Genomic DNA, 128,547 nt, shown 5'->3' with positions numbered 1-128,547 from the left:
TGGTAAATATAATAACAGATTCTAAAACCTATGCAACTCTGGATTAAGTGTCAGATTAAGTGTTCGGGCTCCAGCACCGCCCATGTGCACCTTTGAGGTTCAGTGAGGTCTATAATCCTGGAAATGTTTTTTACCTCTCTTTTTAAATTTCTGTAAATAAAAACATCTGAACATAGAATAAATGTAGCAGTAGTCAATTACTGATGAAGTGGCACGGCTTGGCCATGTAACAGCCAGCAGTCAATTTTTCAATTGATTAATCCACCTCACTAATGCCAAGCGGCTAAAATGGATTCGGTGGAGGTACAGCTTAGTCGTTCTGGAGCTCTCCTCTACCCTTCCTCTTGCTTTTTGTTTATTTTACAAGGATTTAGGGATGAGAGATGAGTGAAGGCCAAATGTGTTCCTATAGAAACTGAGTCAGCGATGGTCATTTATAATGTATTGTTTCTGAAGCACAGCTGCACAAGCTGCTTTTAGAGACCTCAGACCTCCAGACCTCAGTTTTTTTCCCAGTCTATGTGTAACATTTTTTCCCCCAAAATTTTCTCCCTAATTTAGTCATGTCCAATCTAGGGGGGTCACTAGGGGGCACCCACATTAAGGCTACTACCATTTAGATGGAAAGGCCGAAGACTAACACGTTTCCTCCGAACCATGTGACGCCAGCCGACTGCTTCTTTTCGAACTGCTCGCTCACGCACCGTATGGGCGGCATAACACACTCGAAGCACTGCTTGTGTGAGCATATTATGTGGGAGCACTGGGGTACCTCTCATCCCTCCCCTCTGAGAGAGCTCGGCCAATCGGCTCTCTCTAGACCTCCGGCTGCTAGAGGTTACAGCAACACCCGGGAATCGAACTTGCGATCTCCGGATGATGGGGCGAGCATTTTGCCACTGCGGCCCTATGTGTTATATTTTAAACATTAGCACATTATGCTGCATTATGAAATGCCCTGACATTCCACTGCAGGGGGGGAATGAAAAAGTAATAAAGCTACGGCACGGTGTTTTAAGGGTTACAGGATCACGTGCACCATGATCGATGTTTTGTATTTCCGTAATAATTTGGTTTAATATTTATTAATTTACAATACAAAACTAAACATGGCATGACATGAGCACTTGAAGCGCTTGAAGGTAAAGAGCCTGACTTGAAAGGTTCCACTGTATTCTGTAAGGAACTGAATTCAAAAGATTCTAATAATAATAATAATGATAAAAAAATATTCAAATGACAATCCACAGAACCCACTAAGCAAACCCGCACATCTTTCAACATATCTAATGCACAGACTCAGACTCCCACAGCTCAGTAATTGCTCTGCCCACTGTTCGATGCATAATGTATGATCGTGTCTAGACTCCTTTTCTTATTTTTAGATGTTGAGTATATCGCTACAGAAGTGAAATACTGTAAACCCAACACTTCCTCAATCTTCTCACCAAAGTGCTGATATTTCTCTATATTAACATCATGTCATTATTTTGCTCCGTATCAGATGTATTATATATATCTATATTTGTTATTATTCACTGTAATAAACACCTTATCTGATCCCGCAGTGTATTTTCGGACCGTACGTTTCATTATGATCCATGGTGCAATGTAAGCATATCGCCCACGCCTACATGCATGGCTAGTTTGGTTACAGTCAGTGAGAATACAAAATCACAGCTTCAAACAGAATGCGTTTAGCCTTAGGGAAGAGAACAGTGGCACTGACTAAGTATAGTCCCTATGGTGTAAAGGTACCTCAAGGGAAATGGACTAAATAAAAGCAACAAAAAAATTGCATTTCCAAGGGATGGTAAAGGTGGTCCTGCATCCTTTGAGTTCCATCTAGCATCATTCCACAGTCTCAGATTTGTCCTTGAAGTAAAGTTCTTAATAGATCTGTGTAGAAGCATGAAAGCAATGCATTCTACTTTGAATTTTTCATGAAGGAGTCTAAACGGAAGGCTTTTAGAAAAATGTTCTCCAAAGAACTATTTTTGAGTGCGTACAAAATTTGTTATATAACTAAAATTAAAAGACCTGGCAACATAAAACACTTTCTAGCATGTCCTTTCAAAGAAAACCTATTCATGCTAATGATTATGGTTGTAAACCCAAGGCTTGCACATGACACAATATAATTGTGAGTTTTAAAGCAACAATTTGATGTTTGATATTACAAAAAAATATGCTTTGATACAATGAAATATGATATATAATTATATAACACAATAGACCATATTTATTACACAATCTGCTCTGATATTATACCGTTCAGTAGGATTTGGATTCATAAGGCAACTACTTGGTATTAAATGATACCACTGCATCTGCTATGATATATATAACTTATTTATTCTTTGGTAAGATATTAAACCTGGTCAGGGTCATAGGATCAGATACACATTCACACTATTAACACTTTCCTACCTGGGATGCTTCTGGGAGGTTAGAGGAAACCAAGAGACGCCAACGCAAATAGGCTAAGGAGCTCCAATATCTACTCATATAGTAAATTGAGCTCAGGATTAAATCGGGGTCAACGGAAATGGTGTGATGGCAACCTTGTAGCTACGGAAGTTAGTTGAATGTCAAAAATTTAGATAAAGGATGTAAAAAAAAAGTGTAACTTTTCTCCTTACTTTGCGATTTTGTGAAAAATGACTGTTGTAGGTTTTATAGTATTCTACCATAGCATTTCCACAGTACATGCTGTAGAAGCTTTAAAGATTCCCCAAAGGGACAAACATGGAGGAGGATATGGTTTAACTGTTCTGTAAAAACAAAGAATTTGAGAAAGCACAAAGGAAGATCCTTTGTCTTTATCTTTTAACACTCATCACCCACAGTAGCAAAGCTAATTTCTTAGGTACAAATTAACAGCATCAATGTGAGATTATCTACTGAAGCCAAGACAAAAATGAAATACAGTACTAACCAAGTTATTACGTTAAAAAGAGTTATTTATATTGGTAAATTTGGAACTTGGATGGAACCTTCCTGGTTGTAGGTTTATCTTTAACCAAGGCCAATATCGTCATTACAATCCTTCTGGAATCACATCACATCAGGAACTCTGAAAGAGAGGTCAGCAAGCAGCTCGTAAATTCATCTGTAAATGCCGCTTTGTGTTTCATCAGGGAGTTCTACATTCCTGAAAGATTCACAGGAGCTGAATGTGCAAGTGGCTTTTCATTAAACTGTCGCAAATCTGTGCAGCTGTGGTGCTCCAGCAATCGGTGCTTAAACAAAACCTGGGAAGGAAGGCTTCCACTGGAGCTGGCTGTGAAACGTACACCGGTGTTTCAGGCTTGATTTCCCTTAAGATGTGCTCTGAGACGTTTTGGCAAGCTATTTAGAAAGGATGCAGAGTAGAGCATGCCAGAATGTTCTTCTAGGACACCCACTGTGTTTTGGGGAATATATAAATGTCTGATGCATGCCTCTGTTTTCCTGACCTTGTGATGACCTTGCTAAAGCTGCTTCTGTGGATAGCACTGCTGCTGGATATCATCCAGATGCAAATTCGCCTCTGTCTTTTCCCTGGCAGCAAAGGTAGCATAACACAGACAAATTAGACGCCATAGACCTAAAGCATATCACGGTTACACAAAGCGCAACAATGAGGCTTATTACCTTTTCTTATTTATTGAGCATGGAGAAGAAGAAAGAGAACATGTACCATAGCGTTTCAGGACTTGCTCAGGCTTCCTACGGGAGGTCATGTAGCGTGGGATGTCAGTACAGCAGCAGTAGCACTGATGCTCTCATCTTCTTTTTTTTTGGCATTGTGCTAACATTTGTACAGCCTACAGGAAGCTGGGGGAATTCAGACCAGGCTCCGAGGAGAGGAAACGGCTATGTCCTAAATGCTTCAGTGTGAGACAGAGATGACAGTTTGGTCCTGAAGGGGACGTTCGCAATTGCTTTTTCGGAGCAGCGTTTAGGGCTCTGTGATTGGAAACGTGTGAGTTCAAATCGCACAACGGTTCCGTGGCGCCACTGATGGACCCTCGAGCTAGGTCCATAACTTCTACAGCTCGGCTTGGATTGCGTCCCACCGAGTCTGCCAAATGCATAAACGTGAATAAGTAAGTGCAACCGTGGGCATGGTTATGTCCCAGTAGTGGATTTTGTGTATAAATGTTAAAGTTTATTGCACAATACTTTATAAAAAGCTATAGTGACTTCTATACCGCTTATCAAGGACAGGGTTATGGAGGGCCTTGAGGCTATCCTGGGAGACATCGAGTGTGAGGCGGGGTACACCCTGGGCAGGGTGCCAAACACACACACACACCAAAAAAAACAAAAACAGGGAATTTAGGAAAGCCAGTTACCCTAATCTACTTTGTCTTTGGTCTCTTACCCTAACCTGCATGTCTCTTTTTACAATCTGAGCCCTGAAACATGGCTGTGTCTTTGCATCATGCAAAGAAAAACTCTACAGTTGTGATAACCTGGTTATTCAGAACACTCAGGTCGTCAGCTGACTTTGCCACACAACGTTGCTGAGTCTAGACCTGAGCAACTGAATCAACCCCAGATCATAACACTCCGTCCAGAGGCTTGTACAGTGGACACTATGCATCATGGTGCATCACTTCCATGACCACATGATCTTTTCCCATTGCTGCGAAGTCCAATCTTATACTTGTTAGCAAACTGAAAGCTTCTTTCTGATGACTCTTACTAATAAGTTTTTTTTTTTTTATGGCCACACATCTGTTTAGTCTCGAGCCATGTGAATTCTCATAGCATTATGTGTGGAAATGTTTTTACAGTACTTTCACTATAAAACAAAGCTCTGGTTTATACTGTCTTTTTTGATGATATACATTCACCAAGTGCCAATCATGGCTATTCATATTTCTTCTTTGAAGGTGATGGATCAGCACTATCCTTCCAGGTTTTAATAATATTAAATGTTAAAAAATAATATTGTCAGATGGTTATTAAGCCAATCCCATAAACTATCGTTCCCTCATAGACTCTCCCTCCTAAATACTTTCCTATGTTAAAAAACAAAAAACCCAGTACAGTACATTTACTCTTTTTGGAGATGCTTTAATCCAAAGCAATTTACAGTACTGAGAAATGTCCTGAGAAAATGATTACTTGTCACGTCTAAGGTTTGCACTCGGAACCTTTTAATCATTAGTCCAAAGCCCTCGCCACAAGCCACCACCACATAGTCTGCATTAGTTTCTTCAAGCTATTTTTTTTTACAGAAAAAAATTCTCACAATCTCATGTACTGTATTTGCACTACATGTAATCCTGTTTACTGAAATGATATTTCTCTCCAGTGTATACAAGAAAAATGTAGAATTGGCAACAAAAACTTGACCTTGACCTTTGCTTCTGACTGTTAAGGAAGCACTGGAGACTCCAAAATCTCCTTATAGACAACCTTACCATATCAATGAAGAAAAAAAATGTATTTTATTTGTACTGTTTTTATGTACTGTAGACTGTTCACCATAGAAATGTAATACATTTTTATTAATGTTTGCATTTGAAACCATTCTCAGAGCTATTGTTATAGAAAACAGATGAACAAGACCGATGACCAACCGAACTCAATAATTAATAAGGTTTCTTTGCAGGCTGTACGATGTTAGACTTTGTCATTCACATTTCCATATGATTAACAGAAGCACCTCAGTGTAATTAGGGTCATTTAAGAGTAAGCCATACTAATGATTTTCAGGTCAAATCTGTTGTTCTATTTGCATTATGCTTTCATCAATAGCCATTGTACCGAAGCAGCTTCACAGAAGTCTAGATGCAAATTAAGTCCTACGAGTCTAACGAGCAATGCAGAGAGGACCACGTCAAGGCAGAACTCTCTGAGTTGACCTGAGGAAGAAAACTTTCTGTTTGAAACACGGTGCATAATAAAACTGCGGTAGTCTTGCATATGCAATAAAAACGGGTTGCCCTAAAGCTCCATTGTAAAACCGAGTTTCAGATTTGTAGCTACAGGACAGGAAGGGCTGACAGTTGCCTGGGGCCCCAACACTGTGGGGCTCGGTGAAGGTTTTGGAAGCTTATCATTAATAATTTAGCTGTAATTCGCGGTTGAATTCATTACGTTGCTAGCAGCTGACCAGACTGTCTTGTTAGCTTGAATTTTAGATTATATACAGAAAAAAAACCTAGCCAAAAACCTAGCCTCGAAAACAACAACGTTATGTAATGACAGTTTAACAAGGGATAGTATAAATAGTTTATAGCCTAAGAAGTGTTTTTTTTCCAGCAAGATCATAAAATATGCTGTCGGATTGTGCTGTTAAATTATTATAAAAATTATATTAAAGGGTAGATTTTAAATATAATTCTTTAAAATTAATATTGCTATTATTCATGTATTCATCTTCTATACTGCTTATTCTGTACAGGGTCGCGGGAGCCTAGATCCTATCCCAGAGGAGTTTGAACACGAGGCTGGGTACATCCTGGACATGGTGCCAGTCTATTGCAGGGCAAACACACGCTCATTCGCACATTACAGACAATTTAGGAATGCCAATTAACCTAATATAGACAGTGGGAGGAAACCGGAGTAGCTCTAGGAAACCCACCAAACTCTGGGAAAACATGCACACAGACCCAAAATGGGAATCAAACCCTCAACTCTGGAGGTGTGAGACCACAATGCTAACCACTAAGCCGCCGTGCCACATATTACATTTATAGATTCACTAATCGATTTTTTATTACGCTTATTCTTTGGTGCCCTGGAGTTTAGTCCAGAAACCTCATGATACAAGAACAGGACAGTGCACAGACACACACTCATACACATACATAAGCACCCTACAGCCAATTTAAAAACACAAATCAGCCTACAAAGCATGTCTTTGGGCTGTTGGAGGGAACCAGAGCACCTGGAGAACAACCACTTACCCCTGGGGGGAGAACATGCACACAGGCCGGAGGTAAGATTTGAAACCTCAACGCTGCAGATGTCAGTTAATAGAGACAGGCAACCAGTGAGACACCATGCTCCCGTTATTCTTATTATCATTATTATTTTGGAGACGTCTGGGGAAAATATTGGTAATAAAAGTGGGTTATAATGACAATAATGAAAAAAAGGTGGTCTTTCTTTCTTTCCTTGAGAATCCCAGCTGTCGTTGGAGTCACATCTTTTTAGTATTTACATTAACTAAGTTTTGTAGACGTTTTTGGACTGTGGGAGGAAACTGGAGGAAAGCAGAGGAAACAAGACAAGCATGAGGAGAACGTGCAAGCTCCATGCACAAAGTCCAGAGGCGAAAACCGAACCAGGACCCTGGAGGTGCATGATTATTTATCTTGATTATTTGTTGGGAAAAGTGAAATATAAATGCTCAATAACTTTCAATGCAATCTGAAAACAGAAGCACATGCTTCACCCATGATAAAAGGCAATTAATCTTGTGTAAGGAAATATACTCTTTTCCTTCTAACTCTTCATACTACATTTCTAATCAAATCCATCCTCAAATCTTCACTCAGTTCCCTATAATACTACAAATCAAATTCACACTATTGTTACTGTCACATGTTCTCTCTCTGATGTGAAATATTAAAAGCTTCGCTGCTGTGTCTTATCCGGCCTTTTCCCCAACTGCCTGCTCCAGCCAATCAGCGACGGCGCTTGGGCATCACGCTCGAGGCTCGCCAATCAGAACGCTCGCTGGTGTAGCGCTCCTGCGAGCGAAACTCGAGGGCGCTCTCGCGCGTCAGTGTGCTTGTTTTGATCTTTCGAAGTTGCCAGATTGTGAGGATTCGTTCTTTCATTTTTTTTTAATCATATTAAAATAAAATTTTTGTGCTTTCCTGTTTTTGGGGCTGTACACATATTTTTACATGAAAATAATATCAGCTTCTTATCGGAATGGGTTATAATTAATTGAACATGTAAACTCAGTTTTTAAAACATTATCTTATTTTTACTCTGGCCTATGGGTAGCTAACTCTACCTTATATAATACTGTTTATCCTATCTTCTTGCTTTCATACAGTATATGTTATTTTATATTTTACCTTTAGGGTCCGGGTTCAATTCCCGCCTCGGGTCTGTGTGCATAGAGTTTGCATGTTCTCCCTGCGCTTGTTGGGTTTCCTTCGGGGTTCCTCCCACAGTCCAAAGACATGCAGATTAGGCTAATTGGCATTGCCAATAGTGTGTGAATGAGAATGTGAGTGTGTGTGTATATGTGTGCCCTGCAATAGACTGGCACCCCATCCAGGGTGAACCCCACCTCGTGCCCTACAGTAAGTCTCCTGTGATAAGCTCCAGGCGTCTCCTGACCCTGTATACAGAATAATGTGGTATAGACAACTCAGTGAGTGAGTGGGTGAGTTTCCTCTTTTCCTTTTTGTTTTGGTTCTCATTGTTTATCCTATTGACATATTAAATGGATTTCTTGTCCAGTTCCTTTGAACATTGAACAGTTTTCATGCTTTACGTCTCAGGATCTATCTGACTCACTAAGGTGCCCTGCTTCTGGTTGGAAATCTCATTGCGTGGAGGTCCTGGTACTGTATGGTCTGCTTGGGATGCGTGTGGTGATTAGGGACAGTTCTATTTTACCATGAAGTCGATCTTTGACTCGGCTGATGTAGACAGCTGTTCTCTGATGACTTGTGACTACTGTTGCTTAATTATTCAGGACTGAAATTCTTACAAACAGTTTTTTACCTCAGCCTCCAATAATATAAATTGACAGTAGATTAACTTAAACACTTTTCCTTTTATACTGAATTTCCATTCTTTTAATCCACAGTATGACTGCAATATCAATCACTGCTACCTGATATCACCCGAATAAGGATAGGTTCCCTGTTAAGTGTGGTTTCTACTTATTGTTGTCTCAGGGAGTTTTTCTTTGCCACTGTTGCCCTGGGCCGGCTCAACTGGGACGATCTGATCATTTTGATTTATACATACAGTATTTCCTCACATTTTTCGAACTCATTTCGCATATTTTCTATTAGTCCATGGTAGAAGCATTATATAAATAAAACTGAATTGATTTGAACTGCATGTTTTTTTTGTAATATTTTGTTTCAGTATAAAAAAACTTTTTGATTTGGTTGTTTATGTGTAAAGAGTGTTACAAGAGCACACATTTCTTCTTTTTCTTCTTCTTTGTTTTTATGCAGAAATTATCTGATGGCATAGTGGTTAGCCTTGTCATCTTGCACCTCCAGGGTCTAGGTTCGATTCCTGCCTTGGGTCTGTGTGCATGATGGGTTTCTGCGGGTACTCCGGTTTCCTCCCACAGTCATAAAGTCACAAAGACATGCAGATTAGACATGTATGTGTGTGTGTGTGTGTTCCCCCTAGTGTGTAATAGAGCGTTTGTGTGTCCGCTGTGATGGATTGGCACCCCATCCAGGGTGTACCCCACCTTGTGCCCTAAGTCTCCTGTATGCAGGATAAAGCGGTGTGGACGGTGAGTGAGTAAGTGAGTTTCCTCTTTTCTTTTTTGCTACGGTTTATATAGTGTATTAGCATATTCAATGGACTACTTGCTTGTAAATAAAATACAGTTCTTTTAGCTGTAATGACCGAGAGATCAAGGGATTGGACCAGGAATCCAACAGGGTTTCCCTGTAAAAATAAAATAAATAAAGTTTGGAGTTAAATCTCAGTGGGTTAAACTGAATAACTGATCGTAAGGTTCGAGCTCCACCAGGTTGCCATTGTTGGGCCCTTACGCAAGGCCCTTGACCCTGTCTGCCCCCAGGGGCACCGTATCGTGGCTGACCCTGCCCTCTTACTCCAGCTCCCATGCTGGGATAGGCGAAGAAAAAAAAAAAATATTATTTTTAATATGAAGTACTTTTTTTGGTTTAGGTTATGTGTAAAGAGTGCTATAAGGAAACATTATTATTATTATTATTATACATAAAATTATCTCCAGCATAACAACAACATCAGACTCATGGGCGTGCAGAAGTGAAGTGCGCACGCGCAAGACGTCCGGATTCTGAAGTGCGAGACAAACACACACAATCTGGCAACCCGTCGAGCTCAAGGCTGTTCGCCTCTGCAAACGAGCGCCGTCGCGAGAGCTCTAACGCACTGCTGCTGACCGCGCGCGCACACATTCTCTCTCTCTCTCTTTCTGTCTCGCGCTCTCTGTCCGGATCTGCATTAAAGCTGAAGCCCCGTCACTCCGCGGCGTGAATTCCTGATTCTGTGTTTAGTGTTGAACATGTCGCTGATGGAGGAGTACGCGGAGGAGGAGTACGAGCGCGCCCCGAAGCGCCTAAAAACGTCGGAGGTGGAGGAAGGAGAGGAGCTGGAAGAAGGCGAGGACTCGGACTCAGCATCCGCCGGGCTGCTAGGAGACGAGGAGGAGGACACGCGCCGCTCCGGGGGGCAGGACCGGGCCCGGTGGAGCAGCGCGAGCTACACCAGCAAACCGGTCCGGAAGGTGAGACAAAGCGGATGAGAAAGACAGCGTTTTTTTTTCTTTTCAATTTTTATTTTTTTTTGAGGATATGTGCATGCGTGTGTCTATACGTGCGTGTGCGTATGCGTGTGTATATGTGTGTTTAAAACTGCAGGTGATCACTCATAATCAACAGGGATCATAATTAAGGCTGGTGGAGGTGAATAGCGCGCGCCATCCATCCATCCATCCATCCGTCCATCCTTCTCACCTCTAATAACCATCACTGTCAGTGTCACGAGCAGCAATAATAAGCTCTCATTAGGCACTACAGTCATGCATTATGGTCAAGATTTAATGACATAAAGAAGAAGAAGAAAAGGAAGGAGAAGCTCACGAACCAGCACTCACCGCAACCGTGCAACCAGTACGCATGCTTTTCCTTCCATGGGTCACGATCACATCACATCGCATCACGGGCCCTGTTTTTTTGAGTCGAAATCCCACCGTGCATCATGCACACAGTGTCTGCTCCTGACTACACACACACACCCACACACACACACACTCGCATATAGAGAGGTAGATGCACGGTGATGCACGCATGGGGATGCGGATGTGGTGCGACTTTTTTGCATGATACTTGTTTTTGCATGGGCTGTGGGTCCGTTTCATCTTACTACACGTGAAGATCAAAAGTAGGGATGCACGTGCAAAATGCACGTGCGCTTCAAATCACTGCGAATGTTTTTGATGATAAGAAGCTTCATCAGCTTGAAGACAAGTTTTCAGGGACGTCACTCTTACTCCGTCACTCACCCTGGACGGGGTGCCAATTTATTTCATTGCAGGGCACACACACACACACAGGTTTATACACACGCTATAGGCAATTTGGGAATGCCAGTCTGCATATCCTTGGACAGTGGGAGGAAACCGGAGTCCCCAGAGAAAACCCCGAGGCGGGACTCGAACCCGAACCCTGGCGAATTAATCCAGTTTAGCTTTTTAAACCCCAGTCAGACATCAACACTTTAACTCTGGCACTGATTAGGATCTCTGGCACTGATGTGTCTCGGATTAGGTTCATACTACAATGTTTATTGCAGTTTTGTTCTTTTTTTTTTTTTTTGCTCAGATGAGATCTGTCTATCTTGACACCTCACATCTGTTACATCTGCAAAGGAAACCACGTCTTTTATGCATGCTCCATTATAAAAGAAAAGTCTAATCCGTCATATTCAAAGGAACATATTAACGTGCTGAGTATATATATTCATCACGCTAGCCAGAGTAACAGTATTTGTTAGTATCTTGCTTTCTTGCACTTATGCTTACTCCTTTAAAAAAAAAAAAAAAAATACTGGTGAAGTAATATTTGTTTGCAGACACACAGAGCCAGGCCACTCCTTGAGCAATTGTTTCGCACGTTACTCAGTCTGATCGTTTTTGTTTTTTTTTAGTTTTGCCTGAATACGTAAATGCAGAATTACTACAAATATTTAAAGTAAATCATTAAAAAAATCATTAAAAAAACACAGATGAATTCTGACATGGCTGCTCTCGTTTATATAACGCATGGCCTTGGTCTTTCATGGACCGAAGAACAGAATTATTTAGATGCATAAGTTAATAATAGCAAATTTAAGTTAAAGCCAGAAAAAAATTATTTAAGAATTTAATTTATTGCAGTAACATGAACGAAATTCTCTGGATTATATTAATATCATAAATATATAAAAGCCACACGCGGCGTTCAAGTCAAACCGGGATTTGTGATGAAATTTCGCCCCTGAATGAAGGCATAAAACCGAATGAAAGTGGGGTCATGAGACTCTTATTTGAACGGTGCAAACGGTTTAAAGATCGTTGTAATGTGTGAACTGTACACACAATCATTCACGAATGCAACTCGCATGTTACAGGAACTCTGGGAGTTATTGCCACATTCAGTCCTGACCTCGCACCAAGCCGTTTCAACATGCTTAGGCCATTGCTTTAGAGAAAACTTGATGGTATCCAAGCAGTAGGGAAACACTGGGATGAATGCATTAATGCAGCAGGGGTTTATATAAAGAAATAAAGGGAGTTTTGACTCTCATAACAGTGTTCTGTTATTCTGTGCAATCAAAAGTCCCGGTTTGACTTGAACATCCCTTAAATAACAGCAGCTATGGCAGGAGTGCATTTGCAAATCGCATGTTTAGATTAATGCACTATTCGGCACAATCAAAAGTCCCGGTTTGACTTGAACGTCAAGGAAATAGTTGCTTTTTTGACATTAAGCTTAGCACGTCATCATTTTTAAGCTTGCAGGAGCTTTGAACTAGACAGCGATGGTTGGTGAGAGTTTATTACATAGCCCACATTTTAGTATCACAAAGCGTTCTTTTTTTCCCTTTTTTCCGTGTGTATTTCTGAACAGGGTAGAGTTTATTTGAGTAAGGATCATGTAGGTTTCAGTATACAATAGTTTCTTCTGAGCTATGTTTATTTTCTTGCATGAGATGTTTCTTAGCCGCTTATATAATACGCCTTGTTTTTCAAAGAATATACACATGCAGGCCTAATACTCTCAACTAAAGGCTCAGAATTATGCCTACTTGTAACTAAATCGAGCAAGTCGGTCTCTCACGTTTACATTTCCTCATCCCGAGTTGTGCAGAACCTAATCCACATGCCGATCTAGCAATTGAGCCGTAACGGACTTGCTCAAGGCCCACAGTATCACGCTGCTCTCTCTCCGAGCTAACGTTCCCTCTTCATTTCCTCCTTCGCTATCACTCACTCTGTTTCTCTCTCTCTCTCTTTCTCTCTCTCTCCATCAGCCGTCTGCGCTCTAGCTCTTTATCCTTGTTTATGTCTCTTTTATTGACGTGCGGAAAAAAAAAATCCAGAGTTACAACAAAGAAATGCGTCTTCTCTCATACTCGTGCTCTCTGTGTCTTCCCAGAGAATGGAAAACATGTTTTCGGGTCAGTGATGAGACAAATGTCACTTTTATTATTTAATTTTTTTAACAGATTTTACAGATCAGACCGAAAGCAGGGCAGGGGTTGCAGGCAGACCGGTTATCTGCATTTTTGCTGGGAAAACAATCATGCTTAGAGAAATGAATCACGAATCGGAGATGTCAAGGTGGTTGTCGATTCAGTTTGCGTCTTTGATCCGCCCACTTTTTGTGCGAGTGCAAATGGGAGTGGGACGAGAGTGCAGTGAGCAAGATGCTGCATCGTGCTCCTCTCTCTCTCTCTTTCTCTCTCTCGTTTTTTCTCCTTCTCTCCCTCATGGCCGTGTCTCTTGAGGCTCTCTCGGCATCTGGGTCTCTCTTTGTTGGATGGCACTCGGATGGCACGGATGACTAATGAGCAACCGAACGAGCTTTTTTCCATCCGTGCTCGTGTGTGCGACTCTGAGCGAATGTCGATCGCTTATGAAAATAAAACAAATGGTGCGACAGTCCCGATACCAGACTAAAAACTGCAATAATTATCATGACACAAGGTGACCTGGATTTACAAGAAATATTTACTATATAATAATAATAATAATTATTATTATTATTATTATAATATGAGAGTTGCAAAGGCACTGAATCATAATAACATGAGGTTTTAGTCTCAGAACCGATTCCACAATAATAAAAATAGAAATATTTCAAGTCTCAGTTTGGTTATAATGTAGTAAAGGATTTCCTAAATCTTCATTTATTTAGTGTAAAGGAAAATATTCAGTGCAGCAGCGTAGCCGCTTTCACAAAATATTGTACGTTATGTATCGTAGTGTAGATGACAAGATTTAGTCTCTAAATTTTTGATAAGGGTTTTGCTTGTTGTACATTATGCATGATCTTGTAATATCTTTGTGTTTTACAATAATAGGGTTTATAATTAAGTTATTTCCTAGTTGTAGTTTGTACTAATTATATTTCTGTTATATTGGAGTTTTACTACTGTTTATATATATATATATGCTATATTGTTCTCATATATAATATACTATTATAATATATATATATATATATATATATATATATATATATATTTTTTTTTTTTAAATGATTATTATTCTTTAAATAAGCTGTTAAAAATATTGTTAATAACATTTTTGATAATGGTCATAAAATTAAATATACAGTATTTCACTTTAATATATAACATTAGGCATTATAATTATTATTCTAAGCATTTATGGCTAGCCATTATTTATTTTGAGTATATTTCTAATGAATTAATTTATTAACTGTTATCTGTATGCATCACGCATTAAGTGCTTCTAGAGAAGTCCAATAAAAAACATTGTAATAGTAGCTTTTTTATTTATAAAGTAAAAAAAAAACAAAAACGTGGAGCTTTTGTTTCTTTTGTGTTTGCGTGTTAATTAATAAAGTGTTATCCACAGGACTTATAACGGTGACTATTCATAAAACCTAATACCTAATAATAACAATGCAGTAATGCAGCTTCATAAATAATTTTAGCAATATAAAATGTTAACAATGATGAAGGCCTTATAATATATACCATAAATATTATATGTTTTTACAAAATATGACTGTGATGGAATATTTTTTGCAAGCAGTGCAAACGTGCATTACATCACTAATAAACTTGTGTATTAAAAGTGGCATAAATACAATATAAACGACAGCTCCATTTTCAGCAACGCTGCAATTATGATCCAGAGGCGTCATGACGACTTGTCTTGATTTGTCACAGCGAAAACCGCCATCGTGAAAAGAAGTTATCTTCGCGGACACATTGTAAATCCAAGCTTTATCTGTTTTCTTTTTCTTTTAAACTTGAAAGAGTTTTCTTTTGAGGCATCGTTCCATTTTTAGCAGTTTATCAGAAACAACAGAGATACTGTATAATCGTGTTTATAAAAGTAGACGGTTTGTATTTCTACTTTTACTTTGCAATCATGGCAGAATGTTTTTGTCATGTAAGCACTATTCACATGGCAAAAAAAATATTAGGATAAGCAAATTTCTAGCGATTTTCTTTGCGTATGACACGGTGCTGATGTCTCTTTATCAAATCATGAATTTCTGAACCGAAATCTGCACTCTTAATATCGTAGCGTATGCAAAGCTTTATTGACAACCTGTAGCTGTACTTAGGCTTTAATGGCTGGCTTTGTTCAGCTTTCTTTATTTTCCTTTTCATTAATGAGCTCCTAGTAAACACAGTGCAGACACGCGGAAACGCGGTAACACGACACACAGCTACTGAGAGTTTGAGAGTGTGTTAAAAAGCACCGCTGATCGTGTGGTTGCTGGAGGGATAAAACATGTTATTTTTAGATGTACAGCGGGTTTAGAAGTGTCTAACAGGGATGTGTGCGACAGGGTTTAAAAAAAAAGTGCGAGAAAATCAAGAAGAATTTGAATGGGAAAAAATGCGCAATCTAGTTTTAAGTTCATGCAGTTTTGTCACTGGTAGTTTTATAATTCATGTATTTTAATATTAATTATAATAATAATAATATTATTAATAATAAAAAACATTCTTTGTGTTTATCACAGGAAAAAAAAGACTTTGCAAAAAGAGCTTGTGCATGGTGAAAGGTGTGTATTTGGGATGAAATGAGAGACTTAATAAGGTGGGATTAAAGCCTGGGAGGATTGACAGTAATATCATGACTCGCTGTAAGAGTCTGACTTTCACAGCGTCTGTCACGTCGGATGAATTATGCGATCCCTGCAGCTTTAAGCTCGTCGTAAATAAAGTCTCGTACAGCGGTGGCCAAAAGTATTAAGACGACATATGCCATTTATTATAGTTCTCCCTGATGATGTCACTTCGTAGTTCTCGCCTATCTGGCTGCAGAGTCGTGTTAACTGCAATCAGCTGCAACTATGTGGCAGGACTTTTCATTTCTGAAACGTTTGAAACGCTCAAGGGAATTTCCGAGTGAACTGCAAACTTCAAGCGGTTTAGATTTACGGTATTTAGCAGACACCCTCATCCAGAGTGACTTACATTTTTATTTCATTATACATCTGGGGGTTAAGGGCCTTAATCAAGCACTCTACAGTGGTAAGTTGGTGGTGCTGAGGTTTGAACCTGGGACCTTCCGATCAGTGGGACAACACCTTAAGAACTGAGCTGCCTTTACATCAGGGTAGTGCAGATGTCTTTTTGACTCATAATTTCACCAAAAATATTTATTATTATTATTATTTTTTATTTAAGTGCATAAAACCTAAAGAAAAACCCCGTTCACAGACATTTATTTATAGCTCTGATCGTGACTCTGGTTCGCCCTAGTTTAAAGGTCCCCTATGTTACTATTTCTTTAGCAAGTATTCACAGGTCTCAAAGCTTCCCCCAGAGTAAGCGTGTGTGTATGTGTGTGTGTGTGTGTGTGTGTGTGTGTGTGTGTGTGTTAAAAAATAAATAATGCATTTTTTTCATACCGTAAACTCTCTCTGTTTCTATCCTCCAACTCACACGCTGTTTCTGTGTCTATGTAAATGAGCGACTCCCCTGAGCCACGCCCCTTCAGAGGACAGCAGAAGCAGGACAACAAGCCTGGGGTGGGGATCCTCTTATATGATGTCACATTAGGGGAAATTCTAATTGGCATTCAAGCAGGCTTGAAATGTACTTGTCTTAAGGTTTATGACTTTTTATTATAAAATTATACAAATTTTATACTCCTTAAATTTTAATACAAAAAAAAAAATTTCACATTTCGTGAAGTCAATGAAACACAAAAAAGCGGATGATTTGCATGTGTTAACCCCGTCCTCTCACTGTTTTTTTTTACTCTGCTGTGTTCTATAGCCGAAGGCAGTTATGCCACGGGTTATCAATAATATCCGTATAAAAAGGTTAACGTTAATCCAGCACTGTGTCAGTTTGTTTTTAAAACATTCGAACACACCAGCCTGAGTGGCGTGTGGGTTAAAACCCCAGCAGCACTGAAGCACTTAATGAGTCTGCAGGAAGCAGGGTCGACCAGGTCGCGAAATTAACTATTGATTCCGAGCCGGTGTTGTGTGCATGCTTTAGATGCGCAGATATGATGGGCTGCAGCAGGGCTTAGACGGCACGCCTGCCTCGTTTTTCTGAGGAGCTTGTTATGACGCTGATGGGAGAAAATGGAGGAATGATTTTGTTTCGGCTTACAGCCGCACTGGGACCGACATCAAATATGTATCAGGCGAATATACTTTCATTCTGTAGACGTGTCACATCTCCGTGTCACTGTTGAGCTGGTCGATTGGGGGAGTGGACGTGCATCATGGATTTGTGTTTAAAACGTCTGAATTGGGTTCTCTTCCATTTTTATTGGCATTCCATCTAGATAGACGAGTCCCGTAATCAGAAATATGACCTTTTTATGTGAAACGTGTACGATTTGTAAATCCACAAAAAGGTAATGTGTGAACATAATTGCAGGGAAATTTAGGTTTATTTAATGCAAATCATTTCAGCAGTAACTTTTAAAGCAGTTACAGCAATGCAAATATTAGGAGAAAACATCACAGAAGACAGTAATAACACGTGAACATTCGAAGTTCTTTATACCCCTTTTTACATTATTGATCGTGATCGGTCACATGTGGTTCATTAACTTTCCGATTTCTTGCTGGCTACAAATCAAAGGTTTATATCAACACGCTTGTTTAAGTAAGTTACTGCTCAGTTTCCATAGCAACAACTAATTCACTGGGACTTTAGCTTAATCTAGGCCTAATTATAAGCAGAGTTTTTTTATGTTTCTTTTTGAACTCCAGCTAAGAAACATCACTTTTCGAACTATTTATAAAAAAAAAAAAAGTCATCATTAAGCGCAAGAGAAGTTAAGAGTTATGGTGTACTTAATGTAACTCGAGAATTCCTGGAGAAATTAAGGGAACACGGGAGGGTATACCAAGCTTTCACTTTACACTCTCGTGTATTAACCTGTATTTTGTGAGCTGTAGGTGTAACACATTTGGTTTCTGGAATGAGTGGAGAGTTTAAACTTGTGGGTTCTCAGGTTTTATTTGTGTGTTTTCTTGAAATGGCAGTTTTTCCAAAGTCGTCCAAAAGTGTTTTTTTTTTTTTTTTCCCATCCATATCCGTTCATTTTTTTTGTTGGCAGGTCCCGAACAACGCTTCATAGCTCCCAAACGGTTTGACCAATCCTCTATATTTAAAGATTAAACAAGGGAAGAGTCCTGGCGTCTGTTTTCTCATACGTTTTGTTAAGGTTTGTGCAAAAGTGCATCAGGGAGAGAGAGAAGTTTGTTGTTTTTGCTGAATCAGTGAGATGTAAACTGAGGTAGTTTGTTGCAGAATCAGTGTGTGACCACTGTGAGAACCCAATTACAGTCTATGGAGTGCTTTTTAGTGGTTTCAGGCCGGTTTTTGAAGGGGTTAAGTATTAGGCACCCCTGCTGACAATAGGAACCATTTTCTCTAACACTTCTTTAAAGGGAGCCTAATACGCAAAATTCACTTTTTAGACATTTTTAAACATTCAGATGGGTCTTCATGTACCAGAAAAAAAATAAAATAAATCTTGCTTTTTCCATTGACCAAACTCTACCAAATTAGAGTTTCCCCCAATGTGACATCATATAAGGGGATCCCCTTCCTTGGCTTGTTGCTCAGCTCTACGGTTCTTTTTCTTGTTCTTTAAACACTGAAACTGCATATCTGGAAGAGGGGTGAAATAAAGAGAGTTTAACGTATAAATGATGCATTATCTGAGAGGTGTTTCAGCTGAACATTACCACACACGCACACAATTTAGGGGGAACTCTGATACCTGCGTTAATTTAATAAAAAGAAACAGTAAAATATGGGATTTTGGATTAAAAACCTTGTAGTCATTGGCAGATTGTTGCGTTTTAAGAGGAACGAAACACTTCAGGATGTGCTGCTCTTAGAAAAACAATTCAGTTCGTAACTTAGGCTGCATCTTAACCTCACGCTGTAGTTTATTTTCCTATTGCAACACCTTGTATTAGTACTACATAATCATGGTATGAGGAGCAACGTGTGGTGATAGGTGTGGTTTAACTCTTTAGGTCAGGGTTTGTCCTTTGCTTTCGCAATGTTGCAAAACCTCCTTCTGATGAAATCTGTAGTAATGTGATGTAAAGGTCAAATGTGCAGAAAGATCAATTTACCAAGCAAACAGCTTAATAAACAACAGCTCGCTCGATTCCCTTGATTCAGCGCGGCTTTCGCTTCGAAGTGCGCGTCTGGTTTAATGGAACGCGACTTTAAAGAAATACGTTTAAAGAAATATCGGAGACGTGTCGTTCCACGAGACATCGCTGGTCCAGGGTTAGGTGTCTTCTAAAATGGGAACTGCTCTCATGTTTTGTGTGCGTATCTTGCAAGAACCTTTCCTTTTTATCTGCGCAGTGCTTACGTGTGCTCTTTTTTTTACTATGGTTTGTGTATGTGTGTGCAGTTTTGTGAGCTTGCTCAGTCTTGATCTTTATCACAGGAAAACCTACCAAACCCTACCTTATGACACAGGCAGCAAAATGGCTCTCGTTCATCGTAAAATATAACTGAAGTGGCTAAAGATAATCATAACTTCAGCATCAATTACAGTCAGAATCTGGAAGCGTTTTGGTTTAAAGCACCAAGATTTAATGTATTATTTATACTTTTTTTAACGGTTGCATGTTGCAGAGATACTAACAAACTTAACTGATAAAAAAAAAAAAAAAGTTACACATTTTTCAAGGACGTTATAATGAAACAACTGTGTCCGAATGAATCAGATTCAAATGGAGGTATGACATACTGTTTCAGCGCATTTAAGCGTAATGCATTGTTAGCTTAACCGGCTGTCCTGCTGGGCCTTATTCAGATCTCTTTTCTCAGCCAGTTTTATATGCTGTCAAACGCTTATTTACTGAGATGTGCTATCTGAAGCTGCCAGCCAGAGTGAGCTCATCAGCAAGAAGATTAGACCACAGATAGATCTACTACTCTTTTTTTTTTCTAACACGAACAAAGCCAAGGCTTCTGACCAATACACTGAAATTTCACGCAATCATTTTGAAGGAAATTCGTCAAGTAACTTTAGACAAATGAAAAATAAAAATACCGTAGGATGACCTGTTTTCAGGGTAATCCAGATGTTTAAAGCAGCAACCACGTGCTTGTTTGAAAGACGCAAACAGGAAATTTCAGTACGAGAAAGTGTTAGTGTGAAACTAGAGGAAGATAATTGAGGGAACTTTGTGTCCCTAGAAACAAGATAACAAACATGCCCAGAAACCATATATAGATAGTGTTAAGTTTAAAAAAGGCTGAAGTTGGCAATGCTCTTTGTTTATAGTGTGATACAGTGTTTCCCACGGTTGGCGGTTGTAGCTAGCGAACCTGTCTGTAAAACAAGTGGTCTACTACAAGTACATTATTATTATTATTATCTTAAACACAATATTTCGATTTATTTGCTATTTCTATTCATTTCCTATTTAAAAGATCCAACCGACAATCCTGTGAAGAGTAAGACAAAGCAAAAAAGAAAATGCAATGTTCTAATGAGAGCCAGTGTCATCATGGTGCTTAATGGGTTTTGCAAATGCACTTGACACAATACTGTTCTTGTAAGAACTATCCCAGAAAGCCTGACCTCCGTGTCTTAAAATAACAACTGACTATTGTTGTTGTTACATAATTACTGTAGGACGTAGAAAATGAATCACTAAACGAAAAGAAAGAAATTTGCAAGTGATAACAAACTTTTAAGCGGTAATGTGACCCTTAAACCCTTTACATTAATATGTTTTAATAAATATATATGGAGTCATGATTGTGCAATATAAAGTTCTCCTTAGTTAGTTTTTCAGCACAACCCAGGCAATATGATGCAATATATACAACCATGACTGAGCAAAAAAATAAAAAAGTAACAGCACAGATTCATAGGATCACTTTTTAGGTGTAAAGTTACCAAAGTTGAGAAGAACTCGTAGTCTCCAGCAAGCTCAGTAAAACCTAACAGCGGTTTTACTTATAGTTCTGTTCAAACGTCTTGGGTACGTACAAAAATATGGCATAAGCGAAAGATGCTTGTGAAAACATTTCTCCATAAAAGAAACTTCTATAAAGAGCAATAAAATAAACAGTCAAAATTTGGAGTGAAAACTCATTGCTTAAAATTAGGAGTTTTCGTCACAGATTTGTTCAGTTTTATAAGGAAACATCTGTTAGGTTTTACTGAGCTTGCTGGAGAATATGAGTTCTTCTGGTTCTTCCTTTCTATTTTTATGCAAATCCCAGGTGCGTACATTAGGTTTTGGCAGGGTCAGCCAGGATTCAGCATACCTGAAGCAGATAGGGTTAAGAGCCTTATTTGAGGGGCACAGTGGAAACTTGGTAGCTTGAACTGCCCATCTTTCGATTAGTAACCCAGTGACCCACAACAAGCCTTAACCAACTGAGACACCACTGCCTTTACACGGCATTTCATTGTTTATTAATGATCAAATGTATTAATTTTAAATGAAAAATTTAAGTCGGTTATTTACACAGAAACGTACTTGGTTGGCCACAAGTTTTTTGTGAACTTTCGATTGTTTTCAAACCTTAATTATATACTGACGATCTTAACAAATCCCGTAATAAGTCCCACACCTACTGTACAACCCAGTCTCATCTGAATTTAGCAGCACATACTGTACTGTAGTACGTTCACATAATGTTAGAATGACAGCAGTTACTAATATCAAAAATTCCTCCCATGCCCTTCTGCTTTGTACTTCATGTACTATTTTTTATGCTTAGCTTATGCTGTGCGGTTGTTTTGGTTTTAACCCTTCTCTGTGCATGTTCAGATCATTTGGCCAGTTTATACCCTGCTGAAATCCTACGGAGCTTTTTGCAGTTTTATCTTCTTAATGTTTTTTATTTTTTCTTTTAATTTAATTTCTTTTATTTTTTTGCATGTGTCTTGATGTTGGATTCTAACCAATACTATTTTGACATAGACACCCATCATGGATATGATTATGACTCATGCATTTATTCTTGTGACCTGTTCCTCCCCCTTTGTACTTGTAAATAAGGTGGTTTTCATGGTAATGCAGATAATTTGGTAATGTGTTCAATATAGTAGGTAGTCATGTGGACTGTGCTATTATTGGTACAGTCTTAAAACGTTAAGAGAATTATTTAATTGCCACAGATGGTGTTCTAAGTACTATGCAAAAGTCTTTCCCCCTTGTTTTTTCATGTTTTGTTTTCAAAGAGCCAGACTTTCTAGTATTTTAATGAAGTCTTGAGGAATAGTTCTTCAGGCTTAGTTATTGGCTACTCAATCAAACATAAAAATGATATCCAACTTAAGGCATGAACCAGTGATCAGACAGATGATCAGGCCGATGGTTAGCGTATCGGTGATGCTGAATGCTGAGCGGTTGGAACAGAGGAGAAGGGAAATGAGGTTGTAACCACCAATTATAACCACTTTTTAAAGTGTATCTTTAGGCACTTTGCAGCCAGTCGCATTAAAACATTTGTTCACATTTCTCTAATTGAATCTACATCATTTGATTTAATTCAATTTAAAATGAAGAAATGAGGGATGGCGCATGACTTTTGCACTGTACTGTTCGTGATTTGCTTTTTAATATGATGTCACACATTCTGAAGCTTTAGCTTTTTCAAAAGTCTAACTTAACAGCGGAAACTCATATTCACCGTAATTCTCGCCATATCTGCTTACAGGATTATAACTTTAAAAGAAGGCATATTAAATTAACATATTAAGAAGAAAATGTCTGAAATTTCATTATAATCGCATCACATTTTCCCTTTAAAACGTTCTCTCAGACAGTCTTAAGAGAAGAAAGAGGAAAATGAAATTAGTGCCAGAACTGAAGTGATACTTCTCAAACCGGTCGTAACTTCAAACAGTTCAAATGACCAAATCTTTCGGGAAACCTTTAAGGTTAAGTTTATTAAGAGTTAGCTTGTTGGGAGAGGTAGAATTTGTATCTTTTCTTAAAGCGGCAGTTGTACGAAACCCTCCACGTCGCGTTTGTTCAATTAATTTCTTATACATTTCTGAGGAAATCAGTATTGCCTGCCACGAATTTCACATTTAGGGAACAAGGGTGATACAGTTATCATAACAGGAACATCGTAACAAATACATATTTCTTCTTTGTCCAGATCTTTGTGAAACAAAGTGCATGAATGCTTATGAAGCATGCAAAGCCATTCGCGTATATACGATGGTGTTAGAGATAAGTGACTATTGGTTGATCGTATTAGAGATAGCAAGGCAGTTAAATTTGTAATTAAGAAGTGGTATATTCACGCAACACTAACAAGTTCATTTGGGTTTTCTTATTCTTTCTTCATTCAGATCTAAAGTTCTGTAGCATAGGAACACAGTATGTTCTCACTACTTACTGTTTAACATTGCTGTTTAAGATTTCTGCATAGTATTTCTTAGCGCTTGTATGTTTATTCTGAGTCCTTTTTTTAAATTACAAACTGTTTGCACTTTAGATACTTTTAGCTCTGTAAAGTATAAAGTCATACGCTATTAATCAATTGTTAATAATTAGCTACTTGTTGTCATTGTAGGCGTGGAAGACGCTTCTTAATCCTATATATAGAATCCAAGTTACATTTCTCTGAAATGTCTTGTATATCGGGCATCTATACAGACGCAATTACATGTTCCCCCAGTTTAGCGCGTGTAATATAGCACAGTCTTAAAACACGTTATTTCTTTACAAATAAATACTATGAACTTTCACTTTTCTCATTTACAAGTTTTTTTTCAGAAATAACATGTTAGCTTAGGCAATGTCACCTAGTTTTCGTGGTCAGGGTCATGTTGCTAATTAGCTTTATTCGAGAATGCTACCATAAACATTCACGATTAGGATTTAAAATTTCTCCGAGAAATCCTCTCAGATTTGCTGATGGTGTAAATATTTACAAATTGGACTTATTATTTTCTCTTATTGTATTATTTGTATTTCTCTTAGTTTATTTGCTTTACCAATGAACATTCATAAGTTTGATGTAAATATTGACTTAGCGAACATTAGCTAGCTTATTAGCTTTGAACAGTTGTGATTGTGATTTAAATTACTGTATCTCTGGACTTTCGATCAGATTGGATCACACGGTTAGTTTATTAGCTTTACTCATGAAATGTATAAAGCTTTATGGGAACAGTGTAATGTCTATTTTAGAAATTTTGTCAGGTTATGTATAAATATTCATGAATTTTATTTCAAACATTCATTTATTTATTTATTTTTCAATCATCCGGTGCTTTATGAAGATCATACGCATTGCACGTACTGTATACATGTAAAACTCGGTACACATTTAGGTCTCATTAAGCTGGACAGTGTCCGCTGTACATGTTATGGACTCGACTTAACAGAAAGTCAGTTATTTGGGGTTGTTCGCCCCAAATGGAATTTGTTATACTTCTCCAAGGTGATTTATATGATTGCCACCAAACCAGGGAAAATGTGATCTTAAGACATTGAGGATGCAAAATTGTGAACGGATTTTTGATATCTCAAATGGTTCAGCCATAATAAGGCCTTAAACTTATGCCTAATAACATCGTTTTTTCTATATAGTTATATAATTATATGATATATTATGTATTATATTATATTATAATATACATTATAAGTTATGTCATAATGGTATAGGTATTTCCCCATTATATGCATGTGCCCACTGAGCACCATTGTCTTTCTGGTGCACCTGGGCCCAGGTGCTTGGGCCCGATCATCGTTGCTTTGCAGCTATATTTTAAAATAACTCTCTGAAATATCAGGTCAGCTCATGTTAGTGGAGCTAGTTAATTTGATAAAATTGTTTGGTACTAGAACTATTACTGTAACTGTGAGCAAGAAAATCTATTCATGTCTGTTTTTACTTCATTTCTCATTTCTTTCTTAGCATCTGACATACAGTACACTCTCATAAGCGCTCAATAAACAGTTGCTAAAGCAGTCCGTAAACTAACATGTCTGGTAAAATTTTTAGCATTTATTGACCATCTAAAGGCTCTGCAGTCTATGCAGCTTGTGTCTGTTTTTTTTTTTTTTTCTAATGCACACTTCTGTCTGCAGTCATTCCCGAGCCGTAAAAATATTGCAGACGAATGTAATCGAGTTTAGTGCGCCCGAATGAAGTGGTTGCTGTGTTCAGACAAAAAGGGTTATCATGCATGCTGAAGCATTTGCTTGCAGGAAACGTGCAGCGCGTTTGCAGAACGGTACTTTTCCAGTTATCCAGGGTACAAGAAGCCGCTTGAATCAGAATGTAAGAAAGAAAGGAAAAAACAGTAAATCAGAGGGCTTTTTGCTTTTGTTTAGTTCATGTGTTTTAGTAAATTTGTACAAAACCTTATCATTAAAACATCTTTCATCTGCCATAAAAAGAAAACTATTTTGGGGTTTCCAGTGTTTTCATACTGACATATATGAGGGACGTTCAAGTCAAACCAAGACTTTTAAACGTGCGTAATAGCAGAACACAGTCATGAGAGTAAAAACTCCCCTTTTCTCTATATAATCCCCTGCTGCACTAATGTATTTATCCCAGCGTTTCACTAATGCTTGGATGCCATTAAGGTAGAAGTTTTCTCAGTATGCCGGAGCCTGCGTCATGACTAAAAACGCCAGCCTCCCAGGAACTCCTTTAATTGTGGAAGTGGCTTGGAGCGTCAGGGTCAGGGCTGTATGGCAGGTGTAACAATAATTCTCAGTAACGTGAAGGTGGTGTTGGTGAATAAAAGAAGGGAAAGTTCCCATAGAAATGTATCAGTTTGCCGATAAATTATCCATAGACATTCCTAGACATACTGTACGGCCTTCTTTAAAATGTCTGCATCATTCGAACGTTTTACTGCGGCTGAGATTCTCATCACCGTACTGTGTTTAAAGTGTTTCTTTAAATGTCAATCGGTTTTATGACTTCATTTCTGGTTTGATTTGGAAACCCATTGTAGGGAAAATATGTTATATTACCATATATAGTATTATCTGTGAATAGTTAATATGTTAATATAGATTTATTTAGTTAGCAGATTCACAAGGGTCATATAAATATATATATGCACTGACGCCCTGCACCTCAAGGTCCTGGGTTCGATTCGCACGTCAGGTCTGTGTGCAGGTAGTTTGCATGTTCCCGCTGTGATTGGTGGGTTTCCCCCCATATATATTTCCTAACCATAGCATATTGAAGCTTGACCACTTTATAGAATCTGATTTTCTAACTTGTGAAGTTATCTCACCTTGCAACGGGCAATGATTAAGATGATAAGAACACAACTATGACCAAATATAGGTGAATGTGTTTTACACATATTACAACAGTCTGTTTTCAGGAACTTGAGCATGTGTGCATTTGAAGCTGGTTTAGTGGTGTGTGGGTTGGAGTGCAGAGTTGACCAATATAGTAACAGTGGGTAATAGTGCAGTGTGTGTGGGAAAAATTCCCACTACACAATTAAGTTGGTGTGGATTTTATTCTTCGTTTAGGTGTGTGAGGTCCGTACCCTACACACTTCTATAGATGCATGCCCTCCGGATGGCACCCAGGACAGGGTGATGTTAGCCCAGTTGCGTCAAGTGACTCGATGAGTCCCGACGTGTAACACAGGGACACATCAGGCTCGATGCACGCTCTGATCTTGATTCCTGCCTTCACCTGCCTTCACAGAGAAATCTTGAAAGCGCAGACGGTTCTCTGAAGTTCTGAAGGCTCGCTACCTGCCGGCTGGCTGTCCTACTTAGCTGCGATTTCTCTGATGCCATCCTGACGCGCAAATTGTGTATGACATCAGAGGCACTTTATATACTTCAGCTTCTTCGTGATCATCACATATGCTAGTCCGCGCAGGACTTTTAGGCACCTTAATTACTCTATTCACTTAAATTGCTTTATTATGAGGTCAGTAAAAACAAGTAGTCCTTGCTTTACAGCATTTCTGTACATGTCAATGACCTGCATGATACTAAACTGTATATAATCTGAGCCGCCAATTTATTATGTGCCTGGTAAATACAGTATATACTGTATATATTGGTCTTGCTTTCATGGGAAGGTCTTCACGAGAGCCAGTTTCATCATGGTGCTTGATGGGTTTTGCAAATGCACTTGACATAATACTGTTCTTACAAGAACTATTTCATAAGAGGAAAAACATCCCGTATTGTTCTAGAATGCAGAAAATAAATCCAAACTCGTGTGCAAACTTTTGAGTGGTTCTGTATAAACAATTACCTTCCACCAAATTAATATTCTATCTCTGTCTTTATAGTTATTTTGGTGTTTTTGAAAACTGTTGGACACACACCCTTGGGACTACATGATGTCATTGTAATTGCAATAAGACGTGTGTTAGATTTCACAAATGCTCCTTGATCTCACAAGTAACATAAATATATGTCTAAATATAGATCGAATATAGATAAATATAGTGAATCTACATATATTATAATACTTTTTTTAACCATTAGCCAGATAATTTTTATTCTTATAGTGGCATCTTTTTTCGATTATTGCATAAAGTATTTAAAATAATTCTTGACGGCCTACACACATCTGTATGTCTAGCGATGACTCTAGCGTAGCGTAGTGCACTCTTTTAATTGTAGCTTCTGTGTCTTGTAATACTTTTTATAGCAAGCAGACTTTTTTCCGTCTCCGATAAAAACGAGACGAGCTCGCGGCACTTTTTTCTCCACTCACGTGTGCAGTGGATGGGTGTTGAGGTTAACTCTTCTCACGGTCTGCTATGCCTTTTTTTTGCTTAGCGATAGCTCAGCGCTGGTGTACTTTTTTTTGCTTGCGCGGCCCTCGGTGGTTTTCCTCTTTTGATGTGCATGGGCCAGAGGAGCGCTGCTTGAAATGTGCCAATCTCCATAATTAATTTCAGCAATTTTCCTAATCAAATTGGGTCCTGGTAGAAATTCGTTGAAATACGGTCAGAGAACAGCAGAGCCGTTTTAGTGCTTGAGGGAGGAACAAGGGCTCGTGCAGTTTTTGTGCCATTTTTGGTCACGTCTATAACGTGTGTGTTTCCTATTTACCAGACCTATTTTTAGGCCTCGTCATATGACCAAGACGCAGCGGTTGATAAAGGAGGTTTGTTTGTCTGGTATAAGCTTGATTAGGCTGTTTATGCATTTGCGTAATTAAAATCAGATGCATAATACATAATCAGTTGAGTGTGAGCATTGCGGGGCCATCTGTTGCACATTTCTTCCCCGTCTCTCTGGTTATTTATGAATTTGCAAAACAAGCTCATTTTCGGTTGTGTTTATGTGTGATTCATTTTTTATTTTTTTTATATTTAACTGATGCTTGGCAGGGATTCAACATGATAGATTAATGTTCAGTCCATGATTGTGGAATCAATCCAACAGCAGAAAGCCATTCCTATATTTTCCAATTCTTAGTCTCACACACTTGGAGTTTTCTTGATTTGTCGGGATGCTGGATTTGTTCGCTGTTTTATACAAAAGTGCTGTTAAATTATTGATTTTGATTGGCCTGGAGGTTTTGATTCATTTTCTATAGTGTATGAACACACATGTTCTAATGTGCTACTGTTTCCATGGTAACGAAGGTTCTAAAAAAAATTTTTAAACACTTATACAAAATGATCGAACTTGTTACTTGTTTGATGTTCCATAGCAATAAATGTAAAGAAGAAAAATCTTAAATAACTTGTAGCTTGACAAATGTATCTGACACAAAAATAAAAAAAAAGAAAACATTTTGGTAAAAGTTGTTATGGAAAAATAATACGTTTCAATTTATTACATTTTATATACAGTATACCATCATATATATTTATCATGGGCTGATCATCGTTAGCAACACCTGGTTGCAACTTAACCTCTAAGATTTTGCAGTAAGGGGGTACTTAATATTGCTTGCATTTTTTTCCTTTTTGGTATTTTTGGAAAAAACAAAAAAATATATTTTTGGTAAAAAATAATGACACGGTGAAAAAAAAATCAATATTTTACGTTTTTACATAGAATTAAAAGGGGGGCACTAACTTTTACACAGGAACGTATATCATATATCACGTTCAGTATATACAGTATGTAAATATAAATAATGTAATATAGTGTTACGGATGTCTATATTACAGTATATACATATATGAGAGAAAGTTATAAGACATCCCACAGTGGCATATCATATCATTTATTACTTTGTGTATTTATTAGTCTGTCATGTTCGCCTCAGAGCATTTCCTGACTTTAAAAAAAAAAAGAAATGCTCTGTAAAATTTTTTTGAGATATTACAGATAGGTTTTCCTCCGTCACACATTCATTCCTTTACATTAAAGCAGAAAGCCGTGTATGTCAGCATGATAAGGAGAGGAATAGCAGGAGGCTTAATGGGTTTTGAACAGAAATGAAAGATGGAGAGCGCAGATGAACGAGGCTGTGTCTCTATGTTTGTGTGCTCACAGAGCGCGGAGTGTGTTATTATCCTCGGACGGTTAAAGCAGTTTCATTGTTCCTCCGAAAACGTGCCATCATGCTCCGAGTTCAAGGAGCGCTGAAGTGCCGCTGAAATTAAGCTTGACTTTGATGGGAAAACAAGCTTTGGGTATGTGTTACTGCTCAGAGACTGAATACATGAGAAAGGAAGAAAAAAAAATGTAAGAGAAAAGGTCTGAAGATCTGCAAAGTGAGCTGGAGAATCATTTCATCCTCAACGTAATATGGAATAATTATAAAAGTAGGGCAAAGATTTGCAATCTGTGACGAGCCAATGTGACAATCTCTTTCTCTTTCTCTCTTTCTCTCTCGCTCGCTTTTATACACAGTGCATGCTTCTGTGTGAAAGACGGTGCACTTGCATGAACTCGTGAGCTGAATTTAAAAAATCATCTCCATGTTGATCAGGGGTTTGTGAAATTAAATTCTGGACCAGCTGTTGGTTTGTAAAAGATGGAACAAGGATGGACGGGAGGATAAAGTGGTTCAGATGGGCGGACTGATTGGTTTGGATGAGGAGATGATTGTGTTGGATGGAAGGACCGTAGGATGGATGAATAGATTGCAGGATGGATGAGCTGGATAGCAGGATGGAATGGTTTGAATGGGGAGATGAGTGTGAGGATGAGATGATGGAGGGCGGGGGGGTTGGATGGGATGTTGGATTTGATCAGAAATGGGGATTGATGTGTTGAATGAAAGGGTGGATGAGTTGGACGGGAGGCTGAGTTGCTTCGAATTGGGAGATGGATATGTTGGCAAGGAGGATAGATGAGTTCAGATGGGTGGGCGGGTGGATCGGATAGGTGCAGGGACGAGTTAGATGAGAGGTTAAACTACTCTCAAGTTGATTTGAAATCAGATTTAAATCGGAGTTCTAAAGACGTGTCTCAGTCTTGACAATCTACCCACTTAAATCAGATTTCAAACTGTCCACCCCCGTGGACCGACGAGTTCAGGTCCACACAATCACATGGTGTGGACACGAGCAGGAGGAAATGGAAATGGAAACGGAGAACAGTAGTCCTTAGACAGAGGATGAAGTGAAAGGTGATATTTCCATTCTCAACTGTCTTGTTGTTATCCGTCTGTTATAAGTTGCCAGCGTTTGACATCACACAACACACAATGCTACATTGTTATCACCCCTGCCTCTGGCGTTGTTACCATAGCAACCAACGCAGTCAGATTTGGGCTGTCGGTCTGAACAGAGCCAAGTCTGATCTGATAACTTTCAAATAACTGATAGGCGAGTGATTCTTGTTGCTTGACTGGTTTAAGAGAGCAGTGCGTCGACTGTTCATGCAAGGCCGCGTGTTAGGTCGAGGATAAAGAATTAAGTTAGTGCAAATGCCTGTGTGTTTCAGGCGTCCTTGAAAAGGCTCTTAGGGCAAATATGTGCATTTTCCACCATCAGGTTATCTTGAACGCTCATGCGATTTTTAATAATAATTTAAAAAAAATTTCATTAAGAAGAAATATTGCTTCCTTTGGTTTAAAAAAAAAAAAAGAAGGTAAATCAATGGGATGTATAAATCTTTGTGGTTGATTAGAATTGTTTTCTAAAAATTTGATTAATACGGTTCAGTAATCATTTTAATTTTTATTAGTGCTGTCAATCGATTTATAATTTTAATCTAGTTATTCACAGTCATAATCTGTGATTAATCACGAATCACAATTTGAAAATACTCAAATTTACTTGAATTATAAATGTGCAATGTTGGAATAAACAAATGCACGACAAACTTATAAGAGGAAACTAATTATCTAGTTTTATAATATCTCAAACATTAACATTTAACAAATGTTAAATTAAAATCTCTTGAATTGGACCGGCACCAACAAACTGGCGACAGGGCTCAAACCTGGATCCTCAGACCGGAAAATCAGCAACCTGGAGCATTAGCCGGCTGCGCCACCGTTCCCCCGAGCTTACATTTAATGCAGTCTCGTAAAAACAGTTCCCCTTGAAAATGGTTCGAGCACACAACTTGTGATGTTTTCTCAATCATCTTATTATCTGGGCTAAACGTGCCATTATCACACACAGCCCGGTAACCACGCTGCGATTATGGGAAGCCACTAGGATCAAACTTGGTCATTTAGTTAATTTGTGTAAAAAAAAAAAAAAAAGTAATGCGTTAAAATTTCCAGATTAATCACATGCGTTAACACGGTAATATTGACAGCTCTAATAATTATCTTATATAATTCTCAGTGTTGTTATAAAGCTCAGTAACCACAGAGACATGTTTGTGACTTGACACTCATGCTCTTTTTATCAAAGGTGCCAATAAATAAGGAGCAGTCTGTAAATATGATCTTCCTGTAGCACCATTTTAAATAGTGTTTATTTTGTATAACGAAATCAGTTACATTTATTGTTCTTTTCTTATTCGCCTTTTTTTCTCCCCATTTCTCACATTTTCAATCTGTGCCACTCTCAACGGCATTACTGCCTCGATGGTTTAATGTGGTACAATAAAAAAAAAAAAAAAAAAGGAAAGTGTCATATTGTTGGCGCCCTTGGCTGTCACACCTCCTAACACATTTATTAGCCTTGTATATCATTATATCCTGACACGTGTGAACTTTAAAGGTAACAGATTTGGTATTATGAGCTTGAAAGTGGCCTTTGGGAGAACTCCAGTTGTTCAGCGGTCTGTACCTGGCTGATGTCAGATTCTGTTCGGTTTGATTTGAAGCGACGGAACATTTTCGGGTCATTTTCCCAGAACGGAGGCAGAATCTGATCTCATTGACCAGGTGATGAGTTTTCCAGTCCTCAGTCTTACTGCTTAGTTTGGCTAATTGATTGCTCAGTGTGCCGTCAGATTCCTGTCCTTGGTTGGCTGGAGCGGAACCGGACATGGTCTTCTATTGTTCTAGAGTATTGTTCACCACAAGGTTCAACTTGATGCGCCTTCTGCGATGCTTTTTCTGCTCTCGGGTTCCTGTCAGCTCGCGCCTGTCTGGTCATTGTCCTCTGACGTCTTTGTGTTTTTAGCCACAGAACTGCAGCTTGCTGATATATTGTGGTTTTCACATCGTTCTGTGTAAATTCTAGACTATTCAGTGCGAACCACAAGGTCCTATAGTCAAGGTGGCACTTCTTGCAGCAGCAAACACACCATAATCTCTGAGATCACGTTGTTTTTTCAGGTTCTGATATTTACGGGAATGTTAACTGAAACTCTTGAATTTTCTATACCGATACCTTGACTTCAAAGACTGGTTCAGATCTTTTATAGTTTTGTTTTTCAGCTTCATAGCAGGTCTACACGCTCAATGCATAAAATATTCGAACCCTGTTTATTACACTATAGAGCGGATTCACTTTTTTTTTGTTTCAAATCGTTGCATTTTTTGTTTCAGCATCTCTGTATTTGTGCAACTAACATGAAGTTCAGTTCACGTTCTTAGTTCACAAAAATAAACTAGTTCACATTCATTTCTTCCGTTTTTTTTATTTTTAAACAAGGTATTCTGAGCAGTAGAAAGCACTGGTTTCAGCAGAACCTTGTGTTTCATTACTGTTATCTTGTTGTCGTCTCGACAGCGGTGTCCTTTGTCTATGTACAGTACTAGTTCTAATTCATTCTTTTTTGTTTTTCTACATCGTAGAACGCGACTGGAGATTTCACAACTCTGAAGTAAGACGTACATAATTATGTAATTAAGTAATAACAACAACAATCATTGTTATTTTAAGACACGAGGAGGTCAGCTGTTCTGTTCTGAATAGTTCTTGCAAGAAGAGTGTTGTCAAGTCCACTTGCAAAACCCATCAAGCACCATGATGAAACTCATCATGTACAAGTAAGGGGTACATACTTTTAATGACATATTAGTAATTCATGAACTTATGTACTGTTTCTATGGTAACTACTAGCTCGTACCTAATGTATGTACCTGTATGTAATGTACCTAAAGTATAACTTCAATAGATCAGCGCAAGAAGGTATATAACGCCTAACCAAGCAAAAATATAAATATATACAGACTATCAAAAATTGCATACTCTGATTATAGTGTATCGTGTATAGTGTTATTTTATTATTATCTTATAACAGCATGTGCCCTAGTGTTTTATTCCTTACTTGTACATGACCTTTAAAGTGATGCGGATCAGGTCCCATGGATCCAAAGAAAAAAGTAAAAAAAACAACTATAATCGGTCTTTCGTGTTAACTTCGGGTTAAGATGCAAACAATGATTTCATTAAACCAGAACCCAGTCGGATCATCGTAATCACTTCCACACACACTTTTGTTTCAAGCTCTAATTCCTGAGCATGATGTTGTTGTGGAATGAAATATCACTTTAATAACCCTTAAGCCAGAAACAACACTCGTGCGTGTTAGGATGCGCGGCGTTTATTCCGGGTGCGTATATATATATATATCACAGGTGTTGTGCAGGCTTTTCACAGCCGCCTTTAATCTGTTTTATAGCACTTCCGCCGCCCAGTGCGGTTTTCACTTTTTAAAGACTTAAGTGGGATTCTGCCTCCTTTCACCTTAAGCTGAAATTGCTGTCTGCGATTGAGATTGATGAAGGAGTGAGCCTCCTCTGTATCCCTCCTAGCTAGTGAAAATGTCAGGATCTCTGCTGCGCCTCTGTTTAGTAAAGACGAATCGCTCGGATTCAGCACAAGCTAGGAGTTTGTACGCCAGCAGCGCGCGAGCCTTTGATGTTGATGTGGTCTGAGACGTGTTAGCGTTGATTACCACGGCCACATTATCGCTCGCTTTGAACGCGCCTCTGATCTGGCCAGGGTTTGTCAGCTCCAAGCTGCATTAGTGCACTATTCCAGTGGGCACTCAGCCTTGCCATGATGTATCGGGGGAGTTATTGCAGTGGCCAGTCTGCTCACCGTGTGCACAGAGTTGAAGACTCAAGAAGGATTTAGCCTCATTTTTTTAAGCACATAGGAGCATGTCTTTCCTTCTATTCACTGCGGTAAAACTGCCCTCTCTGTACTGTACCTCTCTCCTTCTCCTTCTCTCTCTCCTCCTCTCTTTCTCTCTCTCTTGCCCGCTTTCTGCATTCCTCTTGTCTTTAATGAGTACCTCAGGGAGTGCGATGTGAGGATGACCTGACGAGTTTTCTTTCTGTTGCGGAAAGTGCTTTGAAATCGAGAATGTGAAAGACGACTTCAGAAGTGAACCAAGACTTTTTTTTTTTTTTTTTGTTGCATTATTTCCTATTAGATAACAGAGAATTAGCAGAACGTTAGACAGCATTAATAGCATTATAAGCAGAGATGGGAATATATGATGTGTGTGTGGTAGGAGAGGTTAGAGTGCTGTAGGCGTTTTTTTGAACCCTGAGTGGTAATCCATGCCAGAGTGTGACTATTCTTATAAAATATAAATAAAATATATTGGGAGGAAAAAAAAAGTAATAAGTAAAAAAAAAAAAGACTAATTATATATATACTATATATATATATATATATATATATATATATATATATATATATATATATATATATTACAAACATATTCTATAAAATATATATTTACATTTTAACGGCTGTGCTTGTTAACTTTTGTTATTGCAACGTAAGCAATTTTTCACAAACGCTAATAAAAACCTAATAAACCTCCCATAATAATGCTGTGGCATGTCGGACCTGCTGCTGTTGGTTATAACTGTGTTTTTATTTTTTATTTTTTGAAAATGAAGTGCAGTAAGCAAATCTGTGTTTAATTTAATGACAATTAAAATTGACAATTGTGTTTCAAGCTTTTTTTTAATAGGAGATTAAAAGCATTTTAGTGCACAATTATTTAAAAACAATAAAATAATAATACGAAACCTTTCTCTAAGTAAAAGTAACATCAAAGGCAAAAGGACTAGTACAGAAACCTGCAGTAGAAGGAATTAATTATTCATAGCATTTGGCAGCGGCACTCATCCAGAACAACTTATGTTTTTAGCTCATTATGCATCTGAGCAGTTGAGGTTTAAGGGCCTTGCTCAAGCGCCCAGCAGTGGTAACTTGGTGGTCCTGGGGTTTGATCCAGTGACCTTGCGATCCATTGGCCCATACCTTAACCACTGAGCTACCCCCATTATTAACATCGTTGATTAATATTTTTAACACTTTATAATGTATACTTAAGCAGTGGGCTGTAGTGCTAATACATGTTAAATATATATTGCTTTTATGCAAAACTTTAACAAACACTTTCTAATCATCAGATTGTGATTTGTTTGTTTATTTAACCATTTTATCCCCATGGCAACACATATCCTTCCATGACTAGTGGAACTGGCGACCAACAGATAGCGTAATAAACAGAGGTGTAAGTAGTTGTAAATTCTTACCAGTTTTATGCAACCTAGAAGTGATCAATCCCAAATAGTGTTAAATGGAAAGCTAGTGTGCTATGTAGTGTCCTGAGAAAGATAGAGTTACAAGCTACAATCTCTTGTTCCACACACCAAGTAGTCCCCGTGATCACAGGTTAGGGAAGGATTCGGAATCCAGCCTTGTGTTAGAAACTAGTTATCTTTGTAGCCGTAAATAAAACAACGTGGACGGTTCAGAGACAGTTAGAAACAGTTTCTAAGGAGACAAAGTGTTGTTTAAGATGACGTTATCAGAAAGTGCTGAAAGTGCTTCTGTGACTGGTTTTGAATGTGGGTTTTGGCAGGCAGCTGCTCTCCCCTCTTCCCAGTACTGAGGATCGTATAAACCTACTTAAAGTTATACATATAGTTAAATGTCTGGTGCTGTTATGCTCTATTATCGCCTCTTGTGGACCTCAAAATAGGTTCGAAACTAACATTAGAAGTTTTGTTCTTACAGGATTCTTCACATAGAGAAGCTGCATTCGCTTGTTTGCTGATGGAATCCAGACTTCCAGCCCACCCGGTTTATTGATTTTTCTTGAAATGTTTAGTCTTTTTTTTTTATTAATATTTCTTATGACCTTGGCTACCGTGCCAAGAAAGTCTTGTTTTTCCCCCCACATCAGTATAACTATATCGGAAAAATGCACTAGTTTTTACGCTCCAGTCGTTTTTCTCTTTCCGTCTCTTTGTCTTTAATTGACTCCCTTCATCTGGTAATTGATTAAAGGGGATTAATTTAGCGCTTGTGCTGCTCGGGCGACACGGACAGGACGGCCCGTTAATCTTTATTTGCCTTTTTGTTCAGTTTTATGCGCTTCCTCGAAAGCTTTATGTTTTAAATTCAAGAAACACATGACTCGTGATGCAGATCCAGGAGGCTGTTCCAGGTTCAGCGTGGTTCTGCAGACGGCTAAATTTGAATGTCGGGGTCTGTTCTGTTTCACCACACTGAGACTGATTGGCGAGTCACAGCACGTCATTATCAGAGAGGCCTCCTCTGTGCTGAACCGTCTACAGTCTACAGCGTAAAAAAAAAAAACCTCCCACCTGCAGCACACTCTTCTCTTCTCCTTTTCCCTTGAGTGATACACAGAAACAACATCAACACAATCATTTTCACTTCTGTATATATTTAGAGACACAACATCAGACAAGACCAGGGCTGCGTAATCTCAGGCTCATATACCCCTCCCAGGGGATACACGCTTCTGATATACACAACTGTGCAAAAGTCTTCAGCCAACCCTGATTTCTTCATATTTTGCTTCCAGACTTTCTTGTATTTTAATGTAGTCTTGAGGAATAGTTCTCCAGGCTTCCTGAAGGACGTTTTTGGTTCTCATTTTCAGTCTAGGTTCAGTTTCAGAGGGGTTTTCTTGTGTTCGGTAAACTAAACACTGACCCTTGAATCATTCAAGCATAAAACCATCTGCATAAACCAGTTAGAAAGAGGTGCACAATGATGGGGACAAATGATCATGATGTGATTAGTATACTGGTGATGCTGAATGCCGAGTGCTTGGAAGAGATGAGAGGGGAAATGAGGTCGCTGTAGAAACATGGTAGATTAGTGGGAGGAGTTTACCTTTTCTTCCGAAGGGGTTTGTGACTCCGGACGCAAAAAATCCGCAAAAAAATTATTTTTGTCACTGAAATACAAAAAGATGGAATTGAACATATTTTAAAATGATACCTTTAATCATCAGCGAAATCTGCATTATCGGTACTAAAAAAAGTTCTTGGCTGTGTTTCTTGGCTTCGTTTATTAATGAAACACTGCGGAATAGCAATGATGCAACGTTAAGCTGAGAAACTTTCTTATAACTTGTAGAAACTTCAGTCTGTTGGATGTTAAAGTGTAGTTTACTTACCGAAATGTTTCTACATTATTTTCTCGCCTTTTCATTTTTTTAAAAATCTTTTGTACTGTAGCTACTTACGTCACTTAAAACAAGCCTTGTGCAGTTTTTCGCAGTTTGCATCATGCACCTAATTATAGCATACTATAATTGCATACTCTTTAGACACGACTATTATTAAGCATTTATGAAGAATATCAGGTCATGGTCGAGCTGTAACACTGCATTATGTCTTGCTTATTTATTCATGATTAGGCAACGCTCAGAACATTACCAAGCAAAGTTTGCATCTTTAATAGGGGCAGAATTATCAAATGTGCATAAAGAGTGTCAGGTCGCAGTCTTTCATTGTCAGAAATACTTATACACCCCAGTACACGCTGGTACATGGGGTATTTGCTCTGTTCTGATGAAACAGGAACAACAGGTCAACATCTACAACGTGGTTGTAATTATATTCATCCATATTTGATAGAGGAAACCCCGACGTCCAGCGTTTAAGACAGAAAACACGACGACCTGGTTATCTCGTTTTCTCATTAACCCGTGTCTAGTGAGCAGGCCGCCTGACCTTTGGCCTGCCTCTCGTTTTGAATATTCCCGAGCCATTTTATTATTCTCTTCGCACGAGTGGATCTGATTAAAACCATAAACGTGCACCTGTGTCCGTCCATTCACCTCTGTGTTCTCACCATCAGCATCCTTAAACTATAAAACGCGGATGAGTGGAGATGGAAAATGGGGGTAATTGCTCAATCTCAGACACACACACACACACACACACACACACACATAGACACACAATCACCGCATTTCAAGTGTCATCTCACCAGCACTTCACCCTCCATACTCAATCACCTGTTTCCATAGTGACTGTGAAAGGGATGAGAGTGGATGGTGGAGCGAGGGAGGGGGGGCGGCCAGAGTAAAGGGTTCGGGGGTGTACATGGGGCGATGCTGCCCTGGTGTTCGGATAAAGTCTGCCTGTCAGTTCCTCTGTGCTCCACACGGCATCTGAAGCCCCCTAGAGCTCCCCAACCTTGGACAAGGAGATATTTTTGGTTTGGGACAGGTCACGACTTTCCCCGAGGCTGTTTGAGGACTAAACTCTTCATCCTTCTGTTAGTTTTTCTTTTTTCTCAACAAACCAACACAAGTATGTAACCCTTATTGTGCGATCAGTGTAAGGAATAAATACAAATAATTCAATTGAAGCTTGCACATTTCACACATTGTTTTTCCTAACCAGTAGTCCAATAGGTTATCATCAATAATCATTAATCATTGAATGAATGATATCCAGACACACATTTCACCCTCAGTTTAGGTTTTACTAAAACAGTTACAGCGACACAATCCAGGGTTTCTAGATGCAAAGGACTGAAGCAACCTGTTTGGGAAAAATTTCACCTTTAAAGAGACTCTACTGTTAAATAATAAATCAATAGTGTTACAGTTATGTAGTACATATTGTGAAGCCTTGAGCAGAGCAAACCGAACACCGACGCCGGGAGATGGAGGTTGAGGTGAAAAGATGATTCTCTTTTATTAAAAACATTGTCAGGTTTTTTGGCTTGTGAGGGTGGCAGCGGTCGACCCGAACCGGCGGAGTTTGAAGATAAGGAGGCCGCGAAGATGCTGTCGAACCCTGGCGTAGGCCACTTAGTGGCGTGTCTCCTGGAGGAGATTTTCCCCTACGGTCAGACTTCGGAAATGTAGAAAGACAATACAGACGAGAGTTCAGCATCCAAGATCTGCTCCTATCCTGACCGATGCTCGGCTGGCCTTTTATAGGCAGCCGATGACAGCGGGACGCTGGAAGGTTATTCGCTGCCAGCGCTGGCGAGTTGAGGTGCCCCGCCCCTCTTGGACGGGCAGTGGAGCTGGTTGTGGTGCTGAAGTGATTTCTTGGCCTCGTTTTCCCAGTCGAGCGTGAACACGGTAAGAGGCGCTGGCTGTAGGCCCGCCTTCACAATATGTAATATTGGCCTCGGTCACCTGGACTGCCATACTTGTTTTGCGTGTATTTAAAGCCCGAAACATAAAATCCAGTGACAAATTTGGGTTATGTCAACCTCTAAAGACAGCAGTGCTGAGTGTAATACTGTCCTTTGTTCAAGTGGATTCTTTGCAACAAAGATGTGCCTAATTTCAAAGCCAGACCATGAATAGGTTTGCCATGACAAGTCGACGTAATCGATTACATCCGCTGAACGCATTGAGGAATCACAACGTTTCCCTTTGTCCCCCATTTTGTAGACGCGTGCTAGAATGTGACTTTATCTCCAAAAATCTGAACCTGATTATCTGAGTGCTGTGCCGAAGCAAAACACACACATGCTTGCACACACTCGCACACTCACACACAGCACGAGCATCTTAAAAGAAAACACCCCGGTTCTCTCCGACATCAAAACAACAATCAGAATTTATTTATTTAAAATCAGGTTTATTGGCCAAGTATTTAGACACGTACGCGTAGACAAGGAATTTGAGTTTGTTGGTGACTCGAAAGTCACCAACAGAATCTTTTGTTTATAGAATCTTTTGATCTTTTTGTTTATAGAATCTTTTGTTTATAGAATCTTTTGATCTTTTTGTTTACAGAATCTTTTGTTTATAGACAGGACACTGTCCATACAGTAGGAAGCAAACACCTGTCAAGAACTATACAGATTAAATAAAGACTGCAACATACAGACAACAGTGGAAGTGTGTATTATAGTGAGTTGAGTCTGAGTGTTGGTGGGTGTCAGTGCCTGGGAGTCGAGATCCTCCGGAGCAGATGCTAACGGCTACTCTGGCACTGCCGCGTTCCAGCACATTGGCTAGATGTAGCAGTTTTTTTTTTTTTAACCACGTACAGACTTTTATTACTAAGCCTTGTAGAGTTAAAAGTGTGAAACGGCTGCTTCCTGCACACATTTCATATTTAAATAAGTGATAAGTGCATGAGACTTTCTCAGAGGATTGCAGCTGATATTATTCAATGATTTATACGGTAAAGTATAGCAGTTTTTTTCTTTTTTTTTCTTTTATATAAATTCTCTCACTGAAGAACTGGAACTTTTTTTTATGTGCGAAATTACTTTTTAAATGCTTATTATTTTTTTAAACATTTTTTTATAGTTATTTACTGGTAAGTTGACAAAAGGATTAATCACCCAACCAGAAAATACGTTATGCGCCAAAATAAACAGTACTGAAACCCGCGCACCTTGGATGTGCACTTGCGTTTGCCGACGGGGCCGAGCCCCAGACACACGTGTTCTCGGTAGTGAAAAGGAAGTTGTGTTGTGCAGTCGCTGTTGAAAATGGGTCTCTCGACGGAGGAAAAAGTATTCATGGGAGACTATTTGTTTCCACTTATATGGGAGCGCTCGTTTAACGGGGACCGAGTTTAAAAACGTTGGCAAAACAATCCCTTCCCGTACACGCCCCGTCTCCCCGATCTTACACCACCTGATGGTTTCTTGTGGGAAACGTACAGTATCACACGAGCAAATCGTCTCCTTTTGCAGGTGTCTGCAGCAGCAACCTTTCTTCCGGGAATCCACGTTGAGAATCTGCATGAACGACATAAACACTGACTACAGCCAGGCCGCACACACACACACACACACACACACACGTCGAAAAAACACTTTCATTACGCATACCGTGTTAAATCAACACGCTAATAGTGTGTACTGTATGTATAATCGCAAATCCAATCCAGTTGAATACTACTACTACTGAATATCCGAACGCCTGTACGTTTTCAGTCTTACATCCTCACTACCACACACACACACACACACACACACGTCTAACCCCACTCTGCACATGGCCCCTAGATGATATCATGGTTTGATCTTTGTATCTTTGTGGTATTTGGATTCTGGTGCAGTGTTCATGCCGTATGTTTCTTGCAAGCTCTTCAGTTCTTACCGAGTGACGACGCCCGAGACGACGCGCTACTATTTTATTGCACTGCAGCCTGGCGTACTGTAGAACCGAGTGTGTAAGACATAATAACGATGAGCTGAATGAAGGTCAACCCCCACTCTTCTCACCCAGACGACATCCTGTTAGTCATTCATCAGTACTGCTTAAGCATGTGTAGATACTGTACACACACACACTCACACACACACTTTTAGATGACTATCATTCCGAAGAAGTATTAATGCAGCTCATTAACGCCAGTGCTGGGTGTACACCTAACAGTAACCATGGTAACCAAGAGGAAACCTTTAGTTTGAAAAATGTCAATAAAATCCACAGGTTTTGGTTAAAAGTGTTCGATAGTCATGTCCTTAAAGGGACATTTGGTCGCAACCAAGATATAAAACCTTATATGCTCTCTCGCTTTTTTTCCCCCTCTCTCTCTCGCTCTCTCTCTTACACACACATACGCAAGCATATCTTCATTCGATTGATCTCAGTGTCTGAAGTTTTCACTACCCTAATCATGTGATATCAAAATCAGGCTTAATCATGAATTTTTAATGACAGGGTTTAGTATCTCTTTTTTTTTTTTTTTTTAATGCAGTTTCATCCATCTCTTTCTCTCCGTCACTCTTCCTCTCTCTTTCACACACACCCTGAAAATCTTTTTATCCTCTGATCATGTCACAGCAGACTAGCTCACGGCGTACAAATTCGAGATACCCTGGGTGGTCTCACATTCTTTTGTTTAGGTGTATATGTGTGTATGTGTTTGTGTGTGTGTGTGTGTGTGTGTGTGTGTCTTCCCTCAGCAAGATAGGATTTCTAACACATCCGGAAATAAAGGTTGTTGCATGTCGGCTTCTGCAGAAGCTTCAGGTGCCAGTCAGCTTGACGTTGATGCTTTAGAGCGACATGGTTGATTTTTTTTTTTTTTTTCCGACCACAAAGCGATGGCGTGTATCAGAACGTGCTACTGGGAGCGTGTAAACAATAGGCCAGGCAGTGAATAGTTAGCACGAGCTAATTTTTTAAGGAAGCGTGTGACGTAAATGAGAGTTTGGTAGTTCAGTATTATTTTAAGTGCGTACTATTTATGATTTTTTTTCCCTCTCCGGCACGACGTAACATCGTCAGGTTCGTTTAAACGATAATCCAGTAAACCTTGACTTGTGTAACCTGAGGCAGTTGAGAAATTTCAGCCGCGATGATTAGTTGGTCTTGGGAAAAACAGACGCGTGTATGCAAACCAAACTTCTGCAGTTTGCAATGCGTGACTCTGACACATCGCAACGACACAGAGGAAGTGAATCAGAAAGGAGTCCACTTCTCTCTTCCACATCCGTGCTAACTTTATGATTGTTTACAATCTCAGTCTTAATCAACCTGTACGTTGGGTGGGAACTCCTTTTCAGTTTAGATTCTTACTGTAGAGGTAAAAACCTCACGCTTGAGATTCACTAAACGGACAAAAGGGGCTCCTTGATGGCAAATAAACCGAGTGTCCAATTAAAGGGTTTAAGAGACAAAAGCAAACCGATGAAGCCTCCAGGGAGGCAACAAAATGAGCAACCAGATGAAATTTCCAGCCATGATGTTGAAATACATTTAAGATTGGAACAAAATATGAACAAAAAGCATGCACTTTGGAGAAGTTTAACTTCTTTAACTTAAGTGTTTAAAAAAAAATCATACTGTGGTAACTTTAAACAGGAGTCTTAAAACAAAAGATGCAATAAAGGAAGTTTTTTTTTTCCCCCCCAGAAGCTGGAGGTCAGAATTACAACATACGGTTAAAAAGTACTTAGTGGACTTAGTGCAAAATTCCTTTCCTTCCGCATTAGTGAGAAGGAAGTGTGGGCACAGGCTTTTAGTACCTGAAATACAAGCGGCGTTCAAGTCAAACCAGGATGAACTTTGTGGTAAATGAAGACATAAAACCGTTTGACATTTGCAGGAGACTGCAAGCACAGTACACTGATGAGACCCTTAGCTGCGATAAAACATTCGAATGCTTGCAAAGGTTTTTAAAGAAAGCCGTACTTCCGTGAATGACGATCCCGGCCGAGGCGGCTCGGAGCCCGCGGCAGTCGTTATCGTGAACGTTCAGCGAGTTCAGCGGGTGATAGTTGAAAATGTCCTCGGAGAACTTGCACACGAGACGCATCTGTGTGTAGGAGCTATGTTAAAAATCACCATTTTGGGGGAATCTCTCCAAAATGACTGCAGTTAGCAACTTGAAATTTTTAGGAAGGCAAATTTAGTCACTTCCATGTTGCATAAATCTTGTTGGCACACACATCTTTTGTATTATACAGTACGTATGACATAAGAAATATGAAATAAAATCAGCACAAATACCGTGCTTTGGCTGAAAGGGAGTTATTCTGCACAATCGAAAGTTCAGGTTTGATTTCATAAATGTGCTGGATGACAAAAAAAATGGGTTTTTATGTTTCTGTGCCACTTTCGTGTACCACCTGTGCTACTTTCTTTACCGCTTTTTCCAAACCTGGAACTGTAGCGCTTTTCTGACCTAAAGGCACGGATTCTTTCATAGTTGTAGTTACTGTATATGCATCAGTATTATTTTACTCTTCTTATTACAACGTGGCTGTCAGTGACAGATACCACCATCCACAAAGCGAAACTGTGGCCTGGAACTGGGCCACATTTGGTTTAAAATTGAAATGTTGTTGATGCATTTTGCAGGTTGTAAATGCTGTAAATAAACACTAAAATCTAACAAAACACCTAAACACATACAAAACCATGCTTTTAATGAACATTAAGGCTACTAAAAACACGCCGTGCTGAGACGCTGCTGTGTGCGTTGACTGTTTGTTCTCAGGAAAATGTAAAAAAAAACAACAACAGCAACCAAGAGCGTACTACACAAGATGCATACGTGCATATGTGTTTGCACATGCACTTTCATCACAGAATGCTTACTGTCATATATCGTTCTATATACACATATCTGTAATTATTTAAGCACGTCTCCGAATTTAAGCACGCAAACCGAAGTCATTTGTGTGATGAGTGCAAATAGCAGCCAAAGGTGTGTCAATTTCCTGTCCTGTTCTGCGCTGCTGTTTGTGCTGTGGTTTGAAGTATAGCATCAGAAGTTTCACATGGCCTTTCTTTTACATCCTGTTGGACTGGAAGGGGGAGGGGTTATTTAAAGTGACATTGTTATGTCTGGTATATACAGTACATCAATCAGACATAACATTAACACCACATCACATTAATACATTCGCATACTGTACAGTAGATTAGAAGGAACCCGGTGAGAGGATCACGAGCACCCAAGGCTCATCTACTGTATGCCTGCGGGGACCAAAGGCAAGCCTGCCAGGTCTGATCCCACGGAAACCATAGAACGGCACCAGAACACCCAGTGCACCAGAATACCCAGATCGCAATCTCATCTCAAAATATATGCAGGGTCTAAGCACTTGAGTCGCTAGTCATGCAATATTTTATGTTTTGAAAGTTAATTTGAATTCGGTTACACACCAGACACAGCTGAATAGACCTGTATGCTTGTCAAATAATATGTTTTGCATGGCAGTTTCTCTAATAGACTAACCAATAGATGATACGATATTATCACGATATCTAGGAGCCGATTCTATTCGTCTTGCAATTCCGTTTAACAACAATTTGATAAATATCAATATTAAATTTTTTTTTTCCAGGTTTTATTAGAATTCGAAATAAAATTGGCGAATAATTTCAAGCACACAGGATGCTGTGTTTTGTAAATAGAAATAGTTTAGAGGACATCACTTATGGGGTTATAGAGGAACGGCAACACCTCAAATTTAAATATATATAAAGAAAAGAGATAATTTAATATAGTCATTGTGTCAGTACATAAATTACAACTCAAAAGAATCCCGATACATAACTACTAAACAGTCAGTTTCTCTTGGCTCAGCGTTATAAAGATAACTAGCGATTTCATAAAGATCGGTGGACTTTTTATAACCTTTAGCACAAAAGTTGTGTTAAATGCGCTGGTTTTCTCTTTTAGATGTTAAGAAATTCATGTCCTCTACCTATTTCTGATATCGGTTATATGAATTGCCAGGGTTGCCAGATCTTCAAGACAAAATCCCCCAACTGAGATTTTCCTTTTCTTTTTTAATGACACTTGACATCATAGGTGGTGCTAATTTTGGTGTAAAACTGGCTAGCCAGATTAATTACCCAACGGTATTTTAACATTGATTAGAATATACAGTATGAGTCAGTTATACTGTTCAGTTCTGTTCAATTCAGTTCAGCGAGAGTTGTTCAGGTATTGTTTAAATATCCCATAAATTTCTCCATACAATTATGAATAATGATTCCTCAGTTGTTTTGATAAAAACGAAATAAATCCATTTTGATCACTTAAAAAAAAAAAAATCAAGTTTTGCAAAAGTGGCAAAAGGTGTAACAAACTGATATATTTGTATAACAAAGAGGATATTTTGTGCATGTTTTATTTCTATCAGGAATGTATTAAAAAGCACAAATGGAAAAATATAAGGTGGAAATCAGTTATATTTCAGTTATATCAATATTTATAGCAAACTGCTATAAATCCACCGTCCAAAGTTTCGATAAACCAGCCTGTACTTGTGTTTGTGGCAGTGTAAACATGGCATTTAGGGTAAATAGTTAATTCTTTTGTTGGGAATTTCAATAAACAGTTTTATCCATTTTGATTTGGTTTTCCATTTTAGTTCATGTACTGCAGCCACTTATCCTGACACTCGGAAATCTCTTTAATATTCATTTCTGTAGTATTAATTTTGTGTCAGTGCCGTAAAGTTAGTCCGGCTCACTACTGTGTTAAATAGTGATTTTTTAAAGGTCATTAGAGAGAATGCGGTCCTAATGCATTGTGCTCAGCATAAATAAAGTTATTTTAGTGCTCTGGAGCTGTGATTGCAGTGGTCCAAACTAATCAACTTTCACTTAATGGCCTCCAAGCTCAATCCTGATTAACTGCAACACATTTTACAGCACCCTTTACTTTTTGTCCTGCGAAGTGAAACATATCTACACATCTCTTTATCGTTCTCTCTCTCTCTCAATGCAATTCGCTCGTGTGGGCTGATGCCGCTGCCTTGGCCTTTCATCCTCTAATATTTATCGTCCTATTTATTCGCTTCCATTCAACCGTCTTGTGACACAGTCTGTCCCTCTCCCTTCAACCATCCCTCTTTCATGCTTTCATTTGTGTGTGTGTGTGTGTGTGTGTGTTTGGGTGAGGGTAAAATGATGAGGGGGAGTCTGTTAACCTCGTCTGACATTGCTTCTTATCGGCCGAGCGAGCTGCAGTGGATTATACGGCGGATTAATGTGAAGAAGAGCCGGGCTCGCTGCGAGACGCTGCTGCTCGCCGTCATAACTTCATTCCACTGCCGAGACAAGAAAGAGAAGGGAGAAAGGAGGGATTAATAAAAGTGTCGGTGGTGAAATTATGTTTGTGAACAGTTGAGTTACCCGAGAGAATGTGTTAACATAGCGAGGTTCAGGCTGGTGCAGATGCACAAGGATGCAAGCGTGCTTTTGCAAGCAAATGAGCAAAGTGCACGTTTAGACAAATAAGCACTGTGTGTTCTTTAGGATGCTCCACATTTGACGTCTTTCTTCTGCGTTTCAGAAAAAAAAGATTTCTGTTTTCATAATCAGCTTACAGATTCTTTTTTTTTTTTTTTTTTTTAGATTTTCCGTCATTAACTTCACATCCGTCCAAATTATGTTCCATTTAAGTTCAGTGTTCACAAATAACCAAAAAATTATAGAAATACTTAATTTGTATGTTTATTCTAGTCATATTACATCATTTTGCACATCAGAAATATATTTTTTTTATTAACAGTGATGTATTTTTAGAATATCACTGTTAATCCTAAAAAAATATTAATTTTATTAACAAAACTATGTGAAATGTGCATAATGCAGGTGCATACTGATTCTGTGAACATAAATAAACAAACAAGAAAATAGTTTTTGAATGTTTAAGTATGTCATCACAAAAAAACTCCAAGAAAATTCCATTTTTTTTGTTAATCAATCCTTTTAGGCTATATATATTTTTTGTGTAAATAAAAAAAAAAAAAAAGTGTTTTTGGGTATTAAAATGACCAGTGTCAAGTACCATATCATTTTGTTTGGCATTTGAAAACTACAGTACAGACTGAAGGCTTGCAGAGAGAATGACAGGAAGAACGACAGGGAGAGAGTGCAACATGGAGCTGATGACAGAAAGACGGAGAAGCGAGGGAATATTCAGAGCTGGGTTTGTTGCGACACCTCACCGAGCCTCTGGTGCGCTGTAAGCATGAACGAGATGTGGATCCTGTCCTTATTGTGAACCAGAGCCCGAGCTGAGATTTGATAAGAGGGAAGCGGTGAGGATGGAGGAGAGCTCGCGACAACAAACAAGAGCAGGTTCTCTCCTCTCCATAGCAAAAATTGCACCGCATTTCAGGCCCGAGAGCACAGCGATGAATTTCAAGAGACTCCTCTCCTCCTCTTCTGGCAGCAGAAAAAGCCCTGCAGGCATGATCTGACTCAAAATCCTCAAACTAAAAACTAACGGGGGAAAAAAAAAAACAAATCTTAACAGAAAACTGCCTGTACCTAGGACTTAAGGGTAGTCCCCTTAATAAGTCCCCTTAATAAGGGGCCTACCCTTATTAATTGGTGTAATTAGTGATTAATATTTAGTGTTTGCTTAGGACAAGTTTCTTGCTTTATTTTGAAATTTACCCAGCTTTTGCACAACATTTTGTCTATTTTTTTCTTTCTGCAGACTGGCTGTGCTTTTACTGTCATGTTTTTAATCAATGTCTATGGTGGTTGGTCACAGAAACATACAGTAAAGTGGTGAGAAATAGGGGTGCTCTTGTTCAGTGCTTAAGTTGCTGCATTGCTGCTACACAAATATAATCAATGTTTAGTATATTTGTTGGAGGTCCTAGATGTTTTGTTCGATTTCATATGAATTAAGTTGTAAAATAGGCAAAACCACTATTTTCACACGAATGAATTGAATAGTTAACTGTATACTTCCAAATGAACCGATATACAGTATCGTAACCCCCTAAATATTTAATTTTAAATTTACTATGGTTTAATATTGTTTTAAACAAAGAGCTTCAAAAATATCGAAAAAATACATAGCTACTGTACCAACCTGAATGGCACAAAAGCGCAAAAAATTGCGCAAAAGCTAAGACATAGAAGTGACTTACTGTACATTGCAAATATAAATATTATAAAAGTCTTAAAAACATTTACTCAACATTTTAGATGAGTTCACTTTTTATATTTTAAATACACATTTTTAACTTTGATCCAACTATGTTTTTATTTTTTTTTAATTAGTTTCACTTTTATTTACAATTTTAAAATAACACACCATCTAGGGAATATCCTATCTTTCATTATTCTCATGTTCTCATATTTTGCTTTTACAAGTCAAAGTCAGGCCACAGTGTATCTGTTAACACTCCTGCTGAAAAACATTTCAGATGCATTTTTTCACATCATACTTTTTATTCATATAATCTTTATTACTTTATTTCACTCCCTTTCCTAACATGCCGTTTCAGTGTCTATGAGCATCAAATTGGGGGAGGAGCTTTTCTTATATGAGGTCATATTAGAGGGGAAAATCGAACTAGCTTGTTTAAACCCTGGTCTGTACAAAAAGAACAAAATGCATGTTTTTTTTGTTTATACATTCACAGTTCATCCTTTTGTTTTATTCAATATGTCCCCTTTAAGAAAATATTTGTATTTTTGTAATTTGTACCTTTTGTTTCATGTCACCTCTTAAACATGTGCTTGTGAAAATTTAGGTCATATAAATTCAGGTTATAAAAATCAAGGTCATGGTTTATTCGATTAAAACCATCTGGAGTTTTTAGAACGAGCACTCCATCCTGAGTCTGCACATGATGAAAACAGTGCGTCTCATTTCTCGTTTTCATAATTCTGTTTTATTTCAACCAAGCATGGAATTTATGATCAGAGGATCTCTCTGCCATGGTGGATGTCTCTATGGAGACAGAATGTGTGAGCTGTCATTGACGGAGACAGTAATGACGATGGAGTGCAGGATAGTCGTCGTTTTACTGTCACTACTTAAAACAGTAGATGTAGATTTAAAATATATCATGGTGTGAGATGAAGTTGAGAAAACAAATTATAGAGATAAATCACAGAAAGTCAGTTTGTGAAATGAATGATTGGGGTTTAGTGATGGCGATGCGGTTCTGTAAAAACTCTCAGGCAGATACATTGTGACAAGTTCATACTGTGTGAAAAACGTGTATATTGTTCAGCACAAGTTCATCCAGTTTCTACAAGCAGGCTAAAGTGAACTTGGAGGAAAGTACTCAGTAACTTTCGGCTTAGTTTATACTTTGTATATACAGTATCGGCATGAATATTAGAAATACTACACTACTACTACGACTACTGCTAATAACTAGTATTGTTGTTAAAATAATACGATTTACATAATTTTAGCACAGTAATTATAAACAGTTATTATTATTATAGAACTAATATGAATTAGTTAAAAACCTGGTTTCTGTAAGATACTTAATGTTTACACTACTTTTGCGAAATAAAGTTTTAATTTCTTTAGAGCTAAAAGGTGAATTTTCTTCCATCTGAATTTTAAGTATAAAAAAAAAAAAAACCAAAATTAAATTCCATTAAAATTTTGCGACAAACTGTCCAATGATTGCAATCTACATTATATTACTTCAAAATGTGAACTTGAGAAATTGCTCACTAACCCAACACTTCTAGTTCACGTTAACATTCTTCTCTAAGTATATTGTAAGTACACCTCTTGTACAAACCAAGTTCACACTAGGATATGCTAGTAAAAAATAGTAAAATAAACTGTTATTTTTAGATGCACTGAGAAATATAATTATTAATTACACAAATAATTATTATAATGATCATTCTGTCTAATCATTATTATTCATGCAGTACAGTAATGACAGAAATATTCCATATAACAATATTAATATGGATAATAAATATAATCAGTATAAGTATGATCAAATATTGTAAAATAATGTAGCAAATGTTTTACAGCTTGAATTTCTTAGGGTAAATTGTCTCATTGTCTGCTTTAATTTAAGGAATGTAATTAACACATTAAGACATCTAAAAATGTGCAAAAAGGTTGTGTTAAATCAAATGTTATTGCAAAACTCATTTTTTTAGAAGACATTTCAACATAATTTAGATGAGCCTCTGGTACTCTGCAATCTATAGTCATTTATATTATTAACATGCCAAAGGCTATTCCATCTATTCAGATCCTTCATCTTTATTCTGCAGAGACTGTCATTTTATCATTTTCAGATTTTGACTTTTGGTGCCCTTCAGTAATTGGAGGATAATAACTTCATCAGGTCTCATTTACAGGCCCATTTTTTATACACACAAGACCGTTAAAGATAAAGATAGATCAGATTGTTTCCCGCCTAGATTGTTAGATTGTCTTTATTTTCTCCTGGAAGATGGAGCAGGAAGGCGACTATCTATGGAAAGTCATAAGACCTTTTTTGTTCTCCAATGACTGAAATTCCCACACAGTTTTGTACCGAAAATGGACTTCATATTAACTTAAACACCTCTCCCGTTATACTGAACTTCCAGCCTCCTAACACACAGTATGAGTGCAGATCAATCCCAGCTATCTGATTTCACCCAAATGAAGATGGTCTCCCTGTTGAGTCTGGTTCCTCTCAAGGTTCTTTCCTATTGCCGTCTCAGGGAGTTTTCCGAATATAGAATTTTTACTGGGGGAAAGAAAACAACATAGCATGCCATTAAAGAAAAATAATCAATAACACTTGCCATGCTTATTTATTTATTAATACAAATTATGGTGTGTTTTTTTTTTAATAGATTAATGGTTAATATTGTGGAAAGTGTAAGGAACATGTTCCTGTTATTACTTTCATTATAAAAGCGTAAACATCTGTTCCCTTACCAGCCTGTTTTTTTTTTTTCATTAATGAGACTAAAACACAACCTGCGAATGAAAGAAATGGAAAGCACAATATCATCTTTTCTTTTCTTCACCAATAACAGCTTTCACACCATAGCTCCGTCCAGATATAGCAAAAAAGAAAAGGAAAACATCACCATATCAATGATCATCAAGGATAACGTATTCACAAACGAGCATATTAATATCAATTCGAGTTCCAGCTGGCACGCCTGTCAGGCCTGCTGTTAGGGAAAAATTAATCAACACTTTCCGACCAATCAGAATGAAGAATTTAACAGCGCCGTGCTGAATTCTGAATGATGTCACAGAGAAGGATGAAACGTCCTTGGCATAAAAGGATAAAAGCCAGTTCACTGATAGTGCGCTACTGTAAATCTTAATGCTGATATGCTGTGTGTGTGTGTGTGTGTGTGTGCGTGAGACTACTGACTGCTCTAAGACTATCGTTGCCGGTTATTGCAGAAGCGTGTCTCAAATAGACCGAAAGGTAGTGATGCGTTGGCCGCCTCCAAACCGCTCGGAGTTTTCTAGCTTGTTTGGGGTGGGGAGGTGGTCTTAGTGGTGGGGGTTTAGAAAGAGAGATAGAGAGATAGTGACCAATAAAAAGAGATTGAAAGAGGAATAGAGACAGAAAGAGAGACTCAAGGCTGATCTTTCTTTCTTTCTTTCTTTACTTTCTTTGTTTAACATGCATGCTCTGATATTCTTTCCCCCTTTTTTTTATATCATTCTGCCCTTACCCACCTTCTTTTGTTCTTTTCTTCCTTCCTTTATTTTCCCCATGTTCTGATACTACAGTATACTAATCTTTTTCCTCTTTCTCCTAATATTCGTTCCTTTTATCATTTCTTTTTGCATTTCCTGATATCGAATTTCTCTTGCTGGTAATCTCTCCCAAATTCTTTCTTTCTTTTTTTTTTTTTTATATTCTCATATTGCACTCATCTTTTTATATTTCTCATTTTATTATTCACTTCTTAGTTCTTTAAAATAAAATTTTCCATATTTCTTATCCTTCCTTTCTCCCTTTTTTGCATTTCCTGATGTTCAGGTTACATTTCTAATATTCTTCATTTTTATTTTTATCATTCTTTCTAACTTTTTTCCCTCCTTCTTTCCTTTTCATGTCCTGATAAGATGGTTCTTCCTCATTTTCTTTTTTATATTCCTTGTCTTTTGTTTTTTCTCCTTCCTTCCTTCCATCCTTTTTTCCCTCCATTTGCTGGAGGTTTTCGGTTCTCAAAGTCTCAAATCTGACTTTGTATTATTCTTTTCTTTTTCTTACTTTTTTGTCTTATTCCTCATCACCCTTCCTTCTTTCTTTGCTCTCTCTCTCTTTTAGTTTAGTTAGGATCACTATTTAAGCCTCGAGAATGTCCTGGTTCTCTCTATGGCAATATTTCTATATTATTGCTTTGTGAAGGAAACATTAGAAATGATTTATTTCTGTACTCGCTTTAAAGGACCAGGAGTTCATTCCGTTAGTTTTTTAAAGCCTTTCATCCTTACGATTAAATGAGAAAAGCTAATTTTGTTGGGAAAGATTATTACAGCTAGGCTTTTTTCTTTTCTTTTTTTTTTGTGCTCAGTTATTTGGGTCACATTTTGCTGCTAAAGTGCTGTTAAAGTTAATAACATTTAAAATGTTCCCACTCGAACGAGTCGCTTCGCTGATCAATGGCGATTGTAAAGCGGTGACTCAATCATGCGGTGTAGTGAAGCATGCAGAAGTGATGCAAAATGTAATGTTTTTATATTCCTACTATACACGTCTCATTTCAGTGTTTTCTTTCTTATCTGGCACACACACACACACACACACACACACACAGAGCACCTCTTTATATAACCAGCTGCTTTGCATTGCTTGTAATTTCTTAATTTGTTTGGTTATTTCCCTCCTTCATTCCTCTCTCGTTTTTCGTTCCCTTACCACACCTCGTTTTTTGTTTCCATCTTTCTTTCTTTCTTTCTTTCTTCCTTCTTTGCTCCCTTTTAGAAAACATTTGCGAAAAATGTGAAGTTTAGGGCAGGGTCACTCATAGTGGGCGGTGCTAAGATGAGATGAGAACTTTCTCAGGAAGTGTAAATCTAATTGATCTAAGCAGTCTAATGTGATTTAGTGTGCTGCATCGTCCTGGTGATCTGGAATTGGATTTTAATTCCAATTAAAACATCCTTCAGTCAGTTGGCTTTCAGCAGACATCTCATACAGTACAATTATTATTGAGCAATCCCCATAAAACTTTATACGTATGTTAATCTATGGACTTTATTGTTGAGTGTAACTTGGCAAGAACTGCCAACTGGGAGCAATATTCGCTAAAGGTGCTTGGACCCTGATGATTGCCCTTGAAGCTACAGTTTTCATTCTTGTCCTCTCCTTGGTCTCATTCCTTCTCTTGTAGCTTTTATAATGCCTAAGCGTGTCCTTATTATTCTGTTATTGCAGTCTTAAGTAAAGAGGATAAAAGCAGCGTTTTTTGTATTGGAGGATTTAATCTGTTTGCCTTTGTAGGGTTTAAACTGAAATAAAAAAGCTCATTTTGTGTAATGTTTTAGCGCATGAATAGGGCCTTGCCTGTTACTGCACTGTTCATATTGTGAAATAAATTAGAAGGTTCGGAAAGTTAAACTGCATTCCAGTTGCAGTTTAATCATGAATGATTAATGTGGATCCTGAGGCAAGAGGAGTTGAGAACTGCTTCTCTGCCTAACTTAACACTATTCTTGTGTTATTTCTCCACTTTCTTTTCTAAACAATGTGCTTTCTTGCTTTGCAGGATAACGGAGATGAGACTCACAGGATTGCGCCGTCCCCCGTGGTCCACGTTCGGGGACTCTGTGAGTCGGTGGTGGAAGCCGACCTAGTGGAGGCGCTGGAGAAGTTCGGAAACATCTGGTAAAATGTTTTTTTTTTAAATATTAAATCGTTTGATTTTAGAAACAACGAGCGTAATGGGATCAGATAGAAGAATGAGTTCACAGAGATCAGGTAGATCAGTGGGATCAAGCAGATCAAAGAGATAAAAAAAATCATGTAGATCAAATAGCTCATTGGGATCAAATAGATTAATGAGATCAGAGGGATTAGGTACTGTAGATCAGTGGGATCAATTGGGTCAAAGAAATCAAAATAAATCATTTAGAACGAAGAGCTCAATGGGATCAAATAGATCAATAAGATCAGGGGGATTAAATAGATCAGTGGAATCAATGCTGGGTCAAACAGGTCAAAGATCAATGAACTCCAATTAATTAGAGCAAAGAGATCAATCAATCAAACAATCGGTAGGATCAAATAGATCAGTTGTACTGTATGGAGTGTAAATTAAACGATATTCATATAGTGTAGGGATAGGGATCATCAGGGACCAGCCAATACAATATGATGACAATACCAAGGTGCTGATTTAGGCTTTTTATTGCGATTCTGTTAGCATCACGATTTTATAAATATGTTAATTTTATTACAATTCTATATAAACTTTGCTCCTACCACACAGGATGCGCTGCTGCGGTAGTTTAGAGTGCACCACCTCTAGGATCATAGTGGAACTGCAACGTTTTACCCCTCAAATGAATTGATTTTGGACTTTGATACACGCCTGAAACAAATTTCCCCCATCTCTAATATATATCCTGATATAGAATGTTGAGCAGACGATTTTATTTATTTAAGCTAAAGCTTTCTAACTAGTGACTGATATATAACTAGTGTCAATATGCAAATGTTGTTTTGTACTTTAAAGCCACTTCTACTGAAGCTAACAAGTAGCAGTTTGAGCTAACAAAGTGCAGTAATAAACTGCTTCAATCCAAGGCAAACTTCATTTGAGATATTTTACTGGGATTGAGATATTTTAGAGATTTAAAATGGAGCACCAGAACTGTATACATTTATTTATTTTTATTTTTTTTATAATTCACATCTGTTTGTAGGAACTGAAAATTTTTTATCTATTACATAGTCTTCAAATGTTTAGCTCTCGGTTTTATTTACTGTCAATCTGCCAGAGTCACACAGAGTTATAATGCATTTCAGGAATGTAATAAAACAGCAGGATGTCCTGTTATGGCAAAATAATCAACGAGGCGGTGGGATGTGACTCAGCAAAATGAAGAGTTGAACTGTTATCACCCCAAGGTGGATTATTGTCCATTGTGGTTTACAATTTTTAATTAATTGAAGAACGGCACTTATTTCCTTGCAGCTATAAATGGTAGTTCTTTCAACAGATACTTTTTTTTATTGTAATTTAAAAAAAAAACCTTTTCAATCTGCTTTTATTGTACAGCTCATTATTACTCTCATTTTGCTGTTAATAATCACTTAGTAAACTAATCAGCGAACAAACTGCAGGACAGAGTAGTCCTTGAAGGCCTCAGATTTAAATCTGCATTCAGTTTCTACTCAGGAACTCATACCGTATATTCACAGCACAGTTATGGGAGGGTCATGCCCATTATTGCTCAGATCTGTCAGAGTGTTAGAGGTGGGGAAAAAAGAGGTAGCTCATTTAGAAGTACTTGGTACAGTAGATACAGTAGGAGTGGATTATTCATGCAGTCTAAGCCTAAGAAATATTAACATGGTAAATTCATCTGAGATAAGGAGATGTTTCCTTATCCTGAATGGAAGGAGTCTCCAGTGCCAGTGCCTTGGAACAGACGGTAGTTTATCCACAATGGGAAAGTCATCAGGACAGACGGGTCTCTCTGGTTTCTCGGTAACGTCACATTCTCATTTCACACATTTAAAAACTTGTGACTTTAACAGAACGATGTTCACTTTATGAAATAAAAATAGTAACGGTTGTTAAGCGATTCGCTCTGTATTTCAGGACATCATGCGTCTTAGGAAAAGAATCGACTTCTGCGTGAAAGTTAACCCCGCTGTGTAGGGCTGCATCATACCACTTGATTGTTGATTATTTTCTTATAAAACTCATGCTTTGTAGTGTTTAATTCTTCAAGAAGTTAACTTAGTTATAGAATCATGCTTCTTGCTAAAGTGCCAAGAGCTCCAGTGCAAAAAAAACAAAAAAAAAACAGAAGTAAACCTCTGATTAGATCGAATCTTGTCTGATATGTGATAAAGACAACATTGTCTAAACGTATTTTTGGCTAAGTCTGTTCAGCCCGCTCCACTGTATATATTTAGAGACCATGACAGCATCGCTGAGCTCATTCTCTTCCTCCGAAGTGTAAGTGTTCTAGGAAGTCTTTGGTTACTGTTTTTATTTTAGGGTCATTAATATCGGTAGGACGTTCTGACTTCACTGCTGAAACGAAAGACGTATTTAATTACTCCAACACTTGCTCGGCGAAATACTTAATAGCTCTCATTTTATGTATAAAACATTTTAACATCGTTTTTGATTAGTTCAAGAGCCCCCTATTTAAAAAATCTCATATTGCTGAGCTTTGAATCCATACAAGTTCCGTACTTTTTTTTTTTTACATTAATAGTATTTGGAGGATTCATTAAGATATAAAGGAAAAGAGTTTAACTTGTGTGAGGTGCCTTATCATAAAACGTTACGATCACCCCCACCATTAGATATGTTGGATAAGGTCAGTGTGTGATAATGATGTTCGGAGGGTATCGGATGGCACGGGATTAGGCCCCACCGCTTCTTTCCGGTGCAGCTGAGTGGAAATAGAGTAGTGCATTAGGGTATTTTTAGGCCGACAGGAACATCAGCGAAGGTCTCTGTGAGAACGTCTTATAGGAAGTGGCAGGCTGTGACATTGTATTTAAACCACTGTACAGTAGATCCCTTCCAGACCTTCACTTGAAACAGGAAGCATACAGTATATCTTTGATCGTTTGAAGAGGAGAAAAACAAGAGTTGATGATCACTAAGCTCTGTTTAATCTTCACATTTGTAAAAAGTGTAAATTTATACCATTATAGAAACTTCACGCAGGATTTCCACAGGCTGAGAGAGGGAGATCATGAGTCACCCCATAAAGACTTTGAAATGAGATGCTGCAATCATGTGAAATATTTTTTGTTTGTACTGGATCCTATGAAAATTCTTGGTTCTCCTTTGCCTTAAGCCAGACATGCCTTAGGGAGGAGTGTGAAGTCCAAATCGCACCTCCGTGAAATTTCTGTAAATCCCTTAGGAACCCATGTAAGGAATAAAACAGCACGATTTGTGTTACAGAAATATAATTAACGAGTGGTGAGTGTTGCAATGAGGGTACTTATCTTAAAATGTTTTAATCGATTTGTAATAGAGATGCACAGATTGTTGCAATTCTGCATTTTGATTTTTTTTTTCTTTTGAAAGATTTAAAGTGTCAGCAAACACAAACACTTGCCTAATCTAAACTGAAAATTTACTTTACAAGTAATTTTTAGGAGGGGGTGATTCTTTTTCAAATCCTTTTTTTTTTGACATGCTGGTTTTATATCATTCACTTGGATGTTAAAAGTTGGTCTGAGTAAATACAGCTGATTAAAACAGACTTCTGTAACTGTCTTCATTTTAGGCTGTAAAGCAACAAAATGTATTATTTTAAAGATGGGGTGGCGGTGGGACTGCCATAAAATAGCCCGTAAAGCTTATATGGCAATAAACCCTACAGTAATTGAAGATGGGGGGTGATTCTTTTCTATACCCACAAAATTGCACAAGGTTACAGGACTGTCTCTCACTCAAGCACATCTCAAAATAAAAAAAAAAATTCTAGGTAACAGACAGCTTTTAGCATAAAAAATAAAATCAACAGCTACCAACTCAGGGAAAGTGAAGGCTATCACTGGCCATCTCCGAGTAAGTGGATTGGCTAGCGAGAGTGTGAGAGTGTAAGTATGCCACTGCTGAGCACAGGGACAGTCTGCTTCTTTGACTCCTTACGAGTGGCTGTAGCGGGATTCGAATTTGTGATCTCTGAATGATAAGGTGAACGCTTTTCTGTTGTGACTGTGAGTACTTGGCACAGAATCACAGGCTGATTAATCTCTGCATCTTTAATATATGCCTACATTTAATATAGTCTGACTGCTGATCAGAAGATTCCCGGTTCAAGCTCCATTGCATCTCACTGTGGAGCTCTTGAGCAAGATCCTTTACCCTCAACTACTCCAATAAAATTAGGTGTCAAGCTGGTGACCTGATCCCATGAAAAAATGTCATTGAATCAGCTGCTTTACCCCAGGGATGGGGGAGTATCCATCGCCTGATCTTGTGTGGATGGACCCTTACATTTATTGTTGTAAAATATCCATGAAACCAGCTATATGATGTTATGACCTACTAGAGATTGGGGGGTGGGATAGATTCAGTTATGTATCAAGATCAGTTATGCATCTTGTGTGAGGCTGTCCATGTATCGCCACAATGTCTTAAAAAAAAGTTTTTTTGTTAATTTTTTTTCATCTATACAGGTAGCCCCTGATTTATGAACATTTGAGGTTACGAACAAATCACAGAAGTAGCTCATGAGTATTGCACAAAAAATAGACACTTCAGTTTAACAGATACCAATATTTACAATTATATACAATATTTTGTGTAAGTTAATGTATAAAATGTTCAAAGTCCGGTATATTGTGTGTGTTTCAATTTCACACAGTTTCAATGAATCAATCCGAAAGCACGATGGTAGAAAATTGCTGTCCTGTAAAGCTGTCCTTAGTTTATAGCACAGTCCAAGACAATGGAAAACAGCTATGAGACAAAATGGTTTTTGGGATTCAATGAATTCCTCGAGATATGTGAGATTAATTTCCTTAGGCGCTTATGCTTTTTGGGGAAAGGGGACAAAGATTTAGTCAAGTGTATTGGTATGCTTTACATTGTATATTCGTGTCAGGGGAGTATAAGACTCACTTTGTTGGACTTAAGAACAAATCTGACTTACAAACGTGCCCTGTAATGGCTTTCGTTCGTAAGTCGGAGACTACCTGTATGTGTTTGCATTTGAGGTGGTCAAATGTTGCTGTTCCTCTATAATCCTACAGGTTCCTCTATAATCCTACACTCTAAACTATTTACACATTAGCAAGGCAGCACAGCTTCATGTGTAGAAGGAGCAAATTGCTAAGTTTGTTTAGAATTCTAACTAAATTAAAAAATAGATATATTGATAAAAACGACTCAGGATAGTTATCAAATTGTGTAAGAATTACAAGACAAACCGAATCAGCACCTAGTTATCGTGATAATATTGTATCAACTGGTACAAAGAGTACAGACTGCTCTGTTTTGAAGACGCACACTGAAAACTCTTTGCATAGATATTAAACGTATCCTTGAACATAAACCCTCACCATATTAATGATTAGATTAATCTGTTACTGCAGGAAGTACAGTTAGATCTCCTGCTCTATAAAATTAAGTAACATCTACTGATCAATCTAATTTGAGAATTTAACAATGGTGTGATATAAAGGACTTTCATGATTGCTGAGTAAAACAAAGTTATTTTATGAAATGTATATGCTTTGCATAATGTGATGCATATTTCATATAAAAGAATCATATAGTACAAACTCCAAGGATATAATTCAGTGGAGAACATGTGGGGTCTGTTTGGTTTGTGAGCTGACAGTAATGTACAGTACTATAAACCCCTCACCCCATTAAAGGCATAGAATTTATCATAGAATTGACACTGGACTTCCAAAATTATTTTAGTGGTAATTTTCCATAAAGGACATTCCTACTGTACAGTGAATTGTCTAGTGTTAAAAAGGGCTTGAGCATCAGCATTCGGTGTCAGAACCTACACGAAGTGAGTGTGATGCTGTGACCACTTAAACACGAGGATGGGCAGCTGATGCAAATTTAATAATCAAGAGATAATTTGTATGCCATGCAAAGCAACGCCCTGACTCTGATGTTGGAGGTGCAGAATGAAGAACAGAAATGAATTTTCACAGCTCATGGACTGCTGTGATCTTTTATTTATCACTCGCATCACCACGAGCCATATGGGCAAATATTATTACTCGTCCTGGAATAAATGTGATCCAGTTGGTGCATTTAATGCATATCACATTCAATTCAATTTTATGTCCACAGAATGGAAGATTAAACAATACTACATTATAAAAATGATTTCTTCTGCCTTGTCTGCTTGCAGCTACGTGATGATGATGCCGTTTAAGAGGCAGGCGTTGGTGGAGTTCGAGGATGTCGCGAGCGCTGACCGCTGTGTAGGCTGTGGCTCCAGAGAGGCCGTGTACATCGCGGGACAGCAAGCCTATTTCAACTACTCAACCAGCAATCGTATCACACGGCCCACAAACGCAGACGACCCCAACAGCGGGAACAAAGTGCTGCTGCTCTCCATTCAGAATCCACTTTACCCCATCACTACAGTGAGTAGGATTCTGATAAGTTATTTTTGCATGTGCAGATTATATAAAGAGTTCTTCTGTATCCTAAACCTGACAATCTGTAACACTGCATTTATGTGGTGAGTGGCATTTAGCAGTACCATTACCATAATAATAAATCAATCAGGTATCCACTTCTCGCCAAATAACCTCAGAATAAAAGGCGAGGTGAAGGATTCATCTAGCTTCCCTTTCAACCTTAGAGATACCTAATAGGAGTTTTACTATTAGTCACATTTTTTTTACCAAGAAAAATACAAACAACCTGATGTTTTGTCAAAATGAATAATCAAAGAATAATGCCACATAGTGAAAAAAATTAATGACATCCATAAGGTTACTGAAGAGGTCTGGAATTTAAAGGCATTCCATGATTAGGAAAAGTGTAAGAAGTTTGAATGTAATTAGAAAATTGTATGGCTATTCTGCTAGGAATAGGATATACATCTAATACAAACCTATGATACAATTCCCCTTGGCATTGTGGATCTCACACTTATTGATGTTTTATCACATGCCTTTGTCGATCCGTGACCCATTGTGTTCAGTTGTGTTACCGCCTGACTAGTTTGTTAATTACTCCACCCCAAAACAGACAACGAAACGTCTCCTGATTTGCCCTCAATTAAAAAAAAAGAAAAACAAAAAACAAAACAAGCCAAGCACCCACACTTGCATCCTACCGTATCTCATTTTCATGATCCTGTTAATGTCATGACCTTTAAAAAGAGCCGGCAAGGAAACTGAAACCCCTGCTTTGAAAACGTCAAAATTTTTTCGAACAATAAAAGAGGCTGTGAAACACAAAGTCAGCCGGAAAGACTAAGACGGATGCGACAAGATGATCATTTTAAATCTGGGTGTCAAAGGCAAAGATGGAAGAACAAATCTGCAAAGCTGAATGACGGCTGAATGACTCCGTCAAGGTGAAAAACACGGGGCAGTAATTGAGAAGTATGTCGGCTTAGCAGCCCGGTTATTTGAATGCTTTTGAATCGCACCGATTACCGGGACTGCTGCACTCATGCAGCTCCAACACATTGCTATATTACAACAACAACAATACCAATTTGATAACAGCCTTCATTCCCTTATCTCAAACCCAGCACTCAGAGCTGGGAGATAAAAAAAAACAAGACTACTAACAATGGCAATCATCTAGTGCACTAATCTCACTTTTAATGGCTAGTCAGAAGAAACATCATTGATCATAACTATGTTAGTTCTGACTGAATCCACCAATTTAAGCTCCTGCCGGTCTCTCTTATGCATCAGTGACCTGAACAGACACAGTCAAGACTAGATAATAGGCTCTGCTTTACCGCTAGTTTAACTGGTGTGGGGCATTCAATAGGAATGGATCTGCATATCAAAAGGCACCAGGCCTGATTAATAGGCTGATAAGATGCTTTGCTGTTCTAAAGCTACTCACTGCGCACTGATGTGTGATTTATGGAAGCATTTTTTGTGGATAATTAAGTATCAAGTACCCCTTTCTGAATTGGGACTCTCTTCTTTTTTATGCTACAGGATGTTTTATACACAGTGTGCAACCCTATCGGCAACGTGTTACGCATCGTCATCTTCAAGCGCAACGGAATTCAGGCCATGGTGGAATATCCTTACTGGAAAGAGGCACACGGGAGGATCAATAACAGGGCATTGTGTTTGTGTGAAAGTCAAGAATATACATCAAATCTGTGCACACACACACACACAAACGCACATACACAAACTCCCAGCTCCCAGCTAAATTACTCTAAAATCCTAATACCGTGTTACCTTGGCATACGAATTTAATTAGTTCCAAAAGCGAGTTCTTGTGGCGAAAATTCGTATTGAAAAGCACATTTTCCCATAGGAAATAATGTAAATGCAGATAATCTGTTCCAGCCACCCAAAAATATTAATAATTTCCAATGAAGTAAAATATGAAATAAATAGGAATTAAACCTTACTTAACTTTAATTTATGATTCTTCTTGGTACCGGCTGCTTTAAAAACAAAACTGAACGTGGCTCTGTTTACTTCTTGGGACTCATGGTGCTTTGTCTTCACAAAATCTTGTACAAAATGCAAAAAAACACAATATGGCTCCGGACATACAGTACATGCACCTTAGCCAGCATTTGGCTTGGTTTGGGTACTGCTGAAAATGCCTTGTACACTATGCCAAAGGAATTTCTTGAGAAATTTCAGTTGTTTAGGCGCAAATTCATGAGTCTGTATGCCAGGGTACCAAACATGGCTGGCTAAAGATTTTTTTTCTAAAAGAAAAAAAGTACCCAGAGCCAATATAATAATAATAATAATAATAATAATAATAATAAAAGCCTCACGCGTCACACAACCTGTCCTAGCTAATAGTGAAGTAACTAGCTTAGTTTGCTATCTAAAGTAGATTTATTTTTAGAGTAATAAAGATAAACTAGGATTGTTTTAATCCTGAGATAAAAATTACTACTTAATAACTACTGTACTGTTAGTGTCTTAAATAAAATGAAACAGTATTAAAGGATAATCTAACTTGCATAGCTAGCTAGCTAACTGGCTAGCAGCCCAGCTCTGGGTGCCTGACTAGCTGGCTTAATGTAAAAATCGCTATGAATTCAAATTAACTCTTTCTCTGTAAGATATTTCAAACAGATTTAGACATTTTCATCACTAAACATGGCACAGCCAACATTTTATTTAGCTGTTTGTTTTGTTTAATTAGGCATAGCATGACAAAGCATGTTATTTGTTTTCTCTGTAGCTTTGAGCTACTTGTACAGCTTGACTGGTAGATGCTACAGCCAAAGTGGGATGTCATGTTGATGAACGCCATCAAAATAGAAATGAAGCGTATTAGATTTTAGACTAATAAGCCTCATTTTAGATAGCTAGCCTGCCTGACCGAAAGCCTGTTAACTGAAAAACAAAAAAAAATCTTGATGGCTGTAATTTGAAAATATGAAGTCATAACTGGCTTACTTGTGCCTTGTTGTCCATTTATTGTGGCTTCTTTAAGATGTCGAAGACCATGAAGTTCCCACTGCAGCCCAAAAATATTAAAGAGCGCAGTGGGAGCAGGGTCAAAATGAAAAAACCTGCAGTTATCAGATTCATACAGTACTACTTCCTAGACGCGTCCCTGTCAGGTTCTATCATGTTGTCAGTAATTTTCTATCATTCACATGATCATGCGCTTACCAGGTCCAATGAGGTTGAGCCGAGATATTACTATGACCGAGCAGCTCGCACCATGCTCTTACCATGTGATCATTACACACTTACTACATTGGGTCAGAAAATACCGCAAATCACACAGTGCTTTTCATCACAAAGTGATGATGTGAGAAATTGGATCCGGTATTTATACTAAATTCCCTGACTGTAAAGAACGTGATAGGAATTTTAATGCAACATGGCATGGACCCCCCATAATCACAGCACAAGCCTGAAAAAGTAGTTGCGAGAACTTCATTGACGGAGCAACATCCCAGTGACATCCCAATGACAACTCAGTCAGAACGCCATCCAATCGTTCGCATCTGAGTCATGCTTACAGGACGTCAATGTCCCTAAGAGGTGTTAGTCATATCATAAACTGGTCAATGCTGTAGTTATTGCATTTTTAATAAGTTCTTTCTGCATCTTGCTTCAACCATGTCCTCACCAGGCTTTTTGTTAATATGTCCGAGAAGAGCGTGGCAGCTCCACATCAAGAGAGACGATACTACTTCTTTTCCAGTTTCTACTGTGTGTTGGTGTTCTTGGTGTTCCCACCAAGTTCTCACTGCATTCACCTATTTTTTTGCAGACATACTGGGTACATGGCTGAGTGTGACAGAGGGAAGTAACTATGTTACTTCACTTATAGGAAAAAGGGTTCTGCTCCATATGATTCCAATCAGATTCTGGACCCATAAAAGACATGTCTAGTCCTGTGCACGTTTTTGTGGGAACACACACTGAACAAGCCTGACAACGATGAGATGCTCAGGAGAAAAAAAAAACTCTTTTTAACATTATGTTTCTCCTCATTTGTCTCATGCAAGTAGGTTACTCATCAAAAGTGCACTATCCGATTTTGCTCTAATTTACACAGATGCTTCAAAAGCTACTCGGTAAAGCGGAGCACTTGGATGGATATTACATAATATCCAGGGATATTCGAGCTTTATTAGGGGTTATGCTGCTACAGTCTATATCAAGCATTTCCATATTATAGCCTATCAAACTAGGGAAGTCAGAAGGGACTCCAGTTTGCACGTGTAGACATCTTGCTTGGCTTTGCTGTGAAAAGCGGCTTGAACATATGGACTCTGAAATTGTTTCGACAGCTAGCCTTGGCTTGGACTTTGCCTGGCCATTATACAACCCACAGTGTTGTGTTTCTGGATTATTGTCCCCCGCATATGTTTACTCACAGATCTGATCTTCACATGATCGTTTTTTCGCTTCTATTAATATAGAAGCATAAGAAATAACGTTTTAATTCTTCTCATGGGCAATTTTTTTATCATAGATTTGAGCTGCTAAGCTGTGCCATGAGGCGCAAACTGAGCCAAAGGACAGAGCTCTAGTGCTGTAGAAACGACATGCAATTTGAGTAATTGGACTGGGGAAATGTCTTTACTGTATGTAGTTATTTACTGTATATAATTATCATTTATTTAGTGCCGGCTCAGTGTTTGCAGGTCCTTGGGGGATTTTTTGATTTCTGTCACAAAACTTACTTTTTTTTTTTCTTTTTTTTTTTTGTCACAGTGTTCCTAAATGAATGATTTTGTATAACGAGTATGCTTTCAGCACCACACACCCTTTTAGGCAATGGGTTTTGCTTTGTCACTAAACAGCAAACGAACCCAAAGGTTCAATTTTCTGATTCTGACTCGTCAAATAGAGGCGTGAAAGCACTCTGAATATACGTGTTTTCTTTTCTTTCTCACTCACGTTGACAGACATTTAATTTTCTATATATTTTTACTAAGTGCACCCTTTCTATTTTTTTTTAACTGCTTTTCAAATGAAAGGGAGACGTGTAGATCTACTTATCAGTCTATGTCTAATTTTGGTCTGAATTGAGTCCTAAATGCTCAGATGCATGCAGTGACTTGGGGTTTGCTATGATTTTCCTTGACTGGCTGTCCTCCACGTTTGAATCGGTCCAGAATGCCCAGAAGGCCAAAGCGGCCCTCAACGGAGCCGACATATACGCCGGCTGCTGCACACTGAAAATCGAATACGCTCGGGTAAATCTGCAGCGCTCACACACACACACAGACATACTCCTGCACACAATTAGACACAGTCACACACATACACACACACACCGGTGGAGCCTAACACACATGCACTGCCGCTGTGCTTTCTCTCTCCCTCCCTCATTTTAGCCCTCACGCCTCAACGTCATAAGAAACGACAACGACAGTTGGGACTACACCAAACCCTTTTTGGTCAGACGAGGTAAGGGCGTGTGCGAATATGTGTGTGTGTGTGTGTGTGTGTGAATGCATGGCTTTCTTTGCTTACTGACACTGTTTTTTCCTTCACCTACATTACGTCTTGTTGATGTTTCGATATGCATTTGTCTTCTGAAATTTTGTAATTCTTTCCCTGGAGTTAGGAAAGGCACAAGAGCCAAAAAAAAAAAAAGAAAAGAGACACAATAGCATCCTTTCAGCCTGGAGTGAATTAACATTTATATTTATCCCCTTTTGGGAGTTCCTTTCATTTGTGGCAACTTCCAAGTGAGGCAGAATACAAAACCAAGCAGCTACAGAGTAAATGATCTGGCAACGATACAAGTGCTGCAGAGCAGATTATATACCAGTTGATCCAAAACACATAAAAGATAGACCTGGAGTTAAGGAAACATAACAAATGTAGTATGTAGTATTATACATACTAGATATAGAATGTAGTATGTAGTATTAATATACTAGTGTATATACTGTAATACACTAGTACGTAGTACAGTAATAGTTAACTTTCCAGTCAACTATTTTTGGAAAAAAAGCATTTGTGTTCAGTTATTCCTTTATGCGGGATAGGATGCTTAATCTATCCAAGGTATCAGGAGGGAATACAGTGCGTCAGCAGCTCTTTAAGTCATCTGTCTCAAAGTTCAGGGGAACATTTTGGAGAAGGTGTAAGTAACAAGTTAGCAAAGTAAACCCCCTAAAAACTGACCTTGTGATGCAGTTAATGATCTTTAAAAATGCTAAGAAAAATTAACATTAAAGCTCTAAAAGACTAAAAAAAAAACAGAGTCTATTAGCTGTGATCTCTGAATCCCCTGAATCTGAAGATCAGGAGATGACCTGAATATAACAACAATGACCGGGTTAGCTCTTCTGACCTCGATTGTAGTGACAACAAAGACAGAAGCTTGAAAGTGACGTAAAGATGCCCTGAATATAACAACTGAGGAATTGCTGGCACGACAAGAAAGCTTTGTCCCTTTGCAGGTTGAGCTGGAGATGGCAATCCTTCATTTAGCCCGAGATGTCTTTAAGGCATGCTGAAACCAGAGTGTCCTACTTAAGGAAGGACAGGTCGAGTAGACCTTTGTGAGCGTAGCCTAGAGAAGAGGAATATTCCTTTATTTGCCCTGCTTTCCTTCTTTTCTTATTTTGTGGCCTTGTAGAGTACACAACTAGAAAAATAGTATCCAAGGACATATTTGGAACACAACGCCATGCCTTTAAGGCTTCCCCCAGAGGAACAAATCATATAATATATCTTTGTTGTAGATGTCTTTGTTGAACCAATAAGAGATCCGCCTGAAAAACAAACAAAGAAAAAGAATCTTAAAACTGACATTACTGTATATTCCTTTTTAAACTAGGGGAATGTTATAATGAATGTTTCTATCTTGCATTTATGCCTAACAAAACTAACAGGGCAAAAAAAAAAATTCAAAAAAAAAGTTTTTATTGATGATGACATTGTTAATGTTTTGAGATATAAAAGCACTACTAAGAACTAAAGAAGGCTAGGTAGCTGATAGCTGTAACAATCCCACCTTTAGCTCTAAAAAAACAGACAAACCTGAGACTACCTGTCCAGCGTTTAGCACAATTTAGTGTATCTTCGCAGTTCTGCTTATCACATGGCTAGCGATGATAACACAAGCAGCTCAGTATTAGTATTTAGCAATTATTAGCAAGGTAACAAGATCTGGGCAAATGTTTAGACTTTAAAATACATGACCAAGACAACAGTTCTTCATAAAGAAACAAGAATTTACAGTTTAGTTATTAAACAAGCCCTAATTTCAGCAAGGTATGCAGCTTTGTTTGTTTACTTGCGTTACGTTTCGGTTTCATCCGGTGGTTCGCCTCCAGCGACGGGAATCACAGCGTTTCTGATTGGTCGGTTCGCTGTTGTAGAGATGACGTCTTTTGGGGAAGCCCTTCAGTGAGGCGCTGGTTGCCTGGTTACCGATGGCTGCGCTCTGGAACTTCTCCTCAGGGTTTCTTCGTTGTGGGACTTTGGAGTTCTGGCACGAAGTCTCGTTGAGAGCTTTTGAAGAGCGAATGACGTAGCACCCGCAAAGGCCGAGCTGCTTGGAAGAGGTTGTTGGAGGTTGCAAGTTGATGTTGATTCTGCTTGGGCATGCTGGTTTTGACCTTTCGAAGTCAGTTCATCCCATGGGTGATTGGTCCAATCGGATGCAGTTGCGGGGCTTAGCCACGCCTCACGTGGTTACCCCTTTTGTGCATACATTAGCCCTGTGTTTAAGAGTGATCCCAGACAAACAAGGTAAAAAAATCCTTTAAGGAGACTATCGCTGTGTTGTAGACTACAACAGACTATCTTTAAGAGTCGCCCAGAGAAATAAACCTAAAAAACTTTTAGGGTACCTTTTTGTCCTCATTAAAAGGATTTCTTGTGGGTTTGTTGTATAATAAAATACTGTTATCTTTCTGCATTGGTTTTTTACTTAGAGACCTCTTTCACGACCTCTATACTCTAACAGACAAGACCAAGATCAAGTCTTAAATTGATCCATGTGTGACCTTTTTGCTGAATACTTAAAAGAGAGCTACAACTTCAGTTGCACACCACATGTCTAAACTCAGCAGTCTGCTTAGGAGAGTGAAGGACAAGACATACTTTCTAGAACAACAGAGTAGATATCCTGGACAGAAAGACTGCCTTGGAAGGAGACTGGTTTTTGTAACACTCCTCATCATCTTTGTGCAATGCTTCATTAATGATTTTACCCCCAGTGGTTTTACACAAGCCCACTGCTTAAGAGCCTCCTGGGTCATTGCATGTGGTACAATAACGTACACTCTAAAATGCACGGTCATTTGCAGAATATAACTGATGAAGTCAGCAGAAAAGAATCAAGATGTATTCCTGTGAGATATTCAGCATGACCTGGCTGACTGACCCACATCACAGATACTCATAAAAGCCCTCAGAAGCACACTACTGACAGTCCATCAAGGTCTTTACATTACTGTTCAATCCTGGCTCAGGGGATCAGACGGCTTTGTGAGAGTAATAGAAACCTGAAAGTGAATGGAGATAAAGAAAGCATCACTGAGAAAATCAAAAAGGTGGAAGAAGCATGGTGAGTGCAGAAAGTGGAGGAGGTGAGGGAGTCTTTGAAACACCAGGAATACAATGCAAGGTCATAACACCAGGTGAATTGCCAGCTTATGGACGGTCTGGATCACAGCGGCACCGTTGCAGCTGCCGATATCCCCTTAGTTCTCTCCACAAATAGAAGATAAACAATGCCACTACTAGAGAGCCTGTGATGTTTAGCAATCGATTGGAGTCTTCTCGTTGGGATTGGAAGAACTGTTCAACTTTGTCCATGCCGCAGCTCTCTCAGCGGTGCGTCATATGCACGTTGTCAGCCTCCATAGTTTTGTTATTGAGGTGCACAGGGGGTGCAGCAATTTGAATGCTAATTGAATTGCGGACTGCAGAAATAAATAAAAACGTATTAATGGAGCTGCCAGGAATAAATGGAACGCCTCTGTCTGTCTCATTCATTTCCCTCCCTTGCTGTTTTCCTCCGGGGCTCAGGTTTTTCAGTCAGCACTTTGTTAAATTACAAACATCATGAAGGTGTACATGGAATGCTTCTTACAGGCCTACATAGAAAGGGGTCTGTCTGGCCAATGCATTAAAAAAAATTAACATCAAGACTGTTTAAAAATAATAATAATAATAATAAATAAATATATATACTATATATACAGTATATATATTCTTTCTTTCTTTTTTCTTTGTTTTTATGGGATAACTTCATTTCCACATTCTTAACACAGCCATCCTGGAAGCGTATTGATTATACTTTAAATCAGTGAGTCGCTTTAGAGGTTTTTTTTGTTTTTTTTTTAGTTCTGAGTCCACCCCTGTCTTTTTTCCCCAACGATAAGGTCAACCGGTGCTTGACTAGATTCAGGGCTGACTTAACATGGATTTACTGGTACTACTGGATGTTGGTTAGACACTACAATCATTAAACGAGCTCTCGAGAAAAAATAAAAAAATAATGCACTGAACAGGATAATGATAGCCGAATGATGAACAAAAGATGACTAGAACAGAACAACGACATTTGTCGTGCGAAGGTCACCTTGAGCCCTAAATCCCCTCCCATTCTCTGTGTGGCAAACAGTGACCAGCAGTGCCTGTGAACTCCCACCGCTAAGCGCTCATTTTGTAGCAATTAGCATCACTCTGCATGACTTCTCCCTGTAGGCCTCCAGAGCTAAGTAGAGAAAGAACAGAAAGAAAAAACGAAGGGATGAAATGGAAAGAGAGATGGAGCGGTCTGCTTTGTTCTCCTTCCAGTCTGACACTTTTAAGAAAGACTTTGTTCCTTCGCATGCTTTGAACTGGAGGAACAATGTCTGGCTGCCTTTTTTCCTTCTTCAGTGAAACAAAATCTTAAGATGGTGCTGAATAACAAGGCAGTCGTGATTGTAAATAACAAGACAGCATCTTCCTCTGTTTGTGAAATTAACTTTCAAAGTCAAAGTGCTTAATTGAACTATAAAAATTCATGTTACTCAAGGACGTTATCAGCGTTAGCAACCTGTCTTCCTCCATCCCACTGTTTGTTTTCACTTCGGCGTTTTAATGTTGGATATGAAATCGAGTATTGTGCTCATTGTGCCATTGTGCGTGCACACACACTTCGACAAACCCTTAATCGAAGGAACACGGATGTTGAACACCGGCATTGTTTGCAGTGCACAGTTGGGTCCTCATTACTCCATGGATATTTCCATTACCGCTTCACAGCTGGATATAAATATGCTTTTCCTACATTTTCATTTCGGGTTGTCCTTTTCACTGATGCAGTGTCCTGTCAAGTGGCTTGACCTGATTTGCAAAGAAGACATGATTCTACAAAAACTCTTTATTATGTGCACATCCAGGATGCTTTTAAAAGAAAACAACTGATTTGCATTTTGCCTTCCATGCAGTTATTTTTGTTTGTTTTTCTTGTCCTTGCACCATGTTTCTACTCTAACTCGTAATATTTATATCGTCACTTTTTTGCTTTAATTTGGCATAAAAATATGGAGAAACAAGGGACATTAAATTTCCACACTCTGTCCTTGAACTACTCCCTCGGCACTTTCTCATCTCAACGAATCAGTCTCGCACCAGACTGTAAAGGCACTTTCACATTTTCAAAATAAAAGTGTATTCTGAAAATATAATTGTTTTTTTTTGTTTGTTTTTTTTTTACCGAAGGAAACTGTGATGTTTTTTCAGTTCACTTTGCAGTTTTTTGTAAAAAGCTTTTAGTAATCCATGATGCCACAAAGCAGCTTGACAGGAATCTATACGTAGGTGCAAAATGCAGCTTTTTATGTTAGTGAGAAAATAAAATAATGCAAACTCCTCAAAATTTCTAGTGCCAGAAAGGTGGTATCCTTCAACAAAAACGGTAGATTAGAATCCTCATGTTCATGCATAACCGAAGCAGACTTAAAATATATCCTTGAGGTATACCTGTGTTCACTACTTGTGTAGTGAACGTAACATTATTCACTCTCACTATCCTTAACTCAATCACAAGGCCTTTCCCATTCTGAGCTTTGTTAATTAGATAGCTTTGTAGAGTTCGCTACTTGAAAAACTTGTGGGAGGAAAGATAATAGCAAAGACTGCAGATAAAATCCTTGGAACATGATACATGAAAAGAAAATCATGATATCAGTATTATACAAACCTACTGGGGTGTTTTTGCTTTTTGTTTTTTGTTTTTAGGTTTAGTTGAAATCTCAAGTATTAGTTTTATCACCCAGGTATCACACCATATTAATGAAAATAATATAATAAAGGTTCCATAGTAAAGTACCATATAAAAATTCTTTAGTACCATGGAAAGCTAATATTGAGGCTACCATCAGATAGCATTAGCTTGAAATATTACATTAAACATTGTTGGTACAATTTGTTAATTTTGCCTACTTGATGCGTGTTCTAATTAATGTGGTGTGTTCAAGTCAAACTGGGACTTTTGATTGCTCAGAATAACAGAACACAGATATGAGAGGGGGTGTGGGTTGTCTTGAACGCCCGTAGTAATTTCCATTATTAAATGCTTTACAAATAAAATTTCTACTTGTTAAGGAAGAACCTCAAGTTTTACAAAGTCATGTAAAATATTTTAATTCATATCTAATTATAATTTGGTCCTGGTCTAGAATGTCCTCTGCTGCCGAGTTTATTATCAGGTATTTGTTATTTAATGAGATTTAATGAATATTAGGAAACAGTGAGGTAGAACCTTATAAAACCAAATGGCATTTGATTTTACAGAATAATTAATAATTACGGTTTGTTTTTGGCCAGTTTTCAGAATTTCACTTTCAATTGTATAGAATGTTGAAATGCCGGAGTTTAGGCCTTAGTTTATAAATAGATTGTAGAGATATTTCAAAATGGTTTTTATCTTAGACGTCTAGACTTCACCTCATAATACTAATGTCGGGAAATGTGTGCATTATTATATTTTCATAACATTAACGGAGTAGCCAATTATATAATCTGCTCGGCTGCAGAAATGAACCTCTTTCACGTTTTTGCCCTATCACCTCAATCTGCGCTGCAGCTCTTCACCCACTGCAATTTCACAGCTTATCACACGTCACCTCACATTCTTTTCGTTCTATCTATGCATGCCTAATCTAGGTGTGATGATTTTGTGTGTGTGTGTGTGTGTGTATGTAGTTTGTTTCACACCCTCATTGTGCTCTTCTTCACTGGATCTGTGCTCTGATTGCAGAACGCGGTAAAGGTAGACAGAGGCAGGCCATCCTGGGGGAGCATCCATCCTCGTACAGCGACAATGGTTACGGTCAGTCTCTATCACTCTGTCTCGTCTTGTCTTTCTTTTTTTTTTTTATCCTCCTGTCGCTCTGCAGCTGTTTCTCAGTTCGAGTGATTAAGCTTTCTCACCCTCTGTCATGCAGATAAGTGGGAGGTAGAAGAGAAGGATGTAGGAAGGGGAGGGAGAGATAGAGGAGAGAAATGATATGTTGAGGGTGGGAGGGGGGAATGAGATAGTGTTCTGCTAAGCACGGTGTAATTAGCAGGACCTGCAAGGGAACCGGAGTGCAACAGACTAGAAAATAGTGTGTAATTTCTCTTGCTCGTTCTTTCTTTTTCTTTTCTTTTTTTCCGTTTCTGAAGCATTGCACCAGAATCTTAACAGCTGCCTTGTGCGACTGACAGCTCCTCTATTCTCTTTACCCCCCCCCCCCTTTGGCTATCCAGGGTCACACTGCCCCCTGCTGCCTCTGCCCAGTAACACCAGGTTTAAGAGGACTTCCCATGAGGTGCCCGACGTTGTAGCCTATCCTCTGCCCCAGACTTCCTCCTACATCGGCCACTCCTCCAGCTCTGTTGCCATGGTGAGCGGCCTGCATCCCACCAAGATGAACTGCACCCGCATCTTCAACCTCTTCTGTCTCTATGGTAACATTGAGAAGGTGAGTGGGCCATGAGAGGAACAGTGCCGCAGTGTTTTGTCTCTCCTGACTTTTTCCTAATAAAAGTCGAGGTGATAAATGGACTAACAACAAGCACTAAACTGGAAGTTAACAGGTGTGAGTGTGTTTCTGAAAACACTGTGCCCCGTGTTCCCTTACAGGTGAAATTCATGAAGAGCGTGCCTGGGACGGCCCTGGTTGAGATGGGCGATGAGTACGCGGTCGACCGTGCCATCACACATCTTAACAGTATCAAAGTCTTCAGCAAGAGGCTTAACGTATGGTACGGATGGCTTTTTTTCATCAATTAGAAAAGTGTTCAGTATTTTGGATTTAAACCTTCATGTGAGCCCCCCCTTAGTGTGGTTCTGTAGAACACAGCACTCAAACCAGACCAATCAGCCCAAGAGTGTGTCGATTGCTGTGTGAAAATGATGTGACTCTCAATCGACCCAATTGCAGCAGGAACTGAACAGAACATGCAGTTTTTTTTTTAGTTTTTTTAGTTTTTATTCTTGAGTTGCTAAACTTTGCCATAGGACGGAGCTGTAGCAGTGCAGATATGTCATGTGTCCTGGATATTTGGGCCGGTAAACAACCCTAGATGATGCATGCACTAGAAAAATTCTAGCTTTTATAAAATAAAAAAAAATCACAAATTTATTTAGCATCGACTACAACTCCTTCTCCTGCATATTGATGAGAAATCTGTATTTATTTTTTTTCTAGTGATGCATTTGAGAGAGATTTTATGCTGTGTATTTAGCCCTTCATAACCCTCAACCAACAATTTTTCTTCCTTTATAATTGCTTAAATTGTGTGCTGTGTGAAACCAAAGCAACCACATGTCAAACCAAGTGTATAAATTATGCACTGCTTTAGACTTGCCAAATGCATCGACAGTTTTTTATAATTATTGAATCAAATATTGTTTTAGTATTGTTTTCTGTGATTTTGGGGACTTCTGTGAGCTCATATTTTTTCATAAAATGTTTTAAGATGACGATTCACTCATTTGTCACATGTACTTTACAGCACAGTGAAATTATTTTGTAAAAATATCAGTTAGGAAGCTAAGGTCAGAGCGCAGGGTCAGTCTAGGAACAGAATCTCTAGAGCAAATGGGGTTAAAGGCCTTGCTTAAGTGCTCAATACCGGGGCTTGAACCCCCCCGACCTTCCGAGCCTTAACCGTTTCAGGCTTCTATTTTTTTCCCCTTTTTGATTAGTCTGTAAGATGTCCCAAAGATGCCACAGACATTCATGGCCAGAAACCAAGACCGCTCTTGGGGTGGGAGGACGGATGGTGTTCCTTCTCCCCTGTCAATCACAGCAACACTATCCAATCACGGGTGTCTATGAGCTCATGCATGGATGCTTGCAGAGCTTTGCTTCAATGTCTCAGATTACACAGACACACACAACACCATGCAGGAACCTTAATATTGGGTGGCCGCTCTAATTATGTTGTAACCATGTTGTGATGACGTTCAACGTCAGGACAGTGTTGTTTTTTTCAAAAGTTAAAGAATGACTTTAATGAAATGATGTTGTGATATTGTTAGTACAACGCAACGTTGCAAATACAACCACAAACAACAAAAATGTAACCGTTTATACCGATTAACTTTCACTCGCACAATGCCTGACCTTATTTATGGTCCTTAAGTTTCTAACCAGGTTCGGAATCTCGACAGTTTCCTGCACACACCAGATGTGTCTTACAGTATGTCATGCACCTCTGAGAGTTGTAAAGTTACCTCTCTGTTGCATTTCTTTCAGAAAAATTACTGTGAGGTGCGTCATAACTCCCAAATCACTCTGCTGTAATATGGTGTTTGTGGCGCTCATTGTTATACAGTATATGCACATTTACAAGTATCAACCCTATGTTCCCTTGTGGTCTGGTGGTTAGCACACAGCACTCCCTCGACAACAGTTGGAGTTCCGCGCAGGCCATCAGTCTGATATTAATTTGGTTTTGAAGTTGTTTATCTGACATCGTGTGCCGGCCGGTCGTTATCCCGTGTAGTCAACGTTTCATCAAAATAATTTGAACTAAAACTAAAAACAACTAAATACCAATTAGGATATACCAAACATGTCACAAAGTTGCCTAAATAAATAATAAAAAATAAAAATTTAAATCAAGTCGAATGAGCTTTTCAAATCAGCTTTGTTTGTCCAGGTGGTGGGAAAGAGGGCTTCAAGTGAGTTTATCCAAAAGCCTGGACTTGAGTAAAACCGTATGAACACTGGGATATATGAGTGTTATTAGTCTGCTTCGAACGAATTAGATTATGCTAATGAATTTTCACTCTGCATTTTAAGGACCCCTATCCTATAAGGCTATCGGGCGTTTTTGTATTATTCATGAAGCGTTTTAAAATCATACCTAAATTGTCACAGTGCGCCTTTTCTGCTTTTGCATCTCGCACTCGGTTCTGACCGACTCGCTCACCAGTTATTAATATTCACACAGCAGACTCCTGCTGTTCATTAATATTCATTAGATTGCTAATAGCCTTCTTAACAAATGGGGGAAGCATTTGGCATGTCAACACACGCAGACGTCTTATTCGAAATCGATGTTTTGTAACAAGAACAGAAATGTGCAGGTTCGTTTTTCGGTTAATTGGAGATTAATCAGCTGCTTACAGTCGAAATGACGTCTGCGTTTTATGAGCTGTGGACTGTGAGAAGCTAGAGAGCAGTCTGCGGTTTGATAGAAAAAAAATGGAATTTATTATTTTTTTCATTCATACTCATGCTTAATATAGAGCTATCATCCCAGGTCCCATAGTACAATTCGCTAAAAAGTATGTGAAAGCAGTGCACCTCGCATGGCCTGTTTCATTATATAACAGTCGCATGTGGTTTGAGACTCTACAGTATGTTTGCGCTCTATGTTGATTGACCCCTGTGGACAACAGCGAGCTATTTAACTCTCTTGCACGAGGTAGATAAAGTCCTTGGTTGTTAATGGTGTGTAAAAATAGAACTTATGTTCCCACATAAATGAAGAAACCACAGTAGGGGTGTCATTTTCATTTTCTTAGAGTTACCTTTAGCGAATAAGAAGATACTCACAAAATTTGTAGTGTGTCTCAGTTGAACAACAGAATGGTACAAGACAAGTATTTGATTCGTACATACTACTTTGTATTTAAGTTCGACTTCCATGGTACATTTTAGGCTTCATGTTAGCTTCAGTGTCAGATTAGCAAAGCACACTAATCTGACAAACTGTACCATATGTCATAAACATCAGTTCATTTGTAACTCCGGTGCGAGCAAAAATGGATGCCCTACTTGTGATTTGCACGAAAGAAGATCAGCGTGAAGTGATTCGTATAAGTTTTTGTGTCCCTGGTGCTGATATTTACCAAAGACTTGTGCGCAGTATGGAGAACCCAAGGCCCTCGTAATCTTGCATGGGGATGCACGTCCGTACACTTTGGCACATGCTGTCAACACTCTGCAAAACGTCCCAATAGTCCTGATGTTCCTCCATCGGAAAGATCACTTTCACCTGTTTGGTCCCCTGAAAGCAGCCCTATGAAGATGAAGATTCACTTCTGATGAAGAAGCGAAGACAGCAGCGCATTCGTGGCTCGCAACTCGGGCTAAAACTAATGAGGGAATAGCGAAAGCTTGTTGACATTTGGACAAGGTGTATGGAAAAGCAAGGAGATTATGTCAAAAAATGATGAGTGCAGATTATCATATGGGTGAATTTTTGACTTAACCCCCATAGTTAAAAAGGAAAAGTGATGAAACATTGGACAACACACTCTATTGTGTCGGTCTAAGGAGTTATTTAACCCAGTTTCTCATTTCAGGATGTCATACCCACTATGTGAAGAAATGAAACTAATCCTAATCATAAACATACATAGAAAATGAACCCTCACTTCTTGCTTTAAATACCTGTCGGTGTGAACGAAGGGACCGTAGGGCTGTTAGCCGCATGTTACTGTTTGAATAATGAAGCATCACATGTTAAAAACTACATTCCATAAACTGCTTTTAATCTATTGTTAGAATTCTTTGCCTCATTTTTTTTTTCTTATTGTATTTTCCTCAAGAGCCCTTAAGGGGATGAAGAGACGTCTCGTTGAATCGACCCACTTCATCCATCAGGATAATTTGCTGTAGTTGGAGCAGATTGACTTAAGAGAAAGTGTAACATGCGAGCTCTAACCTGTCATTTTATTAACCTAACCAGCTTGTTTCTTCTCCAAAGCTGCTGTTTTTTGATCCCCAGGCTCTTAAAGCATGGGCGTGTAGAGAACTGGAGAAGGTGCCAAAGATGCCTTTGTGCAACAGTGATTGAAGCCGGTGTGTGCATTTACATAAGCCGTGCTTCTGTGCCTCTGCCCTGCCAAACTGGCGAGGATTTATTCCGAGGATGAGCAGTAACCATTTTTAACGAGCTGAAAAATGCACTAGCAGCTGAAGGTCGAGCTGTTTATAATAAGATATAACTCTCGCTTTTGTCTGATTTTTCTTTTTCTATCCGGGAGCCATGTCTCCTTACATTGCCTGCGTGGTCGTTTCCAGAAAAAGAAACACAGAAGGGCTTTTTTAGCGCTCTGAATCTGTCTTTCCTGACTGATACTCCCTTCACTTCTGAAGGATGATAATCACTTTCTTTTTTTTGTGTTCCTGCTTGTCTCTTCACCACCATTTAGTTGCCTCTGTTTGTTTCCTGTCATTCTTTGACTGACACGTCCATCATTCTTTTCTCCCTCTCTCCAATCTCTCTCTCTCTCTCGCTCTCTCTCTCTCTCTCTATCTATGCAGCGTGTCCAAGCAGCATGCAGTCATCCCCAGCCAGGTCTTTGAGCTGGAGGATGGTACGAGCAGCTACAAAGACTTTGCCATGACTCGCAACAACCGCTTCACCAGCGCTGGGCAGGCATCCAAAAACATCATCCAGCCTCCTTCATGCGTGCTGCACTTCTACAATGTCCCTCCCTCCATCTCTGAGGACGACCTGCAGAGGGTTAGTGCTGATCAAACAAGAGCATATATTGCAGGAGAAAAGCGTTGCTGCCAGTGCAGCTGTTAGAAAGAAATGTCCACCCACTTTCACTCCCTGTCACCTGCTGCTGTCAGAACACGCCTTCTGTTAAGCTCTGATAACATTTAGCGCTGTTGGAAACGCCAGTTGCCATGATAACCACGATAACCACGAGATATTAAATCCTTCCCATGAATATGCTGTATAAAGTGGTGTGATGATGCAGTGTTCCTTTTATCACCCTGAAGGTCATTCTAACAGCATGTCCAGGAGGTTTGTCCTCTTGCCAAATCTGACATTTTAAAAAGATGCCTTAAACAGTGACACATAATATTTTTTTATACGTTCAAAGTTACTTTTGATGCTGTTGAACTTCCAAAGATATCACTTAAAGGGGATCTATTATAAAAAAAAAAAAATTACTTAAACAGTAATTTTTAAATAGTCAGATGTGATTTACAAACTTTCACGAAAAATGTAAGAAGAGAAATCCCCTGCTTTTCATGCTTTTTCATTTTTGTCTAAAAGTTCAACTAGGTTTTTCATTTTCGTCAATTTGGGGGTGGAGCTTGCATCAGCAAATTTTTATATTCAAATTAAATGTATTATAATTGAGGGAAACTGATATAATATTAAAATAATTATGGTTTTGGTGCCTTGTTGTTAGTGACACTAACCTATTTAATGTTTTATTGATCTTTTCTAGTTATGCACAGAGCAGGACGTGCCGGGCTTCATCAAGTTTAAAGTGTTTGATGCAAAACGTAAGTCCCGATAGTTGCATATTCATATCTGTTTCTGTGTTCATAATGTCTAGGTTTTGGTCCTTACAGGGCATAAGAGCCAGTCTTTAATATTATGACTTCCAGCTTAACGATTATTACTGTATGTTGTAAAAGTGTTCCTGCTATGGGTTACATCATATTGTTCTGCACTGTCTAGCCAAAAAAATAGTCGTCCATTCAAAAGAGTCAATTTATTGGCCCGCATGAAGCAAAGAAAACAACTAAGAACATTTTACTTCACTGAAATTGGGTTAAGAACTATCAAAAACTTAATCGAAACCTAGAAGAATAGTGCTGAAATGTCAACTTTGTAATGGAAACGGCGTTGAGCTAATAGATAATAGTGAAAGTAAGAGCATTTATGCATGCACAATGGGACGAAAACAAGGATTTTGAATAAAGAGTTGTTCTAACTAATCAGAAAAAAGCCTTTAGTTTAAAGATTGGACTGTGGAGCAATGAAAAAAGTCATTTAGTCGGATGAGTCCATTCCAGAGCGACGGGTATGTCAGGGTAAGAAGAGAATTGCGTGAAGCAATGTATCATTCATGCATAGTGCGCAATGTACAAGCCTTTATTTGGTCAGGTCTAGGGTCAGCAATGGTATGTGGAAATAAAATGCATGGCATGTACCAAATGACCAGGTTATAACATCTATGGTTTTTATTTCCCTTAATGCCACAACCATATTCCAGGTCCTAGGAGCATGAAGAATAATTTTCACACATGAATTGGTCAACACAGTGCACACAGGTGTTCGAATAAAATTCTAGATTGGGCAACTTTACTTTTCTTTTTTGTTTCCAGGAAGTGTATATTCTGTCTCTACTGCGAGGCGGTTAGAAGGAAAAAAGAAATTTAGAAGCACTACTATGCTGTTACCTTGCCAGACTCAATTTATATTTAAATAGGGCACAAGATGGTAGCAGTGTTGAATAAATACACACTGCAGTGAAGTTGTCATATCATGTTAACATGCTTAGCAAAAAAAAAAAAACACCATGGTTCGTAGAAAAAGAAATCTGGAAACTCATTCATCATTTGATAATTAATGATAATACAGCTGCACGGTTATTTTATAAAAGTGCCACGCTGTTTAAATAAGCCTTCTCATGTAAGTTGTTGTACTCTTATTGCCTTTAAATGGAAATATCTCCTGTTAATGTCAACACAATGTGTGATATTTTATGTGATCTGTATGTGTTTGTTCACAGCGAGCTCCAAAACCATCTCTGGCCTCCTGGAATTTGACAGCAAAACCCACGCAGTGGAAGTATTGACAGTACTGAATCATTACCAGATCAGAATACCCAGTGAGTACCTCTACCTCACTCATTTCCTGTTTTTTTTCCCCTGTACCACACTGAGCTGATGTTAGTTGGCGGTGTCAGTGCCAATTTGTGCACATGCTGACCTAATATTAGTCAAAATATTAATTTAAAAATACATTTAAATTCTTTGCATATTTGTCACATTTAAAAGATTCAGATCATCAAACAAATGTTAGTATTACACAAAGCTAACCGGAGTAAATAGAAAATGCATCTTTTTAAATTATGATTTCATTTATTAAAGAAAAAAAGGCTTAAAGTGAAAAATAAATCCCCCTCGCTAAATCATGAATTGTGATTTAAAATTTTTATTTTTGGAAAGCTGAGTTAAATTTTAATGCCACACCTAGGCCTGATTACTGCCAGACCTTTTGAATCAATAAATCACTTAAATAGAACCTCTCTGATAGTGAGGCATGCTAAAATTTGTATAAAAAAACAAAAACAAAAAAAAACACAATCTAAAGGAAAAAACAGGCCAATAAAAAAAAAGTTTTTTTTTATATTTGTTTAACCAATTATAAATAATTCCAAAATCAATTTTATTGGATAAAATCGCATGATTTCATTCTCCTGAAAGTGGCTGGCTAATTTTCTGAGGTAAAAATTTCATACTTCTTAACAATACGCTACCGTAGTGTGATAATGTAATTAACAAAACACATTTTAACTGGATAACAATTATTTTAGTAAATTCAAGTAGTTCTTATAGAACTAGCGGAGAAAAAGCTACATTTATCTAAAGATAGCTTACATTCAGTGCTAACCTGTTCAACTTAGCCATGTTAATGACAAAAGAAAGCTAACAGAAAAATAAGTAAATGCTGCTAAACATAAGCCAATTTATATTATAATTTGTATATTTTTTAATAGGCATTCATTTAACTTAAATTAATCTTAAATTGAACTTTTACATAAAAAAAAAAGTATTTAGCAAAAACAAAGGTTGATGTTTTTGCTGTGCTATAAAAAGGAGCTAATACAACATTTATAACATTCTCATTTTTTAATACTAGCCAAGGTGAGATTTTTAAAACATGAGTGCTAAAAGTTAGCGCTATGGAAAACTTGAAAGCCGGAAAGCACCAGACGTTTGGATTAAACAGGTTACCGCAGTCGATAATTTGGATTTGATAGTTGTACTTATCCATGCACTGGCTGACACATACGCGCAATCACACATGCATGCACACACACGCACAAAAACACCCACATACACACCTCTTAAAGATTTTGTCTGATGTGCATCGCTCTGTGCAATTAATCTTGCAACATTAAATGCAACATGTCTCTGTGTAATCGAGTCACAGCAGGCATTTTCTTTTTAATCCAGAGAACGAAGCAAACAGATGCCTGTCTGTGCTGTTTGTACTCCTAGGCATTACATAAATCTTCTAAAACGCTGGTTATATGTTTGTGAAAAATCTTTTAAAATGAAGAACACTATGTTAAGGGGCAAAGAATAAAGAAGACATCATAAACATTTTCTTCTGCCCATTTTGTGTGTTTTATTCTCTTGCATTCAACATCTTAAGACAAGATTCTTTTAGTTTATTTTGTTTACAATTACTCATGCTGATCTATTTATTCAGGAAGAAAACGTGAAGCGGTTATTATTTTTATACTCACCACCCATAAAGTTGATTATTTCTATGGAGAGATGTTTATCAGTGCTTTTTCAGTTCTATGTTACGTTCATACACAATGGTATATACAGTATAATTTTTCACTGCTGTTCCACGATAGTAAAAGACACCATGTGGCCAAAAGTGTGTGAACACCTAACATGTACCAAATCTATTTTATTAATAATTCTAAAATAAGTTTTATTGGATAAAATCACATGAATTCACCCTCCTGAAAGTGGCTAGCTAATTTTCCGAGATAAAATTTTCATACTTCTTAACAAAACGCAACCGAAGTGTGCTAATGTAAATAACAAAACACCTTTTCACTGGATGACATAATTATCTAGTAAATTCATGTAGTTCTTATAAGCACACCTAACATGTGCTTATTAAATATTCCATTCCAGATTTTAGTCCCTTATAGTTTCTGTAGCTGTCATAATATTGCCCATTCTTCTGGGAAGGCTTTCTACTAGATTTTGGATTGTAGTTGTGGGGTTTAATTAAACCCGACCAACAAAAGCAACCCCAGATCATATCATTGCGGCCGGAGGCTTGTACAGTGGCCACTATTCGTTATTCATCCTAATGCATTCATTAATCATGACCTTTATCCATTGCCCCAAAGTCCAACCTTTATGCTCCCTAGCAAATTCAACTTTTATTCTGCCACTGGTTTTCCTATGGCCACGCAGCTATTTAGTTGTCATCACATTTTATGTGTGAAAATGTTCTTACTTTTACTAATAAACATTTATACTTCGGTTGATCTATATCATGGGTAAATAAAAAAAAATATTTACCATGCAACTTCATCAAGTGTTTAAGAGGTCTCCATTTATGACTTTTTTTTTTCTGACCCTGTGTTGAAAGGTTCTTAACCCAGTTCCAGTAATTTCAAAGCTCCTTAGTTGTTTTCTTCGCTTGATTCAGGCAGCCCATAACTAGATGTTTCTCCACCTCCACAGACGGGTCCAATCCCTACACCCTGAAGCTGTGCTTCTCCACCTCCTCCCACCTCTGAACAGGAAGTGAAGTTGCATACTTCACACCATCGCGCTGTTTACACTGGACGGAGACAACGTGAAGAAGAAAGCTGCAGAGCGTGAGGCGAGAGAAACTGAGCGAGAGGGATGACGACACATGGTCATCGCCCTTAGCATGAGGACTTCAAGCGCAAAACACTCAAGAATTGTTTCCTTTTTTTTAAGACTCTAAAGTGTTTTCTCATCACACTCTGGTATAACCAGAAACTGACCGACTTTATGATAATGATGTCATCTCACCGAAACTGTTTCCCATGAGCAAAAAAAAAAAAAAGGAAAAAAAAAAAGAAAAAAGATATGAACATGGAATCCTTTTTGATTTGTGTGTTTTTGTCTTTATCTATTCTTTAAAACGGTTAAAATGAACTGTGTGCTGCAGAGAAAACACAAGGTACACAACCTAAAAGATAATATTGTATGAATATCTGTTATGCTGATGATACTGACAATGAGAAGAGTGTAAAGAGAGCTGTGAGTTTGTGTGTGTGTGTGCGTGTGTGTGTGTGTGTGTGAGAGAGAGAGAGAGAGAGAGAGAGAAAGACATAAAGGTATTTGGCAAACAAGGAATCTGTTTATAGTCTGTAATTTAGATCCTTCTGTAACATTGTCGTGTATAGATGCCAGGGCATGAAGAATGATGAGAATTACTGGCACACAAGGTGGCCTTATGAGCCTTTAGGCTGATATTTGCGTAAAGGATTTTGAGTTGTGTTGGTAGTTTTGCTAGTCAGGATCATGTGCTAAAGGCTTTATTAGATTTAGGCCCTTGAGAGTCTGTGCTTTAACGGGTGATTAGAATATTATTGCTAAAATGATGGCCATGGTTGTATGGCACTGTTGCTCCACAGCTAGACTAAAGAATCTGAAATCCTTCTGTGTAACCTCTTATCTGGCTCAAAAACGATATGTGACAAATTTCATACCCATCACACGAGGCCTTCACCTCTTCCAAATGAGTTCTTTTAATAATGGCAATAAAAAAAAATCCCAATCTGAGGATTTGAATCTAGCTTTGGATCACAGTAAGTCAGACGGAATACAAAGATCATGTGTGCAGTGTTCTCAGTTTATTCTCACTTATTCATTTGTATAATTGGCACCATCTGCGGTTCACTGTGAGCATGTCCAGACATTAAACACATTTGCCAGTTGACATGTGTCATTTCTTACTCTTAATTTTACAGCGCTGTTGAATTTGTGACAGATTAGTCAGAAGGTGTGGACTTGTTTTTGAAAAACAGTGTCCACCTTCTGCTGTTGCTTAACGGTCCAAGTCCGAGGCTCATGTGCACATTTTGGGTGCTTTCGGTGGTGTACAGTGGTCAGCATGGGCACTCTGGCAGCTGGTCTGCAGCTACACAGCCCTATACAGAGCGATTTGTGACACACGATTCAGAACCAGCATTCACTTTTTCCACCAATTTGTGTTACAGTAGCTTTTCTCCACTCCCCATATGGAGCAATGATCTGTGCACACTGCTTCTCCTTCTTTTTTTGTCCATTTTTGGTACGTACTAACCACTGCATAGCAGGAACAGCCCACACGTCACAATTTGGCCCTTGTCAAAAGCCACCCTGATTGTTTACGCTTGCCCATTTTTCCTGTTTCTTATAAATGCCAACTTTAATGCCAACACTAATCTGTGCTTTTTACTTCACTCATTAGTGGTTTTAATATGATGGCTGATTGGTGTATCTTAAATTAACGAGTGATTACATTTCATAATAAGATATTTCATATATTCTGGTAAGAGTGGAGATGTGAAAAAAAATATTCTAACACAGATTTAATCCAGTAATTGAGCAACAAGACTAAAATGAATATTCAAATGTTTAAAATCCATCCTTAGAATTTTTTAACTAGATAAACAACTGAATTTATAGATAAACTTATTTTTAATCCTAGATTTAAAACTTAATCCTTGGTAATGCAACCTCACATTTTTACCTTCAGTTCGGGTATTGTACACGCCCTCACCTCGGACCTGAGACAAACTGCTTTTAAATTTCCCGCAAGAAGAATAATTATACAGTACAATGATCTGTCCATACATCTGAAGATTGTTTGACGTTTGTTTTGTGCTTCAAGAGGATTTGGGTCTTTATAGGGGCATTACGGTTGTCTCCCCATGTTCTGTGTACTTATAGTAAACTATCGCGTACTGTAACTATCGCGTTTAGTGACTTGTGTAACCACGCCCACCTTCTAGGAAAAAAAAGGGCCATATTTATAGCGTAGCCTTCAGGCGAATTCCAGACTGGCAAAGTTTTGTGTGACAAAAACGTCTGGACAGACATGCAAACAGACATACAGACAGAAATTATTCTGAGACTGGTTTCTGGTTCTCCAATGTAGGAAACTTAAAGAATAATTGAAAGAGCAAGTTCCTGTATGACTAATGTACAAACTAATGTACCTTTTTTATATATATATATATATAGATAGTATGTATGCGAATATGTGAATGTGTGACTCGTATGGTTGTACAATGTACAGCACACTCTCTCCTCACATAATCATTTTGACAAGCCACAAGGGAGTATTATACAGTATGTGTCTGTGTGCTTGATCTGTATGCCAGAGTCCTAGCTGTATGCCGAGAGAGAAAGTGAGAGCGCAGTGTGGAGCGATCACAGCAGTCGGCTCAGGAAATTAAGCTCTCTGCAGGTCCATCTGGTTCAGCGAAACCCAACAGTGGGAGACCGCCTTCATTGTTTCATCCTTTCCACCACACAACCTCTTAGGCTTGCGTTCGGTCTACCTTAGACTGTAAAACCTGTCTCTCACTTCTTTATCACAATTCATCTGCCTTGATACATTATCTTCTTGGTCTTTTCCCCAGAAGAGGAAGGTTTTACACCGGACGCCATCCCTGTCGAACCTGCCCCGTTTCTCCAGGCTTGGGACCAGCATTGAGGATCTCCAGTGGCTCAGTATTATGCAGCATATGGCCATAGGGTTAAGGGCCGTGCCCAAGGGCCCAACAGTTGCAGCATGGCAGTGGAAGAGCTCCAACCCCAACTCTCTGATCGGCAACCCAGGGCCTCAACCAACTGCCACAGCCACCACTGCCTGCGTGACTTTCGATTTGTTAAGTCAATTTTAGTATCTACTTGGCCATTTCAAATTATTAACCAAAAGACTTCTTCCAGCATTCATTTCTTATTCTGCTTCATTAGAGAGTCTGAAGTTTATATACACTTTGGCAGTATTTGGTGGCATTGCTTGAATCAATCTCTTGTTGCAGCCTCCCACAAGTTCCTCAGGATAATTTGCTGAATGTTTTTTTTTTTTTTCATTCCTGCTGACAGAACTGATGTAATTCAGTCACGGTTCTGGGCCTCCTTGCTAGAGCATTTATTTCAGTTCAGCCCACAAATTTTCCGTGGGATTCAGCTCAGGGCTTTTTGATGGAGACTTTTGAAAATTATTTACATTGCCAGAACATCAAGAAATCAGCCAGAAAGTTAGGCACAGTAGGCTCTTCTACCCAAGCAATGATCCTGTGCATTGAAAGTATTGAAGGAGCCATTACATCATTTGGTTGGAAGTATGCTTAGCATCATTATCCCGCTTTGAATCCCAACAGCGGCCAACTGTCGGGCTGATGTCCTATGGTTTTGTATTAATACTACTAAATAATTCCTCCTGATTCCTTCTACGTTTTGTGCGTAGTGCTCCAGTCTGTTTTACAGCAAAACACTGCCACCCTCATGCTTCCTAGTTGTGTGGGAGTGTGTTCTTCAGATGGAACTTTTTTTCTACATGCACAGCACTGATCAATAAGACCAAACTGTTCAATGTTTTTGCTTCTCTAACAACAGGAAATTCCTCCAAAAGTCCAGTGATTATGTGAAAACTTCACCCTGGCATTATCATCCTGATCTGAGGTGAAGCTTCTATCTTTCATGACAGTCTGGAAAGCCATGGTGATGTAATTTTAAACTCTTAATGCTGGATGTATGTTCTCCTTCACCAGGGGTCCGTTCTTCGTACGTCGCTTGACGCATCCGAGATGAATTGACACATCTAAGATGAGATCGTCGTGTTAATTCCGATCTGGCTAAGTTGGTTCTTCGACACACCTGTTGTTGATGATTAGTATGGCTGGATTGAGTTGTCTAGGATTATTGCATCGACAGTAAAAACACTGATCACAAGCCCTTTGATTGGTTGACAAAATGGAAAAAGAGTGGCTCAACTTTTTTTGTGTTATGCGCTGAAATGCCCCCCTGCCATGGACTGAGAAACATTCTGAATCTTTAACAAGGAATCTTTCTAATAACACTTGCTTTTGCTCTATGCGCACACATACACACACACACACACACACACGTGGTCACAATGTTATAATCACACTTGCTTTTGCTCTATGTGCACACATACACACACACACGTGGTCACAATGTTATAATCACGTACACGTGCATAGATTGTTGATTATGTGACCATAATTAATTAATTAAGCTAAATTATCTGATCTGATATGAACAAAGTAGATAATTTAAGTGACTTAATTAAGCATGTAAAATAAAAAATAAAAACTCATATGAAACTAAGAACTAGTATTCATTCCTTTACGACTTATCCCGTACAGGATCCCAGGAGACTCGGCAGGATACACCCTGGAGAGGTGTCAGTCCATCGCAGGGCACACATGCACACACAATCGGCAATTTTTGGAAATGCCTGTTAACCTAATCTGTATGTCTTGTTAGAGGAAACCTACAGAGCACGGAAAGCAAACTCTATGCACACAGACAGACAGTCCTAACCACTACGGCACCATGCTGTAAAGAACAAGTTTTCTATCTAGCTTCCATGTTATGAAACATATTCACTTAATTAAATTCTTCTGAGAAAGCAGAAATAAATAAATTAAATTGATTATTTATTTCGGCTTCAAACCGCATATGTGTTAATGGTTTAAAAACTGACGGGATTTGCTTGCATGAAATTACAGTTTTTCTTTTGCGTTCGTAAGTTTATATTTGACAGCAAAACAAATCCATGTTATTGCAATGCATGTTCTGTTTATCACAGAAAATGACATAGTTTTTGGTTAATAAGCATCAAAGCGTTTATAATTTATTCAGTAACAGTAGCAACAGTAACACATGTAGCAAACACCACTAATGAAGCAATACAGCAGCAATAAATCTGGAGTTATTTTTAAAGTGAAAACAGCAATTAGCAGCATTGTGAGCTGCATGTGTTGAAAGGAGCATTGGAATGTAGTGTCATGATGGGAAAAGCAAAGAAAAGAAAATGAATATTTACACATGATTGAGCATGTAAAAACAAAGTACAGTGGAACCTTGGATTACGAGTAACCTGGTCTAAAAGAGTTTTGCAAGACGAGCAAAATTTATATAATAATTTATACTTGGCTGTTATATACTAATGTACAGGAAGCTGAAAATATTTGCTTTAACAAAACATTTCATCTGGGTAAAGCTTTGTTATTATTCTCTTGAAGATGTTACAAGGGGGCTCTTATGTATGCCACCAAGGAGCCCCAGCACTGGGGAGCGTTTTTAGCGCCTAACACTCTCTTTTCTTTATCTTTTCACTTTTCTCGTTTCTTTCCCCTATACCAGAGCAACGCTCTCACACCTGGTGCTATCTAATTATCTGAGAGTTTAAGTATCCCACCGACCAGGTGTAGCTTGTTCTATGTGATTGTCAGCGTGGTGGGGTTGCCTAGCAACCGCACCCGTCCGCCGATCTGCCCGACTATAAAACCCTGAGGTGATACTTGACTGTCGCACGGGCGGCCGTGTTACAGAAAATGAGCTTAAGTTACTGTCGTGTTTAATTTTCTTCATGTCTACCAAAAGCATGTAGCTGAATTGGTGTAACTGAGAGTATGTCTGGAAGTGTGTATGTGTGTACAGTACATGATTCCTGGTAATTGACGTCTCATTCAGGGTGTATTCCAAACTCGTTCCCAGTTTTCCCAAGATTGAAATGCATATGGCCAAAACACAGTATTGATGCCGATTTTATTTCTTTTTTATGTTATACGTATAATACAGAAAATGTGTGTGCCAAAGAAGCTACTTCAAGTTGCTAACTTTAGCTGTTTTATATGTGTTTTATATTTGACCCAAAAAATATGTAGTGTCCGTAACCATGTAAATTACATGTTGAAATATCTTTACAAATTTGAAAGATCATTGAAAAATTTGAATTCCAAAAAGTTACGGACACTTTAGCTTTGCTAAAGAGATTTTTTTATCTGATAAAAATAGAAATATGTATGTATGTTTCCAAAAAAACAAAACATGGATCGGAAAATGAGAAGCGTCAAGTATTATAAAAAATAGTGTTTTACTGTATAATACTACAATGAATAAAAAATCACTTTTTCACCTAGGTGGCGCAGTGAAACTAACAGCAAATGGCGATATTTTTAGTGTGGTGAATGTAATTCTGAACGCACTGATGAGACGAAGGTTAATTTGTATAACTACATAAATAATAACAGTTATTAGCATTTATCCTGTAACTGTATTTCTTTCCTTACACTTTGTCCTTGTTTTGTTATTAATAGCCGTAGGTCTGGATGACTGGATATATAAACAGACATGGTTTCATCCAGGACTGCTAATGGTGGTTCATTTTTCACGTTGTGCCCCAGCTGAGGCAGGACTAATTATAGAAGGTTCAGTGAGCCAATTAATTTACTTCGCTCCTGTTGTAGTTTCCCTTCAGCTACTGCTACTCCTATATCAACTGCTTTTCTTTATACAACATGTGTTTCACAAGGAACGGGAGAATTTCAAATGGGGAATACGAGTCTCAAGAGAGATTGCAAACTGATTTTAAATGACTTACCAAAAGCAGACAAATAATTAAATAAAACTTTCTCTGTTTCAATCCTTTTTCAAATGTGCTGTTTCAGTTTCTATGTAAGCAAGATACTATGAGCCACGCCCCAATTACAAACAACAAAGCTGGGCCACGCTGGGTGGATTTGAGCAACAAATTATGAGAGGGGCTCTTCTTCTATAAGGTCACAATAGGGGATTAAATTGAGCAATACAAAATAGGATAAATGACAAAAAGCAGAAAATCTATTTATCATCATGTATAATTAAATCTTAAACATAATGTGTTCCAGGACCATGCTTGTATATCAAAGCACTCGTATATCAAGTTAATTTCCCCATAAAAAAATAATGGAATAAAAAATTTTTATTTGATACAAAATATAAAGTAAATATAGGACAAATAAACCTACACTTTACCTTTGAAAGGAAGCCAGACAGAGCAGTGTTTCCGTTGATGTGTGTTTGTGCGCGCAGAAACACTGCTCTGTCGGGAAACTTCTTAAACAAGCAACCTCTCTAACGACACTCGTGCGCACATGCACACACACTGAATCTGAGCATGGGAGACGCTTACCCACAATCCCGCAGCGCACAAGAGAGAAGAACTCTTAGTTGTAATCACGTGACGCTCGGCAGACAAAGCGCATGCGTATTACCCGCTCAATTATCAGGTTGAAATTTATTTTAGAATTTTGCTCGTCTTGCAAAACTCTCTCAGACCAGGTTACTCGTAATCCAAGGTTCCACTGGACTTTGTACATGCACACTGGAGAAAAAGTGACTGTATGATATGGAAGTAGAGGCAGGGGCTGATTTCTTTCTAACTGTATATTTATGTGATCTATCACTGAGATCATGGGATCTATTAATTTGCAGGGTTTTTTTTTGTCCATTTAAACTAACACATTTGTAAAAAGTCCTAAGTAATGCTAAATATTACATATCACAGTGTATTATTAATGAACTTGAAGAGCTATTTTCTTGATCACTGACTCTTTAAAACAGCTTTGGAGAAATTGGAAATAAGGAGCTTTTACATCATTTTACAAGGCTTGTTTGAAACAGTCAAGAGCCGAAAAAAGCAAAGAAAGGTAAAGAAAAATGTTTTAAAATGTATTTGAGTGTGTGTGAGAGAGCGTGTATGTGTGTGTGTGTGTGTGTGTGTGTGAGAGAGAGAGAAAGAGAGAGAGAGAGAGAGCCCTAACTATTTAATCAAAGCATGGAATGATTAAGATTAAGATTAAGGCGTTCTTGCTACCTATATGATGATCAAATATAATGATCAAATGCCATCCTGGTACATGTTTCGTAGTATCATACCACTGTACACTGAATAATCCTGTACTATACTGTAGTACAGCAGCACGGTGGCGTATGGTTCTCCAGGGTCCGGGTTCGATTGCCCTCTGTGTGCTCCGGTTTCCTGCAGTCGATGCAGATTAGTCCTACTGGCGTTTCCAAATTGCCTGTAGTGTGTGGATGTGCGGGGGAAGACATTTTACTACCACGGTTCTAAAAATGGAAATAAATAATGGTCAGCATTGGCCTCCATGGTCCCTAGTTGGACTACAGAGGTTCCTAGATGGACAGATGAATGGATGGATGGACAGACGGATGTAGTACATGTACCATTGCACCAAAATAGTATGGAGTAATGATGTTTACAGCACTGGAGTCTACAGCTAAGGTGCAACATGTAACACTTTTGTTAGCAGTTTTTTTTTTTTTGCAGCATCCACAGCTACCGGTTACTTCATTTGCATGCAGCACATGTGCCCGACAGCACGACAGAAAAGGCATGTTTCAGACACATGGTAGATATGCTGAAAGTCGGATACTTAATAGAGTCAGATACATTATAATGGCACCAGCTCCGTGATATAAAATACACTGGAATTTTTTTTTGACAGAACCGTGGTAATTATTTGTTGATGTAGTACAAGTAGATTAGGCTAATGCAGATTAGGTTAATTGGCTTTTCCAAATTGCCCGTAGTGTGTGAATAAGTGAGTGAGTGGGTGTATGTGTGCGCCATTGGATGGATTGGCACTTTTGCAAATCAGTCACAAAAGCTGTTTTCCAATTACCGTGTCCCTGTGTGTATACATAATAGTTTTATGACCCCGTGTCACAAGGATGAACTATAATAAGCGTTTATAATAGTGATGCTGCATTAAGGCGGCATGGTGGCATCGTGGTGAGCACTGTGACCTCGCACCTCCAGGGTCAAGGGTTCGATTCCCGTCTCAGGTCTATATGCAGGTTCTCCCTGTGTGTGGTGGGTTTCCTCTGGGTACTCTGGTGTCCTCCCAAAGATGTGAAGATTAGGCTCATTGGGATTGTCCATATTTTGTGCATCCTGTCAAGGTTGGACCTCACTTTGTGCACTAAGTTTTCTGGTTCCCCTGCGACGCTGAATACAGGATAAAGCGGTATAGGCGATGAGTGAATAAGTGAGACTCTAGGCCCCCCGTGACCCTGTCACACAGGAGAAGTGGTAAACAAGATGATGCATTACTAATGGGCTGTGTCATTTTTTTCTGGACATCACCGTCAAATAATCCTTATTCGGAAAAAAACAACAACAACCAAAACAAAAATTATTAGGACATGGCATCACCCACCCTCGACTGTGTACTGTCTCGGATGTATCTCCTTCCAACCGGTGGTATGCCAGCTTCCCTTCAGCATTGCTCTAAATCCTGACCTGCTTTTCCTCCCACGTCTGCTATGGTTTGACCATTTCAGTCACCGTGCTCAGTGACACGCTGGAATGCAGACAATCCTCACGCTTTAAATTCCAGAGAATTCGTTTACAGCTTGGGGGGTAGATAGATTTCAGTGTGTGTGCATGTGTGTGTGTGTGTGTCATGTGTGTGTGTGTGTGTGTGTGTGTGTGTGCCTGTGTGTGTCACCCTTTACTGATCGCTCTGTGCCTGTGTGCATGTTGAAAAACCGTGGCCTAGTTTTGTCAGAGATGATTTGATCCCTCAGGATTTTCCGGAAGAGGCAGGAGGTTGACTTAAGTAGCTGGAGTGGAAAAGATCAATCACGTTCTCTCTCTTTCCATCTCTCTCTCCTTTTTCTCCTCCACCTTCTGGCTGGTGCCTGTCCCCTGACATATTACCTACACTGAATTAAGTGCGAAAAGTAGATCTTTTTTTTTTTACAAAAAAAAAACCTTTCCTCTGGCCACAGAAGTGACTTGAGAACGCAAAGTCAGCAGCGTACTCTTATACTAATCCAAATGAAATGTCGCGGGTTAGAAAAACATACTTATGGTACGCTCAATGTTGAGTTAGTGCGTACAGATGAATGAGTATAATATTAGAGTAACTCAGCAGCCTCCGAGTGGCGCAGTGTAATCTGGAGGTCGCTGGTTCGAATCCCGGGTGATGCTGTTTTCCTCTCACAGCCGGAGGCACAGAGAGAGCTGATTGGCCGAGCTCTCTCAGGGTGGAGGGATGAGGGGTACTTGCGCTCCCACATTAATCACGGCGATACAGCCAATCAGGGGCGTCTGTGAGCTCGCACACGCGGAAGGAGCGGCTAGTGCTTTCCTCCGAGTGTGTTACTCCGCCCCTAACGGTGCGTGAGGGAGCAGTTCGAAAATATGCGGTCGGCTGACGTCATGCGGTTCGGAGGAAACACGGGATAGTCTTCGGCCCCTCACGGCTGAGTGGTAGTAGTAGCCTTAATGTGGGAGCCCCCTAGTGACGGGGAGGAATTGGCCACGACTAAATTAGGGGAGAAAATTGGAAACCCCCCCCAAAATAAAAAAAAAGAGAGTATAACTCAGCATCCTTCAGTAGAGCTTCAGTGTCCTGAATACTGCCAAACCATTCATGCTTATCCTCATGCCTCCAGGCAAACTAGAAAGGACAGAATTTCCAATTACCAATTGGATAGTACCAACACAATACAGGTAGTCCCCGACTTACGAACATTCGAGTTACGAATTTGCACAGATATGAACGCACCGCGGTTCTGCGAACATTTGTAGAGGCGAAAAAATCACGGCGGTAGCTTACGTGAATTGTACAAGAAATAGACACTGCAGTGCACCAGATACAAATATTTACAACTATATACAATATTTTCGACGTATATTTAAGTCAGAGTATGAAATGTCTAGAGTGCGTCGGCCTCACCAGTTTCAATAAATAAGGAGCTTGAAAAAAACAAGCATGCATCAAGAATGCGCATTAAGAATTATGAAAAATGTTGATTTCATGATTCTATCTGAAAATACACTTTTTCACCTATAGTAGGTGAGACACTTGTAGTACCAATACCACGTTTTGGCCGCATGCTATGGCATTCATACTCACTTACAGATCTGAATCCAACTGAATATTTACTCAATTGCTTCAGTACAAGTCGCAGAGACTTTTAGAATTTATACAGTAATAAAGAGAATTTAGGCTGTTTTGAAGTTTAGTATATACTCCAAAACCGTACTACTTCTTTGTTTTTTGCTTAATTTGTAAACGGTGATTACTTTGTGAGCTAAAACACGATTTTTGCAAAAAATTCTTGAGCCTCATTTCTTCATATTAAATCAACGTAGACTAAATGAAAGCAATGAAATGGAAACAAACGTTTCCTGTGACAGGCTGCAAAACACCTAAAGATATGATTTAGAAACTGGTAAATGTTAACAGAAGCGGTTACTCAGGCACAAGAAGCTGAATAAGCAAGAAAGAATTCAGTTTCGATTTCAATAGTTTGAATAAAGGAGGAGCTGATGTGAGCGATGCGCACTAATACTGATTGGCCCTTAGATTGATCATGTTTCTGGCAGGTAGTCTAGGTTTTTTATCTAGACCGACCTTCTTTAAAAGCCTCTCTCAATAAATCCGTCCTGATATTATAAGGGCGTTCGGTTCAAAACAGGTCTTATGATTAAATTCTTTGTGAATGAGGGGGAAAAACTGATTGACATTTACAGAAGACTTTAAGCACTGATGAGACTCTTAGCCGCAGTAAAACATCTGAATGGTGCAAATGTTTTAAAGAAGGCTGTATGTCCGTGAATGATGATAACAGCCAAGGTGGCTCAGAGCACACTGCAGCCGTCCCCATGAACACTTAATGACCAAAGGTGTTCTGTTTTTTGCCGGACTATCCATGACCTCCAACTGACCACCGCACCAGGTGCACGTTAGATGAACTCGGCTTGGAAGAACAGCCACGTCCCGTGTACAGTCCTGACCTCGCCTTCAAGCCATTTCCACATCTTTGGGCCAATAAAGGAGGTCCTGGGGAGCCAGCGTTTCAGATGTGCAGCAGGCAGTCTGATCCTGGCTCCAGTGTACTTGAGAAACCTTTCTACCTCGATGTAGCAGGGGATTATATAGAGGGAGTTTTTTTATTCATGTGTTTTATTATTTCGCACATTAAAAGTCCTGATTTGACTTCATTAGGTCACTGACTAGTTGAGAGTAATAGCAGTTTAAAGGAAAGTCTGTTTGAAGGAAATATAGTATAAAGACACAGATATTACATATGACTTGATCACTAGGTTTTTGGGTTCCCCTTATACAGTACCACTTTTCCGCAGGGCCTTTGGGGGTGTGTTGTGGTGTCTGGGACCAGAATATTTTACAGCCGATCCTTTGGGTGCTCTGGGTTGTGGTGGTGGAGCCCCTATGAATCAGAACTCTATGTTCGGTGCATCCCATGGGGGCTCGATCATATTGGGATCTGGGGAGTTTGGAGGCTGGACTGGCAGCCTTGGGGTCTTCGCCTGCTGTGCCCAGTGCGTTGTGCTGTGCTGCACTGGGTATTTTGGTGCCTTTCTCTCATGGTCAGCATTAACTTCTTTTTGTGCTGCATTGACTTTTATGTAGGATCGGACCGGATGATCCCATGGGCATACATGAGCCTTGGGTGCCCATGATTCTGTCACCAGTTTATTGGGGTATAGTAAGTGATCAATGTCTTCAGCTCACCTGGCAGCGGTGTTTATATTATGAATGATCTGTGATCACCAGGGCAGTGGTATTTCAGAGGGTTATGGCACTGTGTTACAGATCAGAAGGGTGGTGGTTCAAGCCCCAGGTCCCCTAACGCTGTCCTTATGCCCATGGCTGACCTCGCACTCTGACCCCATACCCCATGCTGGAATATGCAAAGAAACACTTTTACTATGTAGTTATATATTTATATGTGACAAATAAAGGCTTAACATACTGTAAATGAGTTTAATTTACATTGCCGATGCAATAGTTCAATTTTTAACATTTGTTTCCTCATGAGACAGATCATTAGTAGTGTACTCTATCTATATTGATTTTAAATGTGAGTTAAATTCTCTCTGGAATAAAATACCCTTTAAGGTTATTTGTTCACCAAATCACAAAATGTCACCAGTTTGCCTTTCAGCACTTTCTCTAAATGCTGCCATAGTCAGCTCCATTATTCCATGTGAACTTTAAAAAATTCTTTTAAATCGACCTTGATTTCATAATGAAGACATGTTGTTTGTGATTAAAGAATTGCTGGTGTAGCGGTAACCACTAACCACTATTTTAATAGAATTAAAATAATAATTTAATAACTTTCATTGATTTCAACATGGTTATTTTAGTTGCAGATTATATATTATAATGCACTATAACAAATAAATATAATAAAACACAATATTTAACCCAGAGAGAGAGAGAGAGAGAGAGAAAAGGGAGCTCCTATAATAAACTGAGCTATACTGACATCTAGTGTTGCTCGTGAGAACTGCACCCAAAAGGGCTTAAAATTTAAATAATAATATATTTTAAGGTAATTAAAAAACAAATAGGGTTTTGTATAATTGTATAATATGTAGTTTATTTTACAAAGCCTTTCAATTTAATAAAAACATAAAACTATTAGGATTTATTAAGTGTATTTGTAAGTACTAACTAATTAAATGTTTGCCCATTGGATCCCATTTTCAGTTTTAGATTAATAACATTACATCCAGAAATAATTAATTCTTTGTCTGAATCTGTTTTTTTTTTACTAATTTGTAAATAACTTCAAGTAATCTGACTGTAACAAAGTATTAATGCATTGATTTTTTTCAAATTTTTACCATTTTGCACTCTAATGTGGTTTAAATTCTTGCTATCTTTAGACTTTAAGTGTGTTAAGTCGCCTCTTTCTTTACGTTTAAAATGATCAAGTCATGATTTTTGTGCTCTTTCTTTCTGGTTGCTATGTTTGTTGTGTAACTAACGGGAGTTTCCCAGAATGTGAGTATCAGTGTGACGTCAGACGTCATGAGTTACGTTCAATGCGGAAGTAAAAAAGAAGCTTGATACCATTTCCAGCACCGAAACTGGTGGCTACGTTCATTTACGCCCGTTTTTATACGAATTAGAAGAAAGGTGAGTATAACGTTCAATGTACATATTACACATTCGTTTTGTATCTGTTTCAAAGATACAGCCTTTGCGTAGTTTTTCTTTGACCGGTTAGTGTTGTCTCTCTTCCTGGTATGATGGCTCGTCTTGCCTGGCTTTGCCTTTTTTTTTTTTTTTTTTTTTTTAAACTCTACCTGTTTTCTAAATCCTCTTCTGTGGTTGGTTAGTTAGCTGTCCTTACCGATGTTCCATTGGTTACAGGCGATGATTGACAGAAACCCAGGGCCTGTTAACCAATCGTATTGAAGGGGCGGGATTTAATGAATACGGGTAGTATTATTAATAACCCCATTTTCTGCTTGCTAGCTTGGTAGACGCTAACCTTTTAGCGTAGTTTATTTACACGCGTCAGTTTTTTTTTTTTGGTATACATTTTAAAACACCAGGTTAGATTTTTTTTATTTTTCTATTAGAAATGATTGTTATAATTGTTTAATTAATATTATAACTAATAATATTATTATTTTGACAGTGACTTGTTTGTGGTTGTAATAACTATCCTTTAGCATAAAGGTATTTAGTTGCTCAGTTTAGCTAATTATAACTCTACTCTGTGTGTGTGTGTGGTTATTTTACCTAGATTTATAGATATTGGGCTTTTAAACATATATTTAAATAAAAATAGTGAGGGTGAATGATAAACTTCTTTTCTCATAGTTATAGCTTTAAAAAACTGGATTGAAACAGACATGTTAAGAATTTCTAAAAGTCAAAGCTGTCTCAAGGACTGTACACATATGATATGATGTCCTTTGGGCTTGTTTTGTGTTTGGTAATTTTCTACAGTGATCTTGTCCATCATGCTCGGTGGTGGGTTCAAAGGAGAGAGACTTCGAGTCAATCTTAGACTCGTCATCAACCGCCTCAAACTGCTCGAAAAGAAGAAAAGTGAGATTTTTAAAGAAATCCTTCTTTATTTGTTCTCATTCAGCTGTAGATGACGTCACTAAATCATGTTTTGTCTTCTGTTTTTCCAGCTGAATTAGCTCAGAAGGCCAGGAAGGAGATTGCGGACTACCTGTCAGCAGGTAAAGATGAGCGAGCACGGATTAGGGTGGAGCACATCATCAGAGAAGATTATCTAGTGGAAGCCATGGAGATTCTCGAGTTGTACTGTGACTTGCTGCTGGCCCGCTTCGGCCTTATCCAGTCTATGAAGTAAGTTTCAGGGACCAGAAGTTAACTAGAAATTGGCAGGGTGTGTAAGGATTAGACGTATAGGGGGAAAAAGCGATTCAGTTATGAATGTTTTGTTTGAAAATTCACGTATCGCCACACTGACTACAAAATAGATAAAAAATGAGCAATATAATAATTTTTTTATTTTTGTTCAGCTGCACCTAGATTGTGGAATGCACTCCCTGAGTATCTGAGAATGCCACAGACTGTTGATGCTTTTAAATCTGGTCTTAAAACCTTCTTTTTATCAGAGCTTTTTATTTTGATTAATTTGTAGCACTTTGAGTTTATCTTCAAATATAAAGTGCATTATAAATAAAATGTGTATATATATATATATATATATATATATATATATATATATATAAACCTAGTTAGGCCAGTGTAAGTATGTATCCAATGATGTAAACATTAAAGCACTTTTTGTAAGTCGCTCTGGATAAGAGCGTCTGCCAAAAGCCTAAATGTATATATATATATATATATATATATATATATATATATATCTGCTGGCAAATATATATATACATACACACATTATCAAAAGTCATAACTCATGCCCACTTACTACACACACAACTCAAAACATAGCAAGTGCTAATTGATTGAAAATTAGAAGCCTGGAAATGGCAAAAGAATCAATCAGAGAATAAATAAGTATTTATTATTTATTTTAGGCTTATCACAGTTAGTGAATGTGCTATTAGCAGGAAAAAAAGCATTAACAATGATTGGTGTGATGTGAAAACAACCTGAAGTTGTCTAGCAACAGCATTTTAGATTATTTTAATCCCACAGAAACATGCTATTTTTTGGAATATTTTGTTTGGCTATAGTTAGATTTTAATATTGTGGGAGATCATCAGAGCAGATTGATTTCTATAATTATGTTTAATCTTTCACCAAACTGTGTTTTAATAAATGTATTTATTTTTGTAATAAAGAAAAAATCTATTTAAAACAAAATTGAAGACTGCCATTTTACCTGTGGCTGTTACAAAGTGCTGGCACTGGAGACTCCTTCCAAAAATGCCAAATTAATGTCTCTTCACAGACAGCTTCACAGAATCAACTTATTTAATTTTTTTAAGAAATATTATCTTCTGATTTTAATTACACCTTGAACTACTGTCAGAGCTGCTGTTATGAAAAGTGAATAAAAACCTTTTGAAACATTAGAACTGAAAATTCAGCAACATTGAGAAATTAGTTAAAAAACAAGAGTGTCACGTTTCCTGTGTGCCCACTGAGTCTGCATTTCTAGATTAAGAGAGTCCAAATGGAATTTAATTATATGACTGTAATTAGTTTATACTGTTGGCTGTTAAACAGGGAAGGTGGCTCGTTCAGTAATTCAATGATTGCCAATAGACTCTGACATCTGACTGGAAGCTCAGATTAAAAAAGCAAGAAAATGTAAGCAAGCTGAATACAAAAATATCCATATAAATTATAGTATTGGGTATTATTATTATATATTTTAGGGTGCCATTACTTTTCACCTAGTTAAATAGCTAGTCTTTTTTTATGAATTTGTATCTTTTGATTGCTTTCTTTCACATTTTTTCTTAGAATAAAATAAAAATAGAATAAAATTGCGAAGTTCACATTAGTGTGTCTCGTTATATACATAAGAGCACTCTCTGAACCCTCTCCAGCTTGATATGAAGTAAAGGTGAACGAATTAATAAAATTTACAATGGAGTTCAATTGGTCTTCTTCCTCATAGAGAGCTCGATCCTGGCCTTCAGGAAGCCGTGTCCACTCTGATCTGGGCGGCTCCTCGACTACAGTCAGAAGTCACCGAGCTCAAAATAGTGAGTAGCCTCATACACAAGTAACATGTGGATGAGCACTTTTTTTCCCAATCTTAAGTCTTGAGCTTTTTTTGTTTGTTTGTTTGTTTAGGTTTCAGATCAACTGTGTGCCAAATACAGCAAGGAGTATGGCAAGCTATGTAGGACCAACCAAATCGGGACAGTCAATGACAGAGTATGAATTCATATAATATTTATTACTGTTAAAAAAAAAACGAAAAAAAAACTTAGGCTTTATGCTAAAACTCTGTGTTGGTCTTATATTACCAGCTCATGCACAAACTGAGTGTAGAGGCCCCGCCAAAGATCCTGGTAGAACGTTACCTCATCGAAATCGCCAAAAACTACAACGTCCCGTACGAGCCTGACGCTATGGTGCGGGTAAGGAAGGAGCACGTACGCACTGCTGGGTATCGTTTGACTTGTGGTTAATTCAGGTGATTCTGTTTAACTGGCTGCTGTGTTTATAGCCGGAGGTAGGAGAGGAAGCAGACCTCATAGACGTGGACAGCGACTTTAAGAAGCACGGTGGTGGAGGCGGAGGTGGTGGAGGTTTCACTGCTCCGGCTGCTGCTATGCCCATGCCCATGCCTATGCCCATGCCGACACACACAGCCTTCAGCTACCCTCCACCTAAAGGAGCTGTAAGTCACGTCTTCCAACAAGTCACGTAGTACAGTGGTTCTCAATCCTGGTCCCCGAGGACCACCTGCCCTGCACATTTTAGTGTTTTGCCTGCTTTACCACACCCACTTCAATTAAAAAGACTGTTAATTAAACCACCTGCGCTCGGAAGTCACTAAACCGTACAGGGCAGGAAGCTCCTCCAGGACCAGGGTTGAGAACGAGTGACATAGTAAATGAATGCTAATGTAGCCAGCACACTCTTTTTACACTCTCTTCCACGCTGTCTGTAGGAGCCCTTCAGTGCTCCTCCTGGCACCTATGATGTTGGCTTTAACAACTTCCAGCCTCCAGTGAGGGGCGGGCAGCCACCTCAACTTCCTAGCTGCCCCCCAACCTATGAGTCTGTAAGTGCAAGTACCCCTTGCCCCTACCTCACCCTTCCAGACTGAACCGGACACCATGTTGGCCTTTAAGGAAAGAGGAGTTTATTGTGGTTCACCTGCATTGTCGCTTGTTGCCGCTTCATTTCCTCTTTTTAATTTTTTTAAAATACTAACCCTCGTGTCTTAATTCCTTCCTAATCTGAACCCGAGGTGTAACAAAGATGCTGGGGTGAAGGGAATGGTGTCTGGATATATTAAACTGCATCACTTTCAGCCCTTACAGTCGAGTGTACAAGTTTTTATTATTTTTTTATGTATTTTTTTTTTTTTACACTCGACTGTAAAATCTTTACGGAGGGGAAAATGTTTAATGCTGGTGTTGGTTCTAAACCTTTGGAGATTTTCAGCAACATCCTACTTCTCTTCGCTGAGTTATGTCTGTCTTGACATCCTTTCTGACTGACTTCATTCTTTCTTCCTTAAATTCCTTAAATCCATTTTTTATCGACTTCCTCATATTGTTCCTGAATATTTTATTTTATTTAATGATTCTTTTTTTTTGCGGTTTCCTTTTTCCCAAATATTTTATTTGCATTGTTACTGACCCACCTATATGACTTGGTTCCTTAACTTCTAACTAATACATATAGCGGCCACTAAATCTCATGTAAATATGGTCTAATTACTAATGATCTAATTAAGAAAGTTCTAGCAGTTGTAATACACAGCATGTGTATTAACCGTCTATATTCTATTATTGAGTTTGTATATGGATAAACTGTAAACACTTATTTAGAAAACATAGGGTTACAAACTTTTGCACTCACCTGTACTACACTCTCTGATGTTTTTTTTAATACATGCCCTAATTGTTGCTGCTTCATTTAAAAAAAAAAACTCTTCTTCCCTAGAGAAATAACACACTATAACACACTAACACAAAGATCTTTTATATAATACAGTATTCAGAACAGTAGTGTTTTAAATCCTCCCTAACATGTATTTTGTTTTTATCGAAGATTGACGATTTTAACGTCAAACCCACTGCTTCTCCCCAGGTCGTCCCAGGTACGTATCCACATTCTCTGACCACAGAAACCTCATGTGACAGTTTCTTGTTAATGTTTATGTCCTCCAGCACAGACACCCCATTGTGCATTTCTCTTTGTGCAGGCCCATCTCCTCAGGTCTTCGACAACAACATGCTTCCCGAGCTTCCATCGGTTCCTGACACGCTCCCTAACTCATCCTTCGGCGGCAACAACGGCGCATCAGATGACATTGACTTTGACGACCTGTCACGGCGCTTCGAGGAGCTCAAGAAGAAGACCTAATCTTGCAAACCTCTTTCTTTTCAAATGTATATCCAGTTAATTAAGTCTTCAGGAGAAGGAAAAAAAAAAGAGGCCTGGTCAGATTATTTACCTAAAATATTTCATACGAAGCAGTGATTTTCTTACAGACAGCAGTACCATTTACCTCATGCAAAAAAACTAAACAAAAAAAATGCACTGGTGTCTTTTTGGTGGAGGTTATTTTAATCACAACATTGAAGGATCTGATTGAATTTAAACACCATAACGCAAAGCTTCTTATTTTATTGCTATAAATCCTTTTTATAAGCACTTTGCATATATGGCCTTTCTGTAATGTAATGTAATATAATATAAATTATAGCTAGAGCATTGCCACGCTCCGATGGTGTGATGTCATCGCCAGGCCACCATTGAACTTTGTTACGGCCATTCATTTGGATTTTTTTCCTCATTAAATTATTCAAGAACACGCTTTAAATATTAACAATAGAAAGGGAAGCCAAGCCTTAGTGCTCGTGCTGTGTGAGACGTGTTAAATGAGTCAGCAGTTCTTTTCAGTCCTAAGCGAATAGACAGGTTTAACTTGTCCGCACTGCATTTAACCAAGTTTAGGGACTTTCTCAAATTACGCAATCCTGCATGTGAGCTGCGTCACTCCTTGGCAAGGCTAATCTGATTTGTCATGTGACCTGACTGACTCTGGAAGGACACAGCTTCTTTCTTTCTTTTTTGTTTTTCATTCGGTTAACAAAGCATCACCTGATCCTGAGTATGATACTTGTTAAGAAGTGGCAGCAATCTTATTTATTTCTGCTTAATGCTAGAAATTACCTTATTAACCATTTACTACTTAAAGATGGTTTTTACACAAGAACATGGTCATAACAGATGACAAACTGACTCTTTAAAGCAAACACTCCTGGTAGTATTATTACCGTCATCTTTAGATTAGATTTAGATCATCTCCCAATCTGTGGCCTTGTCTTCTTTTTCGCACCCAGGTCTAGTTTCTAACTGTATATACCAATTTATTTTTATTTTATTATTTTTTTGGGTAAAGGATCCCTTTTTTGTTCTTGCTTTTTGGAGAGTGTTAATATTTTCAACACACACAAAAATTATCATTTGTAATGTCCCTGGTGTGTGTGTGTGTGTGTGTGTGTGTGTGTGTGTGTGTGTGTGTGTGTGTGTGTGTGTGTGTGTGTGTGTGTGTGTGTGTGTGTGTGTGTGTGTGTGTGTTTCTTTAACACTACTGTGCAGCATTTTCTGTCCTCAGATCAGCTAAAGGAGCAATATGGGAACTTTAGGAATGCTTGTTACTAGTTTTAACATGTATTGGAAACATATTAGTTGGTCATAATAAACTATATTTGCTCATATCTTTTCTCACACTAAAAACTTTATTAAGGAACTGATTTGAGCCATGTTATTAAAGGTATGTTTCTTAATTAACATTATATCAGCTGCCTTCCTTAATTAGTTTTAACATGTTTAATTTAGTGCATCACACTTAATTAAAAAAAGAACTGTTGTATCCGATCACATGCTATCACTACATTCTCTTCACCAGAGGTTCCTTGAAACTTATCCACTGCTTAGCTGTAGTCAGTAATGTTATTTACTGGATTAGGTAAAAAACACAATGGTGTGTAGCGTGGCGTGCACCATTCTGATAATGTTTTATTCCGCTTATACCACAGCAATTGCAAATCTTATACCAAAATAATTACAATCCTAATTTTTAAAAAGAAGGATGAATTTTATAAGATGAGCTCAAGTAAAATGTCTTGTCTCATGCGCAGGAGAATGGAGACGTTAAACCGATTGACAAAATGTTTTCAAGAAGTCCGTACGTGTGTGAAATGTCGATCCTGACAGAGCTGACTCAGCGGTCAATGCAGTCGTTCCTCTGAACATTCAGCGAGAGTCCTTGATTCTTAATAATCGATGGATAACTTGTCACCAACTTCCAAAGAAGTGCATATGTCTGTGGGAACTGCACACATGATCATTCACCAACACCACTTGTACATTACAGGAACTTTTTTATACCTATGATATTCAGGCTTAGTGGTTAGCATTGTCGCCATGCACTTCCATGTCCTGGGATCGATTCCCCTGTCAGGTCTGTTTGCATGTTCTCCCTGTGCTTGGTGGGTTTTCTCCCTGGGTTGTCTGGTTTCCTCCCACAGTCCAATGACGTGCAGATTAGGCTAATTGGCATTTTCAAGTTGCCCGTAGATCATGAATCACATGGTATCTCACTCCAGTATCCTTGCAAAGAAAAGAGTTTGACACAACTTAAAGACTAAACAAAAAAATTATATTTGGCATAATCACACTTTCTCTTGCGCAATATTGATTAGAGGTTCCATATGTGCTTCAGCTGAACCCCCCCTCAAATGAGAGGTGTTTATATAAACGGGCTCCTGCTGAGCCACACCCCTGCAGAGAACAACAGAGCTGAACAACTAGTCTGGGCGGAGATCTTCCTTTATAATGTCACATTGGGGGGAAAATCTAATTGGTTGGTGGAGTCCGATGTAAAGGGACATCAAGATCAGAAGTGGAGGTAATGCAACATAGTGCATGGCAAGAAGACAAGGCAAAGTCAGACAGGTAATTAGACGCTGAGGGGACTTTCAGACGGTGGGAATTTAGTGGGAAGTCGTGTACAATAAAACATTTTTAGAAAATGGACAAGGAGGATGAGGAACAAAGCATTTGATAGGTTTCCTAAGGGGCAATGGGACTAGAAAAGAGGATTTAAACTGAAAGGAAGATGAGGGAGATCAAGACCAGGAGGTGGCAGTGATGCAACATAGTGGATGTCAAGCAGTGTTATACACTAAGAAAGACAAAAAATGGAAAAACCATTCCAAGAACTAAGGAGGGTAGAGGGCAAGTATCTGGTCCCCTTTAAATAAAGTTATGTTATTACTTACAGGGGTTGGACAATGAAACTGAAACACCTGGTTTAAGACCACAATAATTCATTAGTATGGTGCAGGGCCTCCTTTTGCGGCCAATAGAGCATCAATTCGCTTTGGGAATAACAGATACAAGTCCTGTACAGTGGCCAGAGGGATTTTAAGCCATTCTTTTAGTGGCCAGGTCACAACGTGATGGAAAACGTTTCATTAATCTTTCCTCCAAAACACCCCAAACTAGCTAAAAAATATTTAGATCTGGTAACTATGCAGGCCATGGAAGATGTTCAACTTTACATTCATGTTCATCAAACCACTCTGTCACCAGCCTTGCTGTGTGTATTTGTGCATTATCATCCCAAAAACGGCACCGCCTTCAGGAACCACTGGGTGCACATGGTCCTCCAAAATGTTCGCTTGGTCCTCGGCAGTGACGTGCCATGATATTGCAGCTCATACCATCACTGATCCACCCCACATGCTTCACTCTGGGCATGCAACAGTCTGGGTGGTACACTTCTTTGGGGCTTCTCCACACCGTAACTCTCCTGGATTTGGGAAAGTCAATGAAGACTCATCAGAGAACAAAACATCTTTCACATTATCCACTGCCCAAGAATTCTTTGCTGGCAACATTGAAACCGACATTTGTCATTGACATGAGTGACCAAAGGTTTGACTATAGAAGCTCGGCCAAGTACATTGACCCTGTGGAGCTCTACAGATTTGGTGGAAACACAAGAGTTGAGGTGCACATTTAATTCCGCAGCTGTGGTTTTATGTTTTTTTTGGATACATCCCTTTCAGACAGCTTCCTCTTGTGTCCACAGTTACTCCTGTTGGATGTGGTTTGTCCTCCTTGGTGGTATGCTGATGTTACCCTGGATCCTGTGGTTCTTGATACATCATAAAGACTTGCTGTCTTGGTCACAGATGCGCCAGAGAGACACGCACCAAGAATTTGTACTCTTTTGAACTCTGATATGTCACACATAATGTTGTGTGCATTCAAATATTTTAAGCAAAACTGTGCTATTATTCTGCTAATTAAACCTTCACACTCTGCTCTTACTGGTGGAATGTGTAATCCATGAAGTTTGGCCACCAGACTGGTCATATTTAGCCATGAAACCTTCAAGACTGAATTGACCAGAGTTTCAGTTTCATTGTCCAACCCTTGTATGTTATAGCAGCTGTTTTAAAAGTTTGTAATTTAAGTGAGCATCAAAAAAACTCCTCTGTTATCAAGATTTTGGCATTTTTGGCTAATTTGCTTGACTTTCTGCAAATCTGTAAATGCAATAAATAGTTGGACACAAGACTCAAAAAAGATATGATACGCTTTTTATTTCAGGAGTTAAATAAACAGTGACATGGAGAAGGATATTAAACTGATCTGGTAATATGCCACTTCTGTATGAATTGGATATTATTGCACTAAGTGAATGATATATTTACACCCAAATCTCTGAAATGAGAAAACCAGATCGCTTATTCCACTTCGACATTCCCACAAAGTTATGATGCGGTGTTTAATTTCTTTACACGTTCTCATTTTAAACATATAATAAAATATACAGTTTTGCTAAGATTATATATATATAGTAAATAAGTTGCAAAAAAAAAAATAATCTGAGCACTCTGTAAGCAATTAACTAGTGACACGATTTCTGTCAGTTTGAACATGTGCAGTGTAAAAGTATGGCTCGGATTTTGATGTTGCATTTTAACCACTTAGTTATTGATTTCAAATCCAATGTGTCACTTTACAGGTACTTACAGGTTGCACTGTATTTTGCATGCATTATGGGGTTTTAGAGGAAAAATAAAGGCACATATAGTACACATTTATGATACAAAAGATAAAACCTCCACCCATATCATGTTTACTTCAAGAGTCAGTTTAGTTCAGTTCTTTTGCATTGGTTCTTCTTATCATCTAGGCCTGGTGCATGTGCCGTCCACAGTATTCCTCACATTTTTCTTGTTTTTCTGCAAAAATAAATGTGATCCAATTAAATTATTATTATTATTTTTTAAGAATTGCAAATATTATGAGCCCTAACTGTCCATCCGAATAGTTCCTGGCATCAAAAATATGTCTAGTTGCATGCATTTTGCTTTAGGTCTTACCGTCTAGCAAAATTTCAACCTCCTGGTCATCGTCGACTGTCACCGGCCTCAGGATGAGCGCGAAGAAGATGGCCAGACCGACAACCTGTCATTTCAAACAGCATCCAAGAGTTAGAACATGCTTAATGTCAATACATTGCATGTAGTGATGACTCATATGCAGATTTCATTACTGATGTACATAGTGATGTGGTCTCTTTATGTACTTCCTTGTAGTGATATCACTATATACAATGTATGCACATATGAGATCATTACTGATGTCATTACTGCGTATGCTAATACCATCACTGAGGCACTGATATTATTACTCAGTTCATTACTGACATCAGTATGGAAATAAGTAATAATATTAGTGCCATTAATGAAGTTCTGATATTACTGCATATGATGTCAGTATGCATGTACAGTATCAAGGAGAGGTGCTTTAGTGTTACTACTGAATACACTGAATGAACTGAACTGGTAGCTAGAGCACTTAATTAATCACACCGGGTCATTACAAGTCATTACTGGAGCTAGTGATGTGATTAGATGATGAGTGAGCAAAGTGTTAATGATCACCTTCAGAGGCTGGATGATGAAGATGCTCTGGAACATGGACAATGTGAGGGTGATGACCCATTTAGTGGACGAGTCCTTTCCATACTGAAGGCCGTACAGCAGGGTGAAGAAGGTCGAGATGCCGCTTATGGCAAGGAGGAGACCCCAGCCGATAAAGACGAACCACCAGGGCAGCTTGCAGCCGGATTTTTTCGGTTTATCTTGTACAGGCACGAAGCTGGAAATGAAAAATAGATGAATGAAAAAAAGTATTTTTTTTGTTACAAAATCTACTGAAAATCCATCTTTTTGTCCAAAATACAGTACGTTTTTTAACAACATTTAAAACTCAAAGCTTTTTTCAGTAAAACTAATGGGAAAGGTGTGCACTGTTCCACTGTCATAAAAATAAAATAACATAGACACATAACAGGAATAGATTATTTTATTGTACTGTTTTTGTAAAAAAGGATCCCTCAATTATACAATGAAGCCTTCAGAAACCCCTAAAGAACCTGCTTTTCTAAGAATTCATGTCATATTTGTGGCACAAATTCCACATTTTTGGTAATCGAACCTAGAATTTTATTTAAAGCTAAGCAATCTTGATACTCTTAATAAACATTATTTTTTGTTCCACTGGATATTTAAGTGTTTGTAGATAGATTAGTTCATACCACTGCACTGGATGAGTGCTGGTCAATGCCTCAGACTTCTTCAGCATCATGTTCACCGTGCTCTTGGCCAGATCGAGATCCTCAGGATGAGGAAACACTTTCTCTCCGGCACGTTCCAGTAACTTTGACAAATGGCATGAAGTGTGAAAGAGAAAACGGCTACAGTGGGCCCAGTGCTGATCCCCGACTGTCTGGCCTGAGTGGACGTAAATGTAATTACTGTAGTTTTATGTTCTATTCACACACCTGTAACAAACCTATCTGGAGATGAGCTCCTTCCTAGAGATGTGATAAGCCTGTGAATAGACAGTATTCGATAATGCTTACCTTGTATATTTACAACAACGTCATGCATTTGATTAAGCGCAGCAAACAGGTCTGCGGTGGTCTCAAGACTTTGCGACATGGCAATCACGCAGTTCTTGGGACTTTTGCTCAGGAGATTTACAATATCTTGTGTGTCCTGAAAAGATGACAGTAATGTACATAAGATACTATGGATGCATGCAAAATTTTGCATTCCGTTAAAAACTTTTTTAAAATGAGGGTAAAGAAAATGAATGCAACATGCAACAGTTCAAAAGTTTGCATCACCACCTCATAAATCTCCAATATGATTGAATTGATAGCTTATACACTCTTATACCATGATTATGAAAGCATTTTTCTTTGGCTATAGCGTTTTTGCCTCACAGTTCCAGTTTCAACATTCTAAATTTCTCATAAAAAACATGGCTGCCTTCTGTCCAGTAAACTCAGGACCCACCATAATACTAAAGATTTTTTTTTCTTATCTCATTGGTAGGATGCAAACTTTTGCACTTATCATGAAAATTTAATCTTTATTTAAATTTATCTTTATACAACATATAATAAAAGCAAGCACGTAATGATATATCATTAAATCATCTACAATAATTCAAAACCATTTGACTTGAGGACCTTAAGGATAGTCTGCATGGAAACAACAGAAGATTTGTCGCCAGTGCTGGTTTTGGACTTTTCCACATCTTCTTTTTTAATACGAGGCTGTATACTGCGGAATATGGTGACGATGAGGATGTTAATGGGGAACATGAGGAGGGCACTTTCCACTGCTACCATGATCTGCTGCCAGGTGAGTTGAAAGTCAGCTGTTGAAGCAAAGAACAAGGTGTTACATTAGATTTGCGTTATAGATCTAATATGTGTTATCTGATCTAATATGGATTGTGTTGTCTAATGTGGACTGTGTAGTGTACAGAACAAAAATGATATAAGACAAGATTATAAAATGTGGATCAGCACCTATCTTAACGATGACAGGAGATTCTCCATCTTTGGGAATGTTCCAGAACATGATGTTAATGACCATGGTACACAGCAGCAGGCACATACAGCAGGAGACTCGCTGCACTCGGGTGAAGGGGCTGTGGCGTGGAGGATTCACAATAGACATCCAAATGTGCTCGTCTCGGAAGCCAGTGGATGTCCGAGCGTGGAATAAATTGCTGTGACACAGGGAACGGTTGTGTGAGTCTCATTATTATAAATAAAGGTTACATTTGGAAATGTCTAAAGGAACCGTTAAAGGGTGCATGTAGAACCTAGACTGGTATATTTGTATGTGCTTTAGCATAATGTGGAACTTTAGAATCTTTGTCTGTGGATTTACTGATTGTCCAAAGAATCCATTTCTCCTTTGAAGAACCAACAAACATTTACTTAGAAACCATAAGAACAAATATGATGGCTCCATCAAAAGCCACGCATCTGTACTGTCATTGAACCCAACTTTGGAATCCTCTTTGAAAATCCCATCGGTCTCTGTTGATTGTGTCCTACTGTGTGGTTCATCTTCAATGCTGATTTCCCCTTCTTTAAAATTTTTGAGCATTTTTGAGAGTGGTGCAGTTGCATTGCTTTTGATGGAGACTGTGTTAAGCAGTACCTTTGCGTAGAGGAACATGTGCAATTTAAAGTTCTACAGCCCAGGGGGGGGAACTAGTCACACAGATGGAACTTTTTTCATGTAAATTTCTAAAATAATAACCAATTATACGTGAATTATCTCAGTACCCAAAACTGGTGATCTCGTTCTTCTTCGCTGGGTTGAAGGTTCTTTTGTCGCCGTTACCCTTTATCCAGGTGTTGCACAGGAAGTGCCAGATCTGACGGGTCTGCAAGTCCTGCACTATCACCTTCTGTACATACCTGATGGAAAACAATTTGCTTTCATCAATCACCATCATTTAGCATTGACTTGTTTTAGCATTAAAGTACTATGTGGAAATAGAAAAGAAGACATGTTCACCAGTCTGGATCTCCTCCAGTGTTGTCATGCCACAGTTTAAGGCTCTGGAGCTCTCCAAGTGGGAACGGAGTGCTAATCATAAATACGTCCACTCCTCCTTTCTCAAATGCAGGCTGATCCGGGTAAGTTAGGTGATGGATGTCGCTCTCGCCATCAGTGCCATCCATAGACATCATAACCTGTCCAAAACACACACACACACACACACAAAAAGGTCTTAGTCTTAGTGTCAGCTAAAAAATATTTTTAGCGGTTTGGAAAAACCCATCATATGGCTCTGCAGCTGAAAATGACTTTTTACTTTTTCTTGTATAACTATGATTACATGGACATTTCTTCAATCTAATTATTTTCCCCGATTTTCCCTAATTTAGTCGTGTCCAATTCCTCCCTGTCACTAGGGGGCTCCCACATTAAGGCTACTATTACCACTCAGTTGGGAGGGCCGAAGACTAGCACGTGTTTTCTCCGAAACACTTGATGCCAGCTGACCGCATCTTTTCAAACTGCTCGCTTACGCACCAGTAGTGGCGGCGTAACACATTTGTAGGACAGCGCTATTCGCTCCTTCCGCGAGCTCACAGACGCCCCTGATTGTAGAGCCGTGGTAGAGCCATGATTAATGTGGGAGCACGAAGTACCTCTCATCCCTCCCCTCTGAGAGAGCTTCGGCTGTGAGAGGTTACAGCATCACCAGCGATCTCCGGATGATAGAGCGAGCACTCCACCACTGCACCACGCGTAATTGCCGATTTTAACTTAAATGTGCATTTATATGCTTAAAGCATTTAATCAGAATATAAAATTTTTGGCATGCGCGAAGTGGCTTTGTCGCTGTGAGCTTTTGATCTCCTGGAAATATAAAAGAAAAGAATTCAAGAATTCAGAATCTATGGTTGGTTGCATGCTTTATTTGTGTTTATAAATGTGAGCCAATCAGTGCTCTTTCCTCCCTTGGAGACCCAGTGGATGAAATTCTGAAGTAAAGACGGGTAAAGCATGTACACGCCTAACATTTATTCATTGAATAGATTATCAAAAGTTTACACAACCCTCTTGTTCTGATTGAAATATTATTTCGATCGGACCGGATCGGATTAGATTGTTCCCATTCCGGTATTCTGATAGACATCGGGTTATGGGTTAAATAACTCAATGATTAAAAAAAAAGTCAGAATTTCTAGTTTTTAAAAAAGGATAAGCTTCTGTGACATGACAAATCACTTGTACACACCTTAGCCGTGGTTCCCGCTTGCTTCCGGTTTCCTGTCTGTACATTCACCATGTAGTTATAATGAGCGCAGGGATGATTGTCCTCCAGCAGCATTACCTTGCGCTAAATGGATACAGAAAGAAAATATTCTCATCTATGTCTGTCTCTGGTTAGTATTATCATAACGTCATTTCATAAGACAATGTGACAAAAGTAGTATGTACCGTTCTCTGGGCTTTCTTGTCAGCGTACCAGGCCCATACCACGAGGATCAGATAGAGGAAGAAAAAAGCACCAAGGACAGCGGCGACCACGTAATTTTGGTTGATGGTGGCGAAAAGCGCAGCTGTTTTTGACAAGTCTATTGGATTGGGCATCACAAAAAAGCTGCTTCCGTAAAAAGTGTTATGGTTACACAAGCAATGCGTCATGTTGGGTTCCGTTTTGGGACCGACCTGTGTGAAAGAGGTTACACAGAGATGCACAATGTTATCTCTAATCACTAGGACTTTAGTGTTTAGATTTTAAATTTGTAGTTCTGTGAATTTTTTCTTTTTTACCCAGCATCCATCTCTGCTCCAGTCGTTTAAATCGTTATCCCAGTACACACACTTAAAGTTCATGAGCGAGACACTGACGTTCACTGGAACACTCGATGTGTAGTTGTGCAGCGTTATGTTCACATACATAGTCCCTCTGCTACCGTTGAGCATCTCGGGGTGGATGATCCAGCGATATTTATCACCTGAACGTGTAGCAGTGAGAAAGCGGAAATAAAAAAGCTAAGTTGCAAAGCGGATCGTGTATAAGGATGCAGAACAATATTATTACTGATAAGGAAGTCGCATTAATGATATATATTTAACAATCAAGACAATTTTGTACTGCAGCAATACTGTGGAAATATTGTTTTTAATCTTAATATTAGACTGTATTGTTATATCATATAACATTTGACAAGGAGGAAACATCCTTATTCAGTAGACATTTTCAATTCCAGGTTCTTTTCAGGGTTAAATAAAAGGGCTTGTAAAACCCTGGAGACATTAACTACAATCAGGATTTTAGAAAATTCAGATTAATAGTTTTGAGGCTCTATTATTTTCAACTTTCGTCTAAAAGCAAATCTGTTTCTTAAGTGAAATGTCGAATGAATCCCCCCCCCACAACACTCCTTACTGCGGCCAGTCAGGATGGTACGGAGACTGCTATTGGTTGATTGGTAGGTGTGAGACAGGGACACCAGAAGAGAGTAGCTTGTATTTTGTGGCAGTGCAGTAACAATGACAGTTGAGTTCGGGTCCGTGACGTTGAAGGATGTGATCAAAGCAAACCCGTATTTCACAGGTGCACTTTTAAGTTCTGGTTCAGGGGCATTGTCACGTGGCAGAAATACCTGGCCAAAGATAAGAATGCATTACACGTCATAGGATTAAGCAATGCTGAGCCAGTGAAGAATAAAGATAAAAGATTCTTTACTTAGCCAGTAAAGATGTGAGAAATTTACATACAGTACATGGTCTATCAAGACTTCACATTTTGTGTACATTTTTACACATGATTATGATTTTTGTGATTTTTTTCTCATTTTTTCACATAATTAATTGGCCTCATGTGTGCTTTTGCACATGATTTTGACATAAATCATTTATTTTTATCTGGCTTTTTTTACATAATTGTTTTTTTTCCATATGATGATTCAGTTTTCACATTTATTTAGCAATATTTATTAGGTTATTTTATATTTTATTTTAATATAATTTAGATTTATTTATAATCATTTAAATAATTTTTCACATGATTTGTTTGATTTGATATGATTCTTTTTTCATGTGACTTTTCACACAGTTTGTTTATTTTGTCTATGTTTCCATATGATTGAGTTTTCAGATTTATCTAGTATAATTTCTTATTATTAAGTTATGTTTCACACATTAATCTAATGTAAATGTTCACATGATTTATTTATATAATTCTTATAATTATATAAAATATATTTATGTTATAATTTTATTCATTTTTAACATGACATTTCCTTCTCAAGTGCTTTAGCATGTGATTTTAACGTAATTTGTGTTTTTTTCTTGATACATTCTTTCAACCTTTATTTTACTAGATTTTTGTTTTCCTTTGTTTTTTTCCCCCCCACATGATTCATTGAGCTCGCATGTGCAAGGTCAGGGGATAGCATGTTTGAGCTTTTTCTTTAATTTTGAGGTGTGTAATGTGAAACGAATGACCTGTAAAGAAGTCACAGGAACTCACTTCTATGAAACTTGAGAGATTGCTGAGTTTGACAGTAGATGATGCATCATTCGTGATTGACAGGCTGCAAACAGTTCCGGTGATGCTAACGTTTGATTGGCCAACCATTGGGTTTGATTTATAACCAAACAGCTGGACAGAAAAACAAACAAACAAACAAAACAATAGAAAAAATAATATATATATATACACATTTGAATTAAAAAATGGCAAAAATGATAAAGCTTGTGTTAGATTTTAGGTTTGTTAGTGATACCATATCTTTCTCAGATAACAAAAAAATCTGAAAATCTGTGCTTCTTACATACACAGGCATAACAATAAAAGTCTATTATTGGCTGAACAAACCTGAACGCTGACAGGGGTAGCTGGCATCTGTCCCTTTAATGTATCAAAACTTGGAAACTGACAAGCACCATCGGCCATGTTCCCAAGTGTCATGTTCTCCAAATTTTTTGGTTCCTGTCTTTAAAAGAGAAAGAAAAAAACAGTTGAATATGAGACATAATTGAAAAACCTATATAAAAAATTGTTTATTAAGTGAGCAAGTAAATGGTAATGGTCATATGGCTTCATAATACTATTTATTGCATTAGGTTTTTACCAACAGGCATTTAAATTCCTAACTAAGCTTTGTTAAAACATCTTACTGTAAGTGTCATTAGCCTTAAAACTAAAGCATTATGAGCACCTTCCCCAAGGTAAAAAAAAAAAAACTATTTTAAAACAAGAGCTCATGTGTGTGTGTGTGTGTGTGTGTGTGTGTGTGTGTGTCTGTCCAAAATACACCTACTGTGTTGTAAAGAGTGTCCCCTCTATGAAAGGCCAGGCGTATACTTGATTAGTTGCTTGCGATGTCAGTATATTTATCTGCATATAAATCTGGGAAGCTAGAATAATCAGCTCCTCAACCTGTTTGGTTCAAAAACACACACAAAATAAAAATAAAGAGGGCATAATGGTGATTGAAATATTGTTATGTGCATGGCCACAAATTCTTTCTCTCTCTCTCTCTCCCTCTCTCTCTGTCTCTGCTTACATTTTCTGGGGTGATATCTGAGTCACACTGTTCAGAATTGTGTGAAACAAGGCCTGCAGTACAGTTTACAGTGAGGTCCTTCTCTGCGCCTATTGATTTCATTGCCTTTAAGGTTTTTAGTATATACTCAAAGTACTGTTTCTGTAAATTGAAAAGAGACAAAGTCAGTTCATAATCATGTTGACAAATGATTTCTTCTAATCAACACTAAAAGAAAAAAAACATTTTAGAGATGACTCTGAGTATTTGGAGACATGTCACCTTTGCAGAAAAATCCATCACCATCGGGTCATTTGCAACATGGTATAATATTTGATTAGCAGCCTGCAAAGCACAAGACAATTAATGCTGAAGAATATGAGAATTGTGCAATATACATTTAAAGAAATGTATTTTATGTTTTATTTAATGTTTTTAAAATAAAATTACTGACAACAAGGACGTCTGTCAATTTTGTTGCTGATGCTCCTGTATTCATTTGCCCTAACAAGCCACTGACTGAAAAGATAAAGAAATAACATTTATTTTTATATAATCTGTTCACAGATTATACAATCTCAATAAAAATTAATGTCAAGTTGTATCAAATTACTTATGTTGTCTGTGCTCCTCCGAACCCGAATGCTCCTCTCTGTGCGTTTATTTTCTTTTTTATCTGCTTGTAAATCTGTTATGCAACACATTGTGGATTTAGTTTTCCAAGTGACAAACAATCCATGTAAAAAGTGTCATATGTAAATGTTTTTACCCTGAGTACACAGGTAACTGAAGGTCATATTGCAGTAGGGTGTGGTCACTAGCTGGAAAGGATCCATTATTAAGTATGTGCAAGACTGTAGACCAGGTTGAGGAGTAGGCATTGCTGTATGTTTAACATAATAAAAAACAATACTTTTTTAATTTACTGAGCAAAAATAAGAGAAGTATTTATGGCAGAAACAGTAAATAGGGTTTTAAGTTGTAACTCCTATACTTGCTGCTTATTTAGTTTATCCTAAAGTGCACTATAATGTACATGTATTTCTAAACAAAGTACAATAAATAAAACATATACAGGATGTCAGCCAAAAGACATTTAACGATTATACTCAATTTATTGCTATATATATTATAATATAATTAACATTATATTAATACAATAAATATTATACTATTTCTATAATATTTTGTTATTAATAATTCTTTGTACATAAGCTTTTAAAAATACAATTTTTTGATAAAAATTTTGATCTTTACAGAGCCAAATATTTTTTATTTTTTTTTTTATTTTAAAAATGTCAACAAATAAAGTGTGATTTTTAAATAGACAAGTTAATACTATTTGGAAGAAAATGTCAAACAGCTTTTTTTTAAAGCAGCACTATTACATTACTGGGAAACCTTTTTTCCTATTGTGATATATATAGTATACTGTACAGATGTATTTTGCATTTTCTCATACCGCCCAATCATATATCACCAAATAATCGTGACTATTAATATCATTAGCTCAAATATTAAAATATCACTTTAACACTGCCTAAACATTCCTTCTGACATTTTGTTTCAATTCTGCTAGACTTTGTTCAATTTTTTTTTTTTCCCAAAAAGATTTTTTTGTTAATTTTGGATCATAGATTTATTACAGGATCAACCCACAGTTTGTTTAAAACAGTTTGGAATTCTTTTGTTTTTTAAAACATCACAGAAGTGTCAAAATATTTCCTAAATATTTTTTCCTTTTTAATTAGTGACAGAGGTCTATGCAGGGCCATTTTAAATCTCACTATCATCCCAGGGATGTACATTTTTGGTTCGATTCTGTTTAATTTAATAGTATAAAAAATGCTTTTTAAACCACCTCATTATATTAAAGCAGAGAAGATTGATCAACAAAGCAGCTCTTACATAACATTTTTTCACTAAAAAAAAAAAAAAAGAAATCCTGGGTTAAATCCTTAGCTTTTAGCTATTGACATTATGTCTATTTTACTAAAACAAATCAGATTTTTAATGTACTTATTTTTATTCGATTAGTTTAACCTAACCTAAAACCTAAACATACTAGTTTAAAACATTATTTCTTATTATTAATTTTCGTTCAGAATTTGGGTAGAAAGTCTGTCTTTAATTTACATAAACTATACACTATTCACAATTTTTTTAAGTGCTACAATTCTTTGCTGCGGTCCCAGCTTTACTCAACAGTCCTGAAAATATAAAGACTTTAAGGATAAAAGGTTTAAAACTCAAGTATGGTATTAAACTCAAGAAGGACATAAGGGACAGTTGATTTCACATGGACTTTTAAAGAAATCTCACCACATGCATGTATTTCTAAAAAATTTAAAAATAAATCTGATGTTAAACCCTATTATAGTTTTAAACTATCCTGTGACATCAGATACAAACTGCTGACAAACTGGACAGGATTTTCCCCTTACTCACCTGTAATATCTACACATTCATCGTAAGATCCTGTCAAACCACCATCGATCCACCAGCCTGGAGCAGCGCTGCCATGTTCCTTGAACAATTCGGAAAAGAAATTCTTGATTTCACAGTCCAGATAATTCAGAAGTTTCCCTCCTCGGGCCGAGCAGTCTTCACTCGCCTGTCCCAGTGAGTGTGGCTTTATGACAAATTCGTACAATACATCCTGGAAAACTGCTTTTTTGACATGTTGCTTGCCTAGTCCATCTCGGGACGTCTTCAGTGTCACGGCGTAGACAGATAAGAGAAAAGTCCCTAAAATCCCACAATAAATGCAGAGGTGCCTTGAGAAAGGCATTGTGGAAAGAGCAGAAAAATGAGCAAACCTCACTTTCAGTCAAGATTGCGGAGACTGAAAAGCAGGTAGCTTCTGTCCATCTTAGGCAAATCGGGGGCAACTATCTTTGTGAAAACAGTGGAGGTGAGCTAACTTCCTGATTTTCATTAGGAAAATGATAGGAGACACTCAAACTACATGCAAAGTCTGATTTCAGCTGGACTTTGCTTGAAAGCTAGTCTTTTGTATGGCGTAGACAATACAAAACAAAATAATATATATAGACTGAACTGAAGTGGAGAAAGAAATAGAACAATTGCTTTTGGCTGATTGGTGGCCTACTCGGGCAGAAAGGAGATTCACAAATGGATGAATTTATATTTAAAAAAAGGCAACAAACAGGATACATTACATTAACATTGCTGATTATTCACTAAACATCCATTGTGTGACACATAATATGTCGGTGTTTGAGCCTCGTTCATGAACTGTCATGTTTTTCTTAGTTTTTTTTTATCTAAGATAAAAAGTGTAACTCAGAATTAAGCTCTGCCCTCATAAACATTCAGTAAGATATCTTATTAGTGTACACCATAATTACAGTATATTACACCTAAAGATTCAGTTAAAGATATGCGATATCATCCCTCTTTCATTTCTAGCTATAGATAACCTTTATATTTATATGTGACACATAATTGCTACTAAAATCATTTTTCAAGAAACCCAAAATGTTTTATCTCAATTGTTTACACCACAGCAACAGATGACAGATTTATAGTGATAAAGTTCATTTACTTGTATTTATTATTTAAGACATATCATTGGCAAGGAGGTTCCAGTGCTTCCTCCTTCTCTGTACTGCACGTGACGTCAATGATGCGCACATCTGCGTCAGGAAGTGTCCGTGCATGCCTGCGATCGTTTGTGTGTGTGCGTGTGTGTGCGTGTGTGAAATATGATCTTATTCAATACAATTTCATTTTATTTATAGAGCACTTTTAACAATGGTTGTCAACAGTGGTTTCCGGAATTCAAAAAATGAAATGATGGAAATAAAATATACAGAAGAAAAAGTATAGAGTAAAATGACCCTAATGAGTTAGAGGGTGATGGCCTACGTAGCTTTCTGTCAAAACTGACTACAAAATTGCAATTTAATTGTATTTTATAATTTGTGACATGTTTCATTTGAGTTCTGCCTTTATTTTAATCTCTACACGATTTAACTGTAGCATCCTTATCCTTGATGTCGTGACATCAAAATTCTTTTAAAAAAATCATCATAATCATCATACTTACTGAGAGCATCAGACATTAATAACCGAAACAAAATAAAGGTAATATTTGTTCTGAAACCGTCTGAGTCTCATTTGGTGCAGTTGTTAGTAAGTTTTACCTTATGGCATATACAGTAGTGGAGACTTCTGGAGACTGTCACACTTGCTTTGGTTTTACATGCAAAACGGCACTGGTGTGTTACGCAATGTGAGTCGTCAATACAAACATATGTAAGTAAAAGCAAACTTTTTGTTGAAAAGATATCTCTTAAAAAGTTTGGTACTGACTCAATAATGCAGAATTTACAAAATAAACATTTACAACAAAAAATATGTATCTTATGCTATTCTTTATATATTGTAGGTTTATAATACTACTTCTATAATACTCAGAGTCTAAAATAGCAATTACATTTCTCACCTATGTCCACAAACAAGTAAATAAACAACTTAGATAACAATAAAAAAAATCTCAAAATATTTTCTCCCTATAAAGTATATTAATATTCAGAAAGCAAGTGAAAAAGGTAAGTACATCACCTTATATAATTATATAGAAAAAAAATATTCTACAGAGAGTAATTAGTAGCCCTCAGTTAGGTGTGTGTCTACGTCCTGTGAAGAGAAAAGGTCCTGTAAAGATCAGTCATTCCTGGTCCTCAGTCTAGGCAAGGTTATGATGGCATCTCCAAACAATTTGACATGAACCGTTGTGTAGGATTAAAAACGAAGGACTATTTGCAAATAGAGACCCTCCAAGACAGTTACCAGGAATGGGTATCCTGGCAATAAAAGGACACCTCAGGACAGACCTGTGTAAGCAATAAATGAAACCAAAGTACGCAGCGGGAACCCACCAACATGCCTACTCCACGCTCACAGCCTCGAGGTGGGAATCGAACCAGGGCCACGGAATTACTGTAAAGGACCATTAATAAACTAATTTTATAATTTTTTAAAATAACAAAAAATTTTCTTGTGCCTTCTGAGGTGACATGGTTAGAACTGTCACCTTGTACCTTCAGGTTCCTTTGGGTACTCCAGTTTCCTCAGTCCAAAGACATGCGGATTAGGCAAACTGGCGTTTTCAAATGGCCCATAGTGTGTGAATACGTGTGTGTGTGTGTGTGTGTGTGTGCCCTGAGATGGGTTGACACTCTGTCCAGGGTGTACCCCACCTCATGCCCCAAGTCTTCTGGGACAGGCTACTAGTGGAGACTATGGAACAAACTGATATATTTTATTTGTTGTCCTTAAAACACAAGAGTAACTGATGTTTTAAAAGGCTCGTGAGGATGAAATAATTATTAATTAATCAAGCCCTGATGCATAAAAACATGGAACTGCAGGAGGGTGTACTTTCTTATGCACATGCTTGTAACAGGGCTTACATTGTCATAAATAGTATGCCAAAGAGACAAACTGCATTATTAGTTTGTTTCTTTAATCGCACATATTTACAGTTTTTCTCAGTCGCTTTGGTGCGTTTCTCAGATCAGAATTAAAATTCTCATAACTATTAGTTCAACCTCCACAACATTTAGTCATTTGTGCACATCATAGTAGCAATTTCTCCTTTCTCTGAACAAACTGCAAATGATTTTGGACATGTATCAGTAGCTTTCATACATTTCTCTGCTGTTTTTTGACATTTCCATTTGATTATGTCATGTCAGTCAAAATTAATTATACTTATGGATGCTGAATAGTCGTTCTTAATAAAACTAATAGTCTTACTTTCATTGCTTGAGTCATTACACACAAAATTGTTGAACTAGTTATCAAATGTCAAATATTAGTCATCTGTCAAGCAAATTCTATACCTTTCTTTATCGTTTTTTTCCTGGAAATGTCTCCTAAATTGAACAATTGTTCTTAGGTGAATTTCAGCTTGATTTGATCTCAGGTGAATTAACCGGCATCCACATGAGCAAATGGCCCTGCTAGCAGCCATGGATGCAGCATGTGACAACATGACAGCAGAGTCCTGCAGAGGATGGATTCGCCACTCCAGGAGATACTTTCCTCGCTGCATTGCGAGGGATAACATCCGTTGTGATGTAGATGAAAATATGTGGCCAGACAGACAGGAACGTCTGGATGTGCCAGAATGATTTACTGTATGTACCTGTATGTTACAGTACTGTACAATACTGTATGTACTGTTACATGTACTGTATATTGTTCACATTTGTGCACAGCTCTACCAAAAGGGTGATTTTATGTTTACATGTATTCTACAGTAAACAAGTAGCATATTTTTCTTTTGCACAATGCTGTAGAATTACAAACACTTCTATGCAGTAAAAATGTAAAACGTACGTATTTAGTGTCTCGGTTACTCCCAAAACTCCCATAACATCTACAGTAACTTTACTGCATGTTTCAAATGGCTGTACAAGTAGGGCATAGTGCTGTCTTGAGCATTTTCAGGTGTCACCAAATATTTTTGCAATGGAAAACACTGAAATTATAAACTGTCATAGTGAAAACATGACAAAGCCATTTGACTATCTTGTTCATAAAGATGGTGTCAAGACTTTTCATTTTGATGGCACTGACAGTTTCATTGACATGAATACTTGCTTTTGAGGAATGGATTATCAATTTTGAGCATGTGATGTGCTTTTGCAGGCTATCCACTAGGTTTTGCAGTTTGCACTAATTGTTTTGAGAAATGCACTAACTGCTGTGCAAATGTTAATAGAAACGCACCAAAGCGACTGAGAAAAACTGTAATGTAGTGGTAAGTGACACTGATTTATATTCTGAAGTGAAAAACCCAGGACTCCGTGCGTCGCTCTAAAATATCGCGAGAGTTCGCGAGAGTTGCGTACAGACACGTGGACACGCCTCCGGTGTTGACAGCGTGAATGGCCATGGCGGGACAGCTCAAGGTAAATCAGCATGCATGTCTTAAACACAACCATAATGCTAATGCTAAGTCCTGCAAATACTATTATGTTCAGGTGAAGCACTATACAGCTGGTCGTGTTCAACCCATGGATTAATATTAGACATAACATGAGTTTTATGGTCCATCTTTGTCCATCTGTCTTGTGTTAATTCATCTCACGGAATTTTCATAATTCCGAGGCTATTATCTGTGAATTTTGATAACTTTTATAAACACGCGCAGACAATACTGAAGCTGACTAAATAATGTTCTTCCGCCATGTGATGCCTCTACCTTGTGCGCATGCGCAGCACGTGGTTCAGTGACGTGGTTCTCTCGATACTACTGGACTATTGCCACGGCGATATGTGACTCAGCACGATTTACGTCGGTTTTACAAATCAGAACACTTTCAGTAAAGTTTGTGGTAATCCTAATTAATTCCATATAGTCCTATAAATAAGGTTTAAGTCCCTTTTATATTGCACATGAAGAGTGTCAGGTATTCCAAAAAAGTCACCCAGAGTGCATTCCTGTCCCACGCCCAGTGTTCCCAGGACAGACTCTGGGTTCTGCCATGACCTCAGCCAGAATAAACGAGTCACTGCTGATATAATGACACTATTAAGATGTACAAGGGGCGTTCAAGTCAAACTGGGATTTTTGATTGTGCAGAATAACAGAAACACCGTTATTTCAGTAAAAAAAAAAAAAAAACTTTATTGTTTTGATTTCTCTATATAATCCCTTGCTACACTAATGCACTTATGTTAGACTCATGCTTGGATACCATCGAGGTGGAAAGTTTTCTCAATACGCCAGAATTATGATCAGACTGCCTGCTCCACGTCTAAAACACTGGCCTCCCAGGAACTCCTTTAATCTTCCAGACATGTGGAAATGTCTTGGAGCGAGGTCAGGACTGTACGGTGGACGTGGGAATAACTCCCAGCTAAGTTCCTGTAATGTGCAAGTGGTGTTGGTGAATAAGTGTGCGCACATTTCTCACAGACAGATGCGTCTCTTTTGCAAGTTGGCAACAAGTTTTCCGTTGATTTTCCAGAATCAGGCGGCCCACTCACTGAATGTTCACAGAAACGACTGCAGTTTGCTTCGAGCCACCTCGGCCGGGATTGTCATTCACAGACGTACGGCTTTGCGGCTGAGGGTGTCATTACTGTACTTTGTTTGAAGGCATATAGGCTCTATATGTTTGTCAGTTTCATACCTTCATTCACAAGTTTGACTTGAATGGCCCTCCTAGAAAGGAATCATTTTTAGGTAAAAGTTAAACCTAATTCTTTTCAGTTTAGTCATACTTCTTTGTTTCCAACACAGAAGCGTCTGAAGGATGCAGTAAAGATCCTGGGATGTGGCAGCACCCTATTCCTAGGATACCTTACTGCGTCTGGGGACGAGCGTTTCTATGCTACTACGCTCATGCCGGTGCTGCAAAGGCTTGTGGGAGCAGAAACAGCCCACGTCATGGCCGTGCGCTTACTCAGCCTAGGCGTGTTGCCGAGAAGTCGCTACCAGGATCCTGAATCACTGGTGGGTGTGCAAAAATAACATATACATTTCTGTTAACATAAATACAATTTGTTTTGTTATTGTCGATTCCTATAATTATCGTAAATGACAAAGGTCAGACTAGCTGATGTATATTTAACAGCCTAATCATTGGATTATTGTTTCTTTCCTAAAAGAAAAGTTTGATACAGTTTGACATGCATGATGTGACGTAGTGTACCATGCCTTAGCAATATTATTTAAATCTGATATGTTTTTTGTTTGGTAAACCAGGCGGTAAATGTAATGGGACGGAGGTTCAGGAATCCTGTTGGGATGGCGGCAGGCTTTGATAAGCATGGTGAGGCAGTGGATGCTCTGTATCGGCTGGGCTTCGGCTTTGTCGAGGTGGGTACGATCACCCCAAAACCACAGGAGGGAAATCCAAAACCCCGTGTGTTCAGACTTGTGGCTGACCAGGCAGTTATTAACAGGTATGAGGCATTACAGCACATTTTATTTGCTTTCCTTTCTGCTGCCTGGCCTGCCACATTGAAGTGTTCCTGTTTTTGATGATCCGAAACACAGCCAGTCAACCAAAAACAAGGTTGCTCTAATCCTGGTGATAGCCCTCGAGCTGTTAACTTAAATCTTATTAGTCAGAAGGAGTTGATTACCTATGACATTAGTACCAGCTGTAAGTTAAACCACAAGTTTTATATAAATGCACTCATTCTAATAGGCTATTGTTTATTGTGGGTGCTCTGTGTAACATTTATGGAAGGAGTCTCCAGTGATTTTCTGTCCTCATAAAGTGCTGACATTGATTATATTTCTTTAACAGCATGCAAAGTATTTTATTTGATCGTACAGACTTTATAAGATAGCGAAAAGAGCTAAGAAGCAGGCGGAAGCATGCCAGACGTATCCAAGTAATAGTTCGCAGTAGAATAATGATGAATGCAAAACATTTAAAGTGTAAATAATCTTTGCATGAAGATGTGACCTGCTGCTTGAGAATGCTTGGATTGTGTTCTGCCGCACCTTCAAGTTGCTTTGGGTAAACATGTAAAAGTGCCAAAAGGCATAAATGTAAACATGTTTTGCTGAATTTAAAATGTCACGCTAATGTCATAATGGCAAGAAATCGTTACAAATCTGAAAATCCTGCATACAACCACGTCCTGGAGTAGTATTATTTAAAACTCCTGTCCGTGTGACTTGTGAGTTCGTGACTAGCTTTGACGAACACAGGACACTACGGTCATCGATTCCATTCTGGCAAGATCCTCATAGGCGTGTTAAGCGTACGAGATACCGCTCTTGACGTAAACGTGTGCAGTGTGTATGCACTCCTGGTTTTGAAAGGCAAATTCTCTATTTGGCATGCATACTGCATAAGTTTTGAAAAAAAGGTGCCCTTAGATGTGACACTCTGGAAATCTGAAGTGACCATGATCGTTTAAAAACACTATACTTTACTTTATGAATAAAGTACAAATGATCTTAATTAGTGGCTCAGTTGTGCAACATCCTTAGAAAATCTTTCGGTTACAAAATTAAATTTTAATAAAGGTTTGGCTCGACATGTACCTAGTGAGAAATGCAAACCATTGAAAATTTCAATGTGAAAGTGTAAAAAGTGTATATTAACTATAAAAATAAATATATTTTTTAAGACAAAAAAAACACTGTTATATATATATACACACACACACACACACAGGTTGTTTTTTGGAAGTGCTGTGGAGTGGTACAGTGATGAGTGCCTGCATGGTGAAGGCTCCATGCCAGTTTGGAGCTGCATTTCTGCTAATGGAGTTGGAGAGCTGGCCAGGATTACTGGCGTCCTCAATGCTTAGAAATACAGGCAGATAAATATCCATCGTGCAAGACCATCAAAGAGGCGTCTGATTGGCCGAAAATATATTCTGCAGGACGACAACGACCCGAAACATACAGCCAATGCCATTAAGAACTATCTTCAGCATGGGAGGAGTCCTGCTCAACACCATCAAGTCTGTCAGGGATTACATGAAGAGACAGAAGCATCTGAGGTCGACTACATCCACCGAGGAGCTGTGGTTAGTTCTCCAAGATGTTTGGAACAATTTAATTTACATTCTAGAACAATACTGGAGATTTAAAAACTATAAAATAACACATATGGCTTTAGGTAATGGAATAACAACAACAACAGGCAGTTGTTATTTTGAGACATGAAGGTCAGCTGATCTGGAGCAATTCAAAACAGTATTGTCAAGTGCAAAACCCATCAAGCACCATGATGAACTGGCTCTCAGGAAGACCATCCCAGGAAAGCGAGACCAAAACTGGGCTTTGAATAAAGGGGATTATTGTATATTTTGAATGTGTGTGTGTGTGTATGTGTGTGCGCCAACTGTTGTAGATTTTATTATTATTATTTTTATGATTTCTTATTCTGTATCAGTTATTAGCAAGTTTAGAATTCTTTCCTTTTTCTTTCATTTTTTTTGTTTATGAATGTATCCTTTTTCTATTTAAATTTCAAAGCAGCATATCTTCTCATCCCGTTGGCCGAGGCAACAAAACCTGTATGTTACTTTTAAGCTCGGGCCAAACGCACCTGTGAAAACCCAATTAAAATTCGTTCAGTAGTTTTCACGTGATTCGTGCACAAACAAACAGACAGACAAAATATACACAGCAGACAAAATCTGATGTCCTCCCAGATAATTTGTTTGCAAATGTCTTCAGTGTACAGACATGTCAAATTTACAGTGATGAAGGGATCGAACTCTGGGACCTGAAGGTGCAAGTTGATGACCATTAAGGCACCATGTCCCACACATTTCTCACACACAGGCACATTTTCACACACACTCACACATTTACACACACACATTTACACACACACTTACACATTTACACACACACATTTACACACACACACACACACACACACACACACACACACACACACACACACACACTCACACATTTACACACACACTCACACATTTACACACACACATTTACACACACACACACACACACACACACACACACACACACACACACACACACACTCTCTCTTACTGACCTCCACACCCACACTAATGTCCGGTCTGACATTAAATATGGCCTTTAGCTTTACGGTTTATTTGCCTCGACTCAAATTGGTGGGGAAAATAAGATATTTGCATTCGATTAGTTGCTACGGAAACCAG

The 128,547-nt window shown here is 38.3% G+C and overlaps 4 protein-coding genes across 6 annotated transcripts in view; 3 read left to right on the top strand and 1 right to left on the bottom strand.

The window, feature by feature from the left end:
• The first annotated feature begins 10,032 nt into the window (after nucleotides 1-10,032).
• On the top strand, nucleotides 10,033-85,396 carry LOC128542742 (heterogeneous nuclear ribonucleoprotein L-like). The gene is made up of 13 exons (XM_053512714.1): nucleotides 10,033-10,438; nucleotides 54,885-55,003; nucleotides 61,204-61,441; nucleotides 62,990-63,075; nucleotides 66,600-66,696; nucleotides 66,838-66,910; nucleotides 73,722-73,793; nucleotides 74,213-74,427; nucleotides 74,589-74,710; nucleotides 79,234-79,435; nucleotides 80,160-80,217; nucleotides 81,453-81,551; nucleotides 84,166-85,396. Exons 1-13 carry the CDS (start codon nucleotides 10,217-10,219, stop codon nucleotides 84,219-84,221), a joined length of 1,659 nt encoding a protein of 552 aa, XP_053368689.1. The 5' UTR covers nucleotides 10,033-10,216; the 3' UTR covers nucleotides 84,222-85,396.
• A 12,943-nt stretch (nucleotides 85,397-98,339) lies between these two features.
• Nucleotides 98,340-105,187, top strand: ist1 (IST1 factor associated with ESCRT-III). Of its 3 annotated transcripts, none has more exons than XM_053513758.1 (10): nucleotides 98,340-98,450; nucleotides 99,273-99,374; nucleotides 99,464-99,644; nucleotides 101,395-101,482; nucleotides 101,574-101,657; nucleotides 101,753-101,863; nucleotides 101,953-102,126; nucleotides 102,400-102,513; nucleotides 103,512-103,560; nucleotides 103,666-105,187. In XM_053513758.1, the coding sequence occupies exons 2-10, from the start codon at nucleotides 99,287-99,289 to the stop codon at nucleotides 103,824-103,826; spliced, it is 1,050 nt and encodes a 349-aa protein (XP_053369733.1). In that variant the 5' UTR covers nucleotides 98,340-98,450; nucleotides 99,273-99,286; the 3' UTR covers nucleotides 103,827-105,187. The 3 variants fall into 3 exon arrangements, with proteins under 3 accessions (XP_053369733.1, XP_053369735.1, XP_053369734.1); XM_053513759.1 differs by lacking the exon at nucleotides 98,340-98,450 and adding an exon at nucleotides 98,837-98,872; XM_053513760.1 differs by lacking the exon at nucleotides 102,400-102,513.
• Nucleotides 105,188-108,185: 2,998 nt separating this feature from the next.
• LOC128542727 (polycystic kidney disease protein 1-like 2) lies at nucleotides 108,186-119,714 on the bottom strand. The gene is made up of 22 exons (XM_053512699.1): nucleotides 119,329-119,714; nucleotides 117,650-117,763; nucleotides 117,494-117,568; nucleotides 117,335-117,399; nucleotides 117,163-117,225; nucleotides 116,902-117,042; nucleotides 116,656-116,774; nucleotides 116,211-116,328; nucleotides 115,863-115,994; nucleotides 114,777-114,993; nucleotides 114,158-114,342; nucleotides 113,822-114,052; nucleotides 113,619-113,720; nucleotides 112,385-112,563; nucleotides 112,150-112,284; nucleotides 111,379-111,581; nucleotides 111,034-111,224; nucleotides 110,419-110,554; nucleotides 110,092-110,287; nucleotides 109,436-109,652; nucleotides 108,872-108,956; nucleotides 108,186-108,730 (listed from the first exon to the last, which is right to left on the bottom strand). Exons 1-22 carry the CDS (start codon nucleotides 119,669-119,671, stop codon nucleotides 108,678-108,680), a joined length of 3,300 nt encoding a protein of 1,099 aa, XP_053368674.1. The 5' UTR covers nucleotides 119,672-119,714; the 3' UTR covers nucleotides 108,186-108,677.
• Nucleotides 119,715-123,761: 4,047 nt separating this feature from the next.
• The window catches only part of dhodh (dihydroorotate dehydrogenase), an 8,588-nt gene continuing 3,802 nt past the window's right edge, over nucleotides 123,762-128,547 (top strand). The window contains exons 1-3 of the mRNA XM_053513050.1: nucleotides 123,762-123,827; nucleotides 125,165-125,377; nucleotides 125,630-125,829. Of these exons, the coding sequence (XP_053369025.1) occupies nucleotides 123,804-123,827; nucleotides 125,165-125,377; nucleotides 125,630-125,829 (437 nt within the window). The 5' untranslated portion in view covers nucleotides 123,762-123,803. The remainder of the gene's footprint in view (nucleotides 123,828-125,164; nucleotides 125,378-125,629; nucleotides 125,830-128,547) is intronic.

This window comes from Clarias gariepinus, chromosome 15 (genome assembly GCF_024256425.1).
Source record: "Clarias gariepinus isolate MV-2021 ecotype Netherlands chromosome 15, CGAR_prim_01v2, whole genome shotgun sequence".
Lineage (NCBI taxonomy): Eukaryota > Metazoa > Chordata > Actinopteri > Siluriformes > Clariidae > Clarias > Clarias gariepinus.
The sequence above is the reverse complement of the archived record's forward strand: the minus strand, read 5'-3'. Positions and strand labels throughout refer to the sequence as shown.

Excerpts from the sequence above, each read along its gene's own strand:
- LOC128542742 (XM_053512714.1), top strand. The coding sequence starts at position 10,217 with ATGTCGCTGATGGAGGAGTACGCGGAGGAGGAGTACGAGCGCGCCCCG. Across the intron at positions 66,911-73,721 it reads ACCCTTTTTGGTCAGACGAG|AACGCGGTAAAGGTAGACAG; the intron begins GTAAGGGCGTGT and ends CTCTGATTGCAG. Across the intron at positions 81,552-84,165 it reads TTACCAGATCAGAATACCCA|ACGGGTCCAATCCCTACACC; the intron begins GTGAGTACCTCT and ends CCACCTCCACAG.
- ist1 (XM_053513758.1), top strand. The coding sequence starts at position 99,287 with ATGCTCGGTGGTGGGTTCAAAGGAGAGAGACTTCGAGTCAATCTTAGA. Across the intron at positions 101,658-101,752 it reads TCGGGACAGTCAATGACAGA|CTCATGCACAAACTGAGTGT; the intron begins GTATGAATTCAT and ends TTATATTACCAG. Across the intron at positions 101,864-101,952 it reads AGCCTGACGCTATGGTGCGG|CCGGAGGTAGGAGAGGAAGC; the intron begins GTAAGGAAGGAG and ends CTGTGTTTATAG.
- LOC128542727 (XM_053512699.1), bottom strand. The coding sequence starts at position 119,671 with ATGCCTTTCTCAAGGCACCTCTGCATTTATTGTGGGATTTTAGGGACT. Across the intron at positions 114,994-115,862 it reads ATCTCTCAAGTTTCATAGAA|GTATTTCTGCCACGTGACAA; the intron begins GTGAGTTCCTGT and ends ATCTTTGGCCAG. Across the intron at positions 113,721-113,821 it reads ACAAGAAAGCCCAGAGAACG|CGCAAGGTAATGCTGCTGGA; the intron begins GTACATACTACT and ends GTATCCATTTAG.